Genomic DNA, 136,437 nt, shown 5'->3' with positions numbered 1-136,437 from the left:
AGGCTAATTCTCTGCCTACAGCCAGCAGTTCAATCCTGACCGGCTCCAGGCTTGACTCAGCCTTCCGTCCGTCCGAGGTCGGTAAAATGAGGACACAGATTGTTGGGGGACAAGATGCTGACCCTGTCAACCGCTTAAAGTGGCCTGTAAAGCACTGTGAAGCGGTCTATAAGTCTAAGGGCTGTTGCTATTGCATCTATTTCTTGGAATGCAACGTCAGTGAACAACTGGAGAGTATCTTTTTTAAAAGGGTCCTTACAGTCTTGGTTTTGTTTTTGTTTTTTTACTTAGGCCACAGTTTTGCCGAAATATTGCTGAAGTTCTGGATCCAACTTTTCAAGCCGCTAAAATGGGAACGCCTTCCGATGGGACGGATCTGGGCTCAAAAGGTAAATAACCAAACAAGAACCATCGTTTTCGTATTTAATGCAAGAGGAAGTCCCCTTGAACTTAATTAGATTCCCAAATAAATTTGCAACGTATCGCTAGGGATTCCTTGCGGTCTGGAGTCCTTACGGGTTCACCGTGAAAGTGTAGTTTTGGTACATGGATGTGGCAGTTTTGATCTGCACGCACACACAGGAAGCTTGGCGACTTCAGCAGAGTCTCTGATTCACACTCTTGATTGTGCTTCGGATGAAAAAGGATATTCCAGAGTTAGGTTTTTTTGGTGGGGTTTCCACCTATCAGATCATTCTATCAAACGGTAACCCCCATCTGATTGTCATAGGGTGACCTCTGACCCTGAGTATTGTGTTTCTGAGTAAGGAATAGAATAGAATAATAACAGACTAGACTAGACTAGAATAGAATACAAAATAGACTAGACTAGACTAATAATAATAATAATAATAAAGTACAGAATAGAATAGAAAATAGAATAGAATAATAGAAAATAGAAAATAGAATAGAAAATAGAATAGAAAATAATAATAGAATAGAATTAGAATAGAATAATAAGAATAGAATAGAATAAAAATAGAATAGAATAGAATAATAGAATAGAACAGAACAGAACAATAGAATAGAATAGAATAAAAATAGAATAGAATAGAATAGAATAGAATAAAGATAGAATAGAATGGAATGGAATGGAATGGAATGGAATAGAAAATATGGAATGGAATGGAATAGAATAGAATAGAAAATAGAATAGAATAGAATAAAAATAATAGAATAGAATAGAATAGGAATAGAATACAATGCAGAAGGGAAGGGAAGAGCTGGAAGGGACCTTGGAGGTCTTCTAGTCCAACCCCCTGTTCAAGGAGGAGGCCCTCTAACAGAGGGGGGTCCATAGGTGAACCAAGATCAGGCCTATCCCTACCTGGAAAATCACGTTCGGAAGAATAATTTTCGAGAGCTGGAGAGACAAGAGAGCTTAGCGGAAGAAGAGACGCCCGCGCAGTTATAACCTTCCTTTTTCTTCCCTCCTCGCAGCCCCCAGCCCAGCACCCCTGGCCCAGACGGACACGCCCTTCAACTACCCGCAGGGGGTGGCAGCCCCCGTCTTTGTCTCCCCCACCAAACGACAGCCAGACAAGGTGGGCTGCCCGAAATCCGGCAACAAGAAGGAAGGCTGCCGACAGCAGTGAAGCTCCCGTCTCCTCCATCCTCTCTCTCTCTGGCGGTCCTGCCCAGCTCCGGGATGGTTCCTTTTTCCCCCCTGGGGGGGGAGAATCCCAAAGCTTCCCCCCCCCTTTTCCGGATTTACATCTAAGCTTTCAACAGGGCTGGGCCGCGTTTCAATCTCCTTCCTCTTATTCCAAGTCCTCACCTTAATCCCGGGTGAAATCCAGCAGGCGAGCCATAAAAAAAGGCTTCAGTTAAAATAATAATAATAATAATTCCAATATCTGAATCTCCAATAGAAAAATGGACTTTCCAGAGAGGGAGGTTATTATCTTGGTCGCCCAAATAAACCCACGTTTGGGATTCGCATCCATATACAGGTAGTCCTCGACTTAACAGCCGTTCGTTTAGTGACCGCTCGTCGTTAACAACGGCGCTGAAAAAAACCAGTGACTCAGGACGATTTTCCACAGTTACGGCCGTCGCAGCCTCCCCGCGGTCACGGGATCAAAATTTGGACGCTTGGAAATGGACTCCTACTTTATGACGGTTACAGGGGTCACCGGGGTCAGACGATCCCTTCTGGCGACCGTCTGACGAGCAAAGTCAGTGGGGGGGAGCCAGATTTACTTAACAACCGTGTTAATAATTTAACGACTGCATTGACTCACTTAACAACTTGTGGCAAGGAAGGTCGTAACACTGGGGCCAAACTCGCTTAACAACGTACATTTGGGGCTCAGTTTTGTGATCGTAAGTTGAGGACTGCCTGTACTGCAGTTACTGGGAGAGCATCCAGGGGTTGAGTTTCATGGGGGGGGGAACATTGCTGATTCAACGGGTTCTATTAAGACGGCACTGAAGGAGCACATCGTCGTGTTGTTTCTTGTTATTTTTCAATTTTAGGTAGCCTCCCATCTCCCTTGCGTGATTCGGGGTTTCTTCACAAGCTAAAGAAGGAAAAAAAGAAAACAGTGGCAAATTGGTATAAATATTTAAAACAATGAACCAAACACATAAAAACGTGGAAAAATATCAACCTACAACTCACGGACTAATACAACAGTCTTGCAATCAATCAGAATAGAGCTGGAAGGGACCTTGGAGGTCCTCTAGTCCAGCCCCCTGCTCAAGCAGGAGATATTTTCAATACAGAATGACATAATTGGAAGGGTCCTCAGAGGTCTTCTAGTCTAACCCCCTGCTCAAGGAGACACTTTCATACAGAATAACAGAGTTGGAAGGGACCTTGAAGGTCTTCTAGTCCAGCCCCCTGCTCAAGCAGAAGAGCCTATATCTCCCCATCCCCACCTGGAGGTCCTAACCCCCAACCCCTCCCCAACTTGTGCCTACCAGCCCCCAAAACTGGAAATTCCATCCGTCTTTAACCCCCGTTAACCGGCTCTCCCAGGAATTTCAGCTCGTGGTCTCAGCCCCACAGGAAAAGCCAGGAACCAGCTCTCCACAGACTTTCCCCCACTATACTGTCCTGCTCACACACAACACACAGAGACACACACACACAACTCTGTTTTAGTGAGCTAGTTAATTCCCCAGCAATTCCATTCACCAAAACCCAAAATTTTCAGCGCTTCGGGAAGGAGAATTTGCAACAAATACAAAAACACAGGACTGTTAGCTGGGAGACAGACACAGCATCACCATTCTGCAGAATTAAACACAGCCACAAACCACATCTGAGAACACAAAGGAAGCGGAGACTTTAGACATATTTGGTGGCCGAGGCTAGGGGGGGGGGAGTATTTTGGATTTTAAAAATAAAAGAGACAGTCATATATATCTGCTGACAGGTTCCAAGACCCCCCCCCCTTCTCCTCCTCCGTCTGCTCGGAAGCCCCCCCCTGCGAAAACTCCGCTAATGCATATTTCTCTTGAAATTTTAGTCTGCTTGGAACCTGAGTTGCAATTACGAGATCTAATTCTGAGAAGACCAGCACTGAAAACGAGACAGAAGGAGCTGGGAAATGCAGGGCAAAAAAGTCATTTCTTGAAATTATACCTAAAACCAAACTTGTCTTACGACTAAAAAAAAAAACCGGACATCTCACTGAAAGATCTTTCTTAAAAACGTGCGCCGAGCAATTCAAAGCGTCAATTCAAAACCGAAGGTTGCCCACAGTCACCAGGCAGATCAACACTGAGCCCCCACAAGGATACAGGCAGTCCTCGGGTTTACGACCGCAACCCGAACTCAACATTTCTGTCGTGTTTTCACTGTTGGCTTTCTCAGAATTGGGTCTCGTAATTGCAACTCGATTCCAAGCAGTGTAAAATTCCCGCATTGACGGGTTTTTTTGCAGGGGGGGGGGCTTCCGAGCAGACGGAGGAGGGGAGGGTCTTGGAACTTGTCAGCAGATATAATGAAGTCCCCACTTCCTTTGTGTTCTCAGTGATGTGGTTTGTGGCTTTAATCCTACAGAATGGGGGTTGCTCTCCAGTTAAGGAACGTTCTCCTTCCTGAGGCGTTGAACCACCCTCCAGATAAAAGCACAAAGCGTTAAAAAAAACAACAACACAGGTGGGGCACAGCCACCTGCATCAACGCCAAGAGAGGGTTACATAATGCAAAACTGAGCGTGCATCGCCTTCATTTTTGTCCGCCGTTGTCCAGCAAAATGGTTGTTTCTCGACCGCAGTGACTTTTAAGATGGGGAAGTTTCAACGGGAAAGCCTGGGAGTTGAAATCACCACATCTGTCTGAAATGGTATTAGATTTCCTGCCTGAGCAGGGGGTTGGACTAGATGACCTCCAAGGTCCCTTCTAACTGTTTTCTATTCTATTCTACTCTGAATTCTAATTCTATTCTATTCCTATTTTCTAATTCTATTCTATTCCTATTTTCTATTCTATTCTATTCATTTATTCCTATTTTCTATTCTATTCTATTCTGTATTCTATTCTATTTTATTCTGTATTCTATTCTATTCTGTATTCTATTCTATTCTGTATTCTATTCTATTCTATTCTGTATTCTATTCTATTCTATTCTATTCTATTCTATTCTATTCTTCTAAATTATCTTAAAAGTTTCTGAGGTTGAGAAGAACTGGGTATGTGGACCTGGGGTGAGTCAGAAGACAATTTAAAGCAAAAATCAAAACTTTGTGTTTGAAGGACAGTTTTCCAAACGGAATGCCAAGGCACCATTTTTCCATCCCCTCCCAAGGCCTCCCTCCCACCTCCCTCCCATCTTGAAGGCCATTTCAGTGGCGGGAAAAAAATACTGGATTACTGTCTTCCAGGTCCTACCAAACCACAATTGCTCTCCGCTATTTATGAAAACAGATGGGGACTTTTTTCAGGTTTACACACGAGTTTATAGAAGACGCGTCAATTTTAATAAGGGTTCACCAAACAAAAGCCGTTTGAGAGCACCCCCCCCCTTTTTTTTTGCTTTCCCCCCCAAATCGTTTTCAAAGCAGAGCATCTCTAGTAACCTTTTAGAACTTGAGAAGTTGAAAGCACAGCTGGCTGGGTGATGTATAAATATGGAAATATCGTCCAAGGTGCCCGTCTTTGCACCATAACCGGCGGTGGGCTGCTGTACGCACAAACCACGAAAGATCAAAGCATGGCTGGCCAAAAAGACGATCAGGGTTGGGGCAGAGACGGAAGGCAGCCAACGCAACTCAACTCAAGACATTTCCACTCGGCGTCACCAGCAAAATTCATTCACGTAAAGGAACGGTCGCGCTATGAGTCATTTTGATATCTGAATCAAAAGAACAGAAGCAGCAGCTGGGAGGAAGGGCGTTCGTATGTGGGAAAGCGATGACTAATTACGATAAAACCGAGTTTCGTACTTAGACTACTGATAGGCCATCGAAAAGAGGCTGGAAGCCACAAGCCGCCCCCCCTGCCAAGGCTGACAAAAACTAGCTTTGGATGTTAGACTTTCTGGAGGTCGTTCTGGACAAACCACTTGGAAATGGAGGATGTCAGTCTACGGAAGACCACCAGGTTCTCAAGAACTTCCGGCCTTCCTTTGCTATTTAACTTAACAAGATTGCAGCACTTTCCTTCAATGCCATGATTTTATTTTTGTATGAGGCTTTTGCCCCGGCGCCCTTGTCCCATCGCCTTCCAGCCATCCACACACAAATCATTCTAAAGGTGTGGTGTTGTTGTTGTTGTTGTTAAGTTCAAACCAAGGGCCATCAGGGCGATATTCCAGTTCCGTTTAGACAAACGGATAAACCTGGTTTAAAGAGGATGGTCGTGGTTCTTCAATTGCTCAAAGGACATCTTCTGAATGTGGCAAGAATGTTTTTCAAAAGCAGAGGTGCTCAAATGCTTTGGGGATCTTTGAGGCTCTTCCTCAGATCAAGGTAACCCTTCTTGGCACTTGGACCCGGACTTATATAGCTTGGGAATCGTATTTTTCCAAAAGGACCCCCTTGAGGCTGGAAACCGCTTCACAGCTTCCTCCTTCTTCTTCTTCGGGGTACCGGTAGCTGCAGTCGTCAACTTCCTGGGCCAACTGGCCCTGTAAAGCTACGGAACAGAAGAAGTGGGAGAACTGAGGCACAAAACCGACGCTCAGGCATGCAAGGCAGTTCAAGACCTCGGAATGGGGCCACTAGGCACGGTCAATTCGCCACAGCCATCACGGCCAACTCACCATGGCCAATTCATCATGGTCAACTCATCATGGCCAACTTGGCATGGTCAATTCACCATGGCCAACTTGGCATGGTCAATTTGCCATGGCCAACTCACTACGGCCAACTCTGCACGGTCAACTCACCACAGTCAACTTGTCATGGCCAACTCACTGTGGGACAATTCAACAATTCAATTGAATTCTTTAAAATAGTTTTGTCCTTCCTTTGGCATCCTTTAATGATTCAATTCCACCATTTCTTAGATATTAGTGTAACTCTCGGTGAATTATCCTGGGGCCAGTTGGCCATGATGTAGACCCTTGGGAGGTAGTACCGTATTTCCCCAAAAATAAGACTGGGTCTTATATGAATTTTTGCTCCAAAAGACGCATTAGGGCTTCTTTTGGGGGGAAATACGGTACTAAATGCGTCCATCTGGCTGACGATCTTAGCTGGGGGTTATTTTGGGGGTGGGGGTTCTATTACGAGCATCCTGGCAAAAAAATCATTTCCAGTTAGGTCTTATTTTCGTGGAAATCAGTAGCAGGAGAGGAAGAATTAGCAGAGCAGTGCTGGCCAACAGTAGCAGGGAAATGGCCTTACGTTTCACGAGCTTCTTTCGGATCCAGGATCGGAGGAAGAGATAGGCCAGCACCATGCACACGGCGAACAGAAGGATGGTGATGGCAAAGGCAGAGCTGATGAGGACCACTTGGCCTCCCCCCTCTAAAAGAAAGCAGGAAAAGAAAAGAAAAAACAACATCCTTCAGAAAAATCCCACCTCTGAAAAGCTGAATTAAAATTGTTGTGTTATTTTCGCAATGCTAAAATAATTTCTTTTATAATGGTCAAACATTCCAGGACTGCATTCATAAAACTTCATGCGATTCCACATTTACTGAGCAATCGTAACTTTGGCCAACGCACATCAGTCAATTCATTTTGGGATTCATCCAGTGGATGTTGACCCAGAAACTAACTAATTAACTAGATAACCAGATAAATTAATACATGAGCTGAGTCTGCATAACACCCTGAGAAAAACAACGAAAAAGTCTCAAACTAGCCAAACCTTGCAGATCTTTCATCTGATTGCACATCATCTGTGAACGCAGACGAAATAATCTCAGCCTCTTCTTTTTTGCATTTCTCAGTCAGTATGAAAATAAAATGATACAGCTTTCAGAAGAAAGAGGCATATTCCTAGCAGAGGCCAACAAAGGGCAGAATTTATTCTGTTTATTTTTGAAAGGTGTCTATGTTCTCCCATCTTGCCAGGCTTTGGGTGAAGTCCAAAGGAAGCTTTTTCAAGAGAAATAAATCTCAGCTGAAAAACAATCTTCTTAGAAAGATGAGCTTTCTAAGTTGGTGCCTAAAAGTGGGATTAAGGCCCAATGTTTCTCAGCCTTGGCGACTTAAGACTTGTGGACTTCTGAGTCGGGGGTTGGACTAGAAGACCTCCAAGGTCCCTTCCAATTCTGTTATTCTATTCTAATTCTATATTCCTATTCTATTCTAATTCTATTCTATTATTTCTATTCTATTCTATTATTTCTATTCTATTCTATTTTTTATTTCTATTTTATTCTAGTCTTTATTCCTATTCTATTCTAGTCTTTATTGTAATTTCTATTCTATTCTAATTCTATTTTAAATCTAATTCTATTCTAATTCTATTCTATTATTTCTATTCTATTCTATTCTATTCTATTATTTCTATTCTATTCTATTTTTTATTTCTATTTTATTCTAGTCTTTATTCCTATTCTATTCCAGTCTTTATTCTAATTTCTATTTATTGTAATTTCTATTCTATTGTAATTTCTATTCTATTCTAATTCTATTCTAAATTTAATTCTATTCTATTATTTCTACTCTATTCTATTATTTCTATTCTATTCTTTATTTCTATTTTATTCTAGTCTTTATTCCTATTCTATTCTTTATTCTAATTTCTATTATAATTTCTATTCTATTCTATTCTAAATTATCTCAGCTGTTATATGAGATAAATAAATGTTCAAACAAGACTTGCCTGAAATCTTAGTGGACAAGACAGACATGGAAGTGAAGGGCTGGGTGGTGAGTTTTGCTGTCCAGCAAATCACATCTCTCTTCTTGGTCCCAGCTTCCCGAATCCTATCGCCTGGACATCTGTAATAATAATAATAATAATAATAATAATAATAATAATAATAATAATAATAATAAAGTTGGAAGGGACCTTGGAGGTCATCTAGTCCAACCCCCTGCTCCGGCAGGAGACCCTATCCCATTTCAGACAAATGGCTGTCCAATCTCTTCTTAAAAACCTCCAGTGTTAGAGCATTCACTGCTTCTGGAGGCAGGCTGTTCCACTGGTTAATTGCCCAAAGGTAGTTAGCTTCATGTTTTATATTTGAGATTTATTTATTTTTTTTAAAAAAACAACACAATTATTTCCGAAGAACTTACTTTGTCCATGGACGGCATTTGCCCGTAGGTTGATCATTAAAGGTCTTCTCTGGACAGTCCTGACAACCTGGAGAAACACAGCAGGAGATTTGGGGTCTGGATGAGTCCTTGGCTTGGCCAGGAGCGCCTGCCGTGTGCTGCATCCCAAGTCAGCTTCGGAGGGTTATAAATCACACAACCACACACACACACACAACAGTTGCTTGTGGCAGGTGAAAAATCCCGCAACTGCTGACGTTCAAGAGAAGTTCTTGAGTCAGACAGTTTTCTACGACCGCAACTGAGCCCAAAACGTATGTCGCAAAGCGAGACCTTTGTGAAGGGAGCTTTGCCTCATTTTACGACCGTCGTGGCCACAGTGCTTAAGCGAATCGCTGCAGTTGTGAAGTTAGTCACACGGTCGTTAAACGAACCCATCTTCCCCCAATGACACTGCTAAGTCTGAAGGTTGCAAAAGGGGATGACGTGAACCCCAGGACGCTGCAGCCGTCATAAGTATGAGTCAGTTGCTAAGCGTCTGAATTTTGATCACATGACCATGGGGATGCTGGTAACCGTGAAAAGCGGTCCCAAGTCGCATTTTTTTCAGAGTTGTTGTAACTTGGGACAGTCACTAAACAAACTTATAAGTCGAGGACCGTCTGTACAGAGAATTACTCCACTTAGTGGCCACCTTACCTGTGAAAGTCCTTTGCTGTCCGGGGGCACACTTACACGCCTCGCACTTTTCCCCACATGAATAGCCCCGCGCGCATTCACAAACGGCATCTGTGGTTTCGGTACATTTCTGCTTGTACACCAAAGTTCCTTAAAGGTTAAACATATTAAAAAGACAAAATATGTTATATCTGCAGAGAAGGCGATTCCCTCTGAGCTAAACTCAAGTGACTTTGAGAGGGGATTTAGCAACAGGTGGGAAAAAAAAGGTCTTAAGTTGTGGTTAACCAGGATTGGAGAGTATTTGGTCACCACGATGTAAGAAAAGATCTTGAGAAAGAGGACAGAAAAAAGCTGGAGCGTTGCAGGAATTGGGGATGTCTAGTTTAATGAAGAGAAGGACCAGGGGTGAGGTGATAGCAGTGTTTTAATATTTGAGGGGCTGCCCCAAAGAAGAGAAGGGGTCCACCTCTTCTCCAAAGCAACAGAAAGCCAGACGAGGAATAACGGATGGACACTAATCAAGGAGAGAAGCAACCTGGAATGAAGGAGAAACTTCCTGACAGGGAGGACAATTAACCAGTGGAACAACCTGCCTCCAGAAGTTGTGGGTGCTCCATTAAGAGACTGGTCACCCATTTATCTGAATGGTATATGGTTTCCTGCCTGAGCAGGGGGTTGGACTAGAAGACCTCCAAGGTCCCTTCCAGCTCTCTTATTCCCTTATTCTGTCCCCACGAGGTGTCCTTCCACACACTGTGACTCAAAGGCTTGAAAGCCGAGGAAGGGTAGCCTCCCGGGTCTACCTCCCCCCTCCCCTTCCAGCCCCCGCCCCCTCCCGCCAGTCTGACCGGAGGGATCCCCGCGTGGTCTACTTACTGTCGCAGACGCTGCATTGCTGGCAATACTGGCCTGGCCCCGGGCTGAAGGTGCCTAAAAAAGAGAAGAAGGACGACTCAGCGTGTCTCGCATCTCGTGGGAAACGGGCCGGGGGCCGTTCCCCCGAAGCGGGGCATCTCGCATCAGCGGCCCGGGGGCTCACCGTTCGGGCAGGAGACCCTGCACAGAACTTGGTTGCGGAGCAGCGGCTGCAGCAACAGCAGCGCCCACAGCAGCCGCTCCATCGGCTCCGAAGCGCGGCGCGTTTGCCGGTGGCTGGATGGGGGCTCCGTGGGACTTTCCTCCTCCTCCTGGGCTGGCCTGCTCGCTTTTGGCGCCCCGCGGGGACTGGCGGCGACTGAGCCCGCGGGGCGGGGCGTGACCCCACCTACCCACCCACCCCATGCCCGGGGTGGGGGGAAGGCAATCCGGAATGCCCGCAACTGAATTGTGGCGTTTGGGGTGGGGTGGGGGGGAAGAGGAGGGGGCGTGTGCTTTCCGTGGTTTGCAGAAGTCAGCGGAGTAACAGAGCTGGAAGGGACCTTAGAGGTCGTCTAGTCCAACCCCCTGCTCAAGCAGGAGACCCTAGATCAAGCAATCAGAATAGAGCTGGAAGGGACCTTGGAGGTCCTCTAGTCCAGCCCCCTGCTCAAGCAGGAGACCCCAGATCAAACAATTGGAATAGAGCTGGAAGGGACCTTGGAGGTCCTCTAGTCCAGCCTCCTGCTCAAGCAGGAGACCCCAGATCAAGCAATCGGAATAGAGCTGGAAGGGAGCTTGGAGGTCCTCTAGTCCAGCCCCCTGCTCAAGCAGGAGACCCCAGATCAAACAATTGGAATAGAGCTGGAAGGGAGCTTGGAGGTCCTCTAGTCCAGCCCCCTGCTCAAGCAGGAGACCCCAGATCAATCAATCAATCGGAATAGAGCTGGAAGGGAGCTTGGAGGTCTTCTAGTCCAGCCCCCTGCTCAAGCAGCAGACCCTAGACCATTTCATACAGGTGGCCGTCCAGTCTCTTCTTAAAAACCTCCAGTGATGGAACACCCACAACGTCTGGAGGCAACCACTGGTTCATTGTTCTCCCTTACGAAGTTCCTCCTTACTCTGATTGATTTTCCTTTTATCAATTTTATAAATTATTCAAGATAGCAAAGATAGTTAATAACCCTCCTCCTATTAGCTTAGCTAATGTGAGGGAGGGAGGGACTCGCCCCAAGTTGCTCAGCCAGCTTTCAGACCTAAAATGAGACTAGAACTCACCGTCTCCTGGCAAGTTGTCCAAAATGGTAAGGTGGGACTTGAACTCACCGTCTCCTAGTGATTGGAGCTCGCTTTTGTGCCTAAGGCAGGACTAGAACTCACAATCACCACAAACTGGATGGTAGTTTTGTCATCATAAAAAAAGGAACAGAGAAGGCCGCGGCATTTATAAGAGAAGTATTATCACTGCTGGACAGCTTATCAGCACCAATGGGAGATACCACCACCCACGTTGTGTATTGGAAAGCAACTCTCACTAACCACCAACCTATTCCGCCATCCAAGCAACAACTCAACCACCCACAAGAGAAGCTACGCAAGAACCTTCTTCAGATTAGCACAGTTTCACCGCAGCAGCCCAGAATTCCCACAAAGCAAAAAGGGCGATCCTAATCTCTCCTGCTTGAGCCGGAGTGGGGTGGGGGATGAACTAGATGACCTTGCCACCAGAAGTCGTGAATGCTCCCACACAGTCACTTGTTTGAAATGGTCTAGGGTCTCCTGCTTGAGCAGAGGGCTGGATTAGATGACCTCCAAGGTCCCTTCCAGCTCTTATTCTGATTAATTGATTGAAATGGTCTAGGTTCTCCTGCTTGAGCAGGGGGATGGACTAGATGACCTCCAAGGTCCCTTCCAGCTCTATTCTGATTGATTAAAATGAGGTAGGGTCTCCTGCTTGAGCAGGGGGCTGGAGTAGATGATCTCCAAGGTCCCTTCCAGCCCTATTCTGATTGGTGCCTGGCTGTCCTGGGCTGTCCTAACAGGCGAAAGAGGAGCACCTTCCCTCGCCTTCAACGGGGCGGGGAGGGGTTTCTCCACGCGAGGGCCAGAGCTCAGCGGCCGGATACCCCCGCGGAAAAGCCAGCCGGCCGGCCGGCTTCCACGTGCGCCATCTCCTGCGGGGGAGTGCGCAGATCCGCCGCGGCTGTGACCTTCTTCGCAGCCTCCCCCGCTCGCAAAACTCCTCCCCTTGGCTCCCACCGGCATCCCCCCCCCCAAGCAAAGGGGGAGCCCCCTCTACGGAATACGTCATCGTCAGCCCCGGCTGCCAAAGTGGGGGGGGAGGGAAAGCCCCTCTGGTGGAAGGCGCGGCAGGGAAGCCCCCGCGATCCCTCGGGTGGGGGGGAAGGGCGCGCCTCGACCCCTCCCCCCCCCAGGAGATCCAGACGCTCTTCCAAACGAGCTGTGCTGGCTCAGGAATTCTGGGAGTTGAACTCCACGAGTCATAAAAGAGCCAAGGTTGCCTGGTCTGGGGTCTCCTGCTTGAGCAGGGGGTTGGGCTAGATGACCTCTAAGGTGCCTTCCAACTCTTATGATTTTTATGATTTTTCTCATTAAGAGGCCGGCGCATTCCCAGTCTGTGGACTTTTGAAGATACGACCTCTGCTATTTTAAGGAGGTGTGAAATTCAGGTCCCAAAATAAGCTGGCCGAAAGGTTACGGGGTTGAAATAGGTCGCCGTCACGTGTGTCTTGCACCCCTCCCGCCCCCCTTGCCGGTCAAATCCTGGGAGAAAATCGAGTGCAGTCGTCCTTTTTTACAACAGTTCACTTAGTGACCGTTCCAAGTGACAACGGCACTGAAAAAAAAAAAGAGGGGCCCTTATGCGTCTTGAATGCCCGAGTCGCTGCAAAGTTCCGAAAAGTACATTTCCCACCATTCCTTCCGGAATTCACTTCCGGGTTCTGCAACCATGCCTACTTCCGGGTTATGAGGCCTTCAACTCCCAGAATGCTCAGCCCAGCCCCAGGAATTTGGGGAAATGAAGTCCACTAATTGGGAAACGCTGGGCTGCCGATGCGCGGCTTTTGGGCCAGGGGTAGGCAACCTTGGCTCTTTTATGACTCGTGGACTTCAACTCCCAGAATTCCCGAGCCAGCCACGCTGAGGGGGGGAAAGGGAGAGGTTTCCAAGCTGAACCATGCTGGCTCAGGAATTCTGGGAGTTGAAGTCCACGAGTCATCAAAGAGCCAAGGTTGCCTACCCCTGTTTTGGGCTAAGCCGGGGAGCCTTCCTGGGCGCCGCTCCGCGCTCGGCATTTCCCAAGCTGAGCAGCCCCTTCCACCTTTGGGACCCCCACCCCCCCACCCCACCCTCTCCAGCATTCCATGGGGGGGGAGCCGTGCATCAACCTCCCCCACCCCATTGCAAGTTGCCTTTTGCAAGGGGTGCAATGCGCCCAGCTGAGACGCGCGAGCCCCTCTTTTGCGCACGGGAGAGACCCCGCGCGCCATGCCCTGCAGGCTCTGGGGAGGGGGGGTCGCGCGCCCCTTCCCTGCCCCCCCCAGGGAACCTCCTCCTCCTCCACCCTCCCAGCCCCGCCCACCCAAAGGCGCCGCCCCCCCCGTGTCGCAGCACCAGCCCGGCGGAGCGGAGCGCAAAGGGAGCGAAGCCGTAACCGAATCTGATCGTAAGAACCGCGTGGCTACCCTCCGTCCAGCCCCGGTCCGCAGCCCTTTCCCAAGCCGGGGTCTCCCCAACAAGTCCCTCCGTCCATCCCTCGCCCCTTTCCGTGCCGGGGTCTCCCCAACGGGTCGGTCCAACCCGCAGTCCCGCAACGAAGCCTGGCCAGCTTTGCGCGCGGACGCACGGCGGCTGGCCGGTTTCTTCTCCCGGGAGAGCGGCTTCTCCTCCCGGGCGGCGGGAGGGTCGTTGCCCAAAGCCCCCCGCCCGCCCGCCCGCCCGCTTCTCAAGGCGCTTTGCCCCCTCCCCTTGCAGAACCACCGCCGCTGCTTCCCCATGGGCTCCAAACGAGCGCTGGTGATCTTGGCCAAGGGGGCCGAAGAAATGGAAACGGTCATCCCGACGGATCTGATGCGGAGGGCAGGAGTAAGTCCCTGTGCGGGGCTGACCCCCACCCCACTCCACCCCCAAAAAAGGCCTTTGTCTGCCACCACCTCCCAAGGCAGCTAAAATACATAATTCTCCTTTCCTCCATTGTTGAAAACCCATCAATGTATAGGGAACAGAGTAGAGTCTCCATTCCAGAGGTCTTCAAGCGTGGCCCTTTTATGGCTGGTGGACTTCAACTCCCAGCGTGCACGCTGGCTGAAGAATTCTGGGAGTTGAAGTCCACAAGTCATAATAAAAGGGCCACGTTGGAAGACTCCCTGCTCTATTCTATTCTGATTGATTGGTCCGCCCGTCTTAAAGCGGGCAAGGCTAAGAAACTCTTTGCAGCTTAGATGCTGTCTTCATTCGGTGTATTTGTACTCACTGAAGCACTGCCGTTTTCTTAACAGATTTCTGTCACCATAGCGGGCCTGTCTGGAAAGGACCCGGTGCAGTGTAGCCGTGATGTGGTGATTTGTCCTGACGCGAGTTTGGAAGAGGCGCGGAAAAAGGTTTGTGTCCCCCCTTTTTTTAAGCGCAGTGTCAAGAATGAAACTTTGGCCTCTTCGTTTCAGCTTGCCATTAAGAGTTGAGGAGGTGTGGCTTTGAAAAGTGTACAGATGGAGAAATGAATTTTTTTGTTGATTCTGCTGAATACCCTTGAGACCCCGAGCTGCTTCCAAGGACACCGAAGCAGGTGACGGAGAAAAGCAGCCGGTTCCCATAACAAAGGGAAATGGTTTACAGTGACTATGTGAAAGGGCAGGGGGGGCTTGAGCAAAGAGACTATTGTTTAAATCTTTGATCTGATGTCTGGGAACCTCAGAGTGAATTTTACTTTGAGAGTACTACTGTATTTCCTCAAAAATAAGGTCTAACTGGAAAAATAAACTGTAGCTTGATTCTTCAGGATGTTTGTAATATAAGCCCTACTCAAAAAATAAACCCTGGTTAAGATTGTCGGCCAGACGGACACATTTAGTACCTCCGTTGCAACACACAACAGACATATTGAATTATAAAATATATAATTAAACAAATAAATAATATTATGGACATTATTTATTTGAATAAAGGTAGGTTTTGTTGTACGTGAAAAAAAAATAAGGCATCAGCTGAAAATAAGCCCTCATGCATCTTTTGGAGCAAAAACTAATATACATTATGTTACATAAATTAATATAAATATAATTAATATTAAAAAATAATATAAATTAAGAGCCGGTTTTAATTTCGGGGAAATATGATATGCCGTGTATTTAGTAGTTAAGATTTCTGGAAAGCGAATGAGCTTGGTGACTTATTTGGTTTCTTAGACTGGATGTTGACACATGGGGGTGGGGTCTTTGGGACAACCTCACTTTTCATTTTTTTAGAGGGGCGTTTCTCAGTTGTGGCCGTTAAGTTGAGGACTGTGTGTATTGAGTGACCTTTTTCTCTTTTGATAAGGGGCCCTACGATGTGGTGGTCCTGCCAGGAGGCAACCTGGGAGCTCAGAACTTATCAGAGGTAAAAAAAACACCATAGTTGATTTTCTGCGTTTCTGAAAGGGAACGCGATGGGGCTGCAATCTCCCAGTTTTTCAGGAGTTCTGCTAAAAGGACCACCGTTTATTTTATTTTTGAAAATGATTAATGAAGAGAAGGATGCGGGGGGACAAGATAGCAGTGTTCCAGTATCTCAGGGGCTGCCCCAAAGAAGAGGGAGTCAAGCTATTCTCCAAAGTCACCTGAAGGCAGGACAAGAAGCAACGGATGGAAACTAATCCAGGAGAGAAGCAACCGCAGTAAATGCTCCAACACTGGAAGTTTTTAAGAAGAGACTGGACAGCCATTTGTACGAAATGGTGTAGGGCAGTGTTTCTCATTGCTGGTTGTGGAATTCTGGGAATTGAAGTCCACATGCCTTAAAATGGTCAAGGTTGAGAAACACTGGTATAGGGTTTCCTGCCTGAGCAGGGGGTTGGACTCGATGATCTCCAAGGTCCCTTCCAACTTTTTTATTATTATTATTATTATTATCCCCTCTCTTTGATCTATTCTTGCAGTCTCCCCTCGTGAAAGACATCTTGAAGGATCAGGACAGCCGGAAAGGCCTCATTGCAGCCATCTGTGCAGGTACGTTTCTAACTCCACCTTTGAGGAATGGTGGGCTAGCCCACCCCCCCCCCCAGACCTGACAGCCCCCATTGGAATACTCGGATTTGGGGCCTTTACTGATTGGCTGCAATGACTGGGCCTGGCTCTGCAGGCTTGCAAGAAAATGGTAAGAATCCGGAAGCTACAAATAGCATTCTAAGCCTCCAGAAGCTGCAAATAAAATTCTAAGAATAAAGTCACACAGTTCTTAAATGATTCTAGCTTCCCCATTGACTTTGCTTGTCGGACGGTCGCAAAAAGGGTCACGTGACACCCCCCGGATACTGCGGCGGTCATAAGTATGGGTCAGTTCAATTGCCAAGCGTCTGAACGCATAACCCAGCTGGTGCTCCTTTTGTACTGGAGCTGGCGGTGACAGAATCACCGCTCTCTTCTCCTGCGTTGATCCACAGGTCCCACGGCGCTCCTTGCGCATGGAATTGGCTTTGGCAGCAAAGTGACCACCCACCCTTTGGCAAAAGAGAAGATGATGAACGGGGGTCAGTATCCACACCCTTTCTCGTGGGGAGGGACAGTGCAGCGTGGGTTGTGGGTCAGCAGCAGAGGTTTATTATTCTCCAGAACATAATCTAGGTCAGGGGTCCCCAGGCCACAGCCCATAACCTTGAATCCTTCAAAACCGGGCCACGGAAGTGGCAGGCAAGGGCGGGTGTCATTCTTGAATCCGGAGTGGATCCGGACTTTGCGTCATCTTGTTCTGCTTTTGAAGGGGTTGGGTGCCAATTTGTCAGTTGGGAGTAACTCTCCTCCTCCTTTAAGATCACTACAACTACTCGGAGAATCGGGTGGAGAAAGACGGGCACATCATGACCAGCCGGGGGCCTGGCACCAGTTTTGAATTTGGCCTTGCCATCGTGGAAACGCTGCTGGGCAAGGAAGTGGCTGCCCAGACGAAGGCGCCTCTCGTCCTGAAGGACTAGAACCCAGTCTAGAACCCCGTCACTCGCCTGCTTCGTCTTTACGACTGGATCCTTTTTCTTGAAGGCAGAGCGCCAAAGGAATCAAGCAGAGCTGCCAATGTTGCTTGGCAAACTTAATTCTTGCAATAAAGAGGATACGTGTTAAACTGAGTTGTCTCGTGGCTGGAAATCATTTAAAAAAAAAAAAAAAAACTCACCCCATCAAGGCAGAGGACCAGAATTGAAACCCCAGCAAGTAGACACAGTCCCTAAGGGAGCCCCCAGAATTGATAAATTTTGATAAAAGAGGATATTATTGGAAGAGGAGAAAATCAAGGAAAGCGACTAGGTGGAGTATGGAATTATAGAAATTAATTGTTATGGATTGTAAAGATAAAACCAGACGTGCTGTTTACCAAATATTGCTCATGCTAAAAAAAAATTAAATATATATATATATAAAAAACTTGGAGGGACGCTTTGCCCTGCCTCTGCAGTGGGGGGGGGGCATTGGACAGAATTTGGTCCTTCCCCCCCTCCTCACCTTAGCCAGTTGTAATGCCCAAAAGCAGCCACTGGGGGGCAGCATTTGCTGCCAACTTCACAACTTGCCAAAACATCTGAATTCTGATCATGTGACCTACAGGGATACTGCACTGCGACGGTCGTAAGGATGAGGACCATTTGTCGCTTTTTCTGTTGTCGCTTCAAATGGTCCCTAAATGGGACCGTGTTGTGTCCCAAACTGCCTGCGGCAGCGACGCACACAAAAGTGTGTAGACACACCAGTTGCAAACTTGTCTTAAAGATTGCTAGCCATGGTTATACAGGGAGTCCTTGACTTGGTACGATGGTTTAAGGTGTTAATTTTGAAAATTTAATTTTTAATTGTAATTAGTCCTAGGAAACCAGGTCTGTGTGTTTGATCCCAGCACTCGGGTATTTCGGTGCAGGGACACGTATACACCCTACCGTATAATCGGAATTAAATAGGCCCGTGTTGTAATTTATTAGCAAGCCATTTCATGATGCAGGTCTTGCAGGATGACTTGAAACAGGTTCTTTAAACATGCAAATTAGGAGGCATGGCAAAAGGTTTGCAAACCAAAATCTATTAGGATGGATTGGTCTAGGGTCCCCTGCTTAAGCAAGGGGCTGGACTAGGTGACCTCCAGGGTCCCAGCTCTATTCTGATTGATTGGTCTAGGGTCCCCTGCTTGAGCAGGGGGTTGGACTAGATGACCTCCAAGGTCCCTTCCAGCTCTATTCTGATTAATTGAACAGCACCCTGAGGTCCTATGATCATCAGATATCCTTCCCGAAAAGCAAAATCAAATAGGGGAAGGCGGATTTGGTTAACTGTGGGATTCTCTTAACTGGGCGATTCGCTTAAAGACCGTGGCATCAAAAGTCATAAAACTGTGCATGAATTGTGCCTCACTTAGCAACAAAAAAAACTGTCGTCGTACCTCAAGGACTACCGGCGTCATATCGTCCCGACCAGCAACTGCCTAGCTTCTAATCCTGCCTGCAACTTGTGTAGCCAGAAACTTCCAAGCGTGGCAGACTGCCCAATTTTGATAGGCACATCGTATGATGTGATTGACCAATGTGGAGTGAGCAGAAACACACACCCTACAACGAAGCCGGGTGACAAAATTCTATTTGGCAACTCAAATTGGCTTCCAGTCTGGTGAGCAGAGAGAGGACTGAAGTCAGAGCAGGGTGGGGACGCTGGCTAATCAATAAATGTGGGAGCTGCTCTGTTACCATAAATAAGTATGTCGTAACTTTATTAAATCCAAGACGTGACAATATATCCAAAACACAACTGGTACACAATTCCTCAATACTGTACATCCCCTACATAAGTTTTTCAGTGCATTGTTTCTGTTATTAAGGTTGCCTTCATTTCGTTTGTCCTAGAATGGTCAGCTTGCCTAAAATGTCAGGGAAAAAAAACAAAACATGTTCCCATTTTAGCGGTTGGGTAAGTGTAAACAATGGGGTTGTGTTAATACAAAGGCTACGGACAGTCCTTGGTCGGAGAGCACCTTCTCGCCTTCTGCTTATTTATAAAGTGTGCGTGTGAGTGTGTGAAAATGAACAACTCATCCACGGAATGAGACCCTCCGTGGATCAGAAATGAGATTCAAAGGCCCTGGGACCCAGCAGGCTTCGTTCCCAAGATTCGGGACCCACAATTGGGTCCCTTACACAATTGGTCCTCTTTTCAAGCAAACATAGTGTCTTAGTTGGAACGCAACTTTTTGCTGACGTGTGGGTCACACAATGCCCTCTCCGGCTGCAGAAACACAGAGCCGTGCATCTAGAGCAGGGGTGTCAAACTTGCAACATCACGTGACGTGTCGCGACATATCGCGACTTCTTTTTGCCATTGCCAGCAATGGGGTGGGCACGGTTTTGCTATGATGCACCCAGCCCGTGGGCCAGCAGTTGGACACCCAGATCCACAATCCCTGGCCTGTGGCCCGTTTAAAACCGGGCCGCATCAGTGGCGGGCGGGTGCCTGCACATGCGGGGCTTTAATTGCGTGGGTGACGGGCGCTCGCGCGCGCAGCTTCACTTGCACGAACAGCGAGCGCTTGGCTCAGGCGCAAAGGTCCATTTGCGCCAAGCCCAAATAAAGTTAGTGTGCACTCAAGGCAAAAAAAAAAAAAATCCCCTCTCCGGCCGGGCCACCAAACTAGGAAGGTTGGAGACTGCGGATGTAGAGAAATAAAATGAATTTTTCTCACAGCTCATGATGACGATGGCTGCCAAAGAAAGGACGGGCCGAGGGACAGGCAAGTGGGTGACTAACTCTGCCCATGGCCGTGTTTTTCCTCCCTGGAGAGAACATCAGCCTGGGAGAGCTCCATCACCCTTCCCAAGCAGAGAACAGAACATCCAGGGACAGAAATAATTTTAAAGGCTACCGACACCCCGAAGTGGAAAAAAAAACGTCTACTAACACCCACGAAAATACTGAATTTGCTTTCTTCTGGGCTTGCAGCCAAAGCCAGCGGTCTCCTTAGCAAGACTACCATTCCATCGCTCTTCGTAGGTGAGTTTCTACATATATGTATATATTACTCTAGAGCAGGGGTCACCAACCCCTGGGCCACAGCCCACTACGGGTTCAAAACCGAGCGGCAGGGCGAGCGTACGCACGCAGCTCCATCTGTGCAAGGGGCGGACACGACGTGCCCGCCGCTCGGACAAATGGAGCTGTGCTTCCTCACCACACTCCAGCCTGCAAAGCAGGAACACTTGGAGACCCCTGCTCTAGAATATTCAATAACTGGCCAACTTGAGTTGGGTAGGCTTGTTCTCCTCCACGTTTTGTCCTGCCCCGGGGAAATGGGTGTCGGCAAATTGAACCAGGATGTTGCTACCGTTGCCGTCTGTCCAGGAGGCTCCAGCTTCCTTTACGTCCAGGTTACGTCTTTGCACAAGTCCCTTGGAAAAGAGTTGGTCATTCTCGGATTCAAATATCTTTTCAACGCTTGCTGCGTTGCTCTAACCCTTGATCCCTACGGGGAAACCATGCAGGCCAAGTGTTTGCGTTTTACTAGTCCTCCCAAGTCAGACTTGACCAGCGTGGCGGGCCCGTGGGCTGCCCGTTGCCCTTCCTCCGGCCTCAAGCTGCCCTCTTCAGCTTCCCGGAAGAACATCTCGTATTTGTCCAAATAGGGGGGTCTCTCCGGTAAAAGATAGTAGTGAGTGGAGCTGACTTTCTTGCCATTTTCGATGATGGGCAGGATACAGGGCACCTTGTGGGCAGAGCCTTCACTGTTCTGCCTCTGGAGAGCTTTGCTGCTGACGTATTTCGGATCCGGGGCAAAACTCTGGGTCGGAGGCATGACCCCGTGGAGGTACGCCGGCAACGTTTTGGGACTCGGCGTTCGGGAATGGCTCCAGGGCAGAGGTTCTCGCGGAGGGATCTTGGGCGGTTTCTCCTCGTTGTTGTAAGCGCTGGTGGTCACTTCAGCTGACCACCTCCGATAATCGGGCTTGAGTGGCCGGGGTGGCAGAGGTGCCCTGGGAGGAACCTCGGGTTTATCGTCATCGGAGCTGGGAGAGGAGCGACAGACGTGGCTGGAGACCCTGACTGACGGCTTGTGGAAGGACCCAGCTGGGCCGGAATGAGAACGACGCAACCGCCGATGGGACTGTTGTGGAGGCGGCGGGGGAGGACAGGCGCTCTCTGGGCCGCTGCCCTGTTGAGGCTTCCCCTCTCCCGGACCGTCGAAGTAGGCATAGTTAATCTGGCCACAGCCCCTGAAGCTTCGCCTACCCTGGGCCGAAAGCTTAAAACCAGGGCTAGGGCAGTTTTCCAGCAAGAAATCGGTGTCCGAACAGGTCAGGAACTCAACTTCCCGGTCCACCTCGTCGTGCAGGAAGCCTTCGGCAGTGGGCAGAGGAGGCAGGGGTCGGGCGCTTCGCTCCACAGAAGACAGGGGAAGGGAGAGGAGTGGCCCACTCTTCCCCGGAATGTGAGAAGGCATCTCCTCAGGGTTGCAGTTCTTGGTCAGAGAAAGTCCACCGAAGCCAGAAGCGAGGCCATCTTCGGAGGTGGAAGGGACAGGGGGGCGAAGGAGAGAAGGGCTGGCTCTCCAGATGCAGCTTGGACCACAATCTGGATCGGGACCGGAGACCTGGCCTAGGAAGAAAGGAACTTTGGCATCAATACACGCATTTTGGAGCATTGGAAACACCAAGGACTCCACAAGAAACGCTTCCTTTTGTGTAGAGTGGAGTTCACCAATCTTTCTGGCTTTGTGGACCGGCCGGGGTGGGGGAGGAGGGTGGGGACGGTTCTGCATGAGTGCCGGACAAGCGTGTGCAGCTCCATTTGTGCGAGTGTAACCCGGGTGTACCTACCAACGGAGGACAAAGGAGGCTGTCCTGGGTTCAAGTTGCAGGCCGCTGCGACAGAGTCCACGCTGAAGAACGGACTGAAAGAGAAGGGAGGAAGAACATCCGTGCATGAGATGGCAAACACGGACGGTCTGACCCCACGTATTCTAAGACCCCCCCGGATGGGTGCCGCCTCCCTGCCCCGCTGTCCTGCAACTCACTTTGCAAGCTGATGGTTGTGGCGACGGCAACAGGCCTCCAGGCTTCCATTACGGAGAAAGCCCGGGTTCAAAGAGAGGTTGACCTCCTGGGCCGCGATGCCTGTAGTGGACATGGCCTGTGTGGACAATGCTCGGCCTTGTCAGGTTTTCAAAAGGAATCCATGGTTTTCAGCGACCACCTTGACTCCTTGGAGAGAGGAGAAAGAGGGAAGCGTCAGAATTGCCCCAGGGTCAGAGGGCAATCAATCAATCAAACAATCAATCAAGAACAGAGCTGGCTTCCCCGTTGACTTTGCTTGTCAGATTGCAAAAGGAGATCACGTGATCCCGGGGCACTGCAACTGTCATAAATACGAATCAATTGCCCAGCGTCTGAATGTTGATCACGTGACCACAATGGATGCTGCAACGGTCGTAAGTGTGAAAAACGGTCCTAAGTCCCTTCTTTCAGTGCCCTTAATTTCAAACGGTCACTAAACAAACCACTGTTAAGTCGAGGACTACCTGTATAATGACCGCAATTCTCTCCAAGTTTCAGGCTTTTTTTCCCCCTTTCCCTAAAAAAATAAAATAAAATAATCTCCACGCTATCTACTCCCTCCTGGCCTCAGTTTCCCAAAGGGGAACCTCCATTTAATAATAATAATAATAATAATAATAATAAAAAGAAGAAGAAGAAGAAGAAGAAGAAGATAATAATTTGAATGTTCAGTTGACTGAGGTTCATGTCTAATGAATAAAAGATAATAAAAAGTGGGAAGGGACCTTGGAGGTCATCTAGTCCAACCCCCGTGCTCAGGCAGGGAACCCGACACCATTTTCTCTCCTGGCGTGTGGGAGAAAGCCGGGCTAGGGAAGGAAATTGGTCGTAGCGCCCTTCCTGTCGAGAGAAACACCCCTTGCGCCTAATGACAACCTGAAAGGTGTGTTATTAATGAAAGGAAGTCAAGCCCCAACCGAGGGATGGAAGAGATTCTCCTGCCCAGGGAAGGGAGGGTGATGCCCAAGAGGAAACTGAGTCACACACCCCGGGGGAAAAGACGGATGGGGCACCTGAGCAAGGCCACTTCTGCCTTGACCGGTCCACTGGGGAGCCGGGAGGGAACAGCACCCCAAGGCAGGACAAGGGGCGACGGAGGGAGGCTAACCAAGGAGCGAAGCAGCTTGGAATTAAGGAGAGATTTCCTGGCTGTCAGGACGATTAACCAGTGGGACGGCTTGCCACCAGAAGTTGTGGGTGCTCCATCACTGGAGGTTTTTGAGAAGATATTGGACAGCCCTTTGTCTGAGGTGGTCTCGGGTCATCTGCTTGAACAGGGGGGGGGTGGACTAGAAGACCTCCAAGGTCCCTTCCAACTCTGGTCTCATTGATTGATTGAAATGGTACAAGGTGTCCTGCTTGAGCAGGGAGTTGGACTAGAAGACCTCCGAAGTCCCTTCCAGCTATATTCTGATTAAAATAGTATAGGGTCTCCTGCTTGAGCAGGGGGTTGGACTAGAAGACCTCCAAGGTCCCTTCCAGCTATATTCTGATTGAAATAGTATAGGGTTTCCTGCTTGAGCAGGGGGTTGGACTAGAAGACCTCCGAGGTCCCTTCCAGCTCTTATTCTGCCTGTCTCTTGCTAGGCCTTCTTACTAAGCCCACTTAAGACCTCTGAACCCCGAAAGAGACACACCAAAACTGCTTTCACTGCCACTGTGGCAAGCACACAATCCAAAGCGAAAGGCCCTAATTTGCAAACCCCATCCTCTCCCCACTGGGCCTGCCCTGACAGAATCAATCTGGGGCAGGGGGAGGCAATGATGGTGACCCCTCCCAGCCCTGGGCTCTCCATCAAGCCCACCTCCCCGGGGTTGTCCGGGGAGGGGAGGGGTCTGCAGAGAGAGAGAGAGAGAGAGGGAGGCGCAGCGTTCGAGGCAGAAGCCCCGCCCCCTTGCTCTCCTTCAGTAACCTAGTTTTGCCTACTCAGCCACCAACTATCGGGAGTAAATCTCCAGAGGTGGGTGGGGTACATGGCTGCCAACCGAGTCACCCGCCCGGCTGGCTGCTCTTCCCAGTTTAACCACTGCCTGACATCACTTCCTCCGCCTTTACACGCCTGCGAGAGGAGGAGCAGGAGGAGGAGGAGGAGAAGGGCTCCCGGCTTGCCCAGCGCCCATCGGAAGCCACTCCCAGGTTACTACAGGTCTCCACCAGAGCCTGGAGGGGGGGAAACTCGACACACTGAGGGCAGGTGGGCAAGCCTCTTAAGCCAGCTTCCTTCCTTCCTTCCTTCCTGGGCAACTGGCTGGATTCACCAGGATGCGGTCATTATTTTTCCCTTTTGGGGATGCCAGGAAATCGGAGTCCGTGCCAAGCGGGCATTCCGATTCCTTGACCAAGCTGCCAATTTGCAGCAGGGTTTTTTCTTTTTTTAACGAGGGCTCCTGCCCACTTTGTTTACGGAGGGTTCCCCCCCCTCCTGATCTCCTCTGTCAATCAAGCTGGCTCTTTGCCTTTGGAAAGGGGAAGGAGACACGGTGGGCGCCTTGAACCCCACTCCCTTCTAGCACTGATGATGTTCCCTAGTTGGGTCACGAAACGTCTGCAAGGAAATAACCCAGCTCAGAGAGCACCAAGGACCCCATAGACTCTCCTCCTCCTGTTCATCCTTCTCTCCTCCTCCTCCTCCTCTTTGCAAACCCCTCTCCTTTCTAGCACTGATGATGTTCCCTAGTTGGGTTATGAAACGTCTGCAAGGAAACCACCCCGCTCAGAGTGCGCCAAGGGCCTCTCAAAATTAGACTGCTGGTAAAAACCAAACATTTACCAGTTGAAGGCAGGGTGCCTCGTGTTCTCCCTCCATCTATTAGTCCACTTAACAACCCTCTGAGGTAGGCTGGACCGAAAGAACCATTAGCTCAAAGTCCTCTGGCTTTTCCCAACTTTAGTCTGATTCAAGGGCTGCAAAAGACTTTAGACCTCTTTAAAAATCTGCTCCGTTTTCATTTCTGAGTTAAAATGATTCACCAATATACACAGCTAGCCTTTTGCCACTGCACTGAACTGTAAAATATATTAAAAATATTTTTTTTGCAGCTGTCAATAAGATAGAGAGCTGGGGGGTGACTCAGAGATGACTCTTCCTCAGTGCCCCCCCCAATGTCCCTCCCAATGTAAAAATACTGGAATTTCATAGCAAGATGACTAGACTATACAATCACAGGATGTTATGGTTATGGTCATCAGCACTTCTACGTGCTCAGCCAGAGGAAGATTTGGTGAAGGGTCAGGAACTAATCAGAATCAAAACAGAGCTGGAAGGGACCTTGGAGGTCTTCTAGTCCAACCCCCTGCTCAAGCAGGAGACCCTATGCCATTTCAATCAATCAGTCAATCAATCAATCAATCAGAATAAAGCTGGAAAGGACCTCAGAGGTCTTCTAGTCCACCCTCTGCTCAAGCAGAGATACTAGACCGTTTCAGACAAATGGCTGTCCAGTCTCTTCTTATAACCCTCCGGTAATGAAGCACCCACAACTTCTGGTGGCAAGCTGTTCCACTGGTTAATTTTTCAAGAAATTCCTACTCCCTTCTTTGCCATCAAAGCAGATTATGGGGAGCTAAGATTGGCTCTGCCAGCCCCCCCCCCCAGCTGCAAACTCCCAGGCCAGAAGTAATAGGCTTTTTTCAAGAAATAAGCTAAATAATCTACCAGCATTAAGCCCCTTTCTTAGTGAGTAATGAAGTTATTTTTCCTGTTTTTTTTTCCTCTTCCCAGACACTCTTCTGTTCCCTCACAGTTATCCAGTGGGCACAGCCGTCACTCTGCCTAGCAAGGCATCACGGAAGCCCAAGGGTGGAGGGGGAAAGTGGATCACAATTGTCTGGCGTGAACCAACTCAAGCCCATCTCAACATCCACACCAACGTCAACAAAGAGGTTGTGGCTGCTCCATCCCTGGAGGCTTTTAAGAAGAGACCGGACAGCCACTTGTCTGCAAGGGACTAAGGTCTCCTGCTTGAGCAGGGGGTTGGGCTAGATGACCTCCGAGGTCCCTTCCCACTCTGTTATTCTGTACTTCTATCTATCTATGTACTGTATATAACTAGATCAGCAAAGGAGATCCATTGCCCCAAATTCTCAAGGCACTCGCTGCTCACCCTTCCAGCCAAACCTTCGCGGTGCAAATGTTAGCGTTGCCTCGGAAGCCCAAAATTTGGGAAGGATCCCCAAATCTCTCCCATTGGCTTGTTGGCTTCAGCCTACAGCAAAAAAAAAAAAAAAAAATCAAATCAAGCTTGCACATTCACTGGCCCCCTGGTTCTTGCCCGACACGGGAAAAGCTGCCCCCATGCATCCTATTAAGGGTCCCTAGAAAACCTTTCCTCGCTTTTCTGCACAAAGTTGGATAATTCAATGGCTCAAAACGGCAGAAAGCCACTGATGGATGTCACAAAATTCTGGGCCGTTTTTTGAGCTGTTTGGTCCTCTACATTTGAAGCATTCAAGGAAAACCAGGCCTGTTGCCGAACCTGGTTTTGGAGGAAGCCAAAGAACAGCAGAGAGCTTTTGAGTCGGGAACTGATCAGGTTCAGAATAGAGCTGGAAGGGACACCTTGGAGGTCATCCAGTCCAACCCACTGCTCAAGCAGTAGACCCTAGACCATTTCAATCAATCAAGCAAGCAAGCAGAATAAGAGCTGGAAGGGACCTTGGAGGTCTTCTAGTCCAACCCCCTGCTCAAGCAGGAGACCCAATCTAGACCATTTCAATCAATCCATCAGAATAGAGCTGGAAGGGACCTTGGAGGTCTTCTAGTCCAACCCCCTGCTGAAGGTAGGAGACTCTATACCATTCTAGACCAATAGCTGTCCAGTCTCTTCTTTAAAATCTCCAGTGATGGAGCATACACAAATTCTGTCTAGAGGCCAGTTGTTCCACTGGTTAATTTTTCTGTTAGGAAGTTTCTCCTTAATTCCAGGTTGCTTCTCTCCTTGATTAGTTTCCATCCGTTGTTTCTTGTCCTGCCTTAGTTGGTTTGAAAAATAGTCTCATGTTTGGGGCAGCCCCCCCAATACTGGAAGACTGCTATCATGTCCCCCCCCCCAGTCCTTCTTTTCTCTAGACTGGACATACCCAGTTCCCGCAACCGTTCTTCCTATGTTTTAGTCTCCAGGCCTTTAACCATCTTAGTTACTCTTCTCTGCACTTATTTTTGGTAATGGGGTGACCCAAAACCGGATGCAGGATTCCAGTTGTGGCCTCACTAAGGTTTTACAAAGAGACTAAGAATTAGGGTTTATTGCTAGCAGCCCAATTTCTCCAGAGGAGCTGGCTGTGGCCTACTCCATCCGGCTCCCCTTTATTTGCAGGTCTTTATCTACCTTCCTGAAAGGATTTTGCAGGGAGAAACCAGGTAATTAACATATATGAATATCAACAAACCACAGCCACCAGCAAGCTAAGATTAAGCACTTCCGGAACATCCTTTCCAAGGTCCACGGAAGAGCCTGGAGGAGCGAACACCACCACCCAATCCTAATTCGGGAGGAAGGGACAGCCCTACCTCACCTAACCACCAAATCCAGTTTGAAGACACCGGTGTGTGTTGCTGGCCTGCACACAACCGCAACTCTAGGATGGGATTTCGTTGCACAAGTCGTCCTCGCCTTACGACGGCAGGGATCTGCTTAATAACTCTAGCCCCCCCCAAAAAAAGGTTTTGAAATCCATCGATCAAAGTAGAGCTGGAAGGGACCTTGGAGGTCTTCTAGTCCAGCCCCCTGCTCAAGCTGGAGACCCTACACCATTTCAGACAAATGACTGTCCAGTCTCTTCTTCAACACCTCCACGGATGGAGGACCCACAATCTCCAGAAGCAATCAGGCAAACCCCTTAAAAAAAAAAAATCTCCCTGCGTAACCCCATAAATTCAGTTGGCAATTGTGGTGGCAATTCGGGGACCCCCCTAAATATTGCAAGTCGCAGACCATCCTTGGCAACCGATCCCATCCAGGGGTGCCTTCTGCGCCCGCCGTCTCCCCCCACTGCCGTTCCGAAGACCTCCCTCCTGCCATCATTACTGACGGGCACTAACCCGAAGAACAAACGGCCTCCTTGGCGACCCCTTTTTGTAGACAACAGCACAATCGGTTGTGCTCCCTTGCAGCACGACAAATGCACAAATGCCATCCTTGGGCAAGGGAGGTGGGCCAATGCCTCAAAGCAAGGCCCAGGTACCAGATGCAAACATCTGCATCCCCAGCGGGCTGAACGATCCTGGCCCAGCGGCTGGCACCAGCGTTTCTAACACAGCAAGTCACACAAATGGCCCAATCATTGTTTGCTCGGAGGGGGTGGGGGTGGGGGCTGTAACAGCTGCTCCTTCAGGCTTGCAAGCCATCTCCTGAAAGGATAACAGGAGCACAGGGCTGGAAGGGACCTTGGAGGTCATCCAGTCCAACCCCCTGCTCAGGCAAGAGACCCCACACCATTCTGGACAAATGGCTGTCCAGCCTCTTCTTAAAAACCTGATGGAGCTTCTTGTCCCCCTTTCAGGTGCTTTGCATGATAGATGGGACCCCTCCTCATTGGGGCAGCCCCTCAAATATAGGAAGACTGCTATCCTGTCCCCCCCCCCAGTCCTTCTTTTCTCTAGACCGGCCATACCCCAATCCCTGCACCCAAAATGACCTTCAGGTCATTGAACCAAGAGGCTTTCGACCTGATCAACTGTTCTAATGGCAGGTAACTTCTCCAGGTTGCTTCCCCCCCCCCGCTGAGTTTCCACCTCCTGCTGCTGCTGCTTCTTCTCCAGGTGCTTTGGAGAAGAGCTGGACCCCCCTTCTTCTTTGGGGCACCCCCTTAGATCTGCAAGCCGGGCTGCCTTTAGAAGCCGGGAGCTGGAAGCAAGGAGGGGGGGGGGCTAGGAAGAGGGTCACCTCCTTAGCACAGCCCATCCAGGTAGAGGCTTCCTGGCAGCCCCCCCCCGGAGGGGTGGGGGGGGAGGGCAGCACAGCCTGGCCAGACCGCCCTGTCGGGAGCGGGGGGGGGGGAGGCGGCTCAAGCGCTGCCGAGCTATGAGCTCACCTTCCTGCCCCCGGGCGGTCTCCTAGCAACCGGGCTCGCCCTACCTGTGCTGCAGGTGCACGGCCGTCGCCTCCCCGCCGCGCTTGCAAGGACGATGACTAAGCCTTGATTCACCAGCCCGATTCGGAGCAGGGAGGTGCAGGGAGCCCGGGATCCTGCAAGCGGGGCCGGAAGAGACCCGGCAGCCGGGTCCCCACCCGCCCCGGTCGAGCGGAGGGGGCCCTCCGGAGCCCCCAGACCCAATTCCCACGCGCAGGGAGCCCCGCAGACGAGCAGCAGCAGCGGCGCCCGCCCTCCCTCCCTCCCTGCCCGCAGCGCGCTCCCCTCCGCCCGCCCTTTCCCCGCGACTCACCTAGAGGGCGCCCGCGAGCCCCGCTTTGCACGACCCCCGGCTCTCTCCGCGGCAGCGCCGGCGTCGCTCTGAGCCTCAGCCCGGGCGAGCGCGCTTTTAAAGCGGAGGGCGGGGCTGGCGGGGGGCGGGGCGCCCTTGGCCGTTCCGCCCTCTTAAAGCGGCCACGGCTCTCGGAGGGGCCAACGGCTTCTTCTCGCCGTCGTAAAGCGGCCTCGCTCCTTCCCGTTGCTAAACGGGACCTTTCTCAAGAGGGTTGGGTCCCGCTCGACGTCCTGCCCGAAAATTGCCCGTCGGGAAGCGGGACGAAACCAGTCGAGGGGCCGTCGACCCGTTTTGCGATCTGCCTGGCCACCGTTGTTGAGCGAATCACTGCCGTCCTTAAATGAATACATTTCAATTACTTGATGCATTCATTAATGACGTGTTGTTCTCAGCCACTAAGACTGGGCTGGACACAAAACAGCCAGGAATACGCCATAAAATGAGGACCACGAATGCTCTGGGTGGGGGTGGGGGGCAGTTCGACTTTCCAGAAAAGTTGCTTAGAAACGTGGCCTAAAAGAGACGAACCTTTCTTGATTTCTGAACAGGGTCTCTGAAAAGGCTTGGTTCTGACCCCCTTCCCCGTTTAGCAGGCAGGCAGAAACCAAAATTGAGAGAATCGATTATTTTCCCATCATTTGCGACTGAATTCCCAACGGTTCCCATTTGGACAAACGTGGAAAGAATGGATAGAAAAAGACGTTTCCAGGTTCTTCGATGTCACATCATCGATCTTTCTTTCACATGCCTAATCAGTGGAAATATGCAGACCCTCTCTCTTAATTTGATTTGACACGGAAACACACAGACAATTGCGGAATAGCCGAAGAAATAACCTATCAATTTTCATGCCAGGCACATTTTTTCCAACTGTTACCCATTTCGGCTGCTTAATTCAGAACAAAAGCGGAGCCTCAACAGATACCGTAAATCAGAGACTCTGAATCAAAGGCAGACAAATGGCACATAACTGACAGACCAGCATGTCTCATTCCAGTATCCCAACATTAACTGTGGGAGCTGTCCCACCCTGAGGAAGGCATGAGTTTTGTGATGGGTTTTTCAAACGTCAATTAAAAACTCGCCACAGCTGATTTGCCACGGCCGGACTCGCCGTGGGACGATGACAATTGTTCAATTTAATTCTTGTAAGATCGTTAAGACATTATTCTGATTTTTGTCCTTCACGTTTCGTTTGGTCTTTCCTGGGGCATCGTTGCTTTGCTGATTCTTTCTTCGAAACGAGTGGGACCCGTGTCCCGCGGTGAGGTTTCCCCTGGTGATTTGGCCGTGGTGAATTGTCCCGTGGCGAGATGGTGAGGTGGCTGCAGGGAGGTGGCCATGTCAAGTTGGTTACGGTGAGTTGTCGTGGCTGCGGAAAGTTGGCTGCGGTGAACTGCTGTCACGAGTGGGTTATGGTGAGTTGTCGTGGCGGTGATGAGTTGCTGTGGCTGTGGCAAATTGTCCGTGGCAAGTTGTGGTAGACAGAATGCATCTCTCCCTGTCCAGATCAGCAGACCACAGTCGGATTCCCACCCCCCACCCCCCGTTGCTGGCAACTTTGCTCAACTGAGAAAGATTTGGAAACTAAGAAACCGAGAAAGACTCAGGACCTTCCATGGCTCTTCCTCTCTTTGGTTGCCCAGAAAACAATCAGATTGCCTGCCAGATTCTTTGCTCTTTTGGCTGCCACACAGTGGGCCTCCCCCCCCCCCAGTCCCTTGCTTGAATTCACCGTCAGCCTTTAACAATATCTCCACTGGGCGCTTTTAATGGGTCCAAACAGCTCTTTGAAAGCTTCCTTGGTGCATACTGATGGGGAGAGAAGCCAGCTTTAAACCCAGGACAATGGTTCTTTGGCTCGATCTAGTCACAGCAAGCCCTGGGCCTCCCTCAGCCTGGCATGATTTGCTCCTGGTTCAAAAACCTCCACTAGGGGCTTGTAGGATTGACATCGAGGCAGGCGCTCCTCTCTCCAGAGGTGGGATTCAGATAGGTGAACAACCGGTTCTCTGTGTGGATGCCGCTTCCGGAAGTCCGTTCTGGGCCTGGGCCCGAAAAAAATTAGCGACCGGTTCTGCCAAAGTGGTGCAAACTGAATTGGCCGTGGTGTTGCGTTGAAATAGAGCAGGGGTCTTCCAACTTGGCCCTTTGATGACTGGTGGACTTCAACTCCCAGAATTCCTCAGCCAGGCACGTGTGGTATATAAGCGGTATATAAGTCTCATAAATAAATAAATAAATAGAGCATTCATGTATTTTGTGCAACGATTTCGGTAGAGATAGATAGATAGATAGATAGATAGATAGATAGATAGATAGATAGATAGATAGATAGATTCTTCTGCCAGTAGATGGCAGCGTTTATAAGCCTGTAGTTGCATCGACGGTATAGCCGTAGTCCTCGACTTATTGGCTTTACTTAACAACTGGGTGGCTGATTTGACAGCTGCCGTGATTCCCTTAACCACAGTGGCAAGAAAAGTCGTAAATGAGGGGCCAAACTATCTCGCTTAACAACAGAAAAATTGGGTCATAAGTTGAGAATAGGATATTCAAGCTCCTTCCCACCCAGAGGATCATGTCTGGTTTAATGAAAAAAAAAGGACTTGGGGTGATATGGTAGCACTGTCCTATTTTTGAGGGGCTGCCCCAAAGAAAATGGGGTCCCAATAAGAAGCAACGGATGGGAACTAATCAAGGAGCGAAGCAGCCTAAAACAAAGGAGAAACTTCCTGACAGTGAGGACAATTAACCAGTGGAACAGCTGGCCACCAGAAATTGTGAATGCTCCAACCCTGGAGGTTTTCAAGAAGAGACTGGGCAGCACAGTATAGTGTTTCTTGCCTGAGCAGGGGGTTGGACTAGATGACCTCCAAGGTCCCTTCCAACTCTGTTATTCTGCTCTATTGTCCTGTGGCTTTCTCTACAACTTTGCAAGGAAGGTTGGGGCTACGGGAAAGGAACCCCCTCTACTTTAGTGGAGGTGCCTTATGGGTTACTTTTTCCCCCAGGTCACTAACTGCAGGACGTTTTCCATCTGTTTTCAGACCCTGAACAGCTTGTTCTACACAGGTCCTGTGCCAGGGGGCTGAATGTGGACTTAAGCAAAGAAAAAAAAAATCCAGATATTTGTCATAGCTTAATTGCAAATACAACCTATGACCCATTGACACACACCCCGCCCCCCCGCCCCCAAAATTGCACTGCTGATGACAGATATCAGGAAATTGACTCGATTCAAAGATACACGGAAAAACAAAAACAAAAAAAAATTAACCGGAATGTTCTTTGCTTGTTTCCAAGAATATTGTTTCTTTGGAATATTATCTGGTTTGGCCCGATGGCTGGATCGGAATGTGCAATGGGGCAAAGTTGTTTTTTGGGTAGATAGATAAACTGATGCTATTGGCAACATCTGGGATGGGTTTAAAGCAGTGTTTTCTTTCCTTATCCCAAATCAATTATCAGGAAGTCTTGTTGAACTTCAAGGACTGCTCAAAACTCTCTTCCTCCAATCACCAGTGTAACTTTGAACGGTCAATGAATAAATAGTTATAACTCTCTATTTCTCTCTCTCTCTCTCTCACCTATTTATCTATCTACCCATCCATCCATCTATCAATCATCTGTTGTCTGTCTATCTATCTATCTATCTATCTCCCTACCTACCTACTTACCTACCTACCTATGAATTTATCAATGAATCTATTTATCATCTATCAATCACCTATCTATGAATCTATTTATCTATGAATCTATCTATCTATCTATCTATCTATCTATCTATCTATCTATCTATCTATCTCATTATCTATCAATTATCTATTGATAAGATTGGATGACCATTTGTCTGAAGTGGTATAGGCCAGGGTTTCCTGCCTGAGCAGGGGGTTGGACTAGAAGACCTCCAAGATCCCTTCCAACTCTGTCCTTCTATTCTACGCATTCTGTACACGGCTTGCTAAGTTGCTCCCTTTCAGACCGATGGGAGGGAACAGGCTGTTAGCATTTGGCACTCATTGCCTGTTTTGTGTCAGCGTGCCGTCGTTTCCGAAGCCATCAAAACCCAGAATATAGAAAATTGACTCTCAGCCTGGAACTACGTGAAGCAACTGACTCATTGAGCGCAGAGCAGCTTTCAGCAGAGAGAGAGAGAGAGAGAGAGAGAGAGAGAGAGAGAGAGAGAGAGAGGTGGGGAGGAACTTGAATTACTCAAATGCAATACTAGGAAAGCCAAATGAATCACTTCCTATCCCGCAGTAGATTTAGTCATGCGTGGGAGCACATGGCTGCAATTTTCTAGCCAGCAAATTCTTTGCAAAACAGCCAAGAACATTTGTTACATAAGCCTGCCCAGACCAGCACCCAGTGTTCGTTTGACATGAGTATTTTCTTGGCAGCCTCTCGGTCTTCTGTTTACAGATTCGTTCCTCGTTCACACAACCTCTCTTTGGGAAGTCGCTGGTCTGTGGCACACAGGAAGTCTTCAGCATCAGGGAAATGCTCCTGCTGGAAAGGGGTCTAGGACAATTCGTCACGGACAACTTAATAATAATAATAATAATAAAGTTGGAAGGGACCTTGGAGGTCATCTAGTCCAACCCCCTGCTCAGGCAGGAGACCCCTATCCCATTTCAGACAAATGGCTTGTCCAGTCTGTTCTTTAAAACTTCCAGGCTTGGAGCACCCACAACTTCTGGTGGCAAGTTGTTCCACTGGCTAATTGTCCTCACTGTCAGGAAATTCCTCCTTCGTTCCAGTTTGCTTCTCTCCTTGATGAGTTTCCATCCGTTGCTTCTTGTCCTTCTTTTCTGGTGCTTTGGAGAATAGCTTGACTCCCTCTTCTTTGGGGCAGCCCCTGTGTGTGCTGCGGGAGAACTCGCAGCAGCACAAAAGGTCACCCCAATTTCAGAGAAAGGGTGGCATAGAATCATTAAAGGAAGGATGTAATTAATGTTTTATTTATTTCAAATAATGAAACTGAACGGTTAAATTGTCCCACGGCCGCCGGGAATCGGATGTCACTTGCCACAGCCAAGTTACAGCCGACCAGTTGGTCGTGGAAAAATTGGCCACGGGAAAATTTGACAATTTCATTTCATTATTTCAAATAATTGAAAGCACTCTTTCCATTTTTGGCTGTTCACATGTCGTTTTCTCCTTCCTTCTGCATCCTTCCTTTAAGGATTCTATTTCACCAATAGATTTTTTTCACACTGTTGCACCCCCCCCCCATGGTCACATGATCAAAATTCAGACCCTTGGCCACTGACTCGGATTTCTGACCCGGATTTCTGACGGTTGCAGTGTCCCCGGGTCATGCGATTCCCCCGTTTTGCGACTGTCTGACAGTGAGGAAGTCAGCTCCACTTAGCAATTGTGCTGCTAACTTCAGAACTTCCGTGCGTCGCCTACGAACAGGGGCAAGCGAGGTCGTAAAATGGAGCGAAACTCACAGAAATTATGAACGCGTGGTTAGGCTCATCATTCTCCAATATCAGCGTCAAAATTCGCAGAAATAGGAAAATAAGAAGAACCGGTATTTTTAAGCAGAGGAAAAACAATAAAAGTTTGGGCTGATATTTATTTCTTGCTGCAGGTTTTAAGGAAGGGATCAAATGCTTTGATTCCTTGGTTAAAACATCTGCTCAAATTTGCAGTAAGAAATAAACGTCAGCCAAAATTTACTGTTTTGCAAGGAGACCCTTCCTTCTATAAAACTTTCCATTTTTGCACCCCAACGTGCAAGGAGACCCCCCCCCCAGTTCAGCTACTGTTGCTCAAAGACGGCAGTAGCCTCTCCAGGAATGTCATTGTTATTATCCAGAGACGTGCCAAACAAACAAACTGCACAAAGGATTTGCCTGCAGAATAAAATTAATATTTTGATGATTATTTTTTTTAATCATCTTATTGGGCCAGTGCCAAGTTGTGGGTGGCTTGAAAGCGAGTGGAGACTTGAATCCTGCTGCCTGCTTCTTTTCCCTTCATTAAACTGGAATCCCAGTTTTTTTTCTCTCTCTCTCTCTCCCCCCACCTGTCCTAGAAATTATACAGGAAGTCCTTGATTTACAACCTTTTCGTTTAGTGACCGTTCAAAGTTATGATGGCACTAAAAAAAAAGGGGACCCTTTTTCACACTTAACACCCATTGCAGCATCCCAGTGGTCACGGGATCAAAATTCAGACGCTCGGCCACGGACTCATATTTACGGCGGTTGCAGTGTCCTGGGGTCACATGATCCTCTTTTGCAACCTTCTGACCAGCAAATGCCAGTCAGGTTTTAAAGAAGAGACTGGACAGCCATTTGTCTGAAATGGTATAGAGCAGCGGTTCTCAACCTTTTTAATGCCGCGACCCCCAACTGGTCGTAAGTCGAGGACTACTCAACTGGTGCAGCACCGTTTGCAGACTGGGACTTTTGGCAGGCTCAGCAGGGCAGAGACAGCCTGGATAATTCCTACTGGCTTTTGAAAGCCAATAGAATTAGACTCTATTCAAGAGAGTCTATTCTATTGGCTTTCAAAAGCCAATAGAATAAAAGGGAGTAGCACAGCTAAGGAAAAGGGGGGAAAAATGGCAGACTGCGCTGTTTGGCAACCCCCATGAAATGGTCGTTCCACCCCAAATAGGGTTCCGACCCACAGGTTGAGAACCACTGGTATAGAGTTTCCTGCCTGAGCAGGGGGCTGGACTAAATGACCTCCAAGGTCCCTTCCAGCTCTATTCTATTCTATTCTATTCTATTCTATTCTATTCTATTCTATTCTATTCTATTCTATGGTTGGTCGGTCAAAATGGTCTAGGGTCTCCTGTTTGAGCAGGGGGCTGGACTAGAAGACCTCCAAGGTCCCTCCCAGCTGTATTCTGATTGATTGGTTGAAGCTCCAAGCCTTTCTGCTGAGGGTTGAGGACGGATCCTTCCTCCTTCTCCATATAAGGGACTGCCTGCTGCTTAGGAGCTACTGGTTCAGCCTCCCGGCACATTAATTCCCCCCTTCGCCCCCCCCCATGACGCAGGTCTCCCATCCATTTTCTCCCCTTTCCCTGCAGCCCCTAGGCCAGGGTGGGGCTGAACGGAGCCAGGGGCCATGGCTCCTTAATTTTAACAAGGTTTATTTTCGAGTCAGAAGCTTGGTGATCCCTGCCAAAATTCCCCACTGGCTTCAGCGTTGAGTCACATCCTAACAGCCATTCTTTTCGCTCTGATGCCACTTGTGTGAATGTCAGTTCACTTCTGAGTCACTCCGGAGCAGCGAAGATTTGCAGGTTAGGTTGCAAGACGCGAGAGGAGAGAGTAATGCCTTTTTCTCTTCCCATTTTTTTTGGCTCCCCTTTATCCAAACCAACGGACTTGGGAGCAGGGAGCGCTGATGGAACGAAGCTCTCTGCTCTTGTGGCCGGTTCTGAAATTGGCAAAAGCATTAAGATGGGGACATCTTCAAACTGTTTCGAGAGAGTGGGCCGTGACAGCGCCCTTAATTTCGCTGTGAGCAGTTTTATATCCAATTCTGTTTTTTTTTTTTTAATACTGTTCCCATCTTTCCTTAAAACATGAACAGAAACCCCCATGGGTTGAGAATCTGTGTCTCCACTAGATAGAATAGAATAGAATAGAATAGAATAGAATAGAATAGAATAGAATAAGAAATGGCAGATGCAATTTGCCAGTTAGACTAGCCATCGCTTAGAGAGGCCCATGTAAATATGATGAAACATTCCTGGAAGAAGGAGGAGGAGGAGGGGGGGAGGAGGAGGAGGAGGAGGAGGAGGAGGAGGAGGAGGAGGAGGAGGAGGAGAAGAAGAAGAAGAAGAAGAAGAAGAAGAAGAAGAAGAAGAAGAAGAAGAAGAAGAAGAAGAAGAAGAAGAAGAAGAAGAAAAGAGAGGAGGAGAGAGATGGAGGAGAAGAAGAGAGATGGAGGAGAAAGAAGGATGACGAGAAGGAGGAGGAGGAGAAGAAGAAGAAGAAGAAGAAGCATCCACACACACAACTTTGTTTAGACTTTAGTTTCACGTGGCTGAGGATCTAAATCAAATTAAACACGTTTGTTTGTTGAATGATTCAGAGTCTGCAAATTACGCCTGAGAGCTAATCAGTAATCGAGTTAGTCGTATTGACGGACACGGCGCTTGCTCACACGTAGCACAATCTGGGCGATAGGGCTGCTAAGATCTTATCTAAAGTAAACCTGGCCTTTCAAAATAAGAACGAGGACAGAAGCCGCGTTGCCGAAATTGTGGCCACGCTCGCCTTCAAGGGCTGCTCCACACGGATGGCTTTGCAGTAGTCCAGTCGAGGTTGCTGACGAAGGAAGGAGTGGGGAAATTAGAGGACAAGGACAGGGCAGAATGACAGAAAGACAGAGTTGGAAGGGACCATGGAGGTCTTCTAGTCCAGCCCCCTCTCAAGCAGGAGACACTTTCATGCAGAATAAGAGAGCTGGAAGGGACCTTGGAGGTCTTCTAGTCCAACCCCTTCCTCAAGCAGGAGACATAATTTGAAAATGCAACTCAGGCTTGACCCTCCAAGATTCTGTTCCTATAATCCTATCCCTGGTAGGCTGTTTTCTTTTATATTTCATTTCATTTCAGCGTAGCATAACTTGGTTTTATCCACATTATAAGAATCAGAAAAACTTAATTCTTCGGTTTATTCATCAGTGGAATAAGCAGGTGAGCAATGAGCGGATCCCTTGCTATTTGCTGCCACCTAGTGGTAGAAAGCACAAATGGTTGATCCACAGTTGGAAAGCAGGATCCTCGAGTTATGACAACAACTGAGGCCAAAAGTTATGTTATTTAGTGATTTAAGTTGTAAAATGGTGGAAAACTTCCGGTGGGCCATTCTAGGCCCACCGGAAGTGCATGGATGCCACTTCCAGAAGTCCGTTCTAGGCCTCAGAGCCCTGGAGGAGGCCTCCCAGGCCTAGAACAGCCCGCTGGAAGTGCGTGGATGCCACTTCTGGAAGTCCGTTCTAGGCCTCAGAGGCCCAGGCCTGCAACCATGCAGAGAACTGGTTGTTCAGATATTTGAATCCCACCACTGGTTGTAGCCCTGGGACTTTAAAGCGATGCGAGAAGGGTCTGGGTGTCTCATAAACCGCGGACGAAGTCGGCCACCTTCTCCAGGATCTCCACCCCTGCGGGAAACTGGATGAGACTCAATTGGCAGAGATTGATGATCCCGTGGAAGCCTTGCTCGGCGTGGAACCAGGTGACCTTCACTCCGTTCTCCTCCAGCCGCTTCTTGTACAACAGAGAGTCGTCCCGAAACACGTCGTACTCGCAACTCACAATAAAAGTCTCCGGGAACTGTCTCAAGATAGCATCTTCGACAAACAGCGACGAAAAGGTAGTCTGGAGGAGAAATGGCACTTGCTTGTGGACCTCCGGCTTGAACGGACCCAACGGGCGTCTCTCATACTTGCGGCGTTTAAATTTCTCCGGGATGTTGTCCAGACTGAGCCACTTTTCGCATTTCTGCCGAAAGGCATCTGGCACATGAGAGCCCTTCAGGATATCGTCGACCAGCGAGGAATCTTTCAAGAAGTACTTCAGTCCATAGTACACCACGCTGTCCTGGAACAAGATTGGAACCGCCGCGTTCTGCTGGTACGACGGGAGGTTGAAGTCCAGCGCTTGGAGTCCGGGGTAGATGAGGACCTGAGCGCGAAGCTTGGGGAGATCCGGGCGTCCGAGAAGTTCTTGTGAGATTACGGTGGCGAAGTTGCCTCCTGCGCTGTCCCCCCCGATGGCAATCTGGGAAGGGTCAACGCCGTGCTCCTCGGCGTGTTTCATGAAGTGCACGGTGGCGGCCAAACAGTCCTTCCACTGAGTGGGGAAGGCGTGCTCCGGGGACAAGCGGTAGCTGCAAAGTCACCAGGCAAAGAGTTAAAGGCAGAATAATTGGCAGGTGAGGGTCAAACTGGGGAGGGGTCCTTGGTGGTCCCTGAGTTTGGCCGTTTTACCTGCAGATGTTGTATGGAGGTATATAAACAGAGAGCAAACCCCTCTCCCTTCTAGCACTGATGATGTTCCCTAGTTGGGCTATGAAACGTCTGCAAGAAAACCACCAAGCTCAGAGAACACAAAAGACCCCACAATCTTCCTCCTCCTCCCCCCCTCCTCCTCCTCCTCCTCTTTTCCCCCTCCTCCTCTTCTTCCCTCCTCCACCTCTCTGCAAACCCCACTCCCTTCTAGCACTGATGATGTTCCCTGTTTGGGTCGTGAAACGTCTGCAAGAAAACCACCAGGCTCAGAGAGCACCAAGGACTCCACAGTCCTCCTCCTCCTCCTCCTCCCCCTCCCCCCACAAACTCAGTTCCCTTCTAGCACTGATGATCCACATTTCCTCTTGAGACATGAGCACATAGGTTTACATGGGATGAGCGTGGCGTGTCACTCACCCAACCACGACCACCACGGCTTCACTCTCCTTGGCAATTTTACTGGTGATGTCTTGGTAGTAACCTGGGGGGGGAGGGGGGATCAAGATTAATACAGAGGTAACCATCAAAGCCTTTGAACTGTACTGGTATGAAAGTCCCTCTGTCGACTTTGCCCGACACTGGAAGGCAACGAAATTACGATGTAGAGTTTTGATGATTAGAAGAAACAAAAAAACAGATTATACCGTAGACAAAATATAAAGGATGCCGTAACTATAGAGGAAGAAGCAGGTTTATATGGGTCATTGCTGCAAAGGAAAATGGAGAGACATTTCTTTAAATTGGCTTTGTTTTCTGCACCTTTGTGTCTTTTCCTTCCTTCCTTCCTTCCTTCCTTCCTTCCTTCCTTCCTTCCTTCCTTCCTTCCTTCCTTCCTTCCTTCCTTCCGTCCTTCCTTCCTCCTTCTGCGCCTCCGTTCCAAAGACAGGTTGTTCCACTGGTTAATTGTTCTGTCTAATTGTTCTAATTATCACCCGTCATTTTTCTCAGCCTCCAGATGGCTGCTGAGGGCATCGGAGGTTTTCAGCCACCCTTTGATTTGTTTACTTCTCTATTGATTTATTCAATTTCCCAAGCCAGCCCTCGGGCTGGGCCACTTACGGATGCTCCCGATCATGCCAGCTCCTCCGTGGTAGAAAACGAACCCTTTTCTCCGGCCAGCCCAGGAAGTTTTGGGGTAATAAACCCGGACCGGGATCTCATCAAAGACAAAATCTTTGGTGGAAACTCCTGGATGGATCTTAGATTTCTTCAAAGTGATCAGGAATCGGATGAAAACGACTTGCTTGCAAAGGCGCAGAATCTCCAAGGTCTTCCCCTGTTTTCCCCCCCCCCAAAAAACAGGAAATAGATCAGAAAGAAATTAGGGGAGCCTTTTTTCATTTTTGTTCACTTCTGCGGTTAAAAACTTGGTATATTTGGTTAGTGTCAATACAGGTGGCCCTCAGGTTACGACCACAATTGTTAAAGGAATCGTGCTATCATTGTTAAATGAATTGCGGAAGTTCTTAAGTTACACACACAGTTGTTAAGTGAATCTGGCTTTTTCCCACTGACTTGGCTTGTCCAAAGGTTGCAAAAGGGAATCACGTCTCTCTCTCTCTCTCACACACACACACACACACACACACACACACACACACACACACCCTCTGGGATACTGCGACCATCATAAACACGAGTCGGTTCCCGAGCATCTGAATTCGGATCGCGTGACCCTGGTGAGGCTGCAACGGTTTGTAACCACGAACCATTTCCCTAACCATAAACCTATCCGAGGAGCCAAAAAAACCAAAATCAAAGTTTAATTCTTATTTTTTTTTTCCTTCCGTTGCAAGCGCAAACTTCGGAAGCTCAGCGTAAACTTTTAAACCACGATAGACCTACCAGGGTGAAGATCATCACGATCCCCACGTGAAGGAGACGCAACTTAAACGGGTGGCGCAATCCCGACGGGATCTTGGTCCGCGTGAAATCGTAATAAATGCTCCAGGAGGTCAGCAATAAAATGGCCAGCCCTAGGGCAGCAACTCCGCCATAGAGAACGGCCAAAAGATACCCCATTTTGTTGGGAGATGGCCAAGCCAAGACGGAGACCACGAGTCAAGACGATGGAACTTCTTCAGAAGTTCTCCAGAATGCCTTCCTTCTCAAGCTGCTGGCTTGTTTGTGAAGTGATTCCTGGCTGCTGTGCACACCTCCACGTGCAGATGTCTCAATCCATGGGATAATTGTGCCCGAGGAAGGCGGTTTCCAACAGTGTTGGTTGGAATGTGGAAGTCACCCAGGTGCCTACTTTGATTGTAGGCCAGAAAATCGGGAGTCGTCCCCCCCGTGACTCAAAACTTCTCGTGCTCAATGTGCTCTGTGGGAGGCTGTGGAGGAAGACAAGATTCGGAGCCCAACAAGTGTTTCTTCCAACCTCTGTGGACTTCTAGGTTGTCCTCTTTCTGCCCATAAAAGCCAACGCATCCCTTGGCTGCATCAACCAGAGAGACAGCATCAAGACCACCAGAAGAAGGCCACCCCTTTATAGTGCGCTAGTGAGCCCAGACTTGGAATATTGCGTCCAGGTCTGGACAAGCAGAACGCGAAAAAGTTGTTGAGATCCTAGAAAGCGTGTGGAGAAGAGCAACGAAGATGATCTGGGGGGCTAAACTGTACAATGAACAGCTAATAGAAGACTGCCAAGGTCCCATCCAGCTCTATTCAGATTGATTGATTGAAAATGGTCTAGAGGCTCTAAAGGCTCTCCTGCTTGAGCAGTGGGTTGGACTAGAAGACCTTCAGGGTCCCTTCCAGCTCTATTTTGATTGATTGATTGATTCTCCTGCTTGAGCAGTGGGTTGGACTAGAAGACCTTCAGGGTCCCTTCCAGCTCTATTTTGATTGATTGATTGATTCTCCTGCTTGAGCAGGGGGTTGGACTAGAAGACCTTCAGGGTCCCTTCCAGCTCTATTTTGATTGATTGATTGATTCTCCTGTTTGAGCAGGGGGTTGGACTAGAAGACCCCTGAGGATTCTACTTGTAATTGATACATTTTTTTTCCTGATTGTGGCTGTATATTTCCATCTTTTGACCATTTTTTTTCCCCAAGGATGGTTCATATTTTGATAGTGAGTCTTTTTGCAATGAGTGTTTTTCTACCAGGGTTTTATTTAATTGCTGTCCGCACACCCAGAGTCACCTCTGCTTAGATAGGCAGACAGATAAATTTGATTAGTAAGTAAACAAATACTTGCCACCATTGTTAATCTTATCAGAGCATTCCTTCGCAAATCACAAGGGCGGATAGCTTTATTTGCCCAGCCCACTCAGGTCACACAAAAGTCTGGGAACATTTTTTTTATCTCCGAAATTGAGTGGTGGAGAGAAGTGAGCATACAGCTAGTCCTCGAGCTTACGGCAACGGTTTATGTCGTTAAGTGAGACACTGGTTAAGTGAATTTTCCCCATTTTCTTGCCTCAGTTGTTAAGGAAATCACTGCAGTCGATTAGTTAGTAGTTGTAAAGTGAATCTGGCTTTTTCCCCCCATTGACTTTGCTTGACAAAAGGTCGCAAAGGGAGATCCCGTGACACCCCCCCCCCACGCTGCGCCTGTCGTAAATATGAGTCAGTTGCCCAAGCAACCGAATGTCAATCCGGGGATGCGGAAATGATGGTGTAAGTGTGCCAAAAAAAAAAAAAAAGTCCCTTTTTTTCAGTGCCGTTTGTTGCAGCTTTGAACAGTCACTAAATGAAGGGTTGTAAAATAAAATAATAAAATAAAATAATAAAATAATATAATAAAATAAATGAACCATTGTAAAATAAAATAAAAGATAAAAGATAAAATAAAATAAAATAATGAAATAAAATAAATGAACCGCTGTAAAATAAAATAAATAAAATAAAATATAAAATATAAAATAATAATGAAATAAAATAAATGAACCGCTGTAAAATAAAATAAATAAAATAAATAATAAATAATAAAATAAAATAACAAATAAAACAAAATAACAAAACAAAATAAAAAAGAAAATAATAAAACAAAATAATAAAGTAAATACAAATAAAATAAAAGCTTTGCCTCTGCTAAAAAAAGGCCCTCCCTCTGCCACTGCTGCTTTCCTTTTCAAATTCCAGGTGAGCAGGTTCCCTTATCTACCTGCTTTGGATCCTGTTCAGGGTGCTAATCCTGCAATTTTAAGGGTTAGCGTCTCACCTCCTATCTGATAACTTCGCACCAAGTGGTGATTTCTGGATACAAACAGGATATCCGAGCCTCTCTTCCCAACACCCGGGCTGGTTCTGTTGCACGCCCATTTCCTTCTGAAGGAGGCTTTAACCCCGAGGATAGAAAAGCAGGAAGGGAAAAATATAATGGATTTGGCTGGCAATTTTCCTGACTCTTACACAACCGCCGTGTTCCGTGAAGTCAAAAATTGGCATTTGTAGGTTGGTGTGAACCTGGTCATCAGAAATAGCTCTTCTCCCCTCCAGACAGAGAGGCGGGCGGCATATAAATTTAACAATAATGATTGCTCTTTAAAATTCAGAGTAGCACCTGCCACCTAGCACCCCCCCTCCACAGACTGAACAATTGTCAGTAACCAATCAATCAATCAGAATAAGAGCTGGAAGGGACCTTGGAGGTCTTCTAGTCCAACCCCTTGCTCAAGGCAGGAGATCCTGCCTAGACCATTTGTGACAAAATGGCTGTCCGGTCTCTTCTTCACAACCTCCAGGGATGGCGCAGCCACAACGTCTGACAAAACAAACCTCTAGATAGTGGACATGGCAGACAACAGAAGGGGAAGAACTGGAGGAGCTAACAAAGAATAATAGAAACAGAACAACAGGTCTGGCAACACCCTGAATTCTTTCAGTGCAGCTTTTGACCCACAAATGCCTCGCAATCTTATTGTGCAACTTCTCGTCGAAAGGGAGAACACATCGGAAAAGCTGAAACTATTAAGATGGCCAAGAAACGCACTCTTAACACTTTATTTTTAATTTGAGGTTGCTTAAAACGAGAGCCAGTCTCTCTCTCTTTCTCTCCCTCTCTCTCCCTCCCTCTCAAATAATAGATATTGAAGCAAATGTGATATTTATTCATCTAATTTATACAGTTGCCCACCTTTGCAAACAAGAGACGAACTGTGATACGTTCACTTCCCTTTGCTGGCTAAACCATTGGCTGCCACTAGATGGCGCCCAAGGATTGTAAATTCAGGAAAAATCTGATCAGTTCTGTATTACTTCCTCGGAGTTGCAGCCAGCCAGGCCGGCAGGCAAGAAGGGAGGGTGGAACAGAAAGAGAGAAAGAAAAGAAGGAGGGAAGGAGGGAGGAAGGGAAGAACAGAGAGAGAAAAAGAGAAAGAGGGAGGGAGGGACGAACAGAAAGAAAAAGATAAAAGGAGGGAGGGAGGAAGGGAGAGAGAAAAAGAGAAAGAGGGAGGGAGGGACAAACAGAAAGAAAAAGAAAAAGGGAGGGAGGGAGGGAGGAAGGGAGGAAGAGAGAGAGAAAAAGAGAAAGAGGGAAGGAAGGAGGGAGAAAGGGAGGAAGGAAAGAAACATATGGAGTTGAATGTACAGTTTCCCAATTACCATGTGTGGTATGTATGTATTTATTTATATATGAAAGTTACGGGATTAAAAAATAACCTTACAACATGAAATATTAAAAAGTCATTTCTCTCCCCCCCCCCAATGGTTGGACATTGCCAAGTTGCAACTGAAAGCGACAGAAAACAGAGCAGACCAAAACAAGCTTGGAAAAACCACCGGCCAAAGTTAATCATTCATCTTTTAAAAGTTGACCTTCGAAAGCAATAACAATTAACCCAACCCTGTTGTGTTGCTGTCTTGTCTTAAGTCTGACTGTTCTTCCAGCGTGAGATTTGTTCCAGTCTGGTTCGCCCCAGAAATAAAATATACTTTTCTGGATTTCTTTTCGTACAGAGAATACGATACGGATTTCTGACCTACATATAATTTCAGAGCGTGGGTTTTTTGTTGTTGTTGGCTTTTTTTGAATAGTGCAAGCTGATTAATTTTTATAATGCGGGCAGTCCTTCGGTTATGATCACGAAGGAGCCTACTATTTCTAGCGTGACGCAAGACATCTGTTAAGTGAATTTTGCCCCATTTTACGACCTGTCTCGCCACGGTTTTTAAGCAAATCGCGGAAGTTCTTCATTTTAGTCACAGGGCTGTTCATCAAATCTGCCTTCCCCGTTGCAGGAGGTCGCAAAATAGGATCACGTTCTCCCAGGACACTGTGACCGTCGTAAATTTGAGTCAGCTGCCCAGATCACGTGACCGTGGGGATGCTACAAAGGGCATTAAGGGTGAAAAACGGTCCCTTTTTTCCTTGTAACTTTGGACGGTCACTTAACAAACTGTCGTTAAGTTTGTTGTAAGGAATGCTCCAACCCTGGAAGTTTTTAAGAAGAGATTGGACAGCCATTTGTCTGAAATGGTATATAGGGTTTCCTGCCTGAGCAGGGGGTTGGAGTAGATGACCTCCAAGGTCCCTTCCAACTCTATTATTATTATTATTATTATTATTGTTGTTGTTGTTGTTGTTATTGTTATTATTATAATTAAATAAGTCACGGGCTAGCAGTATCCCCCCCCCTTCACTTCCTAAATCTCCACCTTTTAACGTCTCACCATCTCATTTATAAATAAATTGTCCTGTTCAGGAAAAGATTTGATCATAAATGTTCCATCAGAAAAAAAAAAAACCCTGAAGATATTTCTCTCCCCTATTTATGTTATTTTCTGAGCACAACCTGCTGGGGTAAGTGTGCTGATGCGGTTAATTTTTTCTCGCTGGGAGAACAGTTGGGGGGGAAAAATATGTGTTTTGTATGGCACCACTCACAACAGGGAGAGAATCAAAAATCTCGCAGGAATGCCTGGCTGCAAAGATTGGCTTCAGAAGGCCAGTTTAAAAGGTGGGGGAGGCGCAGGAAAAGTTGCCCTCAACAAACAGAGATAAGACTGGGGTTATAACATGCCTCCCTTCACCCAGAGGAGATAAGGCAGGGGTTCCAAAAAGTCTTTATTCTGCATTTCCTGCTGGACCAGCCATAAGGAGGGAAATTTTGGAATTGCGCAGCTGAAAAAGGCAGCCTTGGAAATATGCTCTCAAAGTGACACACCGTCCCTGGATCCTGGCTTAATCGGCCTCCAACTCGGCTTGTTTGGGTTCGCTTTCAAGCTTCCAGGCCTTAAAATCCACGCCGGGGAGGTTTTAACAGAATAACAGAGTCAGAAGGGATCCTGGAGGTCTTCTAGTCCAACCCCCTGCTCAAACAGGAGACCCTACAGACCATTTCAATCAAACCAAATAGAGCTGGAAGGGACCTTGGAGGTCTTCTAGTCCAGCCCCTTGCTCAGGCAGGAGAGCCTATGCCATTTCAATCAATCAATCAACTAACCAATCAATCAATCAATCAAAATAGAGCTGGAAGGTACCTTGGAGGTCATCTAGTCCAGCCCCGTTCAAGCAGGAGACCCTACACCATTCCAGACAAACAGTTCTTCAATCTCGTTGTTCAGTTTTGCTGGGCCCTGCCATAGTTTGGCCTGCTCATCTTTGCATTTGGGGTAATCCAGGTTCGGGGTGCGAATGTGAGCAAGGTGTGTGTTGACATCTTCACAAGAGGCTGGTGCGCGGTGCAAGAGCCACACGCGAAGACATCCAAAGGGAGCATTTGGGCACATCAAACTGAGGTCGAGGATTCAGTGTGTTGTGGGAAGTCAGCTCAGGTTCCAGGGAAAGGCCTCAGGGGTGGAGAGACCCGGGTTCAGATCCTCCCGCTGAGCCTTGTCAACTTTGGCAAGTTTAAGAGGTGTGTGTGGGAATTCTGGGAGTTGAAGTCCACATCTCTTAAAAGTTGCTTAAAGGTGGGGGGGGAGGAGATACCTGAGCCCACCCCCAAAGAACCCCCTCCCCCACTGGAGAGAGCTTCAGAACCAGAACCGGCTCTGATCCGAGTCCTCCAGCGGGAATCCCGACCGGCCTCGCCCAGCCGGGGGGAATCTGGGTCGGGAGACCCCCGGAGGGGGGAGAAGCTCCCCCCCCTGCGCGAGAGGAGAGGGCCCGGGCAGGATTCGCGCCGGGCGCCCGCTTGCAAAAGCCGGGCCGGCTGGCCAAGGAGGGGCGGGGCCATCTGGGGGCGGCGCTGCAGGGGAGGAGGGCGAGCCCACCCCCCCCCCAGCGGGGCCAGGGAGGGAGGGGCGGGGCCAGGGGGCGGAGCTCGCCCTCCCCTCCCCTTCCCCCCCTCCCCCGGGCGCCGTTGCTGTCACTCCGCGCTGCTTTATAAAACCTGCTCCTCGCAGCCCTTCCAGAGCTCGATCCGGAGTGAAGCCCGATCCGCAGCGCCAGCCCAACCGATCCGTGCAAGGCAGACCCCCCCCACCCCCGGCTAATTCCTCCAGGGCTGTCCCGGGACAAGCGCGGGGAGCCTCTTGGCCAAAAGTCGGGGAGGGGGCTCCAGAACCAGGAGCCACCCCCGCCCGCCCTCGGACCCTCCTGCAAAACCAGCCCCCGCCCGGGGGCGAGTTTCGGGGGTCTTCGCGGCTTGGAACGCGGTTCCAGCCCTCCCGGAGGGGGGGGACGCTTGGGCAGGGGGTCTTGGGGGCTCCGGGAGGGGGTCGGCTGAGCCAGGGGGCATCCGGGAAGGGGGGTCTACTTGTTCAGGGGGTCTTGGGGGCCCTGGGTGGGCTGGGCCAGGGGGTCTTGGGGGCTCCGGGAGGGGGATTCGACTTGGCCGGGGAGGGTCTTGGGGGGCTACGACCTCCGCCCAACGTCCCACTCGGCTCCCGGGGGTCTCGCCGGGGGCTGCCCAGGATGGGGTGGGGGCGGCTGGGCGCGGCGCTGCTGCTGCTGCTCGGCCAGATGCTGCTCCAGACGGCCAGGGCGCTCTTGGGACGCCTCCTGCCGGCCAAGCCCCGCGACCTGGCCGCCGACTGCGTGCTGATCACCGGCGGGGGACGAGGCATCGGGCGCGCCCTGGCTCGCGAGTTCGCCCGGCGCGGCGCCCGCAAGGTGAGCCGGGGGAGGGGAGGGGGGGGAGGGCCCCGCGAGACCCCCCCCTCCCCAAGGAAGCCTTTTGCGGTCCGCAAGACCCACCCCTATTCCCGGTCCGCGCTGGGTCCAAAAAGTTGCCTGAAGCTTTCCCGGTGCGCGGTTCGAATCCTACCGCTGCAAACGCGCCCTCCGAACAAGTGAAGTTCCTGACATTTGAGGACGATTAACCAGCGGAACGGCTGGCCTCCGGAAACTGTGGGGGCTCCGACACTGGAGGCTTTTAAGAAGAGACTGGACGGCCACTTGTCCGAAATGGTATATAGGGTCTCCTGCTTGAGCAGGGGGCTGGACTAGAAGACCTCCAAAGTCCCTTCCCACTCTTGTTATTCTGTTAAAACCTCTAAGGCCTGCAGCTTGAAAGTGAACCCAAACAAGCCGAGTTGGCGGCTGATTAAGCCAGGATCCAGGGACGGTGTGTGTCACTCTTAGAACACATTTTCAAGGCTGCCTTTTAAGCTGCGCAATTCCCCTTTGGAGGGGGGGCTCCTTTGCACCCCAAAGCAGCACTCAGCAAATGGGATTTTGGGTGGGGGGGCTGCAGCCGTATGAAACTGTCTTGGTCTGTTTGTGGGGTTCGGGTTAGTTGCTGGCGAGGCTCCCGGCAAAGACGGGGGGGGGGGGAGAGAGGGGAGAAGATTGCAGTCAAGTCTCTACTTGAGCAAGGAAAGCATTTAGTTGTGGGTGGGTGTGTTTGCAGGCATGCATGCCTGGGGAGGGGGTGTGTGTAAATCTCATACCTTTAAACATCAGAGAGATGCCTTAAGAGGAGATTCTTGTTTCAGCTTGCCGAAAGCAAAGGAGAGATTTGTGGGCAACTAAGGAGATCTTGGTGTGTGTGTGTGTGTGTGTGTGTGTGTGTGTGTGTGTACACCTATCGAAAATAACTTCATCCTTTGAAGTTTGATCGCCCAGAACCGGATTGAGTCATGTGGCTAAAACACAGGTAATTCCTCAGCTTACGAACCACGACGGAGCCCAGATTTTCTGTGGTCAAGGGAGGTGTGTGTGGAGCGGGTTTTGCCCTGTTTTACGACCTTTCCTGCCACCGTTGTTAAGGGGATCCCTGCGGTTGTTAGGTTAGGAAGCCGGTTGTTAAGTGGATCTGGTTCCCCCTTGAGTTTGCTGGTCAGCGGGTTGCAAAAGGGAATCTTTTTAAAAATCTCCAGTGTGGAGCACCCACAACTTCCACCCTTCTACCCGTCCATCCATCCCTCCCTCCATCCATCCATACCTCCTCTTGCAGATTATCCTCTGGGGCCGGACGGAGAAATGCCTGCAAGAAGCCACGCAGGAGATTGGAGCGATGGGCGCCGAGGGCCACTATTTCATCTGTGACGTAGCCAATCGGGAAGAGGTTTACCAGCAGGCCAAGGCCGTCCGGGAAAAGGTGAGTTGGGGTCACTGTTGCCCAGGCAAAAAATGGAGAATTACATGGACAGCTCTGATTTTATGGCCTCCCTCCCACCCCATCACATTTTTCCTTCCTTCCTTCTTTCCTTCCTTCCTTCCATCCATCCATCCATTACATCCTTCCTTCCCATCCATCGCATCTCCTTCCTTCCTTCCATCCATCACATCCTTCCTTTCAATCCATCCATTTATTCATCACATCCTTCTTCCCTCCCATCCATCACATCTTTCCTTCCTTCCTTCCCCTTCCATCCCATCCCTCCTTCCTTTCCGTCTCTCCAGGTGGGAGATGTCACCATCCTAGTGAACAATGCAGCGGTTGTCCATGGCAAGACCCTCATGGACAGTGATGACCACGCCCTGCTGAAATCACAACACATCAACACCCTGGGGCAGTTCTGGGTACGGACACCCATTTTCCCTTCTGGGACAGGCTGACTATGGAACGGGCCCCGCCAGGAGGGGCACCCTGAAACGGCTGCCCAGCACCAAAGGGTGTGGGACGGTGGACACTGTAGGAGAGACGGATGGAAGGAGAGGGGCCTTGCCCAAAAGACTGGCTGGCATGCTGCCCCTTTGCCCACCCCAAGCCCTCTGTGCCAACTCTGTTTCGCCCTCTTAGACCACCAAGGCCTTCCTGCCACGGATGCTGGAACTACAGCGAGGACACATCGTTTGTCTCAACTCTGTCCTCGCCTTGTCAGCCATTCCTGGCGCTGTGGATTACTGTACCTCCAAAGCTTCTTCCTTTGCCTTCATGGAGAGTTTGACCCTCGGTCTCCTGGACTGTCCAGGGGTCAACGCCACCACGGTCCTGCCCTTCCACACCAGCACGGAGATGTTTCAAGGCATGCGGATCAGGTGGGTGCCGATAGAATTTGATTCGATTCCCTGTCGCTTAAGACCATTTTTTCCCCCAACTTTGGTCAACTATGAACTTGTGGACTTCAATTCCCAGAATTCCTCAGCCAGTGCTTTGCTGGCTAGGGAATTCTGGGAGTTGAAGTTCCTGCATCTTACAAATCCCACTCATCTTATATCTTATATTGCTAAGGTTGAGAAACATTGAACTAAAGAATTCTCCTCCAAGCTATTGGAGAAACAAACAAACGTCAGAATTTGAAGAACTTTTTGGGCACGGGAATGGTGGTATTGGCAGACAGAAGCTGCCGCAAGAGGCATTTTCTGCTTCTGGCATTTTCTGTCCCCCGGATGGTGTTGGCACCCACAAAACAACTGGTAGTGACAGGTCTGGAAAGAATTTGTCCTGACTAGAGAAGAGGAAGAGGGAAGGGAGACTCTAGGAGAAAATAATCTGGCGGGATTGATACAGTCCACAAAAATGGACTGTTGAAATACCCAGCAATGGTTCAGGTTTCAGAGAAGACAAATTTAAAAACCGAAGCGGCTGTCATTTACAAGGCTGTCGTTAAGTCGAGGACATTCTGCACCCAGCGCCTTGGCTTAAATAAAAAGAAGAATGGATGGAAATTCCTGCAAGGATAAAAAAAGAGAGAGAGAAAAGATAAAGAGCTCGGTTGCGTCACCCTCGCCTTCCGAAGACGGGTTGAGCATGTTGTGTGAAAGCTAATCCAAACTGCAGGATGCTTGGAAGACAGCTTTGGAGGGGTTCTTCTGAGGTGGACTTTGGTTTCTCCTCCAGGTTTCCCAATCTTTTTCCTCCACTAAAGCCGGAGATGGTGGCCCGAAGGACGGTAGAGGCCGTTCAGCGGAACCAAGCCTTCCTCCTGCTGCCGTGGACGATGCACATCCTAATTCTCCTGAAAAGGTAACCCTTCACTCAGGCACACAACTCTTCCAAGGAGATGTTGAACCTGGGACTTCTTTTTTCTCATCTTCCTTCCTTCCTTCCTTCCTTCCTTCCTTCCTTCCTTCCTTCCTTCCTTCCTTCCTTCCTTCCTTCCTTCCTTCCTTCCCTTTCCTTTCTTTCCTTCCTCCCTCCCTCCCTCCCTCCCTCCCTCCCTCCCTCCCTTTTCTCAAAAAATCCAAGAGTGTGTCAAAAGAAGAGTCCAGGCTTCCATCCTGTGGAGGGCAACCTCCGTCTTGACCTTTTCACACCCCCTCCCCGCAGACACCCCCTCCCAGACCTACTTCATGGGGAATTGCTGCACCAAACAGACAGTGGCCTTCCCTCCCAGTCCTAACATGCTTGCATTTCTGGCTGGGGTTTTCTTCTGCTCATCAGCCTTCTGCTCTTCCAGGAAAGGGGTGGGTGGGCCAAGAAGCCCAGTCCCTTGCTACCGAAAGAGGGAAGGCAGCCAAGTTCCTGAAATCCGCTGGCTGCCTGCCAGGCAAGACCTACCACCCCATTCCTTGCCGCGTGTTAAAGCTGCCAAAAGTCTGATCCTCATCTAAAGCAAAGGTGGGGGGGGGGACAGAAATGAAGCCCCCCCCTAGCTTTACCCATCAATTGCTGAGGAAGGCTGGCTCCTAACAGGAGCTTCTGGAGAACTACTTTAGCCAAAGCACGTGGTCCGAGCTTATCCAGCCCTTCCCCGAGACTCAGACTTTTGAATTTCCCACCTGATAGTTCTACGAAGATTCTCCATCAATCCAGGTCGTGGTTGTCCCAAAGGTGCTTTTTTTTCCCTTCCCCCAAAAGGCAACTGCCTTTTCTTGTTCCTCCCCCCCCCCCCCGAATATATTTTGCTTTTCATCTCAGAAGCTTCTGAAGAACTTCTGAAGAACTTCTTCTGAGAACTGAAGAAGCTTCTTGGATGAGAAGTGAAAAGGTTTTCAAGGGGAAAAATACCAACCGACCAAGAACGTCCAGTTGACTTTTGGGAAAACCATCTTTGAGTATCTCTGTTGTCCGTGACTGCAGATTGTAAGAAGCATCACGTTTCTCCAGTTTTTAAGTTCTTCCAAGATGGCAAATCCCATCTCTTCTTTCTTCCCTGGCAGCATCTTCCCACAAGCGGCCCTGGAAGAAATCCACAGGTTTTCCGGGAGCTACCACTGTATGAACACTTTCAAAGGACGGACTTAAACATGGATGGCCATCAGAACCTTGGTCTCCTTCCAGAGATGGGTCTCTTCTTCTCCTGGGACCGGTCCACCTACCTAGGACGGCCGAACAAACCAGGACACGTTCTTAGAGCTCCGAGGCTCCATCGTTTTAGCTCGCGAGAAGTTCAGAGCTGTCCCTCAGCTGGAGGCATCTCAAGAGGGTTTCCATCATCTGCTTTTTGAGTCTCTGGGATGACCAAGGAGGCCTTCCACCACCCCATTTCCAGGCAAGAAGATGGCTCCTGAGGTCCTTCTTTGGAAAGAAAAGGAGTTTGGGTTGTCCTCGGCTGGGCCATCTTCACAGGAGGCATAAAGGCCCATTTTTAGAGTTTCCGTTTATCGGGGTCTCCGAGGAAACTTGCATCTCACCCACCCATTGAAGAGTGATGCGTTTTACGTGAACTTCAGATGGAAGGGTTCCATTTCTGGCTGACGTCTCTGCTGTTGGAGAGACTCAACCTACGTTTACAAGACCCGCAGACACCCACATCCTCCGCCCTACACAACTGTAGGAGCAAGGTGGACGGACACTTGACCTCGATGGAGACCTTCTGGGCTATTGGGCCTGACTGATGCAGGGAGCAGCGAGTGGGGGGGCCAAAGCCACAGGAAGGGAGAACCAGGCTGTCTCCTGCCTTGGGCGGCAGAGGGGAGGGGGGTCAGACTAGAAGATCTCCAAGGTCCCACGCGACCCTAGGATTCTGTAATTCTGCAGGGAGCCCATAAATCCGAGAAATATTTCTGGGAGAGTCTGGGGTTTTTTTTTTTGGCTCTTGTGGTTCATTGTGAACAGCAGACTGGCTGCTGGCGCTTGCGTGTACGTGTGCCTAAACGTGGTCCTCAAAGTACAGGGAGTCCTCAATTTATGACCCCCAATTTATGTCGCTGAGAAATCCATGAAGCCAGTTTTGTGACCTTCCTTGCCCCCGTGGTTAAGTGAATCACTGCAGTTCTTAAGTTAGTCCCACGGGCTACGGCATGCCAGCCACCGGTCTGCACAAAGAAGCAGAGCTCTATCCACAGGATGCAGGCAGCACACCAAACCGCACACTCTAAAGTCCGAGATTCTCCACGGAACCGGTTCCTGGTGCCCAAAAGGTTGGGGGCCTCTGAACTAGAAGATCTCCAAGGTCTCTTCCAGCTCTGTTATTCTCTTATCCCCTCCTGGGGTCTGGCCTCTTCCCCCCCTCCCCTTCCTCCCTTTTGCACTACCCGTACAAGTCAAAGGGTGAGCCGAGCATCCAGGCTGGGCTCAGCGCCCGCCTCAAGCCCACGTCAGCCGGAGCGTGGAGTTCAGAGCAGGGTTAGCCAAACAGCCGATAAATTAAGCTGGAGGGAAGAGGCCGCTGGGCTGGGGATGAACTTTTCACCCGGGCGGGCTAACCTGTTCCTCCCCAGGGTGAGATACAGGTGGGGAGCCCTGGAGAGCCACCGTCTCAACAACGGGGAGGGACCGAAATCAAAGCAAGAAGCCAAGAAGGAGCAACGCCCTGCCGGTTCCCAGGATTATGGTCTCGGAGGTGATTTCCAGGCTTTGCTGGCTCTGGCAGCCCCGGGCAGGGGAAGAGCCGTGCCAATAACCCAGCTCCCAATTCCTCCTCTTTAAGCAAAAAGTTGAAGCAAATTTCTCTGAAGTGGAAAGTTGAAGCAAATTCATCTTCTTTAAGAGAAAAAATGGGTTTTTGCCCCATGTTGCGACCTTTCTCGTCAAGGGAATTGTTGGTGACTAAGTGAGTAGCCCGGTTGTTAAGTGACCCTGGCTTCCCCCATGACTTTGATGGTCAGAAGGTCACTAATGAGGATCCGCGTGGAATCTGTGACCGTCGTAACTCTCAGTCAGAGGCCAAACGTCCGAATCTTGATCACGTGATTGTGGGGATGGTGCAGCGGTCTCCAAGTGTGAAAAACAGTCCTAAAGCCACATCTTTCAGTGCCGTTGTAAACTTTGGATTGTCACAATTGAGGAGACCTTGGTGGTTTTCTTGCGGATGTTGCGTTACCCAACTAGGGAACATCATCAGTGCTGGAAGGGAGTGTCGTGTGCTCTCTTTATATACTAGGGGCTTGCCGTATATTAAATGAGAGGAAACCCGACTCCCTTCTAACACTGATGTTACCTAGTTGGGTCATGAAACGTCTGCAAGAAAACAGCCAAGCTCAGAGAGCACCAAGGACCCCATAGTCCTTCCTTCCTTCCTTCCTTCCTTCCTTCCTTCCTTCCTTCCTTCCTTCCTTCCTTCCTTCCTTCCTTCTAGCACTGATGATGTTCCCTAGTTGGGTCAAGAAACGTCTGCAAGAAAACCACCCCGCTCAGAGAGCACCAAGGACCCCACAGCCACCTAACATCTACACAACACATCAGAAAAAGGGAAATTTCCCTCCTGGCTTCACACTCTTTCCAAGAGAGGATTTCAGCCTGATTTTTCATTTTTCTCCTCTTCTTTCTTCTTCTTCTTAGCTCGCTCACACTCTTTCTTGCCTGGCGGAAAGGAAGAAAGAAAAAGACACAGGACTCCCAAATGGGGGGGGGGGGATGGGAGTGGAAGGGGAGGGGGGCGCAGGGAAAACCCAGGGCTCAGCAAATCCATTGTGTTGTGCTGACAGGGAGAAACTGTTACTACACACTTCAGCTGCCAAGTCCCCTGTGCCACTCAATCCATCATGGTAGGTCACAGGCCGGTGAAATGCAGCCCGGCCGGCTATTTTTGGCTAAGCGAGACGGTGAGATAAACGGGGCATGAACCAGCCCCCCAGCAGGGGGGAGACCCCTCATACCCTCATTAAAGTGTCAATCAAAGAGAGTAATGGCCGAGGGGAAGGCTGGCGGCATTGCTTGCTCCCGCTGGCTGGCGTTTCCCAGGCCCAGCAGCCTGAAACCCGGAGGCACGTTTGTGGGGGCGCGGGGGGGGGGAACACGGCATGGTGGGGAAAGGTCAGATTAAAGGCCTGGAGGCTGAGACTTAGGAACAACAGTTGCCGGATTTGGATTTGGCTAGTCTAGAGAAAAGAAGAACGAGCAGTATTCCAATATTTGAGGGGTGCCAAAAAGAAGAAGTCAACTTATTTTCCAAAGCCCCAGAAGACAAAACAAGAGCAGGGGGTTGGATTAGATGACCTCCAAGATCCCTTCCAACTTTATTATCATTATTATTAAGAAACAATGGATGGAAACTAATCAAGGAGCACCCACAACTTCTGGTGGCAAGCTGTTCCACTGGTTAATTGTTTCCACTGCTAGGAAGTTTCTCAATTCCAACATTGCTTCTCTCCTTGATTAGTTTCCATCTGTTGGAAAATAGGTTGACATCCCCTCATCTTTGTGGCAGCCCCTCAAATATTGCAACACTGCTGTCATGTCACCCCAGTCCTTCTTTTCATTAAACTAGGCATCCCCAATTCCTGCAACCGTTCCTTGTATGTTTTAGCCTCCGATCCCGATCCTCTTTGTTGCTCTTCTCTGCACTCTTTCCAGAGTCTCAACATTTTTTTAATATCGTGGTGACCAAAACTGGATGCAGTAATCCAAGTGTGGCCTGACCAAGGCCTTGTAAAGTGGTATTAACGCTTCACCTGATCTCAATTCTATCCCTCTGTTCATGCCATCTAGGACCGTGTTGGCTTTTTCGGCAACTGCCGCACGCGGCTGGCTCCTATTTAAGCGATTATCCACTAGGACTAGGTAAACATTTTGTATTTTGGGGAAGGGGGGGGGAAACAGGGAAAAGGGAGGTATTTTAAGCCACAAGCCTCGGTTGCACTCTGCTTGTTCGCTTAGCCAATGTCCACACGGATCTCACAGCAAGACATTCTCGCTGGAATCGTTATTTTGCAGAAATACAGCGAAGTTGGCCCTTTGCTTGTGGCCTTCTCTTATCCCGGGGCTGCCAAAAGTACATTTTTTTCCCCAACCCCTCCCTCCCTCCCGATCACTCTTTTTTTGGCTCTCCAAATGAATTCTTTGGCAGGTATGTAAATCCGAGGCGCGCCGTCCTGCTTTGTGCTTTGCGAGGCTTGTGACAGAGGCTGCAAAGTGCCACTCGTAAAGGAGGAGAAAACTGTGAGGTCTAGTCTTCTTTTAGGCACGGGTGGGGGGTGGGGGGGGGGAGTAGCTGGCTGGCTTTGGCTGGGAGGGACCCTGGAGGTCTTCTAGTCCAGCCCCCCCAGCCCCGTTCGAGCAGGAGAACCTAGAGCAGGGGTTCTCAACCTTGGCAACTTTTAAGACTTGTGGACTCCAACTCCCAGAATTCTGGGAGTTGAAGTCCACAAGTCTTAAAGTGGCCAAGGTTGAGAACCCCTGACCTAGAGCATTTAAGACAAGTGTCTGTCCAGTTCTCTTCTTAAAAACCTCCCATGATGGAGCTCCCACGACTACTGTGGAAATAACTGCAAGATTCCAGGAGCAGCCGTGGTTTTTTCTTTTTCTTTTTTTAATTCATCCTCAGGATCAGACTGCAGGTTTTTTTTTTTTTTGCAATATTACATTTATAAACCGGCATTCTCGTTCGGTCTCCTTAAAACTCCCCTTTCCCCCATCCGGATGCCGGAAAGCAAAACTTAGCCTGATCCTGGACAGGACTGAGTGGGCAACCCTCTCTCACCCAGAGAGATCAGGACCCCCCTGCCCTGTTCTGAGGTGCCCAAATTCTGGCCAGGCTCCCCCCCCCCCGCTCTATCTCTTTGTGGCTTCCAGGGAAAGGAAGAGGGGGAAAAAAGTGCCCTTTCCAAAAATGCTCAAAATCAGTGCAATATAACTTCTCCTATCATTTCTTTACACGAAAAAGACTTTTATACAACCTCGACGGTGTGTAAGGTACGTGTAACATCTACACATCATACACACAAGTATGTATATATATATATATATATATATAAATATACTATATATACACAAATGGTTAAGAAAATCCCAGGTTTTTCCCCCCCCTTAATGGGTCTCCAGTGTTGGTGACTCCGAGCGGCCCGCAGCACAAGGTTGATTTTTTTCCCTGCAGACTTTTTTTAGCTTCTCTGCTTTACCCAAAGCTTTCCTATTCCTACGCCCTGGGGAGGGGGCAGATTCTCTGACTGAGCCGAGGGAGGGGGGGCGCGTGTGTGTGTTTGTATGTGTGTGTGTGTCCTCCCACATTTTCTCTGGGTCAGGAATCCAATTCTAATTGTTCCTGGTGTTCGCTGGATCGGAGCATCAACTGCTGTTCGTAGAAAAGGCTTTTTGCATAGTTGATTTCTTGGCAGAGACAGACAGCCACGTCCTCCGCTGATACGTGGACCTGGGGGGGGTGGGGGGGTGGAGAAAGAAAACGACCAGGGCTGCTTTTAAAAAAATAAAATAAAAATTAAAAAAATAGTCCTCACGATCAACTCGCTGGCTAAGAACTTCAGGTAATCCTCAACAATCTATTATTCTATTCTATTCTATTCTATTCTATTCTATTCTATTCTATTCTATTCTATTCTATTCTATTCTATTCTATTCTATTCTATTCTATTCTATTCTATTCTATTCTATTCTATATTCCAATATTTATTCTATTCTATTCTATTCTATTCTATATTCCAATATTTATTCTATTCTATTCTATTCTATTCTATTCTATTCTATTCTATTCTATTCTATTCTATTCTATCTATTCTATTCTATTCTATTCCTACTCTCTATTCTATTCTAATTCTATTCTATTCTATTCTATTCTATTCTATTCTATTCTATTATTCTATTCTATTCTATTCTATTCTATTCTATTCTATGCTATTCTATGCTATTCATTCTATTCTACTTCATTCTATTCTATTCATTCTATTCTATTCTATTCTATTCTATTCTGATCTATTCTACTTCTATTCTATTCTATTCATTCTATATCTATTCTACTCTTATTCTATTCTATTCTATTCTATTCTATATATTTTTCATTTATTTTATTCTATTCTATTTATTCTATTCATTCTATTCTATCTATTCTATTCTATTCTATTCTATCTATCTATTTTTATTCTATTCTATTCTATTCTATTCTATTCTATTCTATTCTATTCTATTTCTATTCTATTCTATTCTATTCTTATTCTATTCTATTCTATTCTATTCTTTCTAATTCTATTCTATTCTATTTCTAATTCTAATTCTAATTCTATTCTATTCTATTCTATTTCTAATTCCTATTCTATTCTATTCTATTCTATTCTATTCTTTCTAATTCTAATCATAATCTATTCTATTCTATTCTATTCTATTCTATTCTATTCTATTCTATTCTATTCTATTCTATTCTATTCTAATGTCTATTCTATTCTATTCTATTCTAATGTTTATTCTATTCTATTCTATTCTATTCTATTCTATTCTATTCTATTCTATTCTATTCTATTCTATTCTATTCTATTCTAATGTTTATTCCATTTCTATTCTATTCTATTTATTCTATTCTATTTATTCATTCTATTCTATTCTATTCATTTCTATTCATCTAATTCTATTCTATTCTATTCTATCTATTCTATTCTATCTATTCTATTCTATTCTATCTATTCTATCTATTCTATTCTATCTATTCTATTCTATTCTATTCTATTCTATCTATTCTATTCTATTCTATTCTATTCTATCTATTCTATTCTATTCTATTCTATTCTATTCTATTCTATTCTATTTCTATTATATTCTATTCTATTCTATTATATTCTATTCTATTCTATTCTATTCTATTCTATTCTATTCTATTCTATTCTATTCTATTCTATTCTATTCTATTCTATTCTATTCTATTCTATTCTATTCTATTCTATTCTATTCTATTCTATTCTATCTATTCCAATTTCTATTCTATTCTATTCTATTCTATTCTAATTTCTATTCTATTCTATTCCATATTCTATTCTATTTTATTCTATTCTATTCTATTCTATTCTATTCTATTCTATTCTATTCTATTCTATTCTATTCTATTCTATTCTATTCTATTCTATTCTATTCTATTCTATTCTATTCTATTCTATTCTATTCATTATTTCTATTCCTATTCTATTTCATTATTCTATTCTATTCTATTCCTGCATTATTCTATTCCATTCTGTTTATTCTATTCCTGTCTCGCTTAGCAACGGAAATTTCAGGCTCAACGACAGCCATCAGTCGAGGCCTTACCTTTTAACAAGAGTTTTCCAAAAGCCCCCATGGGTTCCTCTCCCAAGCCAAATTATTTCACTCCGAGCCCCCGCCTCCCTTCCATGCCAACGAAGCAAACCCTCCAAGCGGCCACTCACCATGGGCTTCTGGTGTGACGGGCCGGGCATTGCCACGCCGCTGGCGGAGTTGATGGCTTTCTTGGTCAGCTGGACGTAGACCTGTCCGTGGTCCCTGGAGATAAGGCAGTGGTAGAGGTCGTCGTACTTGACCTCCAGGAAGATGGCCTCCCGGTCCATGGCCTCTCCGCTCTTGAGGAAATAAACCGCTTTGGAAGAGATGATCACGCAGTAGCGGTCGACGTTCTCCACCGCGATGAAGCTGGGCAAGGAGAGAAGGGCTCAGGGCTCATCCTGGGCCTACATTTCCCAGAATTCTCTGCTCCGGCCGAGGTTTACAACCTGCAGCTGGTCAAGCTGAGAATCTTGACAACTTTCATCCCCCCCCCCGTCCCCCTGCAACCGTCATCAACACAAGTGTCTGAATTTGGATCGCGTGACCACGGGGACGCCATTAAGTGAGAAAATGCGTCCTGGGTTGCCTTTTGCCAGTGTCGCTGTAACTTTAAACGGTCATTAACTGAATTATGGTGCTTGTTTTTGTCGTGGGAAACCCCAGACTCTCCCCGCCTGGACCCCATCCCTAATCAAATTCTTGTGATTTGATCTTTTTCCCCCTTTTCCTCCCTCTTTTTTCTTAAAAAAAAAAAAAAAAGTCCTAGTGATCTGCATATTTTTCTTCGGAGTTAAATCTCTAAAAGAAAAAAAAAGTTTTTGGGTTTTTCTTTTTCCCCCTTCAAAATATCTTGTTCTCCCCTACTAAGTGATTCCACATTGTTTTCCCTAGCTAGGCTCCCTGTTCCACTTCTGAAAAACATTGCTGAGTAATTCAATTACTTTCGTGTGTGTGTGTGTGTGTGTGTGTGTGTGTGTGTGTGTGTGTGTGTAAAGCTAAGAGTCTGCTTATTTCTGGACACCGAGTAAGCTCTCCGGCGCAAGAGGTCCCTGATGACCCCTAAAATCTTTGCCAGCTTTTCCAACCCAACTAATTGCAAATCCAGAAATCTCAGCGAATGCAACCGCCACCCCCGAAAGCAGCAAATAAAAATCCAATTTAAATAAATTGACGGGGAATTTATGGCCCTGATGCTCCCCCCCCCCCCCAAAAAAAACTCGGACTGCCTCCGGCAAAAATCACATTGATCGTGGAATCACCAGGAATGGGACCGTCATAAGTCGGGGACTCCCTGCCAGGCTGCAGCGAGGCTGCCCGAGGAGGAGGCCAGCGAGGACTGTGTCCCCTCCGAGGGGGACCGCCTACCCAGTGTACTTACAACTCATCCTGAATGTTGTCCGTCAGCTTGAAGAGGATCTCCTGCCCCTCCGCCTGGCTCTCCGAGTAGCGCGGCAACAGGCCTTGCGGCCCCCGGCAACACCGCGGCCTCCGTATCCGCTCGGCCTGGGTCCTGTCAATCACACAGAGGAAGAACGGGGTCACTTGGGGCTGGGGGAGGTCAAAGGCCAAGGGCATCTCCAGGTACCACATCCAGGGAGTGCTTGACTTATAATAATAATAAAGTTGGAAGGGACCTTGGAAGTCATCTAGTCCAACCCCCTGCTCAGGCAGGAAACCCTACATCATTTCAGACAAATGGCTGTCCAGTCTCTTCTTAAAAACGTCCAGTGTTGGCACATTCACCGCTTCTGGAGGCAGGTAGTTCCACTGGTTAATTGTTCTGACTGTCAGGAAGTTTCTCCTGCGTTCTAGATTGCTTCTCTCCTTGATGAGTTTCCATCCGCTACTTCTTACCACGGCTCGTTTAGTGACTGTTCGAAATTACAATGGTGCCCCCAAAAAAGCGACCCTGGATTCACTTAACACCGTGTTACTAACAATTCGCTTTGCGACCGAAGCTGTGTCAGGATCGGAAAAAAAGCGACTGAGGACCGTTCTTCGCACTGCATTCCCCGTGGACACGGGATCAAAATTCAGACGCTCGGGCAACCGACTCGTATTTATGACGGTGGCGGCCTTCCCTGTGTGTGTGTGTGTGTGTGTGTGTGTGTGTGTGTGTGTCACACGATCCCCCCCTTTGCGACTTTCTGACTGGCAAAGTCAAGGGGGAATCCCCTCAACCACCCTATTACTAACTTCACAATGGCAGTGATCTGCTTCGCGACGGTGGCAAAACCCAGCGAGCGAATGTTTCACGGGGCGACCTAAATTTTGGTGGGTTCACTTGTGGCCTTAAGTTGAGGACTGGGTGTCCGATGCAGCAGAAGAAAAGGACAGGGAAGGAACAGCTGGGTGACAGAAGGCTTGAGGGCTCCCCGGGAACATCTAGGGCACAGGAATGGGGGGGGGGGGCGATTGTTCCGGACCATGGTGCCAATGCCAGGTTGCCCATATTTGCAGAATGAAGCGAAGGAGGAATTGCCTCTTAGCACACAACTCTTTTTGTCTGTTTTGTTCTGTTCTCTGGCACGGCCTGTCCTCTGGCTCCCCACCAGCTTGGCTGGTTCCCCCCCTCCCCGTGTCCCCCCCCCACCCTCCACGGTTCACCCAGAGTAGCATCCAACTCTCCCAGCGCAAAGTGTTCACTTCCTTCCAGGAGTGGAAATTACAGTTCCAAAGCCAAAAGCCAATGGACAGATGCATCACAAACCAGGGAGGGAGGGAGGGAGGGAACTTGCCAAGCAGGCAGAACTTGAACTCGGGATAACACAACGCCACCCAGCCCTCTCCTTTCAGGCTGGCCCAGTTTGCAGGCACATAAAAGTTAAAACACTTGCGCAAAAAAAGAGAGAAAAAAATTGTGCTCTTCTTTCTGAATTAAAGCAGGCAAGAATTTGCACGTAGTCCTTGGCTTACAACCATTTGTTTAGCGACCGTTCTAAGTTACGACCGCACAGGAAAAAAAAGGGAAGAAGGACCGTTTTTTGAACACGTGCCACCTTTGATGCGTCCCCCTCCCCGATCATGTAATCAAAATTCAGATGCTTGGCAACGGGCTCATACGTACGACCGTCGCTGTGTCCCAAGGTCACGTGATCCCCTTTTGAGAAGCAACGTGAGCGGGGGACGCCAAATTCATTTAACAACTGCGCTGCCGACTTACCCACCGCGGTGATTCATTTAACAGCTGTGGCAAGAACGGGGCGAAAACTCCCTTGACACACGTCTCGCTGAACAAAGCGGTCGTAGGTTAAGGACTGTCTGCACAGGCACCCTCCAGACAGAGCCTGTGCCAGACGTCTGGATCGAAGTCATTGAATGAGACAAGATGATAAATAAACAACAGTGGAGTTGTCCACAAATGTTGCAAAAATAGCAACGGGGAAGGAATTCTCGGATAAATCCCCCAAATAAATGAGATTGCTGGACTAAATAAATAATGTATAGGTAGAATTACCAGCCCAATCAAACCAGTCTCTATCCTAGTTTGCATGGCTATCTTGGTCTAACATGGTTTAAATGTTGTTAAGACCTTTTTTTTCCCCAGTCCCCCCCCCCACAGTCCTGGATGCTGTAAACAATGAACTGTGAGCTTCTGGCAACTGCGTCTTATTTGAGCTGGATGAGAAAATAAACATTGCACAGCTCTTGAATATTAGGACGATTTAAACTCCGGTTTGTCTGGCTGCCTTCTGCAAATAAAGAGCACTTGGGGTGTGTGTGTGTGTGTGTATGTGTCTATGTGCGCAACATACAAAAAGCTGCAAATGCAATTTTTTTAAAAAAAGAAGCCAATTAAATGCATGGTGAATTGTTTGCATCTAGGTTTTATTAAACCCAGCTCCCCATTCATTGACTGATTCCCCTTGGAAAGGCAAACACACACACAGGACAAAGCTTGGGGAGGGCTTTAAAAAAAAAAGGAGGGTCCAAAAAAAAAAATGCAGAGATGGGGGGGGGCGGGCGAACAGCTTGAACAGAAAACTACTGTTCCAAGAGAGCCTTGGAGGTTTTTCTCCAAAGAAAAGCAAAACAGACCCCCAAAAGTTCCGTCTCGTTTACTGTTATTCTGAGGATCGTGGCGTTCGCGGAAACTTGCCAAAAGGCAGGAAAAAATCTGCTTTTCAGCCAGGCAGTTTCGGATTGCTGGAGTCGACGTTAATGTTGGCTCAGGAGCCCCGAATATATTTTACAAGCACAATGGAGGCGAAGGAGGCCAGCCGTCCTGATGTGCAAACGAGAAGCCTCAGTAACACAACTCAGGTTCACACAAAGACACATCTTACCTTCCTTAAGATGGCTAAGCCAAAATTCTTTGGCAGGGATGGTGGTGAACATAGCACATCTATCTATCTATCTATCTATCTATCTATCTATCTATCTATCTATCTATCTATCTATCTATCTATCTATCATCTATATCTATCTATCATCTATCTATCTATCTATCATCTATCTATCTATCATCTATCTATCTATCTATCTATCTATCTATCTATCTATCTATCTATCTATCTATCATCTATCTATCCTTCTTCTTTTGGGTCTTAAATTACACATTGCATCTCTCTTTTTTCTTTTTTTTAATTTTAAGACACTTCCCTTTCTAACCAAGTTCTCAACTTACAGCTGCACTTTGCAAAGGTTTTGCTTAGCGGCCTCAATTTTGAGCTGAAATTACGGCCGTTAAGTCGAGGAGCGCCTGTATTTAGGGCTGCTGGCAGACAAGCAACATTTTCCTCTGCTGGCAGTTTCCAAAGCAAATTGCATCGTGTCTGAGATCTGGGACTAAAAATTAGGAGGGGGGGGGAAATATGTCATTGTGATATCGTATGACAAACTCTTCGGGAGTCAAGTCTGCAGTCTGGTCCAGTTTTTCTCCAGCTGATTGGGTTTGTGATACAAGCTTGCAGTGTTTTTATTGTCCCCCCCCTCTTTTTTTTCCTTTCTTTTCTCTCAACTTTCCAACTTTTAATATTCTAGTATATGTTTCCGATGATTTATGCTCTCGCCAACGTTTTTAGAGGCGTGATCTGTTTTGATTTAATCCCCCTCTATTTGTTTTTTTGACAGAGGATAGCAAGGAGGCTTTCAAACACAATATACGGCATTTTTTTTTAATTGGATTACCTGGGCCGGTTTTTGCAGTAGCAACACACCGAAAAATTAACATGTGAAAAATAGAGAGTGACTGTTAATCACAGCTGGGGTGTGTGTGTGTGTGTGTGTGTGTGTGTGTGTGTGTGTGTGTGAAAAGGGGGTATTTTTGTCTTGGCCCAGACAAAAACCTGTCTTTCTGATAAGAAACTTGCTCTGTTGCAAACTAACCAGAGAAAATAGCTATTTTGAAGGAATTTTGAGGGGGGGGGGGGAGGCTGAAAAAAACACAACCTGTGCAACACAACCTGTGCAGCTACATTTTTCACCAAACATCCTCGTTTTTTTTGTTGTTTTTTTTTTAAAAAAAGATCAAACGGGTCACGACTTTCACAATCTTCCTAAACAGACTTTAAAGGCAGGCCGGCACAGTTGCAGGTTGTCCTCGACTTACAACGGCAACGGAGCCCAACGTTGACATCGCTAACTGAGACATTATTAAACGAGACACTGGTTAAGCGAGGCTTGCCCCGTTTTGTGCGCCGGTTGTGAAGTGAATCGCTGCAGGTGTTGAATTAGTTACACGGTTGTTTACGACCCGTCCTAAATACAAAGGTCCGAATTTTGAAGGAGTGACCCCAATGACAGTCCTTAAGTGTGAGAAAGGGCGCTAACTCCCTTTCCTCAAGGCTGTTGTAAGCTCGAACGGTTGCAAGTAAAAGGATCCTCTAGCCCATGCCCCACTGCTGGGGGGGGGGAGGGAGGGTGCCAGCCATCAATGCCTCCTATTGTCTCCCCCCCCCTCGCCCGCTGCTCTTTGGGGCCGAAACTCGGAAATAAAGCCATAATTGCGGGATCGCATTTTCCTGAATGGGGAGGAAAGGGATCCGTTACGTGCTGCGCGAGAGGGTTAATTCGGAGAGCCCGGGCTCGCTCTAAACTTTTGCCCTCTGCATATGTACTCGTTGGCGGCCGTACAAAACCCCGAGTAGCATTACACACGCCTTAACGCTGTAGTTCAACCGTCGGTCAAACCCGGGGCCTGGCTCCCCGCCAGACCGCAATCAATGGGACGCAACCTTCCTTCCCCACTGCTCCCCCCCCCATCATCAGCCAAGTTCAGATCAGCTCTCTTTTGTCGTGCTGGAGGGGAGGGGGTAAATTTACCCGCCCCAAGCTTTTCAGGCCGGCTTGGGATGGGACCCCCACGGGTGTGTCTGTGTGTGTGTGATGGTGGGGGGGGGGGGCTGGCCTTGGTGCAGCAAAGGAGAGGTGCTTTGCCGAGAGCTGCAAAGAGGCTCAAAGGGAGACAAAAAGGTCAGCAGGAGGGCAGGCCGAGGGTGAATGCATGGGGGGGGAGATCTGGGCTGCCAGGCAGGGGGGGCACTCCCTCCCCCGGCTGCCAGGGGGGCCCTCAGGTCAGTGCAGGGGCTGGGGGGCACGCTCCAGCCAGCCACGGCCGAAAAGCAACTGTCCTAGGCAGGTGCTACAGGAGGGGTGATGCACTTCCTGCTCGCAAAGGCCTACGTAGAGTCCTCGGCTTACGACTGCAAATGGAAAGCTGAGAAAGCCAGATGGATGGATGGATGGAAGGAAGGGAGGAAGGAAAAGATACACAAGGAGGGAAGAAAAAGTTGGAGGGAGGGAAGGAGGAAGGAAGGGGGAAAAGGGAAGGAAGAAAAGAGGACAGAAGAGGGAAGGGAGGGAGGGAAATAGGGAGGGAAGGAAGGGTGGAAGGAAGGAAGGAATGAAAAGATACACGAGGAAGGAAGAAAAAGTTGGAGGGAGGGAAGGAAGAAGGAAGGAAAGGACAGAAGATGGGAGGGAGGGAAGGAAGGAGGGAAATAGGAAAGGAAGGAGGGAAGGAATAAACAAAGGAAGGAAGAGAAAAAAGGAAAGGAAGGAAGGCGGGAAAGGGAAGGAACAAACAAAAAGGGGAAAAAGGAAAGGAAGGCGAAAAAGGGAAGGCAGGTAGGAAGGAAAGAAGGAAGAGAAAGAAAGAAAGGAGGAAGGAAGGAAAGAAGAAAGAAAAAAAGAAAGAAGGAAAGAAAGAAAGAAAGAAAGAAAGAAAGAAAGAAAGAAAGAAAGAAAGAAAGAAAGAAAGAAAGAAAGAAAGGAAAAGCAGCAGAAGCCACAGAATATGGATAGGTTGCCAACCCATTGTAAATTACCAGCAGGTGAGAACCGCCATGTGGCTCACCTATATTAGCATTGCAAGCGTCCTTAAGACAGTCCACATCCAATTCCTACGCAAGAACTCTCTGCACAGACACATCTGCTCTACGCTGGGTGTTGTTCCTTGGAAAGGCTGAGCGTGCATGGATATTTTTCCCCAAGGCTGTGTGTGTGTGTGTGTGTGTGAGAAACAGTTATTCCTAAGCCACAGTGGGATTGGGGTAAAGGAATCACAAAACCGTCTCTCACTCATTCTGGCCATACCACGGGGGGGGGGGGAATTCACGGAGAAAGCCACCATGCCAGGAACCGTTAGCAGTAAAAGGAAACCGTCAAAGCCCACGCTGGCCGGAGCAGAGAACAACTCAAAAGAAGCCATTTTAAGATTTTAAGAAGATGAGCCGAGACCTGCCCTGTGGAATTACCAAGAATCAGACAGGACTAAATGGGGGACATCAGCATCAGGGACCTTGGAGGTCGTCTAGTCCAACCCCCTGCTCAGACAGGAAATCCTATACCTATAAATTGGGTAGGGCCAGTCTAGGGGAGAAAAAAAAAAAGGACCGGGGGTGACAGGATAGCAGTCTTCCAGTATTTGAGGGGCTGCCCCAAAGAAGAGGGGGAGTCCACTTATTTTTCAAATCACCTGAAGGCCGGAGGGAGACTAACCAAGGAGAGAATCAACCTGGAATGAAGGAGACATTTCCCGACGGTCAGGACCATTAACCAGCGGAACAGCTTGCCACCGGAAGTTGCGAATGCTCCAACACGGGAGGTTTTTAAGAAGAAGACTGGACAGCCACCTGTCTGGAACGGCCTGGGGTTTTTCCCTGCCTGAGCAGGGGGATGGACTAGAAGACCTCCGAGGTCCCTTCCAACATTGTTAGTCTGTTAAACTTCACCAGTCTGCTTTTTGAGAAATAGAGGCTCTGTGGCTGTGCTCGCCACGCCACCCTTTTTGCGAGCGCGTCCACAATGTCTCCAAGGAAGAAGGGGAAAAAAAAAAAAGAAGTTTCTATCGATAAGACTGGAGGTTTTTTGAAAACCCCATTTGTCTAGAATGGTGTAGGGTCAGTCTCCTGCTCGGGCAGGGGGGGTCAGACTAGATGACCTCCAAGGTCCCTTCCAACTGTGTTATTCTGTCCTCTGAACCCAGCTAAGGTGCCCTGAGTTTCCCTGTTGTTTGAAACTTCAACCTTTCTCCCTCCCTCCCCCTTCCAAGCCAGAGAGAGAGAGAGAGAGAGAGAGAGAGAAAGAGAAAGAGAGAGAGAGAAAGAGAGTGAAAGAAAGAGAGAGAAAGAGAGAGAGAGAGAGAGAGAGAGAGAGAGAGGGAGGGAGGAAGAGAAATGTACTGCAAATGTCTTTTCCTTGTGTTGGCTGAACTCTGAATACTCCCTTGGACTCCTGAGCTGAAAATAATCCATTTCTCATTCTGGTGTCACTTTATGTAAGACTCTTAAAAAGAATGAAAGGAAACTTTCTTTTTTTCTCTCTCTCTCTTTCTCCTTTTCCCCTCCCTTTGAATAGTTGTGACTCATGTTAGCCTTCTGGATGCCGTTTTATTGACACTCAAGTGGTTTTTCAGGAAGACCTCATTAGGTGGAAATCTCTAGAGCAGGGGAAAAAAAAGTGGAGAAATTGAACCCTTCAGCCTTCAATCATTTCATTGGCTTTGTTTGTTGGTTTGCGAATTTCTGGCCAATCCGTGACACCTTTCTTTCACCCAGAGATCCAATCCTTGCCCTAGCAAATCTATTTTATTCAGCGTATCGCAACGTTGCATCAGCCAGGAGACTGCAGTGCTAATGCAAAGAAATACCGAGGCGATAATAATAATAATAATCAGTCAGATTAAGAGCTGGAAGGGACCTTGGAGGTCTTCTAGTCCAGCCCCTACTCGTGCAGGAGACCCTAGACCAGGGGCGTCAAACTCGCTGCGTCACAGGACGTGCCACGAGATATTGCGACTTTTTTCCCCCTTGCTGGAGCTGGGGTGGGTGCGACACCCCTGCCCTAAACCATTTCAATCAATCAATCAATCAATCAGACCAGAGCTGGAAGACACCTTGGAGGTCTTCTAGTCCAACCCCCTGCTCAGGCAGGAGAAATTTTAGACCAATCAATCAGAATAAGAGCTGGAAGCAGAGATCTTCTGTTTTGCAGTGGCCGTTAAGTCAATCGCCGCAGTCGGTCATTAAGCGAACACCGGGGTTGTTATGCTTATCTTCCCCTCCCCCTCTTTCTGCCTGTCATTTAATTTCCTTTTTCAGCCCCTTCACTGGTCTCCTTGCAGTTTCCAAAAGACCTTTCAAGTCCCAGAGAGGCTGCACACACCTTGTTTGCCAAGCGGGGCGTGTAAACGTCCGTTCCTAGTTTATTTATTTGTTTATTTCTCCCTTCTGTGTTGGTTTTGAAGAGGAAGTGGGGGAAGGTAGAAAGCCCAAGGATGAAAGCTGGGTGGAAGGAGGAGGGAGGGGCTGAGGGGAGGGGAGGGGTGGGGACGGGAGACAAACTCCCATTGACCCCCCCCCCCACCTTAAGCAGGTAATCAGTGCATCATTGTTAGCGATAGGCTTCTGGGTTCAAGTGGAGTTCAGCCAAAACAATCCTCATTGTAGCACAACCTGGCTTTCATCCCCAGCTTTCCAGGATGCGGTCTTGGGAAACCGTTTCGGTGGGGTCGGGCTGCATCCCCCCCCCCTGCGGGCACCAAACACACCCCCTCCCCACTTTTCCCACTGACGGTCACAATGAAGAAGGAGGAGGCTCTACTTGCAATATGGCATCCAGTTTTAGGAGCCACGATATTAGAAACAGATGTGGAGACTCTAGAACAGTGGTTCTCAACCTTTTTAATGCCGTGACCCCCAACCGGTCGTAAGTCGAGGACTATCCAACCGGTCGTAAGTCGAGGACTAACTCAACGGGTGCAGCACCGTTTGCAGAATGGGACTTTTGGCGGGCTCAGCAGGGCAGAGACAGCCTGGACAATTCCTATTGGCTTTTGAAAGCCAATAGAATCAGACTCTATTCAAGAGAGTCTATTCTGTTGGCTTTCAAAAGCCAATAGAATAAAAGGGAGCAGCACAGCTAAGGAAAAGGGGGAAAAAAATGGCGGACTGCGTTGTTTGGCGACCCCCGTGAAATGGTCGTTTGACCCCCAAATGGGGTCCCGACCCACAGGTGGAGAACCACTGGTCTAGAAAGAGTGCAGAGAAAAGCCACAAAGATCACTCAATCAGAACCGAGTTGGAAGGGATCTCAGAGGTCTTCTAGTCCATCCCCCTGCTCAAGCAGGAGACCCTGGACCATTCCAGACAGGTGGCTGTCCAGTCTCTTCTTAAAAACCTCCACAACATCCGGTGGCAAGCTGTTCCACTGGTTGTCTTCACAGTTAGGAAACTGTCGTTAAGTGTGAAAAGCAGCCCCAAATCCCTTTTTTTCAGTGTAGTTGTAACTTGGAACGGTCCCTAAATGACTTGTCGTAAGCTGAGGATGTACGATGACACCTGACGAAAGACGGACACCAACCCAACCCGTTCCACTCACCTGGGGCCGGTCAGCGTGGCTGTCTCTCGGACGGCTTGGGCGGTCTCCGAGGCAAAGTCCAGGGCACCGGCCACCGGCTTCGTTAAGGTGCCAACGAGTCCTTTCCCAAGACCGGATATGAAGCCGCTCATTCCGCCTTCGGTCTTCACCCCTTCTACCGTCGACGTGATCACGCTGGTCAGCCCGCCGATGATGCCTGTTGGGAAAAAAAAGGAGGCAGGTATTGATGAGGGCTTGAACGAAAAGTTTTGGGACAAAAGGACCGCCAAAAGGAGTGGAACGCAAAGGCAGCCAAAGTGTCTTTTGTGGGGAGAGAGAGCGAGAGAGAGAAAGTGGACGCTGATTACCGTGAGCCAGGCCTTGGATGCCGGCCACCAGGTGTTCGCCGCTGGTGGCTGCGTGGTATCGGATGTATTCCCGCTCCGTCTGATGCCGGTTATCCATCGTCTTTCCCAGACCGTCAGACAAAGTTCCCGTAAACTGCCGTGAAGGTTAAAAAAAAAAGGCATCTATTAATTGCCCAGAACATAACTAACCTACGCAGCTATATAATTACATTCCAAGGACAGGGACTCCTGTACATTTAAGATCAGATAAACCTTCATTTCTGGGTACACAATGGCACACATCAAAATGAAATTCTGATGCCTGCTCTCTGTCATGCACACATATATGTATACTGTATATATACATAAACATATATGTAGGTCTTTGGTTATTCGGGTTTTCTCCCGCGTCAAATTGGAAGTGTCTTGGCGATGTTTCGCTGAAGTCCCATTCGTCGTCTTCAGGCTGCTGTTTTCGGCTTTGTGCTTCTAGGAGCAATGTGCGATCACACATTGCTCCTCGAAGCACGAAGCCGAAAACACCAGCCTGAAGATGAATGGGACTTCGTCGAAACGTCGCCAAGACACTTCCAATTTGACGCAGGAGAAAACCCAAATAACCAAAGACCTACATACAAACACCCGCGAAAACCTCAGAAAATAAACATATATACATATACATGTCTGTCTGTATCTATTTCTATATCTATCATGTATCTATCTATCCATCCGTCCATCCATAGGTCAGTCGGAGCACTCTTTTTTCCCCAATTGATCTGAGGATCTTCTGACTTCCTAGGTGGATTAGCTAGAGAAGGGCCCAGAATTCAGTTTAGAACCTTCAAAAAAACAACACAAAACCCAGACAGGGGCGGGCTGCTGGCCAAGGGAAGGCTTGTTGAGCAGCTCCCTTTCTGTGGCCTGCCAAAACTGGCACATGGCTGGTGGCAGAAGGCCTGATGCCCTGGCTGAGAAAGAGGTGGGAGGTGGGGATTAGCTTCGGACAAAAGCTTAGCGAAGGCAGTGTTAATAGCCCCAATTCAGGGCTTGCCATTCCCCCGTGGAGGCTTTTCCCATTTTTGGAAGCTCCCCAAGCCCCAGGCCAATTTATTCAGACCCTCCCAGCTAGAAGGGAGTGGGGTCTGCAGGGAGGAGGAGGAGGAGGAGGAGGAAGGATTATGGGCTCCGTGCTCCTCTCTGAGCTTGCTGGTTTCCTTATAGACCTTCCATGACCCAAACCAGGGAACATCGTGAGCACTAAACGCTCAGTTGTAAGTTGAGGACCGGGTAGGGGTCCAGCAGGGCTCTCCACGGACTCCCAATGAAGTGGGGCATCCGGGCTGTTGCCCGCCACCCCTCCGCGGAGGCCTGACGGGAGGCAGCTCCGGTGAAGCTGCACAGCGGGGCCCTGCGGGCAACCGTGTTGTGTTACAGGCCTGAATGCGAGAGATCCCGCCCCACCGGCTGTTTTCCCTACACACACACACACACACACACACACACACACACACACACACACACACACGGCTGTCAAAAGTCCAGAGTGAACTTGAAATGACCTCAGTCGCTGGCGGGGTTCACTGCTGGGGCAAGTGAGGCTTTATTAAGCTACGATGGATCATTTTGGGGGGGGGGGCAAAGCAAAGCCAGACACCCCCCCAGGATCAATTGCAATGCACCCGACTCCTTAATGCAGCATCTTTGCTCCCGTTGGGTCCCATCGCTGCCCTCCCATCCCAGTTTTTTAAAATTAATTTCGTTATAGGTGCTCCTCATCGTCATGAGGTCACGCTCGGTGCTTTTTTAAATATGTGTATGTAGGCAATTGGGTATTTTACTCTTTCTGGCCCTATGGCTGTAATAAAGTGCTTTTTTTGGGAAAAAAAAATCAGGTTGTTGCCCCCTCCCCTTTCCCCAAAGCAAAGGAAACAGGAAGAGCTGCCAAGGATTTTCACTTATGAATGCTTATTTGTCGTAGGGCACAGAACATCCAGGCAAGAGGCAAACACACACACACACACAAATAACTTGTTTCCCTCGCCAGGGTTCAAAGTCAGCATTGATGGAGATTTACAACGGGGAGGGAGGGCTTTGGGAACACAAACCCAGGGCAACTCTTCACCTACACGCACACACACACACACACACACACACACACAGCCACACGCCAGAGTTACACAACCCACCCTCCTGCGCTGGGCTCATAATCCATGAACTTTGGAGCTGCTTTGTGATTGGAAGCGCGACAACACCACCTCCTGCCAGCCACAAGGAGAGAGAGAGAGAGAGAGAAAATACGCTCTCGTGTGGCCAAACCCACGCCAGGAAGGCGAGGACTTGAAAAAAAAACAAGTGGAGGGAACACAGGTGGTCCTCGACGTACAACCACAGATGAATGTGGGACTCCACTGTGGTCGTTAAGTTGGGACTATGTACCTGTAGGACGAGAGCTGGTTTCTGAAATTCGGCCAAATTCAGCGTTTGGGGTTTTTTAGACAAAAAAAAAAAGCACGTGGATAGTGGTGAGCGTCTTTCGCACATGGGATGAAAAAGCGCAGTTCCCAGTTCGCCTTAAATGTTCCCCTCCTGATGGCTCCTGAGTGAAGGGAGGGGGCTGCTGCGGGGAGGGTGGGGGGCTACAGCTGCAGCTGCCTCAGCAGAAATCAAAAACTCCCTAAGAAAACATAAAATTTCCGACATGAAAGGCCCGGCTCGGGATTTAGTCGTCTCCTCTGCTGAGATTTGTCAGTTCCCAAAATCTTTTAGCACCTTCTTCCTCCCCATCCCGGCCAGTGAACTCTGGTTTACCTCCTCTCTCTTTTGCGATCCCGAGAGGTTGTGTAGCACGCTGTTAGTATTTTATATTATGTATTTTACATATTAGGTTACACTACATTGCGTTACATTATGCATTGTATGGCTATATTGTATTGTCTTCTATGTTACATTGCCATATTATATTATAGTATAGCATAGTATATTATATTATGCTATATTATATATTACAGCACAGTATATTGTAGTACAGTGTATGTTATATCATATTGCTGTATTATATACTATAGTATATTGTATTGTACTGTATTATATGATATTGTATATTATATTATAGTATTCCTTCCTTCCCTTCCATTTCCTTCCTTCCTTCCTCCTCCTCCTGCTTCTCCCTCCCTCCCTCTCTCCTTTCTCTTTCTTCCTTCCTTTGTCTCTTTCCTTCGTTCTCTTTTCTCCTTTTCCTTTTTCCCTTTGTTTGTTTCTCTCTCTCTCTCTCTCTCTCTCTCTCTCTGCCAGCAGCCTCCAGGGCAAAGGGAATGGAAACTCACTCCAAGGCCTATATTTAGGATCAAAGTCCTTTCCTAGCACACACACCAGGGATCAAACTGCAGTGAACTTTCTCCATCCGAGATCTCTGTGCCAACTTCAATACTCAGGACGTTTGAGAGAAGCCATTCCCCGCTTCCAAGATACATGGAAAAACCATTATGGGGATCGTCAAGCGAAAAATCCAGACAATGGCAAAACCAGATGCGGCCCATAAAGAAGGATTATTTTTTTTTGCATGCTTTTTTTTTTAAAGGGGTTATTAAAATTCAGCTTTGTTCAGCTTCAGAGTCCAAAGGCCCACCTGGCTGAAGAAGAGATAACCAAGAAGGGGAAGGGGCTGCGTTTCTCCTGACATTTAACTGTGATTTCCAGCCCCCCAGCCAGAGGCAGACAAGGATGAAAGAGCGTCTGGCATTTTTTTGGAATCAGGTGGAAGGATCTGGGGAGCAGACTCCGTCATTAATCTTCCTCTCCTTGCTGACAGCATCCACAGAGAAGCTGTAGCCCTGGTCAGCTGCTCAGGCTGAGCTTCCTTGCAGGGGAAGAGCAATATTTTAACAGAATAACAGAGTTGGAAGGGACCTTGGAGGTCATCTAGTCCAGCCCCCTGCTCGGGCAGGAAACCCTATACCATTCCAGACAAGAGGCTCTCCAGTCTCTTCTTAAAAACCTCCAGTGGTGGAGCGCCCACAACTTCTGGAGGGAAGCAGTCCCACTGATGATAATAGAATCACAGCGCTGAAAGGGACCTGGGAGGTCTTCTAGTCCAACCCCCTGCTCAGGCAGGAAACCCTATCCCATTTCAGACAAATGGTTGTCCAGTCTCTTCCTAAAAACCTCCAGTGTTGGAGCATTCACAACTGCTGAAGGCAAGCTGTTCCATCCATCCATCCATCCATCCATCCATCCATCCATCCATCCATCCATCCTCCCTCCCATCCATCCATCCATCCATCCATCCACCCATCCTCCCTCCCTCCCATCCATCCATCCTCCCTCCCTCCCTCCATCCATCCTCCCTCCCATCCATCCATCCATCCATCCATCCTCCCTCCCATCCATCCATCCATCTATCCATCCACCCACCCACCCACCCACTACTGCTACCTGCAGAGGGCTACCTGTCAGTTGTCAGGCCAGGCCCGAGTCACCCCTTTCCGGGCTGCCTACCTTTGCCGCGGAGTTCGACACGCCGTGAGCCACGTTCCGTATGAGGCCGCCCACGTTGCCGTACTTGATCAGCCCGGTGACCCCTTCGGAGACGTCGTTCAAGAGCCCCATGGGGTTTCCCAGGAAATCCACGGAGCTGAGGATCCTGGCCGCCTGGCTGAGCAGTTCCTGGAAAACACGAGGCGGAAATGTTGCAAGGTGGAGCTCACGGCGTGAGCCACCCGCTCGGGAACGGCTGCCCCCGTCGGAACAAGAAATAAAGGATCTTTAAAGCCTTTCAACCCGGGAGCCACTTACTTCCTGAAAGTGCTTGAGGATGTCGTTGACGATGAAGCTCTTGGTCTCGTAGGGGTGGACCCGGGTGTAAGGATCCAGGTCTATGACGGCGTCTTCGAAGCGCACGAGAGGAAATCCCAGCGTGCTCTTCAGTGCCTGAGCTCGGAACAGCCAGGAAGAACCCGTCAGTTGTTAGAATCTTTCCCTTCTGTAAAATGGGTACTGCAGACCAAGCTCAGCAGAGGACTTTTGTGGGGAGGCTGAGCTTTACTATTTTGGGACAGCAACCAAAGGAGACCCACCTTAGTGAAGAAAGACACCCCCAAAGTCTTACCTTGAGATCCAGGGGGAGCTTGCTAGACGTAAAGACGCTGAGTTTTATTTGGGGCACGCTAATTTTGAGGTTTTCGAAATAGTATCTCTTCCGGGCAACCTCTTGACCAGCCGGCTTTTCGTGGAGGTTTTCGTCGTAATTTTCAACCTCTGTGTGGCCAACAGGTGAGGAAGGAAGAGAGAGAGAGAGACGTCCGTGAGCTGCAAGGGAGCCCGGCATTTATGTGGCTGAAGTGAGACGTTAGATTAAGTGATTTTCCCCCCTTTTTACAATCTTTCGTGCCACAGTTGTTAAATCGCTGCAGGGGTTAAGTAAGTGACACGATTGTTAAGTGACTATGGCTTCCCCATTGACTTTGGCTGGCCAGAAGGTCATAAAAGGGGATGATGTGGCCCCAGGGACACTGCAAAACCGTCATAAATACGAGCCAGTTGCCAAGCGTCCAAATTTTAATCACAACAACAACAATAAAGTTGGAAGGGACCTTGGAAATCTTATAGTCCAACCCCTGCTCAGGCAGGAAACCCTACACCATTTCAGACCAAGGGCTGTCCAGTCTCTACTTAAAAACCTCCAGTGTTGGAGCATCCACCGCTTCTGGAGGCAGGCTGTTCCACCGGCTTAATTGTTCTGACTGTCAGGACATTCCTCCTTAGTTCTAGCTTGGAGAAATGATCATGAGGATGCTGCAACAGTTGTTAACTGTGAAAAACGGTCAAAAGTCACTTTTTTTCCTGTGCCGTTGTAACCTTGAACCGTCCGTCATTGGCTGTAATTTGAGGACTAGCTGTACAGGCCGGAAATCACATTTTAAGATCCGTTCTGAAAGAGAGAACTCGGCAGGACCTCCTCCGTTAAGACTTTCTTTTTTTTAAAAAATGTGTTTTTTGGGGAGGGGGGGCTCCACGTTCAGGGAAGTCTCTTTGCAACACAACTCTCTGACAACAACTCTTATTAGGGATGGGCCGGTCCGTACACAGAATTTGCAGCTGACGGGAGAACGTACCCGATTCTGACTGGTTGCAGCCGAAGAAACTGAGCAGTTTAAGGAGCAGTTTCTCCTCGATCTGAACCGTAAACTTGCTTGCTGTGATCATCAGGTGCTGGAACGGAAGAGGGCTATTAGAGTATTCCAAAAAAAAAAAAAAAAAGGAAAGGGCACCAAGAGGTCATCTTGAACCGCAGGAACGGGCAGCAACTAAATTTGATAACGGGGATAAAAGGCCAGAAAGAAATGCATTTGATAAGAGAGTTTATGTAAGAGAAGCTGGCAGCCCCAGAATTCAAGTGCTCTGAATTTCAGCCTCTTGCGTATTGGGTGGATCCGGTGGATTTAGATTACAGTGTTTCTCAACCTTGACCAACGCTGGCTGTGGAATTCTGGGAGTTGAAGTCCACATGCCTTAAAATGGTCAAGGTTGAGAAACACTGATTTAGAAGGGCCAAGAAATCCGAGCATGATGGGGCCCTTGATTCTTTTCTTGCCTTTTTTTTTTTTTTTGGTTTTTGATCCAAGGGAGCGATGGGCCGAGATTAGAAGATTCCCCCCCCCCCCCGGTTCTGCAACATCACCCATCCGAGGACTGGGGTGGGAATGGGTTACCTTGTATATGTCACTCAGAGGGGTTTTGCTAGGAAATTTCATAGCGTTCAGCTGCACGGCTGGGCCCGTATCGGCCACTTCGTTCTCGCCCATCTTGGGGGTGAGGAACAGCACGAAGGGCTGAGTGGTGCGGAGGAGCTGGTTGTCGACCTGGGGAAGAAAGGAGGAGGCAGACAGAGATATTTAGAGGTTTTCAAGCTCTGGACAATAAACAGAGTTCTGGGTTCTGATTATGAAAACAGATGCCCAAATCTATTAGCTGATCAATGGACGAGCAAGCGGAGGAAGCTTGCAGAAGAACAGGGCTGGAAGGGAACCTTGGAGGTCTTCTAGTCCAACCCCTTGCTCAAGGAGGAGAGCCTAGACCATTGCAATCAATCAATCAATTAATCAATCAGTCGGAACAGAGCTGGAAGGGACCTTGGAGATCTTCTAGTCCAACCCCCTTCTAGACCCTGGACTTTGTAAAAATCTCCAGAACCTTTACTCTCCTTCCTTCCTTCCTCTCCTCCCTCCTTTGTTTCTTCCTTTCTCCTTCTTTCCTTCCTTCCTTCCTCCCTCCCCTCCCTTCCTCCTTCCCTCTCTACTTCCTTCCTTCTTACCTCCCTCTCCCTCCTCCCTCCCTCCCTTTCTCCATATCTCCTTCCTTCCTTCCTCCCTCCCTCCCCTTCCTTCCTTCTTTCCTTCCTTTCTTCCCTCCCTCCCTAGTGATTAGAATGCAGGATTGTAGGCTAATTCACTGCCCACTGCCAGGAGTTTGATTCTCACCGGCTCAACGTTGACTCAGCCTTCCGTCCTTCCGAGGTCAGTAAAATAAGGACCCAGATTGTTGGGGGACAAGATTGCTGACCCTGTCAACCGCTTAGAGAGGGCTGTGAAGCGGCCTGTAAGTCTTAAGACTTATAGCTGCTGCTATTGCCGTGGCGCTTTCAATTACCTGCACATCCTGTATACTCAGTTCCAGCACTTGGCTGGCGGACAGCTGGGTGAAATGGACATTGATGCCGATGAAAGTTGCAAAGATCAGCTCTTCGGGGGCCTTGTTAACCAAAGACAAGCCGATCCCTCCTTCCAATTTCAGCTGGACCTGCAAAGAGGGCAAAACACACACAGACCAAGAGTGGCTGTTAGTTGGGAAGGAATTACAAGCGCCAGGCCGGAGGCCGTTCTCCCAGCTCTGCAAAGCTCACTTCCAACTCTTGCTCCAGGTCTGGATTTTTCAACTTCCACAGGTCTTGGTCCAACTCCTCCCCTTCGTATGAGAGGCGGTCGTTTCTGCGCTGGTTGAAATCGGTGATCTAACATAATACAGGAAGCACAATTAGGGTTCTTCCAGGGTGCAAATCCTACGAAATCCACAACTGTCCAGGTGATCTGCCCCCAGCCTGGGTCTTGTTCTAGGGAATTGCAAGAGAATCTCTCTCTCTCTCTCTCTCCTTTTCTTAAAAATATGGAGGAGGTGGGGGAATTACTATTCTGGATTATTGTGTCTGAGGGGTGCTTGGTGTTCTCTGAGCTTGGTAGTTTTCGTGCAGAGTTTTCATTGCCCAAAGTAGGTCATCATCACCCCCAGTTGTGGTTGTCGTCGTCCTCCTCCTCCTCTCTGCAAACCCCCTCCCTTCTAGCACTGATGAGGTTCCCTAGTTGGGTCATGAAACGTCTGTAAGAAAACCACCCAGCTCAGAGAGCACCTAGGACTCCACAGTGATCGTTCTCCTCCTCCTTTTTCCTTCTTTTTTCCTCCCTCTGTCAAAGCAAGAATATACTGTATATTCTTGCTTTGACACCCTCCTTCCTTTTCCCTCCTCCTCTATCCTCAAACTCCACTCCCTTCTAGCACTGATGATGTAACCTAGCTGGGTAATAAAACACCTGCAAGACAACAAGACGTTCAGACAGCACCCAAGGCCTCTGAAGCTACAAATATTCTCCTTTATTGTTCCTTGCTTAATGGTTACAATTGCTTATGACCAGGTTTGGTTCAGATCGAAGTACAAACAAACGCACAAATACACACACACACACACACACACACACACACACACACACAAAACCATCACCTGCAGAACTCTTGTGGGACCGTCGGGAATCACCTGGACGGCCAGGGCTCCGGACCCAGGCCGCATCTTCTGGTTGATGAACTGCTGGTCCGGAGGGACGGGACCCAACTGTTCCAGGGAAGTGTCGGGTCCCAGGACAACTTCTGCTCCATCACGCAGCCCAGCTCTGCCTCCTTTGGCCTAGAGACACAACAGAAGGTGACCACAGAGAGCAGGGCTGAAGGGGAGGGTCTGTGGAGGTGCTCCCACCTCCAGGCCCTGGTGGTCCCAAAGGTCCTTTTTCTGGAGGCCACTGGACTTTCTTGTTTTCGTTTTGCTTCTTCAGCTGTGACCGGATGGTGGGGAAGGGAAGGATTTATACTCCTTTGAGAGAGTCCTTGAGGCCACCTGGAGGCTTGTCTGTGACCTCGGGGGGCAGCTGAGTGGTGCAAATGGATGTGGAGCCTTCTCCAAGTGGCCTCGATGACTCTCTAAAAGGAGGCAAATGACCGCCTCGGCCACAAGCGGCCCTGTCCACCCCAAACCATCACGGGGAAAGGATCTCCGTCTACCTGCACTGCGAGTCCGTGCATGCCGCACAGAAGTTTGCCGTCTCGAAAGCTCCATGTCTGGGTGGTGCTTCTCCGTCTGTCTGGCTTCCTCAGCATCAGAGGCTCGTATCTAGGACAGCAACACCAGCACCACCACCAATCAGTCAGAACAGAGCTGGAAGGGGCCTCCGAGGTCTTCTAGTCCAGCCCCCTGTTCAAGCAGGAGACCCTAGACCATTGCAATCCATCCATCCATCAATCAGTCAAAATAGAGCTGGAAGAGGCCCTGGAGGTCATCCAGTCCAGCCCCCTGTTCAAGCAGGAGACCCTAGACCATTTCAATCAATCAATCCATCCATCCATCCATCCATCCATCCATCCGTCAAAATAGAGCTGGAAGGGGCCTCGGAGGTCTTCTAGTCCAGCCCCCCTGTTCAAGCAGGAGACCCTAGACCATTTCAATCAATCAACCAACCAACCAGTCAGTCAGTCAAAATAGAGCTGGAAGGGGCCTCGTAGGTCTTCTAGTCCAACCCCCTGCACGAGCAGAGACCGTGGAAATTTCGGGCTCAAGTCGAGGGCCACCTGCACGTGAGAATGTCTGGCCCCAAGTGTGTTTTCCTAACTGAGCCTCTCAGGTGGAGAGGAGCTCCTGAGCTTTGCCCACCTGTTGTCCGTGACGGCCGCCAAGCCAGCGATGTCCAGAATCATGGAGGACTCTGCCGAGCGAGGTGGGGAGGGCTTGTTCGGGTGACGGGGGACCGCCGAGCCTTCGTGGCACAGCATGCCGGTCCCGGTCATCCTCCACAGCTGAGAGCGTTTCCCGGGTTCCTGCGAGGGAAAAGGGGCAATGCAACCAGGGCTGTGTGACAATCCTTTGAGGCATCGTCTTCCTCCCTCTTCCAAGGCCTTTTAAGCAGCATTATTGGGGAAGGAATCTCTGCAGCGCTGGGCTGAGCAGTCCTTGGCGCTCTCGGAGCTTGGCGGTTGGCTTGCAGACGTTTCATGACCCAGCTAGGGGACATCATCAGTGTCGGAAGGGAGGGTGGGTTTGCAGAAAGGGGGAAGAGGAGGAGGACTGTAGGATCCTTGGGGCTCTCTGAGCTTGGTGGTTTTCTTGCAGACGTTTCATGGCCCAGCTAGGGAACATCATCAGTGCTAGAAGGGAGTGGATTTGCGGAGAGGAAGAGGAGGAGGAGGAGGAGGAAAGATGACTGAGGGGTCCTTAATGCTCTCTGAGCTTGGTGGTTTTCTTGCAGGACCCAACTAGGGGACCCAACCAGCAAGAGTGCATGTTCATTGAATAAGTTCACTGAATAAGTTTCTAGCACTGATGAGGTTATTGAGTTGGGCCCTGAAACATCTCCGTACCTTTTTCTTCAAGATGACTCTCTGCGTCTTGGGAGAGACGTCCAGGACCAGCTCGGCGCAGTCCACTTCCTTGTTCGTAGCAACGGGTCTTCCCGTCTCTTCCTGGACCCTGGAATGTCAAAGGAAATTGAGAAGGGAGGGTAAGAAGAGATTCACAAGAGACAAGAGACTCGACCAACCACAGTGAGAGATTTAGCTTTATCCAAACTCTGGAGTGGAAAACATTAGATCCCTTCCAGCTCTATTTTGATTGATTGATTGATTGATTGATTGATTGAAATGGTCTAGGACAGGGGTGAGGAACGATGGCTCTTTGATGACTTGTGGACTTCAACTCCCAGAATCCCTGAGCTAGCATGGCTGGCTCAGGAATTCTGGGAGCTGAAGTCCACAAGTCATAAAGGAGCCATCGTTGCCCACCTCTGGTCTAGGGTCTCCTGCTCAAGCAGGGGGTTGGACTAGAAGACCTCCAAGGTCCCTTTTGATGCTGTTCTGTTCAGTTCTGAGAAGAGGGACTTCATTCCAGCTAACTCTCTGAGTCTATGCCTAAAACCCAAAATTCTCCATTTCGACCCAAGAAGTCACTTAGATGAATAACAGAAACATCTCCGTTTATTTTAATAAACTTTGGTCCAGTTGCCATGAATAATAATAATAATAATAATAATAATAATAATAATAATAATAATAATGATGATGATGATGGAGTTGGAAGGGGCCTCAGAGGTCTTCTAGTCCAACCCCCTGCTCAGGCAGGAAGCCCTGTAAGCCCTGGTTTAGAGGCTTACCCCGAGAAAGTGTAAGAGGCCGCGATGTAGATGAAGTTTTCGTAATAGAGCTGCTTGCTTTCTTGAAAGTCGTTCATGCAGCAGGTGACTTCGGAGGAGCCGGCCCCTTTAACCGTCAGGCTGACGTAGGGTGGGAGGATGGGCTCATCCCAGGCGTAGTCCAGGGAGGTGGAGGGCTTCACCTCGGTGCTGAGGCGGGGCTCGGCCACGCCGTGTTGGGCGAACACAACCGGCACCTGTGAGAGGGACACCCTTGGGGTTACGACTCGGTCCAGGGAGAGGTGAAGCTCGGCCGGGACTCTGACCTAAACCAGGGGTAGGCAACCTTGGATCTTTTATGACTCGTGGACTTCAAACTCCCAGAATTCCCCAGCCAGCACTGGCCGTAAGTGAACAGTCGTAAATTGAGGATTTATCGGTTATCCAAGCTCCAGTCGGCATCCTTCACCCTCTGCGTTGCATTTAAAGACTCGGTTGTCGCTTTCAGAAGCAGCCTTTTGTTTTTTTTTTTTACCTTAGAAAAGTTGTCGATGCGGTACGGAGGGGGAAATTTGTCGGTGTCGCTGAACGAGACGCAGTACGTGGCCCTCTTCAAGGTGATCTCAACTTGGAGGAAGCAGCATCGCCCCAGGGTGTCCCTGGAGAAGGTCAAAGGAAAGAAGGCCTGGTGCGTTTGGACAACGTTCCCTTCGTCTCACTACAAATGCTCAGGTGTAAACCAATTGTTTTTTAAAAATCCACTGTGTAGTAACGCCTATGGGGAGTCCTCGACTTATGACGTACTTACACTGAGGGGACGTAGGACTGTTTTTCACACTTAAGGATGGCTGCAGAGTCCCCCTCCCAACCTGTCACGGCCGCAACATCCCAATCAAATCCATCCTTTGATCGGTTCTGCCTCCACGTTAATCTGATTTCGGATGTTAAAATTTTAAGGGAAACTCCACGTAAACAAGAGGGACCCTTTAACGGGACGACGAGGGCGGCACCCAGAGGCAACAACACACCAAAGGACTCACAACGGCCAATGTAGGACTCCCTGGCGCTCCCCCTTTCCCACCTCATGTTGATGTGGAAGGAGTTGTTCTTGTTGACCTCGAAGCCTCCGGACCAAATGCAGCTGGGCACGTCCATCAGCCGGACACAAAGCAACTGGTCGTAGTCGTTCCGCGGCCAGTGGAAGACCACACTGGATCCCGGGAGGGTGGAGATGTAGCCGTCGGGGTTGGATGTTCCCTAATGAGACGGGGAAGAGAAAGACCCAACTGGCACCATTGGTTGGAAGAATTCAAGAACAGGAGACAAAGAGAGAGAGAGAGGATGGATATAGATAGACAGATGAGAGAGGAAGGAAGGAAGGAAAGAAGGAAGGGAGGGAGGGAGGGAGGGAGAGGGAGAGGATAGATATAGACAGACGACAGAGGGAGGGAGGGAGGGAGGGAGGGAGGGAGGGAGGGAGGGAGGAAGGAAAAAGATAGATATAAATAGACAGATGAGAGGAAGGGAGGAAGGAAGGAAGGAAGGAAGGAAGGAAGGAAGGAAGGAAGGAAGGAAGGAAGGAAGGAAGGAAGGAAAGGAGGGAGGGAGGGAGGGAGGGAGAGAGAGGGAGAGAGAGAGGATAGATATAGACAGACGACAGAGAGAGGGAGGAAGGAAGGAAGGAAGGAAGGAAGGAAAGAAAAAGATAGATATAGATAGACAGATGAGAGGAAGAGAGGAAGGAAGAAAGGAAGGAAGGAAGGAAGGAAGAAAGGAAGGAAAGAAAGAAAGAAAGAAAGAAAGAAAGAAAGAAAGAAAGAAAGAAAGAAAGAAAGAAAGAAAGAAAGAAAGAAAGAGGATATAGATAAACTACCTGTCCTCTGGCAAAGGCCCTCTGGGCGAACGCGAGGGTGTGTGAGGATTTATTGTCCAGCAGGTAGCGAGGTGCAAAGGTCACCATGCAAGTGTCCATGTAGCGCCCTCTGCCCTTCTTAACGTCGATACCTGGTTAGTTAACACAGAGCCGGTCAGAAGAGGAGGGACTCAACTGTGGTGTAAGCTGTGGACCATTTGCATTCATTTTTTTATTTTCTTATTTCTTACCCCAAAGGCCTCTGAGCGGCTAACTATTAAAAAAACACTGAAAGAAACTTTTAAAAAAAATCATGACCCTCCACCCCAAAATAACAACAACAATGTCCCATTCCTATTGCAAGGGATGGAGGAAAAGAGACCATGTGGTGAGAAAGACATACCGATATTATAAATAAGGCCCGGCCGGTTTCCTTGTTGGATCACCTTCAGGGCTCGGACGCCGCTTCCTCCGTCCAAGGAGAACCCCTGGCACCATCCAGGCATCCCCTCGGGGTGGATGCCTCTCCCAACCCGCATGGTACAACTGCACAAAAACAACACCACCACCAGAATAAAACTAAGTTGTTAACTCTTGTGCGAGTCAAGGAGCCCAATGGTTAACCCTCAGACAAGTGTCCATGGATAGGCATGGTCTGCCTCAGTGTTTCTCAACCTTGGTGACCCTAGGCTGGGTGGACTTCAACTCCCAGAATCCCCCAGCCACCCATATCCTCCACTGTGGGCTGAGGAAGAAACAGCTCTGAAAAAAAAAGGGACTTAGAGCTGTTTGTTTCTGGGTCCACCTTGCTAAACGGAAGGAGACCCCCACCCTGCGCCCCCAAAGAAAGCTTACAGATTTGGCTGTTCTTTGTCGGCGTAGCAGAAGAGGAGGGGGCTCAGGCTGCGGGCCAACTCGTGTTCTTCAAACTGGCCGGCCGCGTCGGTCTTTGCGTTGTCTTGCCGGAAAATCAATGGTAACCCTTTGGATGCAAGCGGGGGGGGGGGAGGGATTTAAAAACTCAACCGGCACTGGAAGCAATTGATTGTTCCTTCGCAATCGCCTGCTCCATCCAGAGCCACAATAATATCCAAACAAAATGGGGTATGTCTGATTTAATGAAAAGGGGTGACGTAGGAGCAGCATTCCAGAATTTGAGGAGCTGCCCCAAAGAAGAGGAGGGGGTCCATTTATTCTCCAAAGCACCAGAAGACAAGAAACAATGGATGGAAATTAAACCAAGGAGAGAAACCACCTGGAATTAAGGAGAAACTTCCTGACAGGGAGGAGAATTAACTTGCCACTAGAAGCTGTGGATGCTTTATCTCTGGAGGTTCTTAAGAAGACAGTGGACAACCATTTGTCTGATATGGTCTAGGCCAGGTCTCCTGCCTGAGCAGGGGGGGGGTCAGACTAGCAGACCTCCCGGGTCCCTCTCAACTCTGTCATTCTGTTAAAACAGTTTGCTGGAGTTAAAAGCCATCCAGGCAAAGAACACGTTTAGATACTACACGGTTCAGGCTGTTTGTTTTGTTTTTGTTAAAACCATTTTTGTCCTCCTCATTCTGGTCCAGCAAGAGAAAACGCAGCGTAACCGGTAGGACCACGTTCCCACAACCGGCATCCATCCGTCTTCCACAAAATTAAGATCTTTGGGGGGGGGGGTGTTACTTTTTCCCCCTCCCTCGAAATGGAAAAACGGAAGTTGCCTGGAGCGGCGATTCACCTGTTTTGTTGATCAGCCAGTATGGAGCCGAAATGAGTATCTTCAAGGACCCTTTGGCTTGGCCCACGATCCGGATGGTGAGGTTCAAGAGACGCCGGTTGTTGTCGTACAGCCTCATCCGCACCACGTAATTCTGCGTCCCCGGCGGGATCAGAAGCTCCTTGCAGTGGGTGAAGTTTTCGAGGGAGATCCCTGGAATCAAGCAGGAAGGAAATTAATGCTCTTTTTTGGGGGGGGATTTCGAAGTAGCTGCCTCGTTTGCTGGCAGGGCTGTGAGGAGAGGCACACAACACAAGCTCTTAAATACACCCTATGATTGCAATGGAGGCTGCCTATTACGGTCAGGATTCACGACGGTCGTAAAGCAAGTCGGCCTGAGCTGGAGGAGTCGGGGGGGGGGGAGGAATGCATTTTGTCTCTTTACCCAGCTCGATGTTCTGGGAAGTGTCGGCGGTGTGCAGGACGGCTTCCTTCCGGGGTTTCAGGGTCCCGTTGATCGGCACGCCCTTGACGTAGAACTCCAGTTCGCAAGGCAGCAGGTTACACAACACCACGGTGGGCAAGAGATAAATGGTGTGTCCCGGCTGCCTGAAAATCTGCTTGGCGCTGTCGGAGAAGATGCTGGAAGGCATGTAGTCTGGGTAGTTCTCTTTCTTTATAGCCACGCAAAACCTGCGGGAGGAAGAGCACGGCGGACAATTTAGAGAGCGAGAAATCCCCGCCTCTTCCGAGGCTCCTAGGAACACTCCCCGTCAAATGCAGGCAAGAGTTACGGTTGCCAAATTTGTGTTGCTAAGGGAAAAAGATCTGTGAAGTGAGTATTGCCTCGTTTTTTTAGCTTCTCGCTATGCAAAAAAGTCTTTTTCCTCGTTCTTCCTCTGTGGAGCTTGACCTCCACTCCCAGCTCATGTGTCCTTCTCCCTTGTGTCGGCAGGGACACATCTCGGGGCTCAAAGCCAAAGACACACACATACACACACACACCGTCCCCCGAGTCAGCTTCTCTGCATCTGAGCGTCGGTGGCAGGAAAAGAGGGCGAGGGGGGGGGCTCACCTGAAGAACCGGCTGTTGTCCAGCTCCATGGAGTGACACTCCCGCTTGCTGCTGCAGACCTCTGAAGCCTTCTGGACGTTGGTCCAGTGGATGGGAGACTTGCAGAAGAAGACGCCGGTGCCCTTGGGCCTGGCCTGGAGGCGCCAGGAGGTCAGGTGCAGGGGGACGGCAAAGGAGTCGCCGGGCATCACCGCCGGGAGCACCACGGGTTCTGCACCAAGGTGGAAAGAGCAGGGTTATCGTGGGTTGGGTCCAGGGTGCTCTCTGGGCTAGGCGGCTTCCTTGCAGACGTTTCAGGACCCAGCTAGGCAACATCATCAGGGCTAGAAGGGAGGGGGTTTGTGGAGAGGAGGAGGAGGACGACTGTGGTGTCCTTGATGCTCTGAACTGGGCTGTTTTCTTGCAAACATTTCATAACCCAACTAGGTAACATCATCAGTGCTAGAAAGGAGGAGGAGAAGGAGGAGGAAGTACTGTGGGATCCTTGGTGCTCTGTGGGCTTGCTTTCTTGTAGACATTTCACGACCCAGCTAGGGAACATCATCGCGGCTAGAATTAGTAATGATTATGATTAACGATGATTCATAATAATGGTTAATAATCCGTCAGTGGAACTGCTCGCCTCCAGAAGTTGTGGCTACTCCCTCACTGGAGGTTTTTAAAGAAGAGACTGGATAGCCTCTCGTCTGGAATGGCCTAGGGTCTCCTGCTTGGAGCTAGAAAAACCCCCGGGGTCCCTCCCAGCTCTTATTCGGATTGAAAAGGGTTTGTGTCGTCACTTGGGAAACTCTGAAGCACTTACTGTCCGGGGCTGAAGGACTGTCCAGCCTCAGCTCCATTGGCATCTCAAGTTTGTTTTTCACAATCAAGGCAGAACGGACCGTTATAACCTTCCGGGCGCTGCCCTCCATGGTCACCGCAAAGACCACGCGAACGGGAGGCAATGAAGAGAACTGTGAAAAAACATACGCACACATATATTTTAAAGAAAGAAAGAAATGGAATCGATTTTACAGATAGGGTGGAGGCCAAGGCACACAAATACCACAACCACTTGCACAGACTTTTAGGGGCCAATGATTTCCCGGTTTGTTAAACGAGCAAATGTTTGGGCCTGAAGGTCAATTAAACCCAGGTAGTCCTTGACCTACGACCACAATTGAGCCTAGAACTTACTGTTGCTAAGTGAAAAATTTGGGAAGTGAACTTTGCCCTGTTTTACGACTTTCAATCCATTGAACTGGTTTATTGTTCCTGATGGACAGCCAGCTTCTCAGCTAACCCTTTGCCCCTGCTAGGAATTAGACTGGAAGTTGGACTCCGCTTGTGACGACGTAAGGATTCTAGGCTGGTCCCTCTTTTGACTCCGCCCTCAGGTTCTGCCACTCCTTCTCCTACATCTGGTTTGTTACAGCCATTGTGGTTCAAACAAATCCAACAATCCAACACGGCTAACAAGAACTTGGAGGATGGAGGGAGGAGGGGAATTTCAACTCACATAAACCTGTGGATGGATGATGTTGGTTCTACTAATTGGGCTGCCAACCTAGGTGAAGAAAGAGCGAGTTAATGTTAGACGCTGGCACCTGCGCACAACATACACACACAGAGACACGGACACACACAAAATGACCACTTGGGGAACTTGCCAGTTTGCTCATGGAGCACAATCTTTCTCTGGAAAAAAACAAACAAACAGGTGTTCGGGGTGTGGATTATTTAGCCACTATCTCAAGGGAAATAGTCCAGATTCTCCCCTCCCCATACACACACGCGCAAACTGAATTCTTGAAAAAGTAGATAGTGAAAATGACGGAAGTTGCTAAGATGGCAAGATTGACGTATTTGATTATTCTTTAATCGTGACTGGAAGCTGGACTTTTTGTACAAGACAGAAAAAAAATGAAATTACGCTAGGTGGGCTGGATGATTGGAAAAAACAGTAACACACAAAAAATATGTGCGTTGTAACGTTTGGGTTTTAATGTTCCAGAATAACAGAGCTGGAAGGGATCGTGAGGTCTTCTAGTCCAACCCCGCCTCCGGTTTCAGAGTCAGGTTGTTATGTTTTATAATTAAGAGTTTTGTGTTTAGTGCTAAACGTAAACCGTTTTCCTGAAAAGAATAAAGTACTCAAGGTTGGACTCACCGTGGAGGAAGAATTGCTTTTATCGGGAGCCGCATACCGGAAAAATATTCCCACTTTGTCAACGGACACAGGACTGACGGCCTCCCAGCCGTTGACTCTTACTTGCAGCTGGTGAATTCTCAGATCGTGGGTATGCCTGGGTGGGGTGGGTGGGTTAAAAATAAATCAATTTACATTTAAGACCCACGGAACGGTATTTATGAGACAGACAGGCCCAAACGGACATCCCAAACCAGGAAAATAAAATTATTACGTCTTTTCTAGATTACAACACCAAATAAAATGTTGAATAAAGTACAAAACGTGTAATAAAATGATGTTCAATAAGAGAACAGCTAGTTTTTCCTTCCCCCCCCCCTCCTGCCCTACCTGTGCCTCAGTTTCCCCTTGGCTTCGAAGGCGAAGGGGACCTCTTCTCCCGCGAGGACCTCCCGCCACTCGCTGACTTTGTGGGCTTCGTCCAGAAAGGTCTTGTTTTCTTCTGGCAGGACCGGGGGGCTCCCGCTGTGCAGGAGGGCCGCTCTGGAAAGCGAGAATCGAGACGGTGAGTTCGAGTCCTGCCTTCGCGAGGAAAGCCAGCTGAGTGACCTTCAGCCGGTTAATCTCAGTTTGCTTCACAGGGGGGAAAACAGGAGGAGGAGGAGGAGGAGGAGGAGGAGGACAGTGTGTTGGATATATTCGCTGTCTTGAGTAGTTCAAGGGGGTTGGGCTAGATGACCTCCAAGGTCCCTTCCCATTTTATTATTATTGTAATTCGTCAAATGAATACCGGCAGTCCTTGACTTAAAACGGTTCTCTTAGTGACCTATTCAAAGTTACAACACACTGAAAAAAAGTGATTGAGGACCCCCCACCACCACCCCTGCTTTCTTACCGAGTCGGGGTGGTGGTCATCGTGGCAAACCAGAGAGTGCAACCGGTGTGATTCCGCAGAGCGAAGGGCACAAAGGGCTGCCTCCGCTTAGGCGCCTTCATTTCAGCTGCGGAAGGAAGGAAGGAAGGAAAGAAAGAAAGAAAGAAGGAAGAGCGAGTGAGGGAGGGAAGCGCTGGCCTAACTCACAGGGCTCAGCCTCTTTCGCCTGGGTCAGGAATGTCTTCCCCGCAAGAGAAGGGGGGGGTCTTTTTCCCTTTATGGGACAAGCAGACCCCTTCCCAAGTCTCAATGGCTTGGGCTGGTGTGCCCCCTAAAAGCCCACCCAGATATTGGGAAGGGAAGGGAAGGAGGAAGAGAAAAGGGGGAAGGGAAGGGAAGGGAAGGGAAGGGGAGGAGAGGAAAGGAAAGGAAAGGAGAAGAAAGGAAAGGGAAGGAAAGGAGAGGAAAGGAAAGGAGAGGAAAGGAAAGGGAAGGGAAGGAAAGGAGAGGAAAGGAAAGGGAAAGGAAGGGAAGGGAAGGAAAGGGAAAGGAAAGGGAAGGGAGGCATAAAACACAAACCCAAAACATCATGCCGAAAGCCAGGTACAACACCTGAGCCAAGCTTTCTGAAATAGCCAATGTAATCAAGACATTTTTTTTTTTAGAAAGAAAATTGGAACGCCATATTTTTTTTTTTGTTAATATCTGTCAGAAAAAAAAAGAGGCCTGAAAACAAGGAAAAGAGGAAAGCGTCTGGACTCTGCAAATACGGTACCTCCAGCATACATCTGGTGCTCTAGGTTAGTCAGACTGGCTGTGCTCCTAGTTCTAAGGTAGGCAAGAGGAAGGCCTAGCAGACAGGAAAGACGGTGTTAGCGAGAAAAGGGTGGAAAGATTGCGTGGGGGGGGGCGCAGAAGCCCTCGGCCCCCATACGGAGGGGGCTTCGGCACTGAATCAACGCCGTGCCTGGCTTAAGGACCCCGAGAGACACCGGAAGCTGAAGAGCAGCCATTTTTACGGAGGCTGAGCTGCGACCTTGAAACGGCAAAGCCCAGAGGAGGGCTGGGCAGACCCAGGGGGTCCTGGGCACCGAACACCCCTAACTTAGAAAAGCCCCAGGGAGAAGTGAAAGGGAAAATTGGTGTCTGAAGAAGCAGCAGAGGGAGAGGAGACGAGAGTCAAGCCGGGCTGCCTCGTGGGGAGCCCTCAGGGGGGGATTCGGCAGAAGGGGGGGAACGACGTCTGTGGAGAGGAGAAGGGGTCCTAAGCATGGTGGTGAAGGCTGCGACACCCATGCTGTGCAGGCATCAAGGCAACGTGGGGGGTGGAGGGAGGGGAATCAGACCTTGCCTAAAGGAAGGGGGATCCACCGAAGAGCCAGCCCCCCACTCTTCCGATTCAAGCTCCGGGGCTTCTATCTCCTGGCTGCAGTAATCGGCCATCCAGGACTGCTTGGTGCTGGCATATTGCTCTGGGGAAGGAGACAAAAAGCCATGAAGGGAGGGAGGAGGGAGGGATAAAGAAAAAGGGAGGAAAGGAAGGAAGGAGGGAAAGGAAGGGAGGGAGGGAGAAGGAAGAGTGAGGGAGAAAGGAGGAAAGAAAGGAAGGAAGAGGGAGGGAGGAAAGGAAGGAAGGAAAAAAGAAAGGAGGAAAAAAGGAGGGAAGGAAGAGAGGGAGGGAGGAAAGGAAGGAGGAAAGAAAGGAAGAGGGAGGGAGGAAAGGAAGGAAAAAAGAAAGGAGGAAAAAAGGAGGGAAGGAAGAGAGGGAGGGAGGAAAGAAGGAAGGAGGGAGGAAGGAAAGGAAGGAAGAGGGAGAGAAGGATGGGAGGGAGGGAGGGAAGCAAGGAAGGAGAAAAGAAAGGAAGGCGGAAAAGAAGGAGGCAAGAAAGAAAGGGAGGGAGGGAGGGAGGGGAGGGCCCCTGCCCCACAGCTGGGAGAGCTGCTCCAGGCCCTTCTCTCAGCCCCATCAGGAAAGGGGGCTCCCCCCCAACCCCCTACCAAGAAGCCTGGAGGTGACGTTGACGTCCAGACGGTGCTTCGCCTTCACTTCCAGCTTCAGCCGGGACGGGTGGAGGCGGCTGGCCGGCTGGCACTGCCAAAAGACGGAGCAGGGCCAAGGCTCCACGAACGGTTCCCAGCCTTGGAGAAAAACGGAAATTACGGTGCTGCCGTTCTCCCCTGCGGAGAGCCTGGGAGTCCCAATCGTCCCAGGCGGATGACCTGGGGCTGGCCACGTTCTCTCAGCCCTAGGAAGGAGGCAACGGCAAACGAATTCCCCCCAAAAAAACCCCTAGAAAAGGGCAGGGACTTAACCGGGCGGTCTCCAAGAATTGGGTGGAAGAAAAAAAAAAAAAGACATTTCGGCCACTAAACGAAGTCGGGGACCAGCTGCAGTGGCGGCAGACAGACACTCACCGGAGAGTTCGCGGTTGTAATAGTCGCCGGAGAGCGTAAAATGGGCGTAGCCTTCCGGGCTGGCTCTCAAGTGCTGAAGGAAGTTCAGACCTGTCGGGAAAGAACGATTAATCGGTTCCGACACTTTGAAACCTCTCCAAAAGAAAACAGAAAATAAATGCCAATCGTGATTCTATATTTTCTTTCTTTTATGTTTCTATGACTTTAAGCTTGCGCGGCTATTCATAGCAAGACATTTTTAGGAACTGACCTCAATAAACATAGAAATGGATGGAAACTGATCAAGGAGAGAAGCAAACTGGAATTAAAGAGACACTTCCTTGACAGTGAGGACAATTAACCAGGGGAACTGCTTGCCACCGGAACTGGTGGGTACTCCGTCTCTTGGGAGGTTTTCAAGAAGAGACTGCACAGCCACCTGTCTGAAAGGGTACTAGTTTTTCCTGCCCGAGCAAAGGGTTGGACTAGAAGACCTCTGAGGTCCCTTCCGACTCGTTTATTCTCTTATTTTGTACTCTAAAGGCTTACGGGAAAAGGTCAGCTCGGCCAGAGGAACGTCACAGTCCATGCAGTCGTCGATAAAACAAATGCAGATGCTTTCAGCTTTGACTTCCACTCCGGAGATGAGTCGGAGAGCCCTGGAGTTCTGCCCGTCGGGACTGCTGGAATCGAACCCGGAGCGTTTCAGAGGCTCGGCGTTCTTGAACAGCCAACTGGCCGCTTTCTTCAGCTGACCTGACCCCATCAAGCAGGAGACGGAGAGAAAGAGAGATGGAATCAGTGGCGTTGTCAGTTGGCTTATTTCACACACACGGTGTGTGTGTGTGTGTGTATGTGTGTGTGTCCTCCACTTATGACCAGAACAGGGCCCAAAATTTCTGTTGTTAAGTCAGACGTTGGTTTGGCCTCATTTTGCAAATCCTGCTTGCCAGGATTATTATGTGAATCACCGCGGTTGAGGATAAGTCAGTAAACCCGGCTGTTAAGTGAATCTGGTCGCAAAAGGGGGTCACGTCACCTCAAGGCCCTGCAACTGTCCTAAGTCCACGCCAGTTTCCGAGCCTCTGAATTTCGATCGTGTGACTGCGGGGGACGCTGCAAAGGTGGCCAATGTGAAAAACGGTCGTCCGCCGCTTTTTTCAGCGCCCTGGCGACTTCGAACGGTATTCTGGTTGCAATTGATTGTGCGTTTTTATTTAAAAAAAAAACAAAAACAACAACAAAAATGACACACACCTTGACAATCCAGGAGAGCCTTGCGACAGTCATCCAGGCTGAATCCCAGTTCCTGCAGGCGGGCCAGCTGCACCTCTGGAAAGAAACATGGAGGTGTTGAGGCTGCAACGTGTAGTAAGTAGCAGCACGTAGTATGGGGTGCGGAGGCAGGGAAGTCGACCCCAATTTGAAAATTGTGTTCCTACCCAGAACCGGATCCAGCAGCCGCTTAGCGGTCTCGGTTCGTTCTGCGGCGGTTCCCGAGACCTCATTTACACCAGAGGCGCCCGTAGGAGCCGAAGGGTCCACGGCGGCAGGAGGGCTCGGTAGCCCCCCGCTGGTCTGCTTAGAAATGGACTTGGCGATCGCCAGGAAGAGCTGGACGTCGTTGTAAGAGAGTCGAATGTCCAGGGTTTGCAACTGGATCTGCAGCCATGAGAAGAAAAGACCCATTTGAGCATCGAGCGGACGGCCAGAAGTTCTGCCAAGGCAGGTTGTCTTCCCCCGAATTGTATGAAAATTGAAGTACGAAAAAGGAGTATGAAAATTGAAGTACGAAAAGGGAGTATGAAAATTGGAGTATGACAAAGGAGTATGAAAAGGGATATTCTGTGCGTGCTGGAAACATCTGGAGTTTGAGACAACACCTTATTCCAAGCGGGAAACACTTTTGGGGAGCGGGGGGGAAAAGAACCTACCTCTAGAAGGGGAGGGAAGTCTCCCCCGTTGAAAGCATCCAACAGACCCGATCCGTTTGGATAGGAAGAGTTCCCCACCAGTTCGACCTGGATCAGGGCTGGATCGAGGATGGAGAGGGCCGTTTCCTGCTCGTTGCCCAGCCGGCAGGAGAACACCTGGAGGAGCAGAATTCGTTCTGTAGGGTAGACCCTTGGAGGCTGCCTTACCTGAAGGAGGACTGGGGGGAGGAGGAGGCGGCAACCTGGAAACCCTGTCTGTGTGTGTGTGTGTGTGTGTGTGTGTGTGCGCGTGCAGGTGTGTGTATGTAGGTATTTGCATGATAATTATTATTTTTTGGGTCATGTTTATGCAGTATATATTGGAGGTGGTTACCCCTTGAGAGCTGTATGCAAGGAAATCTCATTTTGATGTGTTCTGATTAGTGTACTTTTCAAGTGACAATAAAGTTATTATTCTATTCTATTCTATTCTATTCTATTCTATTCTATTCTATTCTATTCTAATTCTATTCTAATTCTTCTATTCTATTCTATTCCTTTCCATATTCTATTCTATCCTATCCTATCCTATCCTATTCTCCATTCCATATTCTATTCTATTCTATTCTATTCTATTCTATTCTATTCTATTCTATTCTATTCCATTCTGCATTCTATTCTATTCTATTCTATTCCATTCTGCATTCTATTCTATTCTATTCTATTCTATTCTATTCTATTCTATTCTATTCTATTCTATTCTATTCCATTCCATTCCATTCCATTCCATTCTGCATTCTATTCTATTCTATTCTATTCCATTCTATTCTATTCTATTCTACTCTACTTTACTCTACTGTACTCTATATACTCTACTCTACTCTACTCTACTCTACTCTATTCAACCCAGGGCTCTTACCTCGATGCCCGACAGGCTTCCGGAGAAAGGATGGTCCACCAGTTTGGGCTTATAGGTCAGGACGGTCGTCCCCTTCAGAATCACCGCGTTGGTGTCCGTGCAGGTCATGTCTTCCACCACCACGAACTCCGTATCTGAAGGGCAGCTGAATTATTGGAGGATTCACCGGGAAGAGGTGGCCTCCCTCCTGATCAGGCCTCCTGCCTTTACAGGTCTTCCTTTCCACTGAACGTATTTAACAGAGGAAGCCCTGGACTTAACGACCCTTCGCTGAGCGACTGAAGTTCCCGCAGAAATCTCTCTTACCGGTCACATTGATCTTGACCTCCAGCTGTTTCTCGGTGGAGATCTGGAGAGAAGAACGCTTGGTGACTATCCCGCACTTGACCGCTTTGGGAATGACCGCCGGTTCGCCACCGAGGCTACGTTGGCGAGAGGGAGGCGGGTTGGATGGCCTTTTGGGGTCGCTGGGGGTCTGAAGGAAGTCGTGGACCAGCACCAGCCAGTCGAAGATGAGAAAGACACGGAGGTTGTTCAGGACGACCGTGAAGGAGGAGGACTCCTTTGTAGATCTAAAAGGGAGGAAGGAAGAGGCTGGTTGATCCCAACGGTCTTACTTGAAGACTGGCCAATTTCTTAACCCAACAATAATAAGCTCCTTCCTTCCTTCCTTCCTTTCTCTTTCATTTCTCCATCTCCTTCCCTCTCCCTTCCTCTCTCCCTCCCTCCCCCCTTGTCCTTCACTTCTCCTTCCTTCCTTCCTTCCTTCCTTCCTTCCTTCCTTCCTTCCTTCCTTCCTTCCTTCCTCCCTCCCTCCTCTTTCATTTCTTCTTCTCTTTCCTTCCTTCCTTTTCTTCCTTCTTCCTCCCTCCCTCTTCATTAAAGATGGTTAGTACTTTAAGCCACAGTGAAACTTTTCCAGCTGAAATGTCAAATGTTAAAATTGTATTTAAATAGATTTCTCCCACACAGTGTCTCTAGATTTCAAGTGCTGAAGAGCTGGAATCCAGAGTGAGTTGTGGGCTCCCTCTTCCCTCTACGCCTCTCAGAATAACAAGAGTTGGAAGGGGCCTTGGAGATCTTCTAGTCCAGCCCCCTGCTGAGGCAGGAGACCCTAGACCATTCCGGACAAAGGGCTGTCCAGACTCTTCTTAAAAATTATCAGTGTTGGAGCAGCCACAACATCTGGAGGCAAATGGTTCAACTGATTAATTGCTCTCACTTTTAATTAATTGTTCAGAAGAGCACGGAGGACCCTTCCAACTCCAGGCTTCTGGGCTCCGCTGGGGCCTTCTGGGAAAAAGTGACGTGAGGCTTCCTTTACCTGTAATGCAGCTCAATCTGGATGGCTCCTTGAGAACTGCTGTTTTTCGAAGGCTGGAAAATGCAGCTGAAGACGTTGGGCGTGGCGGAAGGAGGCCTCAGCCCAGCGTATCGCGTGTCAAACGCCATCATGGAATGGGAGACCAGGTTGATGGATCTGGTTTGATTGGAGAAACTCTGAAAGAGCAGCTTTGATTTTTTAAAGTCAAACCTAAACAAATTGGAAGGAGAGAAGGAGAGAAGGGGAGAGAGAGAGAGAGAGAGATATTTTCTCAGTAACTACCTTGATGAACCTTACTAATAATCCTTTTAACAATTTTAATAATTGTTATCTTGATTAAGGGACGGTACCTGGCCAGTGAGCCTTGCTTAGCCTGGGGGCTGGTCAGCTCCAGACTCACGTTGACCATGTCAATGAGGAAGGACAGACTGGTGTAGACCTCGCCACTCAGCACCGTCTGAAGGAAAGAAAAACGCTCAACTCTGACGTAAAACTTTTGCACGGATATTTACCGGCTTTGCCGAATTCCAGATGGGGAACAATCCCAACCCCACAGTCCATCTGGCCTATTAGGCACCCCTCAAGTTTGCTTTTATAGGTTTTATATGAGGGAGGGAGGGAGGAGAGAAGGCAGGAAAAGGGATAGAGAGAGAGGAGGAAGGAGAGAAGGCAGAAGAGGAAGGAAAGGAGAGAGGAAAAGAAGGAAGGAGAGAGGGAGGGAGAAGGAGGAAGGAGAGAAGGAAGAAGAGAAGGGGAGAGAGGGAGGGAGAGAAGGAAGAAGAAGAGAGAGAGAGGGAGGAAAGAAGGAAATAAATGAAGAACTAACACAGGAACAGGCTACTTCCTTTCACCGGGGATGACAGGGGGCTGAACGTTAAAAAAAACGGGATTTCTTTTAAAGGTCTCCATGGACTAACGATGACATATTAACAGCAGGTGACACAACCAACACCCATCTCACGTGTATCCTGGGGTCCTGCAGGTCGTAGGGCCGTATGAACTCTTCCACCGGCTCCCCCAGATTGTCCTCCAGGAGGCCTCGAATCAGCTTGTATTTGTTCAGGTCCAGGGAACAGTGGACTGACGAGACAATGCCGTGGACGCAGATATCCGGCACGGCGTGGCTGATCTCCCTGTAGGAGAAGAACAGATCGGCTATCATCGGACAACCCAAGGGAACCACAGGCAGTCCTCAACTTAGGACCTCAATGGAGCCCGGAAATTTCTGCTGCTGAGCAGAAATTCTATTCTATTCTATTCTATTCTATTCTATTCTATTCTATTCTATTCTATTCTATTCTATTCTATTCTATTCCTATTTCTATTTCTATTCTATTCTATTCCTATTTCTATTCTATTTCTATTCTATTCTACCCTATCCTATCCTATCCCATTCCATTATTTCCATATTCTATTCTAATTTTCTATCCATATTCTATTCATATCTATCCCCTATTCTATTCTATTCTATTCTATTCTATTCTATTCTATTCCATTCCATTCCATTCTATTCATTTATTCCTATTCCTATTCTATTCTGTTCTGTTCTAATTCTAATTCTATTCTATTCATTTATTCCTATTCCATTCCATTCCACTCATTTCATATTCCACATCACTCCATTCCGGAACTGTCCCCAAGCCCCACCCCGGAAGCAGACCAGAGACTCCGTGAAAGGCCTCCAGGCCCGAACTCACCTGTCCAGGTTCCTCTCCACTTGCAATTTCAGCCGAAAGGGCTCCGTTAAGAGGCTGCCTCCCGTCTGCCTGATGACGAAAGACGGGAAGGTCAAATCCACCGAAGCGTCTTTCACGGGCTGGGAATATTCGCGGGAACACCTTTCGGCAGCGAAGATGTCCATGTCCTGCAGGTCGACCATGATGCAGTCCAGGAGGCAGGCGTGTCCCTCTGCAAAAGAGCAACCTCGCAGGGTTAATTTTTCTCGGCAGGAAAGAGCTCAGAATTATGGGAAAACATCCCGATATAACCAGGTCGTATGTACTGGATATGAATCATCAAGAGGGACCCATTTTATTGGGCGTGTGGAGAGCTAACCTTTCTCAGGAAACAGGTAAGCTCCGGGGTTCAACACAGGTATAAAAATATAACAGAGAGAGGAGCAAGGATCCCACAGTCCACCTCTTCTTGTCCACAAACCCTCCTCCCTTCTAGCACTGATGATGTTACCTAGCTGGGTCATGAAACGTCCGCAAGAAAGCCACCCAGCTCAGACAGCCCCAAGGACCCCACAGAGAGTTTGCTGAGGACTATCTGTATTCATCATTAACAGGACCCACCCAGAATTCATCCAACAGAGAGAAGGAGGAACGAGAGTCTCTGGAGTAGCAGCCCTCTTACTTACCAGGATTATCCACCGAGGAGAAAGGAGAGGAAGGGGTCTGTTTTGCCTCAATTTCCGGGGTGTGCTCATTTTTCTGACTGCTGAGAATTGGCACGGAAGAGGACTCTTGTGTGTGCAAACCGTCAGAGAAACGGGGCGCCTTCTCGCCACTCGGAGTTTTCTTCGCGTTATGCTTTGGGGTCCCCAGCGGTGAGGAAAGCAGAACAGGGTCCTAATTAAAAGGGACGGTATAAATTAGCAAGTTTGCTTTTTAAAATTAAGTCTTCACAGCAAGGCCGTTCTGCAGTCCTGTCCCAGTCCACTCAAATCAATAAATCCATGAAGTATTTCCATTTATTGTAAGGGTCAGCGGCTCTGAATGGCAGCTAAATGATAGCAGAATAGAATTATGCTCAAGAGAAGAAGAATTTGCTTCCGAACTGGTTTCCTTTAGCGGGAACCTTTTCCAAGAACAACTCATCTCATAAAAAATTCTACTTGGAAATCAAGAAATACACGGGCGGCTGAATAGCATTCATTTGGAATGAAACTTTTCCATTTATTATTTGTAAAATACGTTTTGCACAGCACATGGACACAGCAAACCAAACTCTAAAACTAGCTTTTTAAAAAAAAAAAAAAAAAAAATTCTGCAGCTTTTTGGAATTCTAACTTTTGTAGGAATCCTAACTTCTCAATTCCAAACATTCTGTCTGTGGAATTCTAAAAAATATAACTCAAGAAACAGCAGTCCCAAGGGACGTTGCTTTTAGACGCTTGCCCGTTTCGGAAGCAATTCAAGAAAGCTGCAAAATTCCCCCCAAAGTACTCAGCTCAAAGCACCCTGCGCCCAGACAGATCTGTAAAATACCTCCTAAAAAACAGGATCCCTGCAGACTTTGCCCTGCAAAATCGAATCCTCCAAAGAGAAGAAGGTCAACATGGGGAAAAGTTACACGGTCGTGGTTTTTAACGCTTTTCCCAAAAGAGGCGCAACGCTTTTGAGAAACGGAAGGAGCTCAACTGCGGGAGGCTGACCTTATCTTGGAGCGAGAAGGTAGCGGAACTGCCCGCCACGAGGAAGCGGTTCTTGATTTTTAGTTTTCCCAGGTTGGCTACGATAAGGTGGCTGGATCTGGAGCTTTCGGGAATAAGGAGCACAGGAGCTCCCGCTTCGATGTCCAGAAGAATCCTGGCTGCTTGTTGGGCCTGGTCCCTCACCTGGAGGAAGGAAGGACAGGTTTTAAAAAGAAGGTCATGGGTGATTTTCAAAAGTATCTCAAGGAGAGAAGACTATGTAGATTCTGTCATCCAGGTTGTGGTTGTCCCAAAGGTGCTTTTCTTTCTTTCCTTCCTTTCCCTTCCTTCCCTTCTTCTTTCTTTCCTTCCTTCCTTCCTTCCTCCCTCCCTCCCTCCCTAGCCAGACTCATTCAAGGCAACTCCTTGTGCTACACACCGTTTGTCCTTCAACGGCTGCCCTCTGACGGCCCAGGACATCCTGCAGTTGTGTAAAATGCTGGATGAAGGAGATGACCTCAGCTTGGAAGCGCTGGGTGTGAACGTACTGCACCGAAGCCATCCGCAGGCTGACACGCATGTCACACTCTCTCTGAAGGGACAAGTCCGGCCGGCCATACCTGGGGGGGAAAAGGAGACAACCAACAGGCTCTCTTTTTAACCAAATAGGGCTTAGGCTGGATCTTTGGTCAAAACAGAGCGGATTCCGGGCCTTTAGCAAGGCGAAGGCCGAGAAATCCGAAGTCGCCTTGTCAATATTTTTATCCCTGCTTTCAGAAGGAGGAAAAGGGGGCGCAAAGAAAGTCTTGGGAAACCATGCTAAGCTCAGGAAGCGGAGTAGGAGATGAATGGGGTGAGTGGATTAGAGGGAGGAAGGAAGGAAGGAAGGAGATGGGAAGGAAGGAAGGAAGGAAGGAAGGAAGGAAGGAAGGAAGGAAGGAGATGGGAGGGAAGGAAGAAAATAGGGATGGAGGGAATGAAGGAAGGAGAGGGAAGGAAGGAGATGGGAGGAAAGGAAGGAAGGAGAGGGAAGGAAGGAGATGGGAGGGAAGAAAGGAAAGAGAGGGAAGGAAGGAAAGAGAGAGGGAAGAAAGGAAGGAGTTGGGAGGAAGGAAGGGAAGAAAGGGAAGGAAGGAAGGAAGGGAGAGAAGGAACAAAAGGAGGGAGGGAGGGAGGGAGGAAAGAGTCTCCCCCTTTCCCCCCCCCTCCAATTCGTTTGTTAGCCAAAATGGGATCCTGGCACAAAACCCCGCTCAGTCCCAGGTAGAGAAGGTGATTCCGTCTCCTACCTGAGGACGTGAAAGATGAGGGCCTCTTGGCCGCTGGTGGTGAAGCGCTCTCGGTAAAGCTCCCCGTGGGAGGTCAGGTCGCTTAAGGAGAAACTTCCGATGCTTCCCCGAAAGGTCAGGTCGCCTTCTGCGAGGACAAGAGGGCCTGGGTCAGCCCCACCCACCCTTGAAACCCATCGCGGTTGGCCGAACTGTGATTTGTTGACTAAAAAACAGTCTTTGGCTCCGTTCACCAAGACGGTGTGGTTCAAGGAGAGGAATTTTTTACGGGATAGGAAGGACTTTGAAAACTGGAACACAACCCCCCCCCCCAAGGATGACTGGGACACAAACACACACCCTGCAGGTAACCGAGACTCACCTGCCGTTTCCAGGTGAGTGACAAGTTTGGAGACGTTCGCTTTGGCCAGTTCGTTGGTTGCCTTGTTCAGCACCATGGACAGAGAATGGACCTGTTCGGGCAGACAGCACCACTGGTACAACAACCATCACACCCATCATCCCCTTTCTTCAAGATATTGCCAGCCTAGTACAGATGACCCTTGATTAACCACAGCCTCACTTAGTGACTGTTCGAAGTTGCAACGTCACTGAAAAAAAGGGACTTGGGACCAGTTTTTCACACTTACGACCGTTGCATCACCCCCATGGTCACGTGATTTACATTCGGACGCTTGGCAACTGACTCACATTGATGACAGTGTGGCAGTGTCCCGGGGCCATGCATCCCCAGGGTCACGTGATCAAAGCTTGGCTGCTTGGCGACTGACTCGCATTTATGACAGTCACAATGTCCCTGGGGTCATGCATCCCCAGGGTCACGTGATCAAAACTCAGCCGCTTGGCGACTGACTCGCATTTATGACGGTCGCAGTGTCCCCTCCCACCCAGCAAAGTCAACGGAGAATCCAGATTCACTTCACAACCGGGGAACTACTTTTGACAACTTAACAAGGGTGGCAAGTAAGGTTGTAAAAGGGGGCAAGACTCCCTTAACAAATGTCTCCCTTAGCCACCCCAACTCAACTGTGGCCATTACAGCCGAGGACTGCCTGCCTTTATGAAATCAACCACGGCGTGGGGTAACGTCTCTCTGTACCTTCAGATCCAGTTTGGCGTTTACAGACTCCTCTGGCACCTCGTTGTCCGGCAAGGGATTTATTTCCGATTTCGTCGCCTGCTGGGCCTCTCCGCTCTGCACCTTCAGCCCGTGATTCTCGGCCGTGGACCCGATCCCAAAGAAATCCAGGATCACCACCCAGGTTTGCAGAGTGATCAGGACGTCCAGGCAGTTGAAGTCGATGTCCACGCTGCGGTGGGTCTTGCCGTAGCGCGAGGCGAACTCCGGGTGTTTCTTGTCCACCAGGAGAACGTTGACGTGCACCAAGGAGTCGTCAAAGTCGCTCTTCCCGGTGGGGGCGCTCAACTCTTTGGCCGTGGGGGACGGCGGTGGGGTCATGGGACAGCCCGTCTCGGCGTCCTCTCTGTGCTTGGGCTGAGAGGCGCACGAAGGCCGCTGGTAGAACTGGAAGACGTTGGGGGCCTCCTCCATGTGAGAGGGGAGAGAACGTGGCATCTCCGGGTACTCCACGTTGGAGACCAGCGGGCAGGACTGAGAGAGATACTCCTTGTGCGCCAAGTGGGAAGGTTTGGGGGCCCCGTGGGAGACCATGAGGTTCCTGTACAGGGAATCCGGGTTCTTCTCCAGGAGATCCTCCATCAGCAGAGAACGCAAGGCGATCTGGATGGACAAGGTCTGGGGATGGTCCTTGGAGAACTCCACGTCGAAATCCTGAAAGGTTAAGCTGACCAGGCCTTGGGCTCCCAGGGTAAGGTCGCCACTCAGCTGAACCTGGAGCTGGGCGATGTGGAACGTGGCTTGGAGCTGCGTGAAAGTTTGGGCCGCTCCCTTGACTGGCGGCAGAGATTGGGCGGTGGAGAAGCTGGAGTGGGTGAAGAAGCCGTTTTCCTTTCGGCCGAGGGAGAAATCGGCGCTTAGGCTCCGAAGCGAGGCGGAAGGGGAACCCAAGCTGGAGTAGGCGGGCGACGGGAAGCTGGACGGTGGCTTGGTCAAGTCCTCATTGCAGACAAGGTTGTCCAGCGTCTGCATCAGTTGCTCGAAGACGTGCTTGGCTAAAATCACCTGCGTGGTTTGCAAATTAATACCACATAATCAGTTCAAATTTTATGGACTATTTGATATATATATATTTCATGTTTATAAACCATGGAAGGCCACCACCCTCCTTAAAGTTGCTATGCCAATATCTGAGGGGCTGCCAGAAAGAAGAGGGGGTCCCACTTATTCTCCAAAGCACCTGAAGGCAGGACAAGGAGCAACGGATGGAAACTCATCCAGGAGGGAATTAACGAGAAATTCCCTGACAGGAAGGACAAGTTACCAGTGGAACAACTTGCCACCAGAAGCTGTGAATGCTCCAACACTGGAGACTTTTAAGAAGAGACTGGACGGCCATTTGTTTGAAATCGGATAGGGTTTCCTGCTAGAATAGGGGGCTTGTTTATTTATAAAACTTACTTATAATTTTTTTTTCATTTATACAATTGATTTATTGGTAGAATTTATTGCCCACCCACCTTACCACTCTGGGTGGCTTACAGTTACATCTTAACTGAAACGTAAAAAGTTAAAATCAAACCTTGCATCCAAAGACACATGGGGAGGGCAGGGGGGGAATGGGATCTGTTATTACTCAATCAGCCCCCTCCATTGGACTGATTTCCCCTCCCCCAGTGGAGCCCCAAGCCAACTGGCTCAATTCTGTTCTTTCTAAGTTCTTTCTCAGGGTCACTTCTGGGAAGAAATATCCAGCTTAGCTGCTTCCTCAGGCCGACGGTTCCTCGCGGTCGGGAGCGGAGGTGCAGAGAAAGGAAAGACCCTGCAGGTGTGTTTTACCTGCAGAGGGTTGACAAACTTCCCCTCGATTCTCATCAGGCTCGCAATGTTGACATCGTCGCTCAGAGAGAAGGCCAGCTCCGCGCCGCACTCAATGGGGATCTTTTCCAGGATGAACTGGATGGTGGCGTTGTTCAGGATGTGGAAAGCTGAAACGGAAGGGGACTCGCCTGAATGAAACGGGAATGAAACGTCTGCAAGGAATCCACCAAGCTCAGAGAGCACCAAGGACCCTCAACATTAAACAAATCCACTTGCCCTAACTCACTCTACCTGGATGACAAACCATTCTCACTGACACGTATCTTAAAAGTGGGCCAGACTGACAAACCCTGTTTGAAATTTAATTTCAATCCCAATTCCTTTGCAGGCCGATAAATCCGTAATTCTGACCGGACGCTGCAAGGCAGCCGGAGTCTCCCGGTTCGCTTACCTTGGCCTTTGTGTAAAGACTCAAAAAAATCGTGTCGAGTGAACTGCGACTCTTCCTGGTAGCCGCAGCTGGTGGGATTGCCCAATGGCAAGGGCAGAACGGGCCACGCCTCCGGCGGCGAGTCCTTCTTCCCGGCCAAGTGGCTGCAATTTAGAGAATACATCTTGATGTCTTTGATCTCCACCTGCAGGCGGTCGCTCCTCAGGTTGTCTTCGCCCGTCACAAAGTTCTGGATGGAGATCTGTCCCAAGTGACCCACCAGGAGTTCGGGGCTGCCCGGCTTACGGGGTATGGAGACCACGGGCGACTCGATCTTCACGTTTAAGACCAGCTTGATGGTTTCCGCCTTGGGGTACAGGGGAGCGGGCTCGTCCCCTTCGTCGTGCTCCAGGTTAAAGGGGTCTCTGGATTTGGGCGCCGTGTCGAAGAGAGACACCATCTCGCTGTACTCCGCCGTCTTGGTGGCCAGGACGGTGGTCACTCTGCTGGCCGCGGTCTTCAGCATGCTGCGGAAGTTCTCTTCCAGCTCGTCCAGTGACAGAGATACCTCCTTTAAGAACTTGGCCGAGTGGTTGTAATGGAGGGAGGCCATCTGGAGGAGAAGGGAGCACTCCACGGGGGACTGCTCCTGAAAGGTGAAGCTCAAGGCATCGGGGAGGCTACTGGCATCCTCAAACTGGGGAAAGGTGGGCTTGGCGTAGCCCACGCCGTACCGCTCCGTGTTCCCGATGCTGACCACGTACTGGTTCCTCACGTTGTCCTGGGTCAGGTCCATCAGATACAGGCAGCCCAGAGACCCATTCACCTCCAGCCTGCTGCCCATGGAGACGTTCACCTTGGTGCCCCCGATGCTGGCCGTGGCAATCTTCCGGCCGAACTTCTCTCGGTTGAGCAGGGTGACCGTCCGAAGCAGGAGGATGTTCAGCCAGTGGATCTCCACGGCCACCTCCGTGCTTTGGGAATGGGTGGATTGGAAAATCTCTCGCTCGTGCAGGGTCTTCTCGGCATCGGTCATTAGGGGCTGGGGGCTGCCGTCGTCCTTCTCCTTCGGGAAGGACTTCTGGAGGAAGCCGATGAGCTCGACGATCGTCTCCGGGTTCAGGATGATGTCCAGGTTGTTCATCTGGACCGTCAGCACCTGGAGGGAGCTGTCCAAATTCATCGAAGGGCACTCGGCGGTGACAAATTGGTATTCCAGCTTGATTAAGGACTCGTCTCGCTTCGGAGACACGCCTGAGAGCCTCTGGGACGTCAGGGTGAACTTCTCGGCGAGAGAGACATCCTGGACTAAGAGGGGCTCGCTAAGGACATTCGCCGGGGACTGAGCTTTGCTGTCCCGTAGACTCCCCGTCGGGACGTCAAAACTGAGGTTCTTGTGCGATGCCATCAGGAGGTCAAAATCGGAGCCATAGGTCTGCATGGTGTCGACCAAGAGCAGGCCGTGGACCGTGAGGGAGACCTCGACGTCGTAAGGCCTCTTCACAAAGTGAGCGTTGGTGCCGAACACCTTGAGGACCGCGATGTAGCGGCCGTTGCTCTCGACGGCCAGCTGCATGCAGTTGACCTGGAACTCCGCCAGGAGCAGCTGCGACTCCACCAGGACTTCTTTGGTGTGTTGTTCCACCAGGATGACGCTCTGGGTCAAGTTCACCACAGAGCTGTGCAGGCTTCCACGCTGCTCCAAGCCTGGAGGCTCTTTCCCGACCTGCAAAGGGCCCGGGGTTTCCAAGTCAGGGGTGGTCAGCCTGCCGAAACAGTTGTTCAAGGCCACGATTTTGTCCTCGTTGATGTGTATTTTCAAATCAGGGAGGTTCCCAGACAGGACAGCTCCGGGGTACTTGGGATCGGAAGTGTAGATCAACCGTCGCTCCAGCTGTAAATGGACGTTGAATTTCTCCACCATGTGGGTTGGGCCCACCTCGATGTCTTGGGCGTACTTCCAGTTGTCTTTCACTCGCCCCACCATGATCTGCAGGTCCATGAAGGACAAGGTGTAGGTCTCATACATTTTTTTGCTCATCAGGTGGGCTTGGAGTTGCTCTTCGCTAATTTCCACGCCCGGAAACTCCTCTCTGTTTTTGTCCTCCTCTCCAGTCAGGTGGGCTTCAGGAGGGGGGCTGTTGGGAGGGGTAGCAAGAGGAGTCTTGTATTCGTCGTCACTCAAATCGCTCAGCTCTAGAGACGGGCTGTCCGGACTCTTCTTTCTGTGCTCCTCTAGAAAATGAGGGTAAGAAATCAGCCACATGATCTTTGATAAACACACACAAGATACACAGGTCTACGACAATTCGCCATGATCAACTCACCACCGCCAACTCACCATGGCCAATTTGCCATGGCCAACTCATGGCCAACTCACTATGGCCAACTCACCATGGCCAACTCATGGCCAACTCACCATGGTCAACTCATGGCCAACTCGCTATGGCCAACTCACCATGGCCAACTCGCCATGGTCAACTCACTACAGGGCAATTTGCCAAGGGACAAGAGTTACACTGATATCGAAGAAACAGTGGAACAGAATCATTAAAGGATGCCAAAGGAGGGACAATATGAAATGTGAATGACAAAAATTAAAATAATGTTTTAAATAATTAAGTTGAATTGTTGGGACGGTCCTCTAGTGTGTTGTCCCATGGCCGTGGCGAGTTATCCCATCCCGCAGAGACACAGACTCTTTGATTGTAAACTCAGAGATAAATTAAGAGCCCACACCTTGAGAATTAGTAAGCAGCATTCTGCCCAAATCAATCACGACCAAAACAGGGTCTGAAAATTTGAAGTCGTCCGGGAAGATCACCTGAGGGGCAGAGATATCCAGGCAGATGGACCAATGCCTGCTTTCCTCCTAAAAGCAAGCAAAATGTAGTTATCTTTCGAACAGTCAAAATGATTCTCCAGGTACAAATCTCACGTTTAAAAGCACAGGCTTAGAAGCACAATAACCGTAAAAACAAATCTAGAAACAGGTTTACTAGAAGTGTGTATCCTAGGGGAACAAATTCAACAGATATACCAAAGGGACCAATTTTAATCAAGATTGTTGATTTTAATACACATCGAGTTGTCTTCATTAGATGTAAACGGGCACTTGAATAATCCGTAGTTTACTGAAGTATGACAAGCCTAAAATCGTGGTTTACAAATGAAAACGGCTGACTTTCCACAACTGGCTGAATCCAAAACCTGTATGGTTGGGATAGTATGATGGTCAAATCCAGCTTGTATTTTTCATATTAGAACAGAAAGCTGTTTAGACCGGTGTTTCTCAACCTTGGCAACTTTACGATGCATGGACTTCAACTCCCAGAATTCCCCAGCCAGCATGCAGGAATTCTGGGATTTGAAATCCACGCATCTTAAAAAGTTGTCAGGGTTCAGATACCCTGGTTAGGCTGTAGGCCTAATCTGTCTTCCAACCCAAAATGGGATTTCCTGAAGTCCTGGGTTTCAGGCAAAGACACAACCACGTTACAACTTGCAAAAAAAAAAAAAAAAGATCCCCACAGCGACACTCACAATAAAATCCCCGACAAGCAGCCGGTCGATGGTCTGGCGGATTTCAGCCTTGGTTTGCATCTTGAGCCTGTTGTACTGTCTTCTGGCAGCTTCGGCCACTCTCAGTTCCAGCTCAGACTGACATCCAAAACCTGCATGAAGGGTCACCAAGATATTGAGGTTGTGTGTCCAGCAGCGGTGCAAGAAGCAACGGATGGGAACTGATCAAGGAGAGAAGCAACCTAGAACTAAGGAGAACACGCCTAACAGGGAGAGCAATGAACCAGTGGAACTGCTTGCCACCAGAAATTGTGGGTGCTCCATCACTGGAGGTTTTTAAGAAGTGAATGTCTGGAACGGTCTAGGGTCTCCTGCTTTGAGCAGGGGGGGTGGACTAGAAGACCTCCAAGGCCTCTTCCAACTCTGTTAAGGCAATGGTCCTTTTCAGCCAGGTAGTTAAATTTCAACTGAAGTTGTTTTTTTGAAGCTTAAGTAAAAATCTTTATTTTTTGCTTACAGACACCCTGTCCTTTAGAATCACGCTAAGCCACATTTAAACAAGGCTTGTTCATACAGACTGCAAAGTGTGGCTTCTGAGTCACAACAACTGATTTTGCACAATACACCACCACGTCAAAACTTAAAGCATGGCAGTTTAAAGCATAAAGTTCACGGCTTAGCCTGAAAAAATGAATCTGGCTATTGTTGATTAGGAGCCAGAGACAGACTAAGCCCCCCTGCATTTGACAAAGGCTTCTTTATACCGTGTAATCTACGGTTTAACAATAAAACAAACCATTTCACTTAAACAAACAACAATCTTAAATCTCTGGGTGAAACCAATAAGGAAAACAACCTAAAATGTAAGAAGAAAAAGAAAAAAGAGATGGGAAAAGAAATAGACCAAGAAGGCTCACCTGAGGAAAGAACTCTGCCCTTGTAGAAAAAGTCAGCTACTTTCTTAATGGCTTGGGGGTTGTAAATAATATTCAGGGGTTGGGTGCTGACCTCCAACCGTCTCTCAAAATTGCTGCGAGCCGGGTTTTTCTCATACAGCATTTCAAAAACTGGAACAGCATCTTCTGCAGAGAGAGAGAGAGGAGGAAAGAGTAACTGTCAGCAAAACTCAGATTCTATATATATATAAAATAATAATAAACACATAATTCACTTGAAGAAATGGGGCAACAGGATTATACAAGTCTCCAGCATCATCCGGCAGGCGACGTCCAATTTTAAGCTGCTTTTGGAGGGCCTGGCGATGGCTGAATAGTTCAGCTGCTCTCCAAAATTAAAAACCAACCTGCGTAGCCAGACTGACTTTGAGGAATTTTGAGATTTGTGCTTTGCTTCCTTTTTCTGGGCAAAGAAGATGGGATCGATGGGATTCAAAGAGGTTGAACATTACACAAAGAAGCTGCAAAGTACGTATGTTTTTGGGCCGTTAAGACTAAAAGGCAGCCCTCTTTCTGTTCACATTTCACAAATGCCGGGACTATTTTGAACGGCTGCCAAAACGAAAATATTACCGCTGCTTTGGTTGCTAGTGTCGGAAGATGAGGTCTGGAGGCTGACGGAAGAGGCGCAGCCGACTTCTTTGAGCTAGGGAGAGAAAACAAAGAGAAATATAGATAGATAGATAGATAGATAGATAGATAGATAGATAGATAGATAGATAGATAGATAGATAGATAGATAGATAGAGGAGAATATCGGTAGCTCAGGGTTGAACTGCAGGGTCCTCGGTCCTCTCTGAGCTTGGCTGTTTCCTTGCAGACATTTCGTGGCCCAACTAGGGAACATCATCAGTGCTAGAAGGGGAGTGGGAATTTCAGGGAGTAAGAGGAGAAGGAGAAGGAGGCCTGTGGGGCCCTTGGTGCTCTCTGAGCTTGGTTGTTTTCTTGCCGACGTTTCGTGACCCAGCTAGCTAACATTATCAGTGTTAGTTTTAGGTTTGGGAACAGCAAAGAAGCTGCCTGCATGGCACGGAGTTCAACGTACCGGATTAGGGAAGACAAGGACTGGAAATATGGTCCCTTCGGTGGCTAAGTCTCGGACAAAGAGGCTTCCAAGCTGAACTTTCAGGAGAGAGGAATTCCTGCGAGGGAGCGTTTCCGCCAGGATGGTCACGCCTGAAAACACAGACCAAGCCAACCAGGATTAGGATGCCCTCAGTCCCGCCAAGGACGTAGCCCGTTAAGGGAGGAAAGGGGGCAGAAGAAGCCGTGAGTCAGAACAAGCCTTAGATGCCCAACAGATTCTCAGTTCTGTTCCAGGCAGTTCTTTCTGCTTGATGGTGTTTGAGTCCTCCGTCTCAATAGGAGAGCAGACGAGATACAAGGGCAGGAAGCAGAAGAGGGGGGAAAAATAAGAATATAAAGACAGGACTTCCAATTTCCTTTTGCAGCAGTTATAAGAGAAATGTAAATTAGGCCCTTACTCTGCGGCGACGACATTTTTTCTATTATCTCTCACTCTCTCTATTATCTCTACCTATCTACCTATCATTTATCCTTCTATCTGTCTGTCTATCACTTATTTTTATACCTATCTGTTTGTCTGTCTGTCACATTCTCTCTCTCTCTCTCCCTCTCTCTCTCTCTCTAAGACCAGCATCCATTTCACAAGAACAAAATGGGACCAAGCACCTGAAAACTGCAGCTGCATGAAGGCCTTCTCGCTGGCCTGTCGGCTGTTCTTCGCTGCATGCAACAGCGTGATGGAGCCACCTTGCAGCCAAAGGTTTAGTTTGACCAGGACGTGGTCCCTCTTGGTGAAGGTATTTATGCTGGAGACATCGGTCGCTGGATCAAAAAAATCATCAGCTCCTGGTTTGCGGGAAGAAAGTACCAAGGCGTTAAAAAAACTGAGGGGACAATAAGACAAACCCAGTTCGGTTTACGAAGCTAGTTATTAATAGAAGAGAACATTTGGGTTGAATTGGGAGGTCCTTGGTGTTCTCTGAGTTTTTCCTTTAGATGTTTCATGACCCAACCAGTGCTAGGAGGGAGACGGGTCTGCTCACAGAGCACTGAGGATGCTACTTAGTTGGGTCATGAAATGTCTGCAAGAAAAGGCCTCTTCAGTCAACGTACCGGTCATCTCCTCCTGCCGCCACTCTTCCGCGGTGTCCGAAAGGAGCTTTTCGATGGCCTTGGTTTCCAGCGCTTCTTGGGACTGGCTGTGCCAACCTCCCCATCCGGGGAACCAGGACTGGAGGTACCGCAGCATCCCACTGCTGCTGTTGCGGCCGCCTCCCAGGTCAGCCTCCGAGGTGGAATCCAGAAAATCGGGCTTCTTCGTGGTCTGTAGGGGAATAAGTGCACCCTGAGCCATTTTTTTTTAATTTAAAAAATAAGAATGCAATTAACCCGGACGGCACGGGCTTGCGACAAATGCGTTCCAACTCAAATACGCGTATATTTGGCTTAACTTCTGGTAGGGCCTCCTCGGAATTAGATTATCTTTATTGCCCTTGTGTAACTCACAATGAAATTAAGTGCACGCTGCACACAAGTCAAAACCACAAGAACGTACCTTATATTACGCATGTCCTTCACACTGCCTCTAATACTGCACTTCAATGTCGCGCTATACTGTGGTATTTAATATGGTTACAGCTCTGGGATGAAAAAAAACCTATTTTTCAACCTGTTTGTTCTTTGTTTTTATTATCCTGGACCATCTGACAGATGGTAATAGTTTTAAAAAAAAATTAAACGAGCTAGCAAGGGCCAATGCCGGCCATAAGGGCAGCTCTGCAAAATTTGGGCCGCCGTGCCACTCTCACTAGTGGCCAACCTCTAGTAACACCTTCGGTTCCTCTCTCACCTCAGCCAGTTCCTGGAACCGGTTGTAAACTACTTCCCGTAGGATTTTCAGCTCTTCAAACGCCTGCTCGTCTTCGATGCGTTCCATTTCCTCCTGCAGGTAGAAAACAGAAAACCGTGAGGGACTGCTAAGAGATTGCAGGCAGTCCTTGTCTGAACGATGGCCACCGTGGCCAGGGATTTTGGGTTGTTAAATGAGAAATGGGTTAAGTAATGTTTTGCTGCAATGCTTGTGTCAAAAACGACCATTAAGTCGCATTTTTCAGTGCCAACGAACGGTTTCAGTTGTAATCGGCGAGGGCCCTTCTGAAGGAAAACCACAAATGCTGGCTTAACCGTCTCAGGATGCTACAGGCTCTCATTACCTGCTCTTCCTCCGAAAGCAGCAAATCCTTCAACTTCTTGTAGTACAAATCTGTGTATAAGACTGCATCGTGAGCGCGACGCAACACAAATTCCCAGGAAGAACGCTTCTTCTGCTCTCTGATCTCGGCCAGGTGGGTGTTCAGGGCGAAGTGCCACCATTCTTGGCAGCTGGAACGAGCCAAACAAGCAATTGTGGTTAGGTTAAGGCCCCCTAAATCGGTGGTTCTCAACCTGTGGTGTGTGGACCCGTGGAGAGGGGGGGCTCGCGATGTCACAGGGGGTCTGTGAAGGCTTAAAGAAATGTTAGGATTTAAATCTTAAGTCTTGGGGGTCCGTGGCTGTGGAATGTGGCCACAAGGGGTATTCAAAGGGGGTGGGTGGTGAAGAAGAGCTTGAGAACCACTAAATTAATAAAAATTTTAACTGACAGCTGGGTGAGGGTGGGTTGAGGGAAAATGCTGGTTAAAGTGACATTACACGCACCCAAAAAACCCATTTTGGTTTGTCAATGAGAATCATGGTCCTTTGCCTCTATGCCCGAAAGTGTGCGTCAAACTGCCACGCTCAATATTGTATCAAAAATAAACCTAATTATGTATAAATAGGTGTTTACTTTGATCCCTCCTCAACCACTTTAGGAAAAAAAAATTCAGGAGTTTGGCAGCCCATTTTCTAACAGACTTCAGCCGAAGGCGTTAAGTTTTCGTGAGCTGTAAATCAAATAAAATGGTTGGGAAAATCCCTCCAGACTCTTGATTCACACTGGCTCTCCTCCTCTTGTTTTAGAAACTGCGGAGGTGGCAGGCTATTTCATAAACAAATAAAAAGAACTCGTACTTTCCCATCACTGTGACTTTCGGTCTCCATTTTCTGAATTTGAGCTGCCGTTCTTTTCTTTCCAGTTCTTTCAGAAAGTCCATAATTTGTCGGTACTGCATCTGAACGGATAAAATAACGTTATCAGTGGACGGAGAAGCGTCCTGGCATTTAAACAACGCCCTGCTGGACACCAGGAGGGAAACCCAGTATTTTTCATTAAAATGCCACCCCGCTGTTTGAGAAGGCGGAACTACGATAGATTCGTCGTACAAATAGTCCTCGGATGACCACGACGATCACCACTCAAAGTGGCGACTACCTTTTAGTGGAATGCTACGTTTCTGATTTATTTATTTTTTCTCCACCTGGGAAAGCTTCAAAGGGATTGTTTCCAGCTGGATGTCAAACTCCAGGCGTGGCCTATTCCGAGAGCGGAGGGGTTCCTTGGAGCAGTTTCTCTTGAGGAGGGCAGATGTACACACGGGCTCCACAATGTACTTATGATCCCGGTTTTCCATGCTGTTATCCATAGCTTCCTGGAAATCAGAACCATGTTAATTCAGGGTTGTTTTTTTTTAAAAAAAATCTCATCGATGAGCGTGCACAGTTGTGTAAATTGAACACAGGAGCAATGTACCTGCAGCTCCCCAGGGAGCAAGTCTCCCCACAGGCTACAGCTGCTGTCCCAGTAGATGCTGAAGTCGGAAATATCCAGCTGTTTCTTCTTCATTAGCTCCTCCACCTTCAAGTAAGAAAAATGGCACGTGAGCCACACAATTGCGCTGTTAGTCTTCCTGCCTTGCAGCAAAACAATGGCTGGGCTGAAGGTTGTGTTCCTGTTGGCAAGGGCAGGCTGTTGACAATGGCTGGTGTGTGGTCCCTGGACGAAGCAAATTGTGTGGGGGAAAGGTGCCGCTGTTTGGTGGCCTTAATGGGGGGGGGGGGTGTTAGTGTTTACTCACCGGCTCGCCCGTGGCATTTTGCATGGAGACGTGTTTGATGCAGACGCCAAAGGCAAAAGGCCGGGAGGGGTTGGTGACCCCATCCTCAAATCTCAGGTGGACATCTTGAATGTTGAGCTGGTGGGTAGAGGGAAAACAAGGGGTGGGGGGTCTCTCTGGCTTCCCCACTGGCTTTGCTTATCAAAACAAGATCACATGACCCCAACACTGCGACCGTCATAAATGCGGTTTGCAAGCGGTTCAAATTTCATCACGTGACCGTGAGGATGCTGCAATGGTCGTTAAGTGTGGAAAAGGGTCCTAGGTCACTGACGCCACATGGAACAGAACTGTGACCGAATCTGGATGTTGTTCTGATTCGTTTAGTGACCGTTTCAAGTGACAACAGCCCCCCAAAAAGAGACTTAGGACCCTTTTTCCACACTTACAACCGCTGCAGCGGTCGGGTGATCCAAATTCAGATGCAACTGGCTCATATTTACGACGGTTGCCGGCCAAGGACTGCCTGTACAGAATTCTCCAGCCGTTCAACTTACCTCGATGTTCTCCACAATCTTTGTGACAACCGAGGCGGTGACTGAATACCAATAAGATTCTCCAATCTGCTCCCGTTCTTTCTAAAAAAAAGAGGACAGGCAGGAGAGAAAACTCAGCTCAAACTCCGGTTTTAAGGTTAATCAGTTTCTCAGGAAGCCACTAATTGACTGGGCAGAGGGGCCACCTTGGTGTGATGTATACCGTTGTGGGGTTTTGTGTTCCCACTTCCTTGTAACAACCCCCCCCCCAGAGTCTTCCAATTCAGGCAGTAGATGAAGCCAGCAAATAAATCAAGGGCCCAAAAGGTCAAAATAAATCCCATTTGGCCAAGATGGTCCACAGAACAATTCCACTCAGCTGCAGAGCTCACAGCAAAAGAGGAAAAGCTTCCGTATGGTTTTAAATCTTTTTAAGATTAAGAGTGGCCGTGTGGTAAGACGGAGGACCAATACATTTTACCAATCAAAAAATAAAAATGAGAAATTAAAATAAAATCAGCTCTCCGTCTGCTGCTTTCTCCACCTCTGTGATGGAGTGATAAAACTGCATCTCACAAAACATGTCATCTCACCAAATACAGGCACAGCTTGAAAAGGCCTAAGAAGCGGGGAATATATACAAATTTTCTACCCATCTCAGCTCATCTGGTCGATTATTTCAAAACATAAAAGCCAGTTTTTGTACTCGGGATGTTGTTGCTGGAGATGCTGAGAACACGGAGTCAGATTTGGGGTCTCCGATGCAAGCCGAAGAGTAGAAATGGTTCGACTTTTTTATTCTTTCATGCAAAATGGACTCACTTTCCATTTTTCTTCCAGAGCGAGGAGAAACGCTTTCTTGTTCTCCTGATCCAGCAGCCTCTCTCTCGCTTCGACAAAGTCCTCTTGCTTTTCGGGCGAGCCGATGAGGTACAATTTGGAGACCGAGATCACCCAGGGGTCGATGTGGGGACGGTAGAACGGGATCTTCAAGGTGATCTTGCCGACAAACCCTGCAGTTGGGGAGGGGGAGGAACGGGACACGATCCACGCGGATCAGGAGGAGGGGGCCAGGTCTGAATGCAAACCACCATCCCAGCAGGAGGAGTCTTAAACAGCCCTATGCCTGCTAGAACAGGCCTCTCCAATCTTGGGCGCTTTAAGACTTGTGGATTTCAACTCCCAGAATTCCCCAGCCAGCCTGGTTGCCTCAGGAATTCTGGGAGTTGCTCCACAAGTCTTAAAGGGCCCAAGGTTGGAGACCCCTATTCTAGAGGGTCTGTCTTTCTCTCTTCTCTCCCCTCCATTCCTTTCTTTCTCTCCTCCTTCCTCCCTTCCTCTCCTCTCCCCTTCCCTCCCCACCTCTTCTTTCCCCCTCCCTCCCTCCTTTCTCTATCTTATCTCTCATCTGCCCTCCCACCCCTCTCCTCTCTCCCCCTCCCTACCTCTTTTATCTCCCCCTTTCTCTGTCTCTTGTCTCTCTTCTCCTCCCTCCCCTCTCTCTCCACCTCTCTCCCCCCCTTCTTTCCCAAATATCTACCAGCTTTCACTTCAAATGGCAACACTTCCTTCAAGGCATCCTTCTTGAGCGGTAAGTTCTCCAACTCTACGGCCCCTGAAGGGAAAGGGGGAAAAAAAGGCAAAACATAGGAAAAGATAGCAAAGCCTAAATAAAAGCCAAAGCCCAGCCCTTTCTGACGATGCCCTGAATATCCCAGAATATCTAGATAAGGGAAAGAGACAAGGCTGGCTGCCCTTCTTGTCATAAGCCACAAAACGATGCATTTTACTTTTTCAGCAGGAGAGCTACAAGCCCAGACAATGAGGGTTTTACCACAATGACTGCTGACCTAGTGTGTGATGTATGAAGAGCCAACAAGCCACAGCTTAGCCTGAATGCTGATCACTCAGCCAGCAAGCACACTATCTCATCTTCGCACAAGTCTCGTGAAAATAAGGATAATGGGAAGTTAATAACATGGTTTACATCGGACATGGAAATGAGGGCATTCCAGACGCTGCTGGAATTACGACCATTCCATTAACACCCAAGGCTGAGAAAGGTCGTAGAATGGGGCAAAGCTCACTTAAGAAGTATCTTAACAACATAAATTTGGGGGCTCAAATGCAGTCATAAATCGAGGACTACCTGGAGCAGCACCACCACCATCACTGGAGAATTATTTTCATTGTTTTCATTTCCTGCCAGAGTTAATCCGGTGCTTTTTTGGCACCCATTTAAAGCCCCAAAGGGGCCGAAAGCCACTGGATGGCAAGATTTGGTGAAAATCTACCCAAAGACCTTACCTTTGAGGAGAGCTACTGAGAGCTGGTCTGTGTTCAGGTTGCTGACATATTTGCCCAGGTAAGTGTTGAGGACCCACGCTATCAGCCCTTCCAACATGACGACTTATAGAAAATGAGGAGACTCAGTCCATCATTCCCGGTTCCTTCCTTCCATGGTTCAGAGCAGGCCCACTCTCTGCACGGAAACAAACATTGGTTTGTCGACCCCTGCAGCCACTTCCCAGTCTACGAAAAAGAGCTCCAGGGAGAAGCCAATGAAGAGCACACTTTCTCACACATAGAGAAAGGAGGGAGCAGGGACATTAAATAATACATTCATTTTAAGTCAAAATAGAGGAAGAGAGGAAAGGCAGCCCTTCAGACAACACAAACAAAACTTTTCCAGACTCTTTTATTTTTTTCTGGCTGGGGAGGAACACAAAGAATGCAGCCAGACCTGCCTCACACACCCAGATCAAAGAGAATAAAACACAATAAAGCCCAGGTGCCATGCCAAGATTGCACCAGGCAGAGGTTATTTTTCTCTCATGGATGTGACTCACAGTTGTGATGGCCGCAGCCTCATTGAGGTCAGGCGATGATCCCCTTTTTGCAACCTTAAGCAAAGTCAACGGGGGAAGCCGGTTTCGCTTAACGACCGCACAACTGGCTTAACAACTGCAGTGACTCGCTTAACAACCGTGGCGAGAAAAGGTCATCAATCGGGGCAAAGCTCACCGAACCCGCTTAGTAATAGCAAGTTTTTTTGGGGGGGTCAGCTGTGGTCGTAAGTCGAGGACTGTCCTCAGGAGGAGGGAATACACCAAAAGGGGGAGAAAAAAGACCCTCGTGAAAGAAAGAGGTTGGGGGGGGGCAGCAGCAGCAGAAACATCCTTTTATTTTATTTTATTTACCTTCTCTTATTTCACTTACCTTATTTTCTCTTAGTTTATTTACCTTATTTTATTTACCTTATTTTATTTTAAGATAAAATAACCTTTATTTTTTTTTTTTTTACTGTGGGCACAACAGCCCACATCAAAAATGAAATTTAGTTGCCCGCTCTGAGTGAAACACATACATGACACACGCCTAAACATACTATGTACAACATCTGTATATAGACCCACACCCCTACATATACTTCTTATTACTTATTTTTATTTATTTACATTTTATTTACCTTCTCTTATTTTATTATTTTGTTTTATCTTATTTTATGTTTTATCTTATGTTACGTGTGTGGGGGGGGGATAAATACGGGGGTGGTCGAGGCCCTGGCCCACCTCGCAGGGCTGGTGTTGGGGGGCCGAGCGAGAGGGCGGGGGGCGCTCCTCCGCGCTTCCCCCTCCCCTTCCTTTCCCGACAGGCTGTGCGCGGCCTGAGGTAACAGTCCCCTCCGCCTCCTTCGGGCGGGGGGGCCGCGCGGCGCCCCCCAAGGGACCCCCCCGGGTCTGAGGAGCCGCCCCCCCGCCCAGGCCCTGCTCCGAACCTGCGACGCTGCTCGCGGCACGGCGGCGGCGGCCCCGCCGGAAGTCCCGCCCCGCGTCGGGTCGAGGCCCGGCTACGCAGCCCGGCCGGCTGAGCGCCGAGCCGCGAATCGGCCCATCTCGGCCCTGATTGGTGGGAGGGCGGGGCGAGGAGAAGAGCCGGTTGCCGGGGCGACGGAGAAGGCGCGGCGTGGCGGGCGTGAGGCGTGGCTTCCTCCCGCGGATCGGCCCTGATTGGCGGTTGCCGTAGCGGGCGTGGGACGCGGCTTAGTCCCTTTCTCTGCGGGCGGAGCCGAGACTGACGTTCCGCCAGCAGAGGGCGGTGTCGAGCCACAAATCTCAAGGCGGATCTCAGAGCGGGATTCCTGCTGGGATGGGGCACCACCAGGAGATCCCGGGATTTTTTTTTTTAAAAAAAATCAATCGCCGGGAAAAGCAGTTTGAAACCCGTCAGGTGTGACAAGCAAGCACACTAAAAAGGAGGAGGGTGTTTTTTGGTTAGCGTGGCCTCTAAATCCCTATATGGGGAAGGGAGGTAGGGCAGAGCAGGGGAGGTGGTGACACCTGGAGTAACAAGGATTCACCACACCCGAAGACCGTTGGAGGGTTGAATTAACATGTTGCACAAGCCGTCATAAACGTAACCATGGTGGTCTCCCAAGCCATTATCTTATTTAAAATAGGACTTTATTCAGAAATAGTAGAAAAGTAGAAAAGACGACAAAAACAAGATTAAAAGCCGAAACTCAAGCTAGTATTTGGCTGCAGAAATCTGGGTGGCCAGAAGGGGGCAGCAGAGGGAGACATTCCTAGCTAATCTGAAATTTGGCACCCCCAAAACTCAGAGTGTGTATATATATATTGTGCGTTTTCTTTGTTTTTAAAGAATCATTGCAAATCATCCCTCTGGGATTGTGGACAATTAATGCCTCAAATTCAACTACAGGAAGTCCTCGGTTTACGACTACAAGGGAGCCCCAGATTTCTGTTGCCAAGACAATGAGTTTTGCCCCCCTTTTACAATTTTTTTCGCCCCTGTGGTTAAACAAATCACTGCCGTTGTTCAGTTACTCAAATGGGCGTTAAGTGAATCCGGCTTTCCCCCGTTGGCTTAGCTTCTTGGAAGGTTGCAAAAGTGGATCACACGACACCAGGGACGCTGCGACCGTCGTAAATACGAGTCAGCTGCCAATTTTGATCACGGGACCCACGGGGGACGCCGTGACGGTCCTAAGTGTGAAAAACGGCCCTAAGTCGATTTTTTCAGTGCCGTTGCAACTTCCAACAGTCACTAAACGAACAGTCGTAAAGTGAGGACTGCCAGAATGCTTTCAAGCTTCGGGGGAGGACCGAAAATGCCCTTATTTTTCCCAAAAGGATGGTTTTGATCCAAAGCTGCCTATTTTTCCGCTCCATCCAGCACCATCGTTTCTCTAAACTACGAGATTTTCTTCCCAAAGTTAGCTCTCCTTTCCCGGATTTTTTTTCCCTCCGAGATTCGGATCCACTCCGCGTTTTTGAATTTCGGCTTCCTGTTCTTTGAGGGAGCAAAATGCCCCCAAAACTGAAAGTTCAGCCCAAAATAAGCTTCACCGTTTTATCTCTCCAGGAACAAAAGGAGAAAAAAAAACCCTGAGAAATTCAATTTATGTCCAAGACTTTCCTCTCCCCCCCCCCATTTGCAGAGTTCCCTAAATCTCCCCCAAATTAAAGGGTGGGGCTCCTGAGGATCAAACCCTTTCCTCATCCCCAAATCAACAAACGGATTGATAGCTTTTTAAAAAAATCATTTTTGTGATGCTGTCGTTAAGTGAATCACATGGTCGTTAAGCGAATCCAGCTCTCCTCCCCCCAATCCCTCCCTTGAATTTGCCCATCAGAAGCCAGCCGGGAAGGTTTGTTGGGACGCTATGACGGTCGTAAATACATTCCAGTTGCCAAAGGCCCCAATTTTGATCGTGTGGCCGTAGGGACGGTCGTAAGTGCGAGGATCGCTTTTTTCCAGTGCCATCGCTAAACAAATCATTGCAAAACAGGTTTTTTTTTTCCCTTTGCCAACTTTGTTTCTGCCTTATCGTCTTTCGTAGGATTTCTCGAGCAGAGTGGAAGTGGTTGGCCTGGAATATTGTCTGTGCTGGCCGGCCGGCCGGCTGGACCGTCGTTCTCAGGAGCTCTTCATGCCGGCGTCTTGGACCCCCAGCGGGAGGGGCTTCCCCCCCCTGGGGTCGAAGAAGTCCATGCTGTCATCTACCTCCACCGCAATTTGTTGGCCGGAGCCTCTTCTGGCGGCAGTTTCTTCCTGCGAGAGAGGAAGGTCTGGGCGGGGTCTGGGGTGGGCGGCCCCCGAGGGGCTCAAGGCCGGAGAGGGAGCCCTGTGGCCCCCTCCATTGCAGATGCTGACCACGCAGCTCACGTTCACGTGGGCCTTCCCGTTTCCTGAAATCCCTGTGGACGAAGGAAAGAAAATTTAATCGATGAAAGAAAGAAAGAAAGAAAGAAAGAAAGAAAGAAAGAAAGAAAGAAAGAAAGAAAGAAAGAAAGAAAGAAAGAAAGAAAGACCGGATAACAAAGAAAGAGAGAGGGAAGGAAGAAAGGAAGGAGAAAGAGAGGAAGAGGAAGAGAGAGAAAGAGGAACCTGAAAATAGAAAGAGAGAGGGAACGGAGGAAGGAAGGAAGGAAGGAAGGAAGGAAGGAAGGAAGGAAGGAAGGGAAAGAGAAAGCAGGAAACAGAGAGATAGAGGGAAGGAAGGGAGGGAGGAAGGAAGGAAGGAAGGAAGGAAGGAAGAGAAAGCAGGAAACAGAGGGAAGGAAGGGAAGGAAGGAGAAACAGGAAGAGAGAGAAAGAAAAAGAAAGAAAGAAGGAAGGAAGAAAAGAAAGAGAAACCAGGAAACAGAGAAAGAGAGAGAGAGAGAAAAGAGAAAGAAGGAAGGAAGGAAGGAAAGAGAGAGGAAGAGCGAAAGAAAAAGAAAGCACTGATGATGTTACCTAGTATGGCCATGAAACGTCTCGCAGACAAGCTCAGAGAGCACCAAGGACCCCACCATCCTCAGCTTTGCAATGACCCAGCCCAGCCAGATGGGACCCGGCACCCCAGAAACGGAGGTGCCCTCACCCCCCCCCCGATCTAGTCTGGTTGGGGAGGGGTCTCACTTGAATCCACGGTGCTGCAGCACGGCCCGTCGTTCAGGGGGAGCGATTCCTGCTCGACGCTGTCCGTTTTCACCCGGTGGGGGTCTCCATTGCTGCTTTCTTGGCTCTTCTCAGACCCGGCTGGACCGTCCCAAAGGCCGGAGGGCGACGTCTGCAAGAGGCTGTACTTCTCCTGCCCCACAGCCTCTGGAACCTGTGGCCACTTGCCCGGGAATTTTTCAGCCGGCAAGAAAGGCTGGAAGGAAATGGAGAAGCCAAACATCAGGGGTGCATTGATCAGCCAGGACCCCAGACCCAAATGGTATTTGGCAGCTTTCCTGTTTTTGGGACTTCACTTCCACTCTTTATGCCCTTCGCCAATGCAAGTTCCAAGTCCTCATTGAGGGGCTCAGACAGCAGGGGAAAAAAATGGAGGCCCCGTTTCACTTTTGGGGTTTCTCTGATGACGAAGCTGCTCAAATTCTGATTTAGAGAGGCAAAAAAAAATCAGCGCTCACCTGTTTTTTCTTCTCCCACATGGGAAGACACTTTTGGCCTGCCGGAGGGAAAATTAAAAACTTTTAGGAAAAGTTCAGATCAAGCAGGACACCCTAGACCATTTCAATCAATCAATCAATCAATCAGAATAGAGCTGGAAGGGACTTCGGAGGTCTTCTAGTCCAACCCCCTGCTTAAGCAGGAGACCCTAGACCATTTCAATCAATCAATCAATCAGCTAAGAGCTGGAAGAGGACCTTGGAGGTCATCTAGTCCAGCCCCCTGCTCAGGCAGGAAACCCTATACCATTCCAGACAAGAGGCTCTCCAGTCTCTTCTTAAAAACCTCCAGTGTTGGAGCACGCACAACTTCTGGAGGCAAGGAGTTCCACTGATTCATTGTTGGAACAATTAATTGATTGGAACAAACTGATTTTTTTTTTAAAAAAAACCCTTAATAACAAGGAAATAACACGTGAAGAGAAGTCTTCCATTCTGCCTTTTTTTTTCTCAGCCTCCAACTTACCACTTTTTCTGAAGGCGACGAAGCCAATGAGGACTAGCAGCACCAGCGGGATAGCCGTCATGCCGACAATCTTCCCTGGACACAAAACAAACGGATAAAAAGGCACAGTTAGGATGGCCAAGCCGTGCTAAGAAATCGCAGCTTCCGTCTGCCTTCTCTGTGCCGGGAAGACTCGAGGCGAAGGTACCTGGAAACTTTTTGCGCTTGCAAAAAAGAGAAGAAAGAAGAAAGAAAGAAACTGGGGGAAAATCGGGTTAAAACCACGGGAAATTCATCAGCCTGGTTTAGGATGTATTGCTGTGTATCGCATCTAAGCTGTGGAAACTCTAAACAGCTACTAGAGGGCAGCAGAGAGACGCCGTATAATAATAATAATAATAATAATAACAACAACAACAATCATCATCATCATCATTCTCGTCGTCATAGTAGTAGTAGTAGTAGTAGTAATAATAATAATAATAATAATAGCACCTGCAACATAACACCCCAGACTTAACAATTGTCGATAAGAAAGACAAAAAAGTCTGGATAGTGGACGTGGCAGTGCCTGGAGATAGCAGAATAGAAGAGAAAGAACTGGAGAAGATAACAAAATACAAAGACCTACAAATAGAAATAGAAAGACTGTGGCAAAAGCAAGCAAGGGTAGTACCAATAGTCATAGGCTCCTTGGGTGCAATCCCAAAACAGCTGGAGCACCACTTGAACACCATTGGCATTGACAAATTCGCTATTAGTCAATTGCAAAAGGCGGCCTTATTAGGAACTGCTTCCATCCTGCGACAATATCTGTAATACCATCAAACATCCACATCTGCCTATCCCAGGTCCTGGGTAAGGACTCGATAGGTAGACAAAATGCCAAATCCAGTCTGAACATCTGGCTGACTGTGCGATGATCAGTAATAATAATGTTGGAAGGGAACTTGGAGGTCATCTAGTCCAACCCCCTGCTCAGGCAGGAAGTCTTAGAGCTATACTGGCTGAGGAATTCTGGGAGCTGAAGTCCACAAGTCACAAAGTTTGGAGACCTCTGACTGGCTGGGGAATTCTGGGAGCTGAAGTATAATAACAACAACAACAACAACAATAATAATAAAGTTGGAAGGGAACGTGGAGGTCATCTAGTCCAACCCCCTGCTCAGGCAGGAAGTCTTAGAGCTATGCTGGCTGGGGAATTCTGGGAGTGGACGTCCACAAGTCTTAAAGTTGCAATGCTTAGAGACCCCCTCCTCTAACTAAACCATCTTTTTTCTACCCAGGATGAAAAAGCCAGCATGTTTGCTCACCGGTGTCTGCTGACGGATCCTGATCGTTAAAGGTCGGCCTCTCGGTCCCAGCGCGCAACGGTGGCCTCTTTGTAACGGTTGTGAGTGGCGGAGAAGTCGTCCCGGCGTTGACGCGCCCACCGGGATTGCCACAAACGGTGTCGTGGCTGCTGTTTCCGGGAACGAGCACCGGTTGGCAGCTTGTGTGTGTGTGTGTGTGTGGGGGGAAACACAACAAAAATAAACAAGTGACAAAAAGTAATCTAAACTGGAGGAGTTTCCAGACAAAGTTTCTGTTGTGCAAACGTGACATTTTTATGACACAACTTTTCTTACCCTCAGAAAGTCAGCAGAAAGTCATGGTTGTTAAGACGATGGGGGTGCTTCCAGGAAAGAAGCTAGGTATTGCATCTAGAGGTCATCTTTCCCAACCCCTGGGGTGCGGTGCCAATTTTTATTTTAGCATTTTTCTCTCTCTTTTTTTTAATTGGTCAGGGATTATAGAATAACAGAGTTGGAAAGGGACCTTGGAGGTCTTCTAGTCCAGCCCCCTACTCAGGCAAGAGACCCTAGACCATTTCAGACAAATGTATTGTCCAGTCTCTTCTTAAAAACCTCCAGTGATGGAGCATCCGCAACTTCTGGTGGCAAGCAGTTCCATTGGTTAATTGTTCTTTTTTTGACCAATCTTTGGGGACAGTTCGGGCAGCCAACCAATGTAACAAATAATCATAAATAATTTGATAGGCTGGAGGCCTGCAATTGTGGTTTTTTTTTTCCTGCCAGGGCTTAACCACGTCCTTCTCCCCAAACAACACAACCACAAACTTACATCCGGTGCCGGGTGCAGACTTTCCGGTCAGACTCGTGGTCAGAGAAGGTGCCCGGTTGGCACGGGGCGCACTCCACGTCCGTTTCTCTCGTGCCTGGCAGAGAAATGGGAAAATCTGAAAAGGGGACGCAACTCGACGGAGGGAGAGGAGAGGAAACAGCTGAAAACTTGGACAGACACTTTGGAGCCCGAAAAAGAAGGGAAAAAAGTGTTTCTTTGGAAACACACAACAACAAGGTGGGGGAAACCAGGATAATGGAGGCAAAAACAAAGATATCAGAAATTGCAACGCAACCACCTCCCCTCTCAAAGGCTTTCCAGCCTTCTTCTTTCGAATCCTTGACATACGACTGCAATGGGACCTGGAATTTCCGTTGCTAAGCGAGGCAGTTCTCCAGTGAATTTTGCCCCGTTTTACCGCCTTTCTCGCCGTGGCCGTTAAGCGAATCGCTGCCGTTGTGAAGGTGGGAAACAGGGTTGTTGGGGGGGGGAAGCCAGATTCACTGCACAGCTTGCCGCGAGTTGTAAAACGGTGGCGAAGCTCGCTTAACTAGCGTCTCACTTAGCAACGGAAGTTCTGGGGTCCCTTGTGGTCGTAAGTCGAGGGTGTCCAGCTCATTCCTTCCTTGGGAATTCTGAATTTCCAAAGCTGAAGGCAAAGGAGTTTGCTTGGCTAACGTCCCACCGACTCCGGGCTGCAATGCCCAGCCTTTTCCTGCCTTTTTGTTAAACTTCCTTTTCCCGTTGATAAACGTTGGGTTTTGGAGTCTCTGGCTGGGTGGGAAGAACTTCTTTTTTCCTCCAGTATCTTGGCCTCCCCAGCTCCTGTCTGTACAGGCAGTCCTCGGCTTACGACCACAATCCAGCCCCAGATCTCTGTTGCTAAGCTGGACAGTTGTTAAGGGAGTGTTTGTCCCGTTTTACGACCTTTCTAGCCACTGTTGTTAAGGGATGATGTGCTGGGAATGATGATGCTGTTCCCTGGTTTGGGTCGTGAAAGGACTTCAAAAAAGCACCCAGCTCCTCCTCCTCCTCCTCCTCCTCCTCCTCCTCCTCCTCCTCCTCCTCCTCCTCCTCCTCCTCCCTTCTAGCCCTGATGATGTTCCCTAGTTGGGTCATGAGACGTCTGCATGGAAACAATCAGGATCAGAGAGCACCAAGGACCTCATAGTCTTTTTCTCCTCCTCCTCCTCCTCCTCCTCCTCCTCCTCCTCCTCCTCCTCCTCCTCCTCCTCCTCCTCCTCCTCCTCCTCCGTTTCCCCTCCCTTCTAATACTGATGATGTTGCCTAGTTGGGTTATGAAACGTCTGCAAGAAAACCACCCAGCTCAGAGAGCACCAAGGACCCCACAGTCCTCCTCCTCCCCCTCCTCCTCTTTCTCCCATCATCTTCCTCCTTCCTGCAAACCCCTCTCCCTTCTAGCACTGATGACGTTCCCTAGTTGGGTCATGAAACGTCTCAAGAAAAACCACCAGAGAGCACCAAGGACCCCACAGTTGTCCTCCTCCTTCTGTTCATCCTTCTCTCCTCCTCCTCTTCCTCCTCCACCTGTCTTCAAACCCTCCACTCTTCTATCACTGATGACATTCCCCAGTTGGGTCACGAAATGTCTGCCATAAAAAAACACGCAGCTCAGAGACCACCAAAGGACTCCCCATTTCAATTTCTAGCTACAAATAGACTTTTCAAACAGGCCAGGATCTCGCTGTCACCCAACCTCGTTTTGCGACGTAGCACGAAAAAAAACCCCAATTTTCCGTGTGGTATGTTGGACGGGCACCGACCGAGCCCCCAAGCTCACCTTCCTGGACCACTCCGTGTCCGATCTCGCACTTCTGGTAGGGCTGGCAGTGGTAGCATTTCTCAGAGACCGCCGAGCTGCAAAAGTGGCCTGGGGGACACCAGCAGACTCTGTTCTGGGTGGGGGTGCAAGGCCTTTCCTCCACAAATCCTGTTTTGGAAAAAAAGGGGGTGGTGGTTAGTTCTAGCACGGATGATATTACCTAGCTGGGTTATGAAACGTCTGCAAGAAAACCACCCAGTTCAGAGAGGACCAAGGGCCCCACAGTCCTCCCCCCTTCCCCTTCTCCTTCCCCTCCTCCTCCTCCTCATCATCATCATCCTCTTTATTGAGCCTGACCCTGGAAGTCAACGCTGGCTGCCTTCCACTTGCCTTTTTTGCATTGTGGTGAACAACTGAAACACAACCGGGCCCGATTCCAGCCCTCTTTGTATGACCCTTCCTTGCAGTCTGCGCACTGCGTGTTGTGAGTCTCGTTGCACTTCTGAAGCACCCGGAAACCTGCAATGGCAAAAAGGGGGGAAGTCAGTTCTGCGGATAGGTTCAGCCCAATCTGTTTTGAGAACTTTGGGGGTCTCCCCCCTTCCACGTCTGGGCGTCCAGCCTCACCAGAATCGGTTCATCAATGATGAAGAATTAAGAACCACTAATCCACGGAGCCGCTCGCTCAGCACCCTACCTGGACCGCACAAGCGACAACATTTGTGCACGCTTTCTTCGTAATACTCTTCTTTGGGGTCGAGGCACCGAGACCCCCGGGAGGGGGTGTAAGGCAGCACCTGCGCCTGCAGAAATTGGAAGAAAAACCAGTTTGCAATCAGATGAGTGCGACCACTGCTCCTTACTGCCTCCCTGGCGAAGAAGCTGGGGGCAAATCCTGCTTCGAAATAATAGAAAATTCTCGTAGCTCGGGTTTTTTGTCTATATCGTATATATCCAGGCTTGATGACGTTACCTAGTCTGGTAACGAAACGTCCAGAAACTAAACCGAAACAAGCTTTGGACTGCCTTTTTTTTTTCAAGAATCTTACAGTCCTTATTTCTGACTTTCTTCCTTTTTTTCTTTCAAGGACTGTAGCTGATCCCTTGTTCAAAGTCACAACGGCACCGGGGAAAAAAGTGGGAGCGTTTTTCACACTCAACACCCATCACTTGACGAGACGCTGAATGACGGTGGAAAGAAAGGTGGGGAAAACTCGCTGAACAGCTGTCTCGCTTAGCGACAAAGACGCCGGGCCAAATCGCAGTCGTAAACCCGAGGACTGCCTGTCATCTGGGCCGATTTCAGTCCTTTTAATTCTGGAGCGGAAGCGGAGGGGAAGCTGAGCCGTTTTCCGTTAATATTGTGGGGTTTTTTTTCGGCAAGGGAAACGCTTAACTATCTCCCGAGAAGCCACAAAGACAGGAACTCTATTTTTTTTATTATGATTATTTTCGTGCAGGCTTTGAGTAACCGCGGGAGGCTCTGTTAATTTCCTTGATTAAATGAAGCTGCCTCCCCCCCCACCCTTGACTTTGCCTGTCACAAAGCTTCAAAAGGGGATCGCGTGATTCCGGGAATGCTGCAACCATCGTGAGAGTCAGTTGCCAAAGGTCTGAATTTTAATCACGTGGCTAGCGGGAGGCTGCGATGATCGTCAGTGTGAAAAGGGTCCTAATTCGCCTTTTTTCAGTGCCTTTGTAACTTCCGTCACTAAGCGGACTGTTGTAAGTCAAGGACTATCTGTACTCAATTACTAGAGGTTCCTCCGATCACGAAACAAACGGTTTTGTCTCCCGGGACAAAGCCGAGCCCTCGTTTGCTAGTTAGAAGGCAACCATCGATCGTGGTTTGCTGTTAAGTAACCAGAGACACACACACAGAGAGAGAAATCCGCTCAGGAGATTTGGAAATCGTCCCTCTTCCTCAGTTGAAGGACCTTGAACCAAACGGGTCTTAGTAAGTTCAAGATTGGTTTCTTAACAGTTTTGCTCTCTCCCCCACCCCCAGTTTGTACAACGTGGTTCCCTTTTGTGCAAAACTGCCCCCCCCTTTTTTTTGCAATTTGTAATGGTAGCAGAAACCACGGTTTGGCAAATCAGTCTCAACAAACTCCAGTTTCCAAAGGTCAAATTCACCGGCTTGGTGGTGGTGTCACATTCTTGATCAAATGCTGTGGATGCTCCAACACTGGAGGTTTTTAAGAAGAGACTGACAGCCATTTGTCTGAAATGGTGTAGGGCTTCCTGCCTGAGCAGGGGTTGGACTAGATGACCTCCAAGGTCCCTTCCAGATTCTATTCTATTCTATTCTATTCTATTCCTTATTCTATTCTAGTCCAGTCCATTCCAGAAATCTAATGAGCTGGGGCAGGAAAACTTCAGGCTCTCCCCAGGGACGGTTGGTTGTGTTTGCTGTCTTTTTGCCTAAGTTCACCCCATAGTTACTTCTGCTGGGATGACTCTCCACTTTTTCAGCAAGCAATGGGCCACATTGCAAAACAGCCAAAGGAGCTGATGCCGCACATGGCCGTCGTGCTTTGCTAAAAGAAAAATCAAAAATTAATCCTCAGCTTCCTCAAATTTGGGTTCCTTAATTTGACTCTGAAATCAGCTTCTACCCTTAGCTTGGTGTCCTTCTCCAAAGCACCCGAAGGCAGGACAAGAAGCAACGGATGGAAACTAATCCAGGAGAGAATTAACCTGGAACGAAGAAGAAATTTCCTGACAGAGAGAGCAATTAACCAGTGGAACAACCTGCCACCAGAAGTTGTGAATGTTCCAGTGTTGAGTTTCTACAATTAATGAAGTCTGATTTCTCACGGATTAATGATTCATTGTCCCTTTCCAAGGAACGATATTTTTCATGCTTAATCGAGGGTTAATTTCATAGTTTCAGGGCAAAATTGGGGGGGGGAGGCCAAATCAGTGTTTGGGAGAAGCCATGATAGTTTATGTCATGACACAGACTTAAAACTGTGGTCTCTTTGAGCAGGCATTTGCTCCAACCCGACTTCTAATAAGAGACTAATAAATTCTCTTTCCGCTCTCTGTGGGACTGACAAAGCTCATGTTTTTGCAGAAAAAGGTGCCTTGGCAGCTACAGCTGGTTGTGGCTTTTTAAGTTTCCAGTGGGCCCAATAACATTTATAAAGTCGTGTTTGCTTTTTTCCAAAATAGAGCTGAATTGTAAACGTGAGACTCACACTTCGCAAAGGCTTTGAGTCACGCTTCCTGTAATCCAGCCCATACACGGTCACCATGTAAACCACGTAGTGTGTCCTTCTCTATGTGTGTCTCTCTGGGTGTGTGTGCACGCTTGAATAAGAGAACGTCTTTTCCTACCTAGTTCTGAATGAAAAGAAACTTTCTTCTTTCTAATTTACATCAGGGCTGGGGAAATTCACAATGAGCCCGGCTGGTTACAGGGGGAAAAAGCAAAGAGATAATATATAGAGATAATAGATAGACAGCTGGATAGATGAGAGAAAGAGAGATAATAGAGAGAGAGAAATGATAGATGATAGCTGGATAGCTAGATAGATGACAGAAAGAGAGAATGATAGCTAGTTAGATGATAGATAACAGATATAGCTAGCTAGATGATAGAGAGAGATGATAGATAGATAGATAGATAGATAGATAGATAGATAGATTCAGATAGATAAGGGATAGAGAGATAGATGATAGCTAGATAGTTAGAGAGATCGATCGATCAGATAGCTAACTAGATAATAGAGAGTTAAATGATAGAGAGACAGATGATAACTAGCTAGCTATAGATAGATGGATGGAGAGATAGATAGCTGTCAATCTACCAATCTAGCTAACTAGCTAGATTGATTGAGATAGATGACAGAGAGATACGACTCCCAGTTTTCTATTTTCAACCAAAACATAACAGGACAGGATTAGCTGTCTACTAGAAATAGACAGACAAATTAAAAATAGATAGATAGATAGATAGATAGATAGATAGATAGATAGATAGATAGATAGATAGATAGATAAAATAAATAAATACTCATTGCCCCCCCCCCGGTGTTCCATTTTCAATCACAACATAACAGGACAAGGTTAGCTACATCCAGAGGTTGAAAGGGGCTGAGGTGTTTTAGGGCTGAAGGACTATATCGGCACTAAAATTCTATTTTCACCCTCCTGGAGGGTCACCTAAATCGGCCTTCTTCAACCTCGTTAACTTTAAGGCGGGTGGACTTTCACTCCCAGAATTCCCCAGCTGGGGAGCTGAAGCCCACCCGTCTCAGAGTCGTTAAAGTCGAGAAACCCTAACCCTAAAATTATTTGCACGGGGAGAGCTTTTTCTATTTCTTCCAGGTTTCACCAAAGATTTTTTCCCCATCAAAAATCAAAGAGTAAAACCCACGGAGGCGGGGAGGGGGGGCTATTAAAGCCAGTTGGCTGCTTTACCTGTTGGATTTGGGCCCCGTCACCTTAGAGGCTCTCCTCTCTAGATTTAAAGGGAACCACGGATGTAATCAAAAGAAGGAACTATCAAACGGGAGCTGACTTTGATTAAGGGAAGTTGCAGAGTTCCTGTTCTCCGAGCTGGGTTAGCAACAACATCTGCTAAAAAAAAATCAGCCCCTTTGCGAGGCAAACATGGACACAGATTACCAATTTATAAGCCAGATTCAACCCAATAATCCTCTCCAGCCTGTGTGGATTTCTGGTGATTGCCTGGACAATTCCCTGCTTTTTTCTTGGCAAGGTTTTTTCCGACGTGATTTGCCATTTTAGGGCTGAGAGAGAGTGGCTGGCTGCTTCGTGCCTACAGCAGGACTTGAACTCATGGCCTTCTGATTTCCAGCGGATGCCGTAATCATTATCTTATCTATCTAAGAATTGTAGAATCCTAGGGCTGCATGGGACCTTGGAGGTCTTCTAGTCCAACCCCCTGCTCAAGCAGGAGACCCTAGACTCCTCCAGACAAAGGGCTGTCCATTTTTTTCCTTAAAAACCTCCAGTGATGGAGCAGCCACAACTTCTGGAGGCAAGGCGTTCCACTCGTTAACCATTCCTTCAGACAGACGCATCGGCTTTCAGCCCCATCCAGGACGGCAGCCTGGCTTGTAAACTGGGATTTACTCCCGAGTAGGCACTCCGGGGGCAGGAAAAAGCGCTCGCGGGAAAGTCCAGCCTGACTCCCACAAAACTGGGTCAGGACTGTCCCCCCCACACCCTTAAAGGGAGCCTACGCAAAGCCGACCTTTGACGCGCGGAAATTTTCACACGACAAGAAGTTTCCCCTCGCCTTTGAAACGAGGGGAAACCGAATTCTGTAAAAAAAAAAAAAAAAAAAAAACCAACAACCCCCCGACGCCCCCTTGGTTCGCTCTTCCTTGTCAGTGAGTGGGGAGGGGGCGCGGGAGGGCAAGAAGAAAAGCAGACGCTTCCCCCATCCCGGTTGGGAACGATGGGAATGAGTGTCCAGGAGACCTCCAAGGCAGCGGTGCCATCCAACCTTTGGGGCACCAGGGACCGGTTCCGTGGAGAGAGGGGCTTTTCCACGGACCGGAGTGGGGGGGATCCGTGGTTTCGCGTGCTGCCTGGATCCCCCGGCTCGGTTTTTGGCATGCCGCGGCCCGCTGCCGGTCCTGGGACGACGGACAGGGAGTTGGGGACCCCTGCCCTAAAGAGAAAGTCCTTCCCATCCGAGCGCACCTGCTGTCTATAAAGGTCCCCCCCAGGCTTTTGGTGCCGGACGATGCAAGCTGGGACCCCTCTCTCCATCCCCGGTGGAGGTTCCCCCAGGACAGGAGAGGGGTCCTGGGGTCCTGGGGGGGGGGAAGAGGGCGAAGGAGGGGGGGGCTGCATGGGGGACGCGACTCACCTGCAGGCATAACATCTCCAGGGCGCAACAAGCCAGCGCTGCGTAAAGACAACGGCGCGTCCTCATTTAGATGCGGGAGAAAAGCGAAAATGCCAGCGACTAGCCCGAAGCGGGGAGGCCGAGGCAGGCAAGGCGAGGGGCGGGCTCGGCCGGGAAGAGGCCGGCCCGGGTGGGCGGAGGGAGAGGCAGGGAGGGGCCGAGTTGTTGCTGACACCCTCGCAAAGCACCCAGATCTGAAAAATCCAGCTGTACATTTCCCGTAGAGGAGGGACATTTAATGTGGAGAAAAGCAAAGTTTGACAGCTAGGCAGGAACAAACAAACAAACAAACAAAAAAGCAAAGGCACAAATCCAGATTAGGCAAAACCTAATTATCCTAGAAGAGGAGGAGGTCATCTTATTTTGCAAAGCACCAGAAGGCAAAAGACAAGAAGCAAGGGATGGAAACTCATCAAGGAGAGAAGCAACCTGGAATTAAGGAGAAACCACGATTAACCAGTGGAACGACTTGCCTCCAGAAGTGGTGGGTTCTCTGGAGGTTTTCAGCAAGAGACTGGACAACCATTTGTCTGAAGTTGTGGGTCTCCCACCCTGAAAAGAGAGAGGGACAACTGGGAAGATGTGGCTGTGAAAACTCTTTCTATCAATCAGAATAGAGCTGGAAGGGACCTTGGAGGTCTTCTAGTCCAACCCTCTACCACTCCAGACTGTCCAGTCTCTTCTTAAAAACCTCCAGTGATGAAGCACCTACGACTTCTGGTGGCAAGCTGTTCCACTGGTTAATTGTTCCCACCGTTAGGAAGTTTCTCCTTAATTTCAAGTTGCTTCTCTCCTTCCTGCAGGGAATCCAGCTATTGACCAAGGCAAGGTATTGCTCAAACTGGAGGGCTGAAAGTTGAACTTTTCCACTGCAGTCAACACTGATTTGTTTAATCACTGTTAGGTAACTAAGCCCCCCTGGACTGTCTTCACACATCACGTCAAACGGTTTAAATTGGTGTACAAGCTTTCATGACCAAGTTCATCCAAGCTATGAAGGCAAGCAGAAGTTTTATCAAACCCCTCCTCCAGACAAATAAAAAGGGTAGCTTCGCACTGGGCCGATGTACGGGAAGCCCTCCCCGTTCGTAATGTTTGTTTTGAAAATGCAGGAGAAATGCAAATTATTGGAGGTGAATCATTTGGCAAATGGGCCAGTCGGCACAAAGCCAGGACGTTTGGCGATTTTTAGGAACGGAATCCCTTGCGTTTGGTTTAATTGAGATGGTATATTATAGGTTCTTTCTGCTAGAGCGGGGGGCTGGACTAGAAGATCTCCAAGGTCCCTTCCAGCTCTTATTCTGTTCTAAGAATGTTCTAAGAAGATATAATGTTGGTCTTTTTGCTTTCGATTGGGACTCCAATCATATAGGTAACCCTCAATTTATAACTTTAATTAAGCCCAGAATGATAGAAAGAAAGTTAAGGCAGGGTTATAGGATAAGGCAGGGGTCATAGGTTAACGCAGGGGTCTTCCAACTTGGCCCTTTTATGACTGGTGGACTTCAACTCCCAGAATTCCTCAGCCAGGCATGCGTGGAATTCTGGGAGTTGAAGTCCACCAGTCATCAAAGGGCCAAGTTCAAAGACCCCTGGGTTAATGCCATTTGCATTAGTCATTAAGTGAACACAGCAGTTGTTCTGCAAATGTCCTGGTCATTAAGCAAGTCGTTTCTCCCCAAATGGGCCACCGTAACTTCAAAAAGGTGGAAGGGATCTCGGAGGTCTTCTAGCCCAACCCCTTGCTCAAGCAATCTTTCCTCAAGCGTTATTCCTTCTGTCCTGCCCGTGGCAGCTCTATTTAACGTCTCAGCCAGGGGGTCCTTCCGCTTAGCCGTGCCCTGGGAGACCCCTCTTCACTTTTTTCCCAGGGATGATTGGCATTTTGAGCAATTTGGACTGGGGTTTCCCCTTTTCTCCCCGGATTCTGCTTCCGCAGCCTTTTCCGACACTATTGCTGAGGTCCCAAATGAGGAAACAGCACTGAAACCGGGAGGGGGAAAAAAACGGGTTTCCTTACATTTCGTTATGGGGCAATCCTCTTGCCCAATCTGGCGACGGGATTGCGGTGAAGGGCCTTGCTCACGTTCCCAGCCGTCATGTGTTCCTGCTGGCTTCCTTCCCCTTATCAGAAGAATAATTTGGGGTTCCAGTTTGAGCTGGGTTCCTACAAGAATAAATAAAAATGAGATCCAGACAGCTGTGAGGAAAGAAGAAATATTTATTCCTAAAAGCAAGGAGTTTGCCTGTAAGGGCAGCTACAGGAAACGGGGTGCCGAGAGACTGTTTTATAGGGGGAGCTTGTCCTGGGCGTGGAAGTGTGTGTACGTGCTGATTCTAGAGTGACACTTGAGGGGTGTGTATGTGTGTGCGTGTGTATGTGTGTGTGTTTATTTCTGTGAACGTGCAGTTCCTCTGGGAGATCTGATTTAATTGACTCCGTAGACCTCATCCTTCGATATGTGGATTAGGTCTGGGTAACTGATTTGGGGGTTTGAGGAAGTTTGGGTAAAGGATTCCCCCCCCCCCAGGTTTGCCATTTTTTAGTTGGATTAATTGAGCTTCAGCTTAACTGTCCATTATCCAGTGGAGATACTGATTCTCAGACCACGCTTAGTCTGTTCATATTTTAAGGGAACAGAGAAACGGCGTAAAGAGGAAATATTTACAGCCCCAAATTTTCAACTGGAGATCAAGTCACCTTTACGCTTCCTTCTTTTCAGAGGTTTTCGCTCCCCCCCCCAAAGAGCCCCTTCCCCTCCTCCATCTGGGCCAGGCTTGCCCGCCCCCCCCCATCCTTGCAGGCAGACAATCAGGGATGAGCACATCAGAGAACCCCCCCCCCTATGTAAAAATGGACTATGACACCTGTCCCAGGTGAGCCAATGGGACACCTGCTGACACTTAGGGCCAATTTGGCTTCAGGGTCTGGGAGAAAGTGAGACCCCCCCCAGTCTGGAGAAAGGTAGGGGGTGAAAGGACAGGTCAAGGTCGAGTGGGGGGGTTGGTAGGAAGGCCTAGTGGGAGGAGGAAACACACCCCCTCTGTAAACTTGCATGAATTTCTCTAAATTAGCGCTACGCAAAGGAAATTCTTCTGCATTTCTCTCTCTGCTGTTTCCATTCTGTTTGCTGAATGTTCTTAAGGGAATTAAGGGTGAATGTTCTCCAGCATGTAGGTGTGTGTGTGTGTGTGTGTGTGTGTGTGTGTGTGTGTGTATCCTTGTGCTGCTGAGCGTGTCTGTGTGTGCAGACATGTAAGTTTTCATCGCACAATCTTTCTCCAGGCATCTGCAACTTCCATTTTTTACTTACACCCCCCCTCCCAGGTAAGACATCCACCCACCCACCCAACTCTCCCTTTCAAAGGACCCCGTTTCAAAGAGAGGCAGTTTGGTCTAGTGGTTAAGTCACCAGGCTAGAATGCAGGAGGCAGCATGAGTTCGAGTCCTGCCTTAGCCCTGAAACTGGCTC

General features: G+C 48.8%; 8 protein-coding genes across 13 annotated transcripts in view; 3 read left to right on the top strand and 5 right to left on the bottom strand.

The window, feature by feature from the left end:
• LOC120319075 (coiled-coil domain-containing protein 50-like) overlaps window positions 1-1,947 on the top strand; it is a 9,957-nt gene extending 8,010 nt beyond the window's left edge. Inside the window, exons 11-12 of the mRNA XM_039367404.1 lie at window positions 292-389; window positions 1,441-1,947. Coding sequence (XP_039223338.1) covers window positions 292-389; window positions 1,441-1,595 — 253 coding nt within the window. The 3' untranslated portion in view covers window positions 1,596-1,947. The remainder of the gene's footprint in view (window positions 1-291; window positions 390-1,440) is intronic.
• Window positions 1,948-2,097: 150 nt separating this feature from the next.
• TNFRSF9 (TNF receptor superfamily member 9) lies at window positions 2,098-10,503 on the bottom strand. Its single transcript, XM_039367405.1, has 8 exons — window positions 10,352-10,503; window positions 10,189-10,242; window positions 9,331-9,459; window positions 8,653-8,719; window positions 8,234-8,352; window positions 6,802-6,924; window positions 5,032-6,088; window positions 2,098-2,522 (listed from the first exon to the last, which is right to left on the bottom strand). Exons 1-7 carry the CDS (start codon window positions 10,431-10,433, stop codon window positions 5,952-5,954), a joined length of 711 nt encoding a protein of 236 aa, XP_039223339.1. The 5' UTR covers window positions 10,434-10,503; the 3' UTR covers window positions 2,098-2,522; window positions 5,032-5,951.
• Window positions 10,504-13,763: 3,260 nt separating this feature from the next.
• Window positions 13,764-17,506, top strand: PARK7 (Parkinsonism associated deglycase). The gene is made up of 7 exons (XM_039367406.1): window positions 13,764-13,855; window positions 14,164-14,274; window positions 14,688-14,789; window positions 15,727-15,786; window positions 16,325-16,394; window positions 16,829-16,915; window positions 17,196-17,506. The coding sequence occupies exons 2-7, from the start codon at window positions 14,185-14,187 to the stop codon at window positions 17,354-17,356; spliced, it is 570 nt and encodes a 189-aa protein (XP_039223340.1). The 5' UTR covers window positions 13,764-13,855; window positions 14,164-14,184; the 3' UTR covers window positions 17,357-17,506.
• Window positions 17,507-19,097: 1,591 nt separating this feature from the next.
• On the bottom strand, window positions 19,098-29,914 carry ERRFI1 (ERBB receptor feedback inhibitor 1). 2 transcript variants are annotated; one of them, XM_039367398.1, is made up of 5 exons: window positions 29,845-29,914; window positions 26,564-26,665; window positions 22,420-22,606; window positions 22,223-22,296; window positions 19,098-22,001 (listed from the first exon to the last, which is right to left on the bottom strand). In XM_039367398.1, the coding sequence occupies exons 3-5, from the start codon at window positions 22,530-22,532 to the stop codon at window positions 20,872-20,874; spliced, it is 1,317 nt and encodes a 438-aa protein (XP_039223332.1). In that variant the 5' UTR covers window positions 22,533-22,606; window positions 26,564-26,665; window positions 29,845-29,914; the 3' UTR covers window positions 19,098-20,871. The 2 variants fall into 2 exon arrangements, with proteins under 2 accessions (XP_039223332.1, XP_039223333.1); XM_039367399.1 differs by lacking the exon at window positions 26,564-26,665.
• Window positions 29,915-37,793: 7,879 nt separating this feature from the next.
• LOC120319074 (arylacetamide deacetylase-like 3) lies at window positions 37,794-47,677 on the bottom strand. Of its 3 annotated transcripts, none has more exons than XM_039367401.1 (4): window positions 47,311-47,677; window positions 40,939-41,155; window positions 40,297-40,360; window positions 37,794-39,758 (listed from the first exon to the last, which is right to left on the bottom strand). In XM_039367401.1, exons 1-4 carry the CDS (start codon window positions 47,320-47,322, stop codon window positions 38,984-38,986), a joined length of 1,068 nt encoding a protein of 355 aa, XP_039223335.1. In that variant the 5' UTR covers window positions 47,323-47,677; the 3' UTR covers window positions 37,794-38,983. The 3 variants fall into 3 exon arrangements, with proteins under 3 accessions (XP_039223335.1, XP_039223337.1, XP_039223334.1); XM_039367403.1 differs by lacking the exon at window positions 47,311-47,677 and adding an exon at window positions 44,048-44,327; XM_039367400.1 differs by lacking the exon at window positions 47,311-47,677 and adding an exon at window positions 41,725-42,617.
• Window positions 47,678-48,615: 938 nt separating this feature from the next.
• DHRS3 (dehydrogenase/reductase 3) lies at window positions 48,616-54,108 on the top strand. The gene is made up of 6 exons (XM_039367648.1): window positions 48,616-48,886; window positions 50,172-50,315; window positions 50,621-50,740; window positions 50,961-51,199; window positions 52,002-52,127; window positions 53,264-54,108. The coding sequence occupies exons 1-6, from the start codon at window positions 48,689-48,691 to the stop codon at window positions 53,346-53,348; spliced, it is 912 nt and encodes a 303-aa protein (XP_039223582.1). The 5' UTR covers window positions 48,616-48,688; the 3' UTR covers window positions 53,349-54,108.
• Window positions 54,109-57,777: 3,669 nt separating this feature from the next.
• Window positions 57,778-119,148, bottom strand: VPS13D (vacuolar protein sorting 13 homolog D). 3 transcript variants are annotated; one of them, XM_039367519.1, is made up of 70 exons: window positions 119,038-119,148; window positions 117,567-117,741; window positions 116,800-116,874; window positions 116,082-116,272; window positions 115,281-115,361; window positions 114,745-114,861; window positions 114,420-114,524; window positions 114,148-114,318; window positions 113,801-113,901; window positions 112,963-113,131; window positions 112,599-112,691; window positions 111,863-112,073; window positions 111,416-111,595; window positions 110,769-110,899; window positions 110,297-110,369; window positions 109,685-109,849; window positions 108,789-108,919; window positions 107,985-108,117; window positions 105,267-107,480; window positions 104,834-104,982; window positions 103,016-104,059; window positions 102,278-102,368; window positions 101,917-102,043; window positions 101,067-101,247; window positions 100,649-100,831; window positions 99,632-99,842; window positions 98,967-99,177; window positions 98,231-98,402; window positions 97,620-97,726; window positions 97,270-97,479; window positions 96,252-96,517; window positions 95,946-96,079; window positions 95,048-95,203; window positions 94,556-94,775; window positions 94,371-94,445; window positions 93,663-93,869; window positions 93,135-93,224; window positions 92,718-92,858; window positions 92,066-92,191; window positions 91,495-91,569; window positions 90,741-90,846; window positions 90,236-90,388; window positions 89,867-90,002; window positions 89,216-89,263; window positions 88,520-88,670; window positions 87,718-87,928; window positions 87,088-87,335; window positions 86,664-86,855; window positions 85,793-85,919; window positions 85,341-85,483; window positions 84,959-85,089; window positions 84,167-84,342; window positions 83,621-83,744; window positions 83,107-83,342; window positions 82,319-82,427; window positions 81,615-81,778; window positions 80,969-81,077; window positions 80,418-80,597; window positions 79,548-79,655; window positions 79,295-79,444; window positions 78,358-78,507; window positions 77,761-77,857; window positions 76,755-76,903; window positions 76,442-76,576; window positions 76,145-76,312; window positions 71,672-71,804; window positions 71,325-71,520; window positions 61,882-62,013; window positions 60,629-60,869; window positions 57,778-58,635 (listed from the first exon to the last, which is right to left on the bottom strand). In XM_039367519.1, exons 2-70 carry the CDS (start codon window positions 117,661-117,663, stop codon window positions 58,504-58,506), a joined length of 13,149 nt encoding a protein of 4,382 aa, XP_039223453.1. In that variant the 5' UTR covers window positions 117,664-117,741; window positions 119,038-119,148; the 3' UTR covers window positions 57,778-58,503. The 3 variants fall into 3 exon arrangements, with proteins under 3 accessions (XP_039223453.1, XP_039223452.1, XP_039223454.1); XM_039367518.1 differs by lacking the exon at window positions 119,038-119,148 and adding an exon at window positions 118,832-118,912 and having other exon boundaries at window positions 58,504-58,635; XM_039367520.1 differs by lacking the exon at window positions 91,495-91,569 and having other exon boundaries at window positions 58,504-58,635.
• Window positions 119,149-120,219: 1,071 nt separating this feature from the next.
• LOC120319119 (tumor necrosis factor receptor superfamily member 1B-like) lies at window positions 120,220-133,053 on the bottom strand. The gene is made up of 10 exons (XM_039367534.1): window positions 132,926-133,053; window positions 127,772-127,877; window positions 127,465-127,593; window positions 127,093-127,242; window positions 125,292-125,385; window positions 124,481-124,659; window positions 123,189-123,263; window positions 122,684-122,721; window positions 122,187-122,421; window positions 120,220-121,480 (listed from the first exon to the last, which is right to left on the bottom strand). Exons 1-10 carry the CDS (start codon window positions 132,989-132,991, stop codon window positions 121,200-121,202), a joined length of 1,353 nt encoding a protein of 450 aa, XP_039223468.1. The 5' UTR covers window positions 132,992-133,053; the 3' UTR covers window positions 120,220-121,199.
• Window positions 133,054-136,437: the final 3,384 nt, after the last annotated feature.

Source organism: Crotalus tigris, unplaced genomic scaffold (assembly GCF_016545835.1).
Source record: "Crotalus tigris isolate CLP2741 ecotype Arizona unplaced genomic scaffold, ASM1654583v1 scf7180000020588.15403103151:6194809, whole genome shotgun sequence".
Lineage (NCBI taxonomy): Eukaryota > Metazoa > Chordata > Lepidosauria > Squamata > Viperidae > Crotalus > Crotalus tigris.
The sequence above is the reverse complement of the archived record's forward strand: the minus strand, read 5'-3'. Positions and strand labels throughout refer to the sequence as shown.

Excerpts from the sequence above, each read along its gene's own strand:
- PARK7 (XM_039367406.1), top strand. The coding sequence starts at position 14,185 with ATGGGCTCCAAACGAGCGCTGGTGATCTTGGCCAAGGGGGCCGAAGAA. Across the intron at positions 15,787-16,324 it reads GAGCTCAGAACTTATCAGAG|TCTCCCCTCGTGAAAGACAT; the intron begins GTAAAAAAAACA and ends CTATTCTTGCAG. Across the intron at positions 16,395-16,828 it reads CATTGCAGCCATCTGTGCAG|GTCCCACGGCGCTCCTTGCG; the intron begins GTACGTTTCTAA and ends GTTGATCCACAG.
- TNFRSF9 (XM_039367405.1), bottom strand. The coding sequence starts at position 10,433 with ATGGAGCGGCTGCTGTGGGCGCTGCTGTTGCTGCAGCCGCTGCTCCGC. Across the intron at positions 10,243-10,351 it reads CAGGGTCTCCTGCCCGAACG|GCACCTTCAGCCCGGGGCCA; the intron begins GTGAGCCCCCGG and ends TCTCTTTTTTAG. Across the intron at positions 8,720-9,330 it reads ACAGCAAAGGACTTTCACAG|GTTGTCAGGACTGTCCAGAG; the intron begins GTAAGGTGGCCA and ends GTGTTTCTCCAG.
- DHRS3 (XM_039367648.1), top strand. The coding sequence starts at position 48,689 with ATGGGGTGGGGGCGGCTGGGCGCGGCGCTGCTGCTGCTGCTCGGCCAG. Across the intron at positions 50,316-50,620 it reads CCAAGGCCGTCCGGGAAAAG|GTGGGAGATGTCACCATCCT; the intron begins GTGAGTTGGGGT and ends CCGTCTCTCCAG. Across the intron at positions 51,200-52,001 it reads TTTCAAGGCATGCGGATCAG|GTTTCCCAATCTTTTTCCTC; the intron begins GTGGGTGCCGAT and ends TTTCTCCTCCAG.
- VPS13D (XM_039367519.1), bottom strand. The coding sequence starts at position 117,663 with ATGTTGGAAGGGCTGATAGCGTGGGTCCTCAACACTTACCTGGGCAAA. Across the intron at positions 93,225-93,662 it reads GGCCGAGCTGACCTTTTCCC|GTCTGAACTTCCTTCAGCAC; the intron begins GTAAGCCTTTAG and ends CTTTCCCGACAG. Across the intron at positions 92,859-93,134 it reads TTACAACCGCGAACTCTCCG|GCTGGGAACCGTTCGTGGAG; the intron begins GTGAGTGTCTGT and ends TTTTTCTCCAAG.
- LOC120319074 (XM_039367400.1), bottom strand. The coding sequence starts at position 41,901 with ATGGGGTATCTTTTGGCCGTTCTCTATGGCGGAGTTGCTGCCCTAGGG. Across the intron at positions 40,361-40,938 it reads TGGCATGATCGGGAGCATCC|GTTACTACCAAGACATCACC; the intron begins GTAAGTGGCCCA and ends CTCCCCCCCCAG. Across the intron at positions 39,759-40,296 it reads GCCGTGGTGGTCGTGGTTGG|CTACCGCTTGTCCCCGGAGC; the intron begins GTGAGTGACACG and ends GTGACTTTGCAG.
- LOC120319119 (XM_039367534.1), bottom strand. The coding sequence starts at position 132,991 with ATGAGGACGCGCCGTTGTCTTTACGCAGCGCTGGCTTGTTGCGCCCTG. Across the intron at positions 127,243-127,464 it reads TTCACCACAATGCAAAAAAG|GATTTGTGGAGGAAAGGCCT; the intron begins GCAAGTGGAAGG and ends TTTCCAAAACAG. Across the intron at positions 122,722-123,188 it reads CGTCGCCTTCAGAAAAAGTG|GCCAAAAGTGTCTTCCCATG; the intron begins GTAAGTTGGAGG and ends TCCCTCCGGCAG.
- ERRFI1 (XM_039367398.1), bottom strand. The coding sequence starts at position 22,532 with ATGTCCACTACAGGCATCGCGGCCCAGGAGGTCAACCTCTCTTTGAAC. Across the intron at positions 22,297-22,419 it reads CACAACCATCAGCTTGCAAA|TCCGTTCTTCAGCGTGGACT; the intron begins GTGAGTTGCAGG and ends CTTCTCTTTCAG. Across the intron at positions 22,002-22,222 it reads GCCTCCTTTGTCCTCCGTTG|GCCAGGTCTCCGGTCCCGAT; the intron begins GTAGGTACACCC and ends CTTTCTTCCTAG.